The sequence below is a fragment of the Sus scrofa genome, chromosome 15 (assembly GCF_000003025.6).
Source record: "Sus scrofa isolate TJ Tabasco breed Duroc chromosome 15, Sscrofa11.1, whole genome shotgun sequence".
NCBI lineage: Eukaryota > Metazoa > Chordata > Mammalia > Artiodactyla > Suidae > Sus > Sus scrofa.
In genome coordinates, this window is record NC_010457.5 from 81,700,937 (window position 1) to 81,845,115 (window position 144,179).

A 144,179-nucleotide genomic window follows, 5' to 3' on the forward strand; every position below is an offset into this window, starting at 1 on the left:
GATAGGAGCTTCAGCTGCTGGCCTACATCACAGTCGGAGTGGTTTGGCTCTGCCAGAGCAATGCCAGATCCTTAACCAACTGAGAAAGTCTGAGGATCAAACCCACATCCTCATGGATACCAGTCAGGTCCTTAACCCACTGAGCCACAATGGGAACTCCTTGTTTTGAATAAAAAAATTACTTTGGTTTTATAGAATCTTCCATTCCAATGTCAACAACATTGATTTATCTGGACTCTCATCTAGCCCAAGGGGTCACTTATTACCTCGAGGGATGAGAAGGGACAATTCTTCACACTAAATTCTTCCCTCTAACTGTGATCATTTTCTCTTTGAAAAACATAGCAGTTACTTTTTTTTTTCATGTCCTGCCTTTTAGAACGTTTTCTTCCTCTATAATATATTCTTCTGCTTACCCTATGAGGCCTCTGAGTCCAGGAGACAAGAATGTTGGCGGATTTTCTTCATATTTTCAGAAATGTTACCACCATTGAGCACTTCCCAAATCTTTTTTACATATTCCCCGTGAAGTTATAGAACACAAGGGTTACAAAGCAATCAGTCACACTTCCCAGAAAATAAGTACATCTGATTTGGAAATTCTTACATCAGCAAGATTGTGCAAATATTATTTGTACCAGTTATTTCTTAAATAAATAAATAAAACCCCAGAAAATCTTTTTAAAACATCATTTCAAACAATACAAATAGAAATGTGACATGCATGGCATGGCTGTCTGTTTTACTTGCACTGTTTTACTGTTTCATATTCTGAGCAAACAGGGAGGCTATTTTCCCCCAAGGGTTCAGGAGGGCATACGATTTCATTTCTTCAGAAAATTGTTTCTCAAGATTTCAATCTTCTTCGCTGGGGATGACAAAACATAATATCAGAAACACTTATGCTTTTTATCTACTATATTTTCAAAGCATAAATAAAAGCTCAGTATACATTTAAGACAGGTAAATTCAAACTTTGGGCTAAATCACACACGTATTGCAAAATAGTTTTATAATGTAAGAACATTTTAATTTTAAAATGTTCAAGAGAAGATCAATAGAAAAAACTAAGCCCTTTAAAAATATTTTGCATTTTTGCTCTTATTTTACTGGGGAAGCATTCGATTTTCTAAATCTCGGGGTTAATGAGACAAGTAATAAAAAATTAAATTGGATTTTTAGAAAAAGGGATTCAAATAGGCAGCATTCAGCTAGAGTTTCTTTTTTCTTTTTCTATGCACTGTGGCCAGAACTATTTTGGTTTTCAACTTCATTACACTTCTATTCATAGAGCGTTGTGTAAAAACCTTAAACCTCAAATGTTTTAAGAATAAAACAAATCATGCATCTATGAAAAGATGAGCATAATGGCTTTTTTGTAGCATGCCTAGTGCCCTTCGCAAGTGATCTCACAGCCTTAGCTGAAGAATTCCCATTAGCATTAACATACTCTTAAGTTTCTACTGTCCTATCATTTAAGAAATTATTCGAAGATCAATTCAATTTCATGGGACCTTCACTATTCCAGGCCAGCTCTGTGGCTGTGTGACACAGAGAAATTAATTGTTGAGACACTGAAGTTTTCATGGTCTTTCATGGAGTAATTGAACACATACACACTCATCACATACATGTCATTAAGCTAATGTCATGGATGAAACAAGTTATAAAATCTGCGGTGAGGATGCCCGTCCACCTCCCACCTCTCTTCTTGCAGCTCCTAGCTTGTTTGCAGACACTGTAGCGGATAGGTCATCCAGGAAAACATCAGGGTTGCTCCCTGAAGAGCCTTAAGAGACCCTGAAGGAAGGCTTGAGTCCCTGTTCTACCTGCTTACTGTCTTGGGTTAAGGCGTTGCCCCTAGAAGGTCTCTGATAAAAACACCCCTTTCTGATCTGGGAGGCTTAACAGGAGCTCATTTAGCAAAGGTCCCTCCGCAGAGATGGTGTTCAGCATATGCTTATGGAATTGAAATAGCACCCATGAGGTCACATCCATGGGATCTGCCCAGTTAGCAATGAGCAGAAACACCCCAGGTCAGAGCAAGGATCCCGAGGGCTGGGTGGGGGGAGAGGAGAGAGCAGAAAATAAAAATCCCCCCTGAAAATACAGAACTCTTAGGTAATTGAAAAGGGTTTAGAAGGGGCTTCATTGGGTGCTGAGCAAACTATATTCTTGACACAAAAAAATTATTTTTACTGGTTGCAAAGTTCAGAGAAGTCACCACTGTAAGCTTGGCAGCATTTTCTATATTCTCATTCATTGGAAGTAGGAGAGGCCTGAGGAATAACAACAAGACTGATAGGTTGTGAGACTGCAGAATTTTGACATTAAGGAAACTGCAAAAACTTCAGCAGGTCTCCTGGCTGATCTTGGAACTTCTTCCTGTTACTTTCTTTATAGATTATCCTGCTCCAACCTTAGTTCAGCTTCCTAGAACAAGCCCTGAGCATGATCAGTTATAATAGCCACACAACATATATTAAGAAATACAGGCTCTTCTGCTACAAGAGATATGTGTTTCAAAGATACGTGCATTCTGCAAAATCACAGGATTTATAGGAAAAAGTCAAAGTTGCTCAAAACGTGAGCAACTTTGTAATGAAAACACCAACACCATGAGTAATAAACCTAATAAAAATATTTTCACAGTTTTTTTAAGTCGAGGTAGGTCCCTTTTATAAATAAAAGACTACTGTAAACAGTAATTTTTATCTTTTTTTTAAAAGATGTATATTTTACCACAATAAAGAAAAAGAGAGAGAGTAAAGACAACTGATAGAAGGGATAAAATTAAAGAGAGAGACTACTGATTTGAGGAGACAAGAGCAAAATACCCAAAGATCAGAAAGGATCACATGCAAAGCACTTCTAAGAAAAAGCACACAGGTCGATGTGGAGGGGCCAGTTCGATCCCCAGCTTAGCGCAGTGGGTTAAAGGATCCAGCCGTGATGTAGCTGTGCTCCAATTCAATCCCCGGCCTGGGAACTTCTATATGCCAGCAGGTGCGGCCATAAAATAACATAAAGAGTAAGACAAAACACATGGCCAAAGCGTTCACAGGTTGCTCTTCTCCTTAACTTAGTTTGGCTGTAGGTTTCATATTCTATATTCTTCTGGCTTGCTGCCTTCAGCTGCTGCTGTTTGGTGATGTAAGGCATTAATGATCTAGGAAAATCATGTTTGACCAATATGATTCCTGAGTTATATTGGCCTCATTCTCCTCATTACCAGTCATGTAAGAGCTAATTCCTGTTATAGAAACAAACTACAGACTCTCCTAGAAAAGGTGTTGCCCAAGTGTTGACATGGTATTGTTTGAGAAAACAGAAAACATCTAAGTGTCCTATATGTAATAAATACTCTTTTAACAAGCTAAAGGCAGAAGCTTGAACCAAATAGCCTTCCATTTTAGGAATGTTCAGTCCTGGAGGCTCCGGAGCAATTTAATTGTTTTAAGGATAGATAGATGACAACAAATATAAGATACTAGCTAGTGGGAGACCACTGCCCAGTACCTTCTGTAGAAAGGGAATTTTTCATAGAGAGGTAAAGATTTAGAAATTCTAATATAACAAGAGAATGAAGTCAAACAAGACGACGGTTAATCGAGTCATCCATCAGGGGTACCCATGCTCTGGGGAAACAAGTGCCTACGGTCTATCAGGGTTTTAGATCCAGGAAGGATCTCTTCTTTTATAGCCCTTCGAAGTCACGCATGGAAGTCAACATTTCCACTCAACGAAATGAGTGGAAATTAATTGAGATTGCTCAATTAATGCACGGCCAACAGGCTATGCTCTATTCTGTTGCTTTTCACCAAAAGAATTTATACAGGCCTCTTTCTTTTAGGTTCTTCTTGATGCTAAGCAGCGCACCCTTTTAACCTGCTTTATTCAGCACAAAATATGAAACGTAAAATAAAAGCAGTGGTTGATTTTCCATAACTGCCTTTTGTTTTACCCTATTGGCCCCCTTTTGCCCTATTTGAATAGTACTGTATCTCCTTCACATTCCAATCTTAATGAGGTTATTTACTTTGCATACCCAATGAGATTATACCTTATATGATACATTTTCTTCTCTGGGATATGTCTGAGAGGGCAGCCTATTTAACTATTAAAAGGATTAACCTTTTAACTGAGCATGGTCTTAAGGCTGGACACAACTTTCATGCTGAGCTTTCAATTACTTAAAGATGTCACCATAGTATACAGAGGGGTTTACATTTACATATACCAGTAGATCAGCCTCAAAAATAGCCACTCGCTAGCTTTGCAAAGTGGCTTATAAAGCAAGCTCATTTGTTGTTACATGTATATTGCTCTTGCTCATGTGTGTTAAGGAAATACATGGTGAGCTAATAATGCAAACCAGGTAGTAAAGATTATCATGTTTAATGCATTAGTTTTGTTGTAAATTATATGTGCTAACAAAATACATGGAGGGACAATCCATACAGACCTTTCAAATTTCCTTTTAGCCAATAATTGTTCCCCACCCAACATTTTACCAAAAGTGACAATACTAACTACCTTAATTCTTTTCATATTGTCATTTCAGGTGAGGAACAATAACAAACAGAGAAATGTCCAAAAGTCTAGAAATAGAAAGGACATGAGGAAAAGCAAATGGCTTGGCTAATCCACCCATTGGACAATAAGTTTAGTTCTACTTCATTAATGAGAGGGCAAGGAGTCGGGAGGTGAGGGGAGTGGTAGTTGGTGGTTGGAGGTTAGGAAAAATAGGAAGAAAATTTATAGTTACTTATTTAGGCCTATCTAGATCACTGCATTTGAAGTAATATTAAGAAGAATTTCTGAAATCTTTTTTCTTCCAAAACCCAGTTGACTTTTGCAAGATGGCACATCTCATTCACAGATCCTCATAAACATTATTACTTAACCTGCTTGATTAAACATTGTACTAACCTAGATAAAAAGGATCTGTTTACAGTGGTAGCCAAGGCACTGGGAAAGCCGCTCTCTGAAGTCAAAACAGTTTGGTCTCTAATCTCAGGAAAGGGGTAATTGAAAGGGGAATCTCTCTTTGGACACAAACCGACTTAACCATCTCCCCTGCAAAAGTCTTATGAGAATCTAGCCTGCTTAATAATGTTCTGGGCCTCTTGGATTATTTCTAGGAAACTCAAGTATTTATTGATAGCCTACCGGCTGCTATGTTCTGGGAGTACAGCAGGGAGCAGAACACTCAGAAATGTCTAGGAGTATGGATTACTTTCTCCTGGGGGAAGAGGTACAGTAAACAAAGATGCAAAGAATATGCTGTGTTAGATGGTGATAACGTTGCTAGTGAATGTTAGTGACAACAGAGAAGTTGCAGACAATTTTAAAACGGGGGGAGAAAGAAAAGGAGGGATATTTTAAAGAGAGTGTTGTCAGATTAGAGAAGGCAAGTTGAGTAAAGACTTAGGGAGGAGGGGGTCCAGCTAAGCAAAAATGCTTAAGGCAGAGGGACCATTAAGAGAAAAGGCTCTGAGGCAAGAGCATGGCTGGCATGTTGGAGGAATGCCAAGAAGGCTAGTGAGGCCAAAGAGATGGTATAATAAGAACAGGACCACCAAGCAGGGGGTGAGGGTAGACAATGCAGGACTTTATAGGCTGTTGCAATGTCTTGGGCTTTTATGCTAAGTAATATGGGGAATTACGGACCTAAAACTATGGACCTAAATGTCTGTCCACAGATAAACAGATAAGGAAGATGTGATATGCACAACAGAATATTATTCAGCCATAAAAAAGAAGAAATCCTGCCCTTTACAACAGCATGAATGGACCCCGAGGGCAATGTGCCAAGTGAAATAAGTCAGAGAAAGACAAATACTGTAAGATATCACTTACATGTAGAATCTTAAAAAGACAAACTCAGAGAAACAGAGGGATTGGGGATGGTGGGAGAAATGGGGAGATATTGGTCAAAGGTTATAAAATTCCTGTTATAAGATTAAAAATTTGGGGATCTAATGCATAGCATGGTGGTTGTAATAATATTATATTGTAATAATACTGTATCATATACCAGAACATGGCTAAGAGAGTGGATCTTAACTTTCCACAAAAAGAAATGGTAACAGTGTAATAGGATGGAGCAAATACTATGGTGGTAATCATTTTATAATTTATAATCATATCAAATCAATATGCTGTACATCTTAAACTTACACGATGTTAGGTATCAATTATATCAATATGGAAAACCAAACCAAACAAAAGAAACAAGAACAAAAAAATGAGAGGGAACTATGGGAAGGATTTTAGTAGAGATGTCATCACACCCTATGAACAGGCTTACTTTGCTGCTGGGCAAGGATTGTGAGGACAGTGGATGCATGTCTCTTAGAATGACCCAGAAGAGAGATGAGAGGGGCTGATATCTGAAAGAACAGAGCTCGTGTCTGGACAGCACGGAATGAGATTAGAGGCTGCCCACAGAGACAGCCAATATCTAGGTTACAAATGAATTTTATCTATATTTTAAATGTATTTTATAATTTCTAGTTCATAACATTTATGTATTATGAAATCAATCCATCAGTGAGAGCACAATTAGTGGCCTCCCGTGTTAAAGTTTGTTATAAACTACACTGGGTGCACATTCTTTAAAGTTACTATACATCCACATTAAAAGTGAGTCGAATGTTTGAGGGGTGACCTTGTGGCGTCTAGGCAATCTGTGGAGCACAGCATGAAAACTAGAGTGCCCTCAGCTGTTGGGAAAGAAGTCGTATCTTGTGAAGACTGATGGAGGTGGCCTCAGACCACTCCAGGAGGCATCAGCAGAGGTGGGGGCTGCTGAAGTGACGGGGAGCAATAGGACAGCCCACTTCCTCATCATTCTCCTGGGAGGGCCTGAGTCTCTCAGCCCTGAACTCCTTCCTGACCTGCCTTATGAAACATCTGGCAGTAATATTTGACAGAAAAATGTATTAGTAGGAGTTTGTAGAATGTGTGTTTTTTGTGAATGAACCATCACAATGCATGAATTACATATACGAAGCAAGAGTCATGTAAAGTACATGGAAAAGCCATAAAAGACTAGGGGGGAAGGTCGATACCCATCCCAAATTCAATCAAAAGAGCTGCCAAGTACTGGAGATGCAGGTGCTGGGTGAGCACAGGATGATGGGAGAGGAAGGGTGGGAGAGGAAGGAAGGGGAAAGGGGCCAGAGAAGGCAGCTGACCAGTGTGAGGTCCTTCATGGGGCCAGTGCCTCTAAATAAAGGTGAAGTGGAGAAAGGCACCTGTGGACGGCAGCAACATACTCTTCCCTCCCTGGCTTCAGGTGAAGACCTAGAGCCACAGAGACATCCAAAATTAAAGTTTCTTTATTCCATTCAAATATTTTAAATTTCAGAGAAGACAACCATCTCTATCAGGAGCACAGTGTCCTGCTAAGAAATGATTCCAATTCAACAAACATGCATGGAGAACATACTGTTTGCCAAGCACAGTTCTAAGTGCAGAGCCGAAGGTACACAAGAGACAACGTGCAAACCAGGAAGAAATTTGCATCCCTTGTATAACCAAAGTAGCATTTGACATGTGCTCAGAAAAACATTTTGATAGTCAAGGCATATTAGATATATTTTTCAGTGTTTTCAGTAAAAATCTCATTGGAAAGACAATTTTTAAATAGCAGAGAATCAAAGAATTTAGATATTGGTTTTAGAAATTCACTTAGTACCAAGAATAGAAAGGTAACTTATGTACAGAGCAACTTATATAGTCATCGTTTCTGCTATTGTCACAAATCAACTCAACCCTGTATGATAGCACAGCCAACAGTGACAGCAGAAAGAATGTGCTCTGCTCCTTACTAAGTGGAGGAGGAACCAGCAAGCAGAACTATATTCTTTTTTAGCTTCCAGAATAATATTAATATCTTCAATACCATTTCGCAAAATCCAGGCAACCCAAGAAGTGATTATCTCACTTCAAGATACCCTTCGGAATATTACTATGGAATATTTTTACAGACTATTTTAATCACTTTAAAGTATATATGGCGAGTTCCCATTGTGGTTCATTGGAAGCAAATCTGACTAGTACCCATGAGGACAGAGGTTTGATCCCTGGCCTCACTCAGTGGGTTAGGGATCCAGCATTGCCCTGAGCTATGGTATAGGTGGCAGATGTGGCTCAGATCCCACATTGCTGGGGCTGTGGTGTAGGCTGTTGGCTAGTTTCAATTCAATCCCTAGCCTGGGAATCTCCAATATGCCACGAGAGCGCCCCCCCCCCAAAAAAAGCAAAATTAAATAAAGTATATAGATAAGACTGGAGGTGGTAACATAGTGAAATATTTATGGACCAGCCTAGGTTCAAATCCTGCCTTTGACACTTACCAGCTGTGTGACCTTAGATGCATTACTGAATTTCTAAAGCTTTGGTTTTCTTATCTGTAGAATGGAGATAAGTAAATTTCTATTTCAGTGAATCCTTCTAAAGATCAAATGACTGTGAATATAAGAAGTCTCACAGTAAGTTGGGTATACATTAAGCATTCAGTCAATTATGTATCCCCACTAGGAAACCAACTCATGAGACAGGGCTCCAGGTACAGCACTGTACATAAACAGACATTTAAAATAATTACCCATAAAGTAAATACTTCAAAAAATCTTAAATATATTACAAATTTACCTATCTAATCTTCTAAATCATGAAATTCATTCTATCTCACATATTGCCACAAGCTCTCAATTTGGGAAGCTTGAGTCAGATTTTGCTATATTTGATAATCACAAAGCAATTCCAGAGCAATACACACTAAGATGAGTGCTGCATACTGTACTGTGATTATTTCTAAATGTTTATCAGAACCCACATTTAGGAAATTATTTGACCATCCATAAGAAGCAGTCTCAACAACTTATGAGATTTCCAAAGAAATACAGTAAGGGAAGATCAGATTATAGTGCCATTGAATGAAACAAAGCAAGTACTTAGAATACAAAACCTTTGATTCATTCCTCTTGATTAAAGGAACTAATGAGCTGTGTATGCCTATATATGTGCATATAAAGGAAGGTTGAGAAAAAAATGTAAATGAACAGGGCTCGCCTACCACTCCACCAGCTGAGAGTAATTTATTTTAGCTGTTAGAAGAAAAAAAAAATCTGAGTTTCTCAGATTCTTTCCTAATTTTTAAGTCCATTATTTTTCATAAAGCAATCATTTCTATTCTTTATTCCAAAGTAGCAGAGGTCCCAACATTTTTACTGCCCAGATACTCATTTTTTTCTGCTTTTCGAAGCTGAACTCTTTCCCAAGACTTTGCACACATGAAAATGTTCCAAATTTAGGAATAACTGGACTATTAACTTGAATTTAGAAATCTTGCTGTAACACAGTGACTTGTTGTAGGCTGTTATTCTAGACTTTTAATTTTTTACTTTAAAAATTAGACTTGCTCAAAGTAATACACAGTCTTAATACTCCATTTGGAAAGTACAGGAAGAAAAGGTGAAAAAAAGTAACACATACTCTACAACTCAAATATGATTAGTTAAAATTTGTTATATTTTTATAAACCCCCTCTCATGTATACATATGACATATGTCCATATCCTTGTATATGTGACCACACTGTATATACCATGTAAACTCATATCACTTTTCTCTTAATGTTAAAACTTGAGTATTCTCTCACGTTATTAAAAATACTCCAAAAATATTCAAATGCATTATATAAACACTAGCCCATTCCTGGACTTTTTTTTTTTTTTTTTTTTTTTTGTCTTTGGTCTTTTTAGGGCCACACCCATAGCATATGGAGGTTCCCAGGCTAAGGGTCGAATTGGAGCTGTAGCCGCCAGCCTACACCACAGCCACAGCGACACAGGATCCAAGCTGAGTCTGCAACCTACACCAAAGCTCACAATGCCAGATCCTCCACCCACAGAACAAGTCCACGCATCGAACCCGCGTCCTCATGGATGCTAGTCAGGTTCCTTAACCGCTGAGTCACAACAGGAACTCCTCCGGGACATTTTCATCACCCATTTTTTCATTATCATAAATAATTCTGTGATGGACCTCATTTTACAATGCAACAGATCTTAGATCTACAAAGCAAATGTACAAACTCAAGGTATGTTCTGAAAGAGAAATGGAAGAGGAAATATTAGGGGATGAAATGACACCAGGCATTCAAGCCCTCGGCCTGCATTTGCCTGTGTGTAAGGGCAAAAAGCTCATTACTACTTGACAGCTGCTTCATGGTCTGTAAAGAGTTAGGGGTTCAAACCTTTCCCCAGGGACCAGATGCCCATGGCTTCAGGTGCTACAGAATGGTCAGTAATAGACATGATTTTTGACAACAGCAGTTCTTGTGAGAGAAGCTACAGGAGGCAGAGCACCTTGCTCAGACAGAGTTTGGTTTAAGAATACAACTGTGGCCGTGAGCTGTGGTGTAGGTCGAAGATGCTGCTCAGATCCTGTGTTCCTGTGGGTGTGGTGTAGGCCGGAGGCTACAGCTCCGATTTGACCCCTAGCCTGGGAACCTCCATATACCACAGGAACGTCCCTAAAAAAAAGAAATTAAAAAAAAAAAAACCACATAACTGTGTAGGTATCAATTTATAAAGCACATAAGCTAAAAGGACTAAAGACTAGAAAAGAACCTAGGGAAGAGAAGCAGTTAATGCATTACAGTAATAAAATGCAGTGAAATAGCTTTTACATTTTTTCTCTTTTCATTGTACTTTAGATTTCTTATATTAAAAACCAAGAGAGGGAGTTCCTATTGTAGCTCATTGGCTCCATAAGGATTCGGGTTTGACCCCTGGTCTTGCTCAGTGGGTTAAAGATCTGGCATTGCTATAAGCTGAGACGTATGTCACAGATGCAACTCGGATCTGGCGTTGCTGTGGCTGTGGCATGGGCTGGCAGCTGCCAATCCGATTTGACCCCTAGCCTGGGAACTTCCACATGCCACAGGTGCAGACCTAAAAAAGAAAAAGAAAACAAACAAACAAAAAATGAGAAATAGACAAGTGTTGGTGAAAAAAACTAATTTTGTGACATTACTGCATGAGTAGGATGTTCCTGGGGTGGGTGAGGAACAAGAAGGAATTGCGGTGTGGGGGTGAACCTTTAATATTTATAACATCAAAATCCAGTAAGATACCTTGTGATTTCTTATAGTACCTCTATCTTATTTTCAAAATAATAACAATTATTTCACTAATCTGACAAGGTTTAGCGATTCTCATGTCTAAAAGTCATCACTGATAAAGCTATCAGCAATCTAAAAACATGCAAGACCCACACTCTGAACTGTAGTTCCATTTTTATACTAAGGTTGCCACTACTGTGGCATTGCTACTTTGTACCTGGCATATAGCTTCCGGCCATGGGGATAGTTTGATGGACTCATTAATGCCCAAAGAAAAGGTACTTGAGATTCAACTGATTTTTTACATCATTAATTTAAACATTATAGTAATGTTAAGTAATATCTTTGATGGCTGTTCTCCCAGAAGAGAGCTACCGCATTCCTGCTCTATTGATTCATGGTCCCCTTTGAAAATTAGATGAGAGCTATGTATTCTCTCCCTAAAAAAAAAAAAAAAAAAAAAAAAAAAAAAAAAAAAAAAAGTGCATGCACACGCATAAAATTCTGCAAAAATTTCCGCAAAAATTTCCGCAAAAATTTCCAGAGGTGTTTGGATTCCTTGAATCTCTGTTAACAGCCTACATAAAAGAAGAAGAGGAATTTAACAGAGAAAGAGTGCAATGGCTGAGAGGGGTAGAGGTAGATAAAAGGAGGATGTGAAGTAAGAAAAGGAAATTTCTAGTCCGGGCATGGCCTAGACTATCTCTACTTACAGCAGCTCTGTGCATTATCTATCATTTCTCTATAGTCAAGGAAACCAAAGTTCAGAGAGGTTACATAATTTCCCCACAAGGTCATACTGCTGAAAAGTGGTCGAGTCAAAATGAAAACCTGGTCTCCTGACTTTAAATCCAGTGTACATTTCATGCAGCACTTACTAAGTCGACTTAACTACTTTTTCATCTTGGGACTTCTTAAGATAGAACTGACCTATTAGACTAACCATCAACTAGACTATGAACTCCCTGAGAGTAGGGTTCATGTTTCATTCATTTTATATCACCAGTGCCTGGCACATACGGAACTCATGAAATGTATAAATTAACGCACTGGGGCAACAATCCCATAGGCGATCTTAGAAGCTATGTGCAGCTGTGTGTGGTCACAACATAAAGATTCTTGTCATCACTAAATACTCCTTTAGATGACTGCTGGGCCCAGATTTCAATATATTTTAAACCACAAATGTACAACGCTTATACAGAAACAGCATTTAATCCTTTTGAAGAATAACCTATTTATAAAACACAAAGTAGCTTTGTAACAACCTGCCTAATATTACCATGTCAAGGTCTTTTAATAGTGAACTACTACATCTTGTAAAAGCTAAACATGTTGAAAATAAGCGCATAAATTAGGACTCTTTCTAAAGATACATAATTTTACAAATGTGGATAAGAACTTAAGGGCATTTTTTTGTGGTTTTTGCAATAACTGCTCTGAAGATGAAAACTAAAGCACCGTTTCAATGTAGTGAAGGTAATTGCTGCATTTACTGCTCATGTCATGTTGATGTATGACCATGTATCAAAGGTCATCCTTCTGTACTCATACATTATCAAATTTGAAAGCACAATATTTGATTCTGACCAACCTTTAAACTGCCCACAATGTGTGTGAGAAATAGATGGAGTTCTTCCTTAGGTTAAAAAAAAAAAAAATGAACCCATGTTTCGGAAGCAGAAGGGTCAAGAAGCCACTGGCGAGGTTAGATGTTAGCACTATGAATCTCGCACTGTCTTAGCTTATCAATGAGGTCTAGTACAACGATCACAAGCTAAAATTGCTGTACTAATGAAGACAAAGGCCTAAAAAATTAGATAAAACAGGCCCTCTGACAAAGGGCAGTACCTTGTGGACAATAATGCAGAAATAAGGGCATAAATCACTCTTTAGAGACAATAATGCACAAATTGAATTGTTTACATGTCTATTGGAGGCACTGTTAAAAGTAGACGCGTCGGCCACCATACCTCTCGTTACTTAGTGCAGCCCCGAATTCCGCTTCTTCATTGGAAGACAAATTATCTGCACCCCCTTTCCTCTTGCTACTCCAAATACACAGCACTACTACGTAGACTCACCATTTAGTAGTCTTGTGCCATCCTGACCTAAAAGGAGTGTTGAACATTCACGCTTGCTTCAAACTATTGCTCACAATTGTTTACTGGGTGGATAAATTGGTCTTCTCAGAATCTACTAAAACCCGAACAGCTGCTGTTCTCCCCTTTGCTGGCTGGGGGAGAGGAGGAGGTGTGGCAGGGTAGTGGGGCGGAGGGCAGCAGGAACTAAAAATCCCCACTCTTCAGTAATGACTGGCTGTCTTTAAACAAAATAGCATTTCATTTCATGAAGCCAGACTAAAGGAGATTGCCTTATTGAAGAGAAGAAAACTCAAACAAACATGCAAGAAGAATCCAGGTCTTTAAAAAAAACAAAAGAGAATTGTACTGAAAAAAAATGCACAACATCCACCCAAAACATGCTTCAAACATATCAATTTTATTTTGGCCAATTCTCAAGTTAGATTGTTTTATAAAATTCACAACATCCTGTTCTTAAAATTCATATATTCTTTGGCTGTGTGAATACTCATAGTTGAGAATGCAAAATGAGGGATTTCCCATCGTGGCACAGTGTAAATGAACCCGACTAGAAACCATGAGGTTACTGGTTCAATCCCTGGCCGTGCTCAGTGGGTTAAGGATCTGGCATTGCTGTGAGCTGTGATATAGGCCAGCAGCTGCAGCTCTAATTCGACCCCTAGCCTGGGAACCTTCATAAGCCGCAGGTGCAGCCCTGAAAAGCAAAAAAAAAAAAAAAGAGAGAGAGAGAGAGAGAGAATACAAATTCATTCCAAAATTTGATTCCTGTTTGTTTCCAGGAAAAAAGGGTTTTTTTAAGCATACAGCTATAATAAAATATGTCAACTCTTGGCAGACAGAAAAGCCTTTAGAATTCTTGCTATAGACAATAAGACAAAAGTAGCTATTTTCATTTTTACAAAAAAATGGTTGAATATAATCCATAAAATATACCACACTAGTGCAAGTTTTAATTATACTTGCCATGTACAGTATACTTTGCCTTTAATGATTTTTTTGAAGCAAGTACACAACTTTAACGTCTGAATTGCTGTGTGTGTGTGTATATATACATACATATATATATATATATATATATATATATGTAAAATATAGTGTGTGTGTGCCTGTGTGTATCCAGGCTCCACCAGAGACAATGTCCAAAAAGGAGCAACTTAATCCAGAAAATTCCTAACTTAATGTCAGTTGCACATGAAATGGTCAGAAATGAGATAAAAATAAACATGAAAACAAGAATATTTTTAAAACTCCATTCCATTAGGTAAGTAAATATGGGCTCAGGGGCAGAGGGCGGGTAGGGATCTTCAGGAATGGGAGTTTGCTAAAGCAGCTCAAATTATACATAGTTTGGAAGTCATACCCAAATAATGGACTCAAGTGAATCAGGGAAGAGCTCTGCTGTCCCCCTCAGCACACCAGCTCTTAGGCCATCTCCAGGTCAGTTCAGTCATAGTTACTGAGCATCTATATCATGCACTAAGAATTCAAACACAAATGAACCCTCTCCAATGTGCTCACCGTTTCCATATTCTCGTATCTTGAGATAGTCCTTTTCACTTGCTAGCCCTAATTACTTTATTTGCAGGAGTTTCAGGTTGAAGTAGCACATCCACTGCTGGTGCTGACCAAGTTAGCTCTATTACTTATGGAATCCACTCTCTAAATGTCCATATAGAAGACACCATACCAAGTTTTAGTTTTGTTTTAATGTGTGCTGTTTTGTTTGAGGAGAGCAAGAATGAGAAAATAGGAGTTCCCATCATGGCGCAGTGGTTAACGAATCCAACTAGGAACCATGGGGTTGCGGGTTCGATCCCTGCCCTTGCTCAGTGGGTTAAGGATCTGGCATTGCCATGAGCTGTGGTGTAGATCGCAGACGTGGCTCGGATCCCGCGTTGCTGTGGCTCTGGCGTAGGCTGGCAGCTACAGCTCCAATTAGACCCCTAGCCTGGGAACCTCCATATGCTGCGGGAGCGGTCCAAGAAATGGCAAAAAGACAAAAAAAAAAAGAATGAGAAAATAAAAACTGAGAAACATGGCTTATCTTCAGTACTTACAAATGAGGGAGGCAGGTAATAACAAGAGGTCAGGAGACTACAAGCTACACGTAGCATGTAAAGTACAAAGGAACAAAAAGCAAATAACTGCTCAGGAAGGCGGCACAGAGAAGATGACAGAGCTGGTTCTTAAGAAATGAGAGTTGACAAGAACAGCATCATAGAAGATCACTGGGGGGAGTCTCTCAGAAGAATGAAATACCCGAAACACCTGTGGTGAGAGTGTGAGGGTGAATAGTGAGAGACAAAGCCAGAAATTAGATTTAGATTCTGAAGCACATGCTTACAAGCCACCTATGGAGTTGACCATACACAAATGAGCCTTAGAATAATTTTTTAAATTTGTGCTTTAGAAAGCTCCAATAGCAATGTAGACAATGGATTGAAAAAAAAAATAGACAAAAGAGTCTATTGGAATTGCCTAAGTCTTAACAAAAGAGCTTTCTGGCCCTTTCCCTACTCAGTAATTCAAAAAATTTGAGGTTTGCAAATTTATTCACACTATACGAACTGCACTAAGACTACAGCAGTATTTCCCACTGTGTGTGTGTATACATGCACACATACTACCATTCGACAGATAATTGTGTCTTCTACAGGCCAGACACACATGCCAGGAATACAATAATAAGCAAAATCAGACACAGCCCCACCTTCAAGGAGTTCATGGTATGGTGCAAAAGATAACACTATAAAAGAGTTTCAAGGGGACTGTATGTGAGTCTGCCAAGTGTTCAGCTAGGAGAAGACTGCCCTGAAGAAGTAACACGAGTTATCACAAAAATATGAGAAAACTTAGTCAAGAGCCTGAGTCTATTTCTTTCAGCTAGCAAAGAAGAGGGCTCACAAGTAGTAGTGAAAAGGACAGGACTTAAAGATCCCAGGTTCCAATTCCATTTACAATACTCATAAACTAATTGACCTTGGGGAAGTAATTTAATCCCTGCTTGACCAGACTCCATCCCCTCACATGGCTTTCTGAGACTGTAAAGAGAATGTATATGAAAGTACCCAGAGCATAGTGCCTGACCAAGAGTAGATATTCAAAAAATGTTCATTTAATTCCTCACTTTCTTCATCCTTCAAAATCAGACTAAGATAGAAATACTTATTTTCACAAAAATAAATGATTTTTCCCAGTTTTCCTAAATCAAGTGCCAGAGATCTGGTAAAAGTCTTTGGCAGTTGAAAATCTGGCCTATTCTCCTATAACCCTGGAATAAAAACTTAAAAAACTAATTTATGAGGGAGTTTTTGAGAACTTTTTTTAATCTTCTCAGAGTTCTTCCAGATTCTATCCATTTTGCTGCCAAAGAAAAAAAGGAAGGCATAAATATTTTTTTAAAAAAAGAAAAAAAGATGCCTAAAACAGAAAAATCTAAGTTTTAAAAACTTCTTTTTTTTTTTTTTTTTTTTTTTTTGGCTTTTTAGGGCCGCACCCATGGCATATGGAAGTTCCCAGGCTAGGGGTTGAATCAGAGCTGTAAGCTGCTGGCCCACGCCACAGCCACAGCAACGCCAGACCCAAGCCACATCTGCTACCTACACCACAGCTCACGGCAACACTGGGTCCTTAACCCACTGAGCAAGGCTAGGGATCGAACCCACATCCTCATGGATACTAGTCACGTTCATTACTGCTGAACCACAATGGGAAAGCCAAAAAAAAATTAATATAGAACTATATAAGTGGATAGTGTTTTCTTCTCCTAAAGTCTATGAGAAATATAAATTAACACATAATAGGACCTTTGGAGGAAAAATAATGGGAAATTAAATAGAATCTAAGTTTCATACAAAGGCAAACTGACAAAGGTAATTGGGAGGACATCTACTATCCAATAAAAGGCATTTTAAAATAGCATTAAAATAGAAAATGTAGTTGCTGAAGAGGAAAGAAACTAGGCTGAGACAAAGAAATAGCTTATAGGTACTATTTAATAAGGTTATAATCCCATACTCATTTTAATTTTATTCTTACGATTATATTCTAATAAATGTACTTTTCTTTTATATATATTTATCTAAACTCAGAGCCTGAATCTGTGGACATAAATCAAACACTTGCTCGTACGTTAAAGGAGTTCACCAGAATACTTATTAATCAGTCTCATTTGCTTCCATCTCTTTTTTTTTTTTTTTTGTCTTTTCAGGGCCGTACCTGCCACGTATAGAAGTCCCAGGCCAGGGGCTGAATCGGCCGGCCTACACCACAGCCACAGCAACGCGGGATACTTAACCATTGAGCTAGGCCAGGGATCGAACCCAAAACCTCATGGTTCCTAGTCAGATTATTTCCACTGCACCACAGTGGGAACTCCCCATCTTTTTTTGTGTATAATAAAGGCAACTAACCAAAGGACCATGAAGAGGGACTGACTGGGGTTCCTGTTTTTAGCAGCTGTTCCTCTTCACCTCTGACCACTTGCTGTGTGATTATCTCAACAAGCTTTAAGAGGCAGAAATTGAAGCGCTACCAATGAACTGTTTAAAGACAAGACGCTAGTATTAAAACTGCTTTTGTACTAAGATTGCTTGAAGCAACAACAAAAATTTTTGTTTTATCTCCACATTTTACTTACTAACTTGCTAGAGTTAATCTATTTAGGTCTTTAATAATTTTGAAACAAGTCAAATTACAAACTGCAAGATTTAGCAGATCAATCCACAACCATCTCTATCTTGACCCACCTTTTTTTTGTCTTTTTAGGGCCATATCCACAGCATATGGAAGTTCCCAGGCTAGGGGTCGAATCTAAGCTGTAGCTGCTGGCCACAGCCTCAGCAAAGCCAGATCCAAGTCGCGTCTGCTACCTACACCACAGCTCATGGCAACGCCAGATCCTTAACCCACTGAACAAGGCCAGGGATCAAACCTGCGTCCTCATGGATACTAGTCAGATTCGTCTCCGCTGAGCCATGACGGGAACTCCTATCTTGGTCCATCTTTATATAAGTACTTTTATTATTCTCAGTAGCTCTTTGGGAGTTCGTTAACTCTACCTAAATATCTTCTATAATTTTTACAATGAATTGAAAATATACTATATACTAGCTTACATTATTTTCTTTCAATTTTATAAAGCAGCTCTGTTCTCCATAATTATTTCAAAATATCTACCATAGTTCCATAAATTATTCTCACTTAGGTCAACCCTTCCACTGATTTGCACGCAATCTAATAGGTAACATTGCAGAGTAATATTGGGAAGCAATATTATAAGGAAAAAAAATAAGAAAAAAGTTTTAAGACAAAGTAGTCATTGTCAGCTGGAAATAGAAGTAAACATGTTACATATTTTAAAACATCTTAAAATTCTAATACTAGTATTGACTGGCAGTATAAAATTGGTGATTTGATATAAAGCATTCTACATTACGATCTAAGATCTGAGTTCTGGCTTAGCTCAGGTGCTAGCTATCCATATGACTTCACATAAGTCATTTAGTTTCTCCAACATTCAATATACAATATTTAGTGAAAATCATTATATAATTAGAATCTCTTCCCTGTTCACAGAGCTATAGCTCTCCTGATTCAATTAGGTTTGCCAACAAAAGTGACTGTCTAATGTATATAATGAGAAAGTCCAATTTCAAGAATAAAAGGCATGGTTTAATAATAATGATTAGCAAAATTTCTAAACTTGGGTTCCAAGTGGAACTATTTCAATTAAATTCAGCAACTATTTACTGAGTGTCCCCACGTGTATTGAGTGGGAAGATATCCCAGGCAGAGGAAGAACATCAGGAGGCTGGGGTATTAGGAAAAACATTGCATATGCAAACCACAGAAGACAAGAGGATGGCTACATTGAGAGTGTGAGGGGACAAGGAGAGGAATGGAGGCAGTAGTTGTGGTAAGAAATGCCAGAAATAACTAGAAGCAAAATTATAAGGGTTATGTTTGTAGGCCACAGGGTATGTTTGGACCTCGTTCCAACAGCAATTAGGAATCATTAAAGGGTTTAAGCAATGCATGACACGATTTGTTTGTGAAAACTCAGGCTACAGTGCACAGAATAGCCATGGACAAGGCTGGAGACAAGAAAACCAGTTAAGAGGCAATTTTGAGATGAAGGAGGCTTGAATTAAAAGGCAATACAACAGCAAGAAGACGCAAGCCTTCTGAAGTCATTTGCCTGCATTCAATCCCAGATTTTCCACTTACCAAGTTGCTTACTCTCTACACCTGTTTTCTCCTCTATAAAGAAAAAAAAAATCCTCACAGGGTTGTTGCCAAAAAACAAATAAAATAATACTCATACAACAGTTGGCACATTGCCTGGCACACAGCAAGAAAGCAAATGTTTGTTATCATTAAGTAATATTAATGGATACAGAAACAAGAATTTAACTGAAAAACGTTTAGAAGACTGAAAGTGATAGTTAAGATACAGGAAAAGGGATGAGTGGACAGACTAGTTTTGGGCTTGAATAATGGCACTACTAGAAGAAATGAGAAACACAGAAAGTTTGTAAGTTTTGAAGAAGAGAACTGTGTCCATTTTTTAATAAATTGATTGGGAGAGACGTTCCAGCAGGCAGGTGAATATATTGCCCTAAAGTGAAGGAAAGAGATCAAGGCTGGAGATCTGAGAATCAGAAAGACAGATGTTAATTAAATCCATGAGGGTTGATGAGAGCCTCTAGAGGGAGAATACATAGAGCTAAGAAATGCTGACAAGGTAGAAACTATGAAACAGCAACATTTAAAGGATGGGCAGGGGAAGGGAAGCCTGCAAAGGACACTGAAAGCGCCAGAGGAATAAGAAAACAATAGCATGAGAACTCTAAAGCCAAAAGAAAAAAAAAAAAAAAAAGTGTTTCAAGGGAGTACTCAATAATGTCAACACTGCCAAGCAAATTAAGAATGAGAGTTTTCCTACTGGATTTAGCAACAAAGTCATTCATTTACACAATAAATGTGTTAGGCATGTAAGGCCCTGGAGATACAGAAGTAGGTAAGACAAGAGGCTTGCACACACAGACTTTACCTTGTGAAGAAATACAGTAAACTAGTAAACAGATGAAGTACTTACACATTATGATAATAAAGTGACAAGAGAAAAAGGCAGAGGCTGGTTTTAGGTACAGAGCTTGGGAGGGCATCTCTCTGACCAAAGAAGATTTAACCTGAGACCTAAAGTGGGAAAGGGTTTAGGTTCATCAGATAATTGTAGCCCAGAGGCTACAACATAATGTTGGAAGAGGGATGGAGAAAAAGCCAGACCATGTTTGTAGATTATGCTGAGGGTACGGTGAAAAAGTTTAGATGATGACCTGTTGAGCATTAGTAAGTAAGGAAGTTAAGATCACTCTAGCTAACAGCACTTAATAGTTTGCTTTTCCTCATTTATACTAATGTCTTAATAATCAGAAATAGGACATTTTGCCATTCTTTCAACCATTAGCTGTTTATTAAAATATCAGAATAGACTTTCTATTTTAAAGGGTACTATATGATTACAGCATGTTACCAGTTGCATTAATTTCACTAATCCCCCTTTTAATCTTCTAATTTCTTTCAAAAATATTTCTCATATCTGCTTGATTATATCATTAAGCTTTATTTCTGAGTTACTCCTCATTTTTCAATAACGTACATCAGAATTTGAATGTTTTATAACAAGAAGACTCAGCAAAGGTGTTACTAAAATGTAATGGGCAAATAATGCACCAAAAAAAATGTGATAGCGTTCATCAAAACATAAAATAGGTTATATTCTGTAGTATTCCACAGTTTCAGGTTCCTATTTCCTTAACCTATGCATTTATATACATGTATATGATAAAGAAAAGTTGATGCAGAAAACTTTGGCTTGATTCTGAACAGCTGATTTATATGTTCATATTGTTTTTTCATTTTCTTATCTGCAAGAGGAAGAATTTATAGTCCTTTCATATTTCACAAGGACATCAATAGTATAAAATGCTACCATTTAATAGATAATTAATATCTATTAATTATCAGACAGTGAGCTAGGCACACTACACAAATCATTTTTAATTGTGCCAATATCCCCCAAAGTAGGTATTATTCTTCCATTTTACAGAAGAAAAAAATAATCTCAGAGAAGTCAGGCAACTTGCCCAAGACTGCAGAGCTGGAATTTAAGCCTAGTCCTATACTCTTGAAAACTCTGGTCACTCATTATACCATGATGCCTGAGACTATTAAGACATTGGGTTCCTTAAAAATACCTATCAGATATAATATTAGATCATAAAGATGAATTTTAAATAATAAAAAATATTTTATCAAATTTTTAATGAACTGTACAACTTAGAAATACTTGCCATATACACCATTCCTATACATTCTTCCTTTTGGCATAACAACTTGATTTCAATTTTTTTTAATAATAGATAAAAGGAAGGTAGAAAAGATAATAACATTGTACTTAAAGTCCAAGAATTATCACTCTGGGTCAAAAAAAATTTCCCAGTTGATGCTTAACACACATATTAAATCAAATGAACTACCAGTAAATAACTGCCTATTCTCACAAAACTATGTCTCTCAAAATTAAAAACTACAAATGGCCTAAGCGCTTCCCGAATCAGAAAAATCTAATCTCTGATTAGAACCTCTAAATGTCACTATTTCTCTGATTTTGAAAGGCAATAAGTCTGAATACAAAGATCATAATTTGCACTCAGCAGAATCTGCTGATTTGTTGAATTGTGAGCTCTTCCTCCTTAGACTTTTCGGGTAGCCAAGTCATCCTCAAGATACTGTCTGAAGAAGTCTAGATATTTAACAAAGGAAACTGCTACCAGATCATCTTTATTTTCCTTAGCAAAATACACACAAGAGCACAAAATTCACTTATAATATCATCATTATTTTACAAATATAAATAATGTTCAAAATTCAAGTGCAGTCAAATGCAGAGATATTTCCTATATGTTAATATGTAAACATAAGCTAATTATATACATCAGGTACCTCTGGCCCAGGTGCAAAATAAGACACATCCAAAAGTAACACTGCACTTGACAGTTCAACTGCATTCTTACTGAGAAAACCAATGCCTATATTGTTACTGCAATAACTTTCACACCTCTTAATATAAATGCCTAAATAAACATTTCACTCCCTGGCAAATATTTTAAGAGTTAAAATTCCATCCACTTTAATGATGAAGTATTAAAAATCTTAATTGTGTATCATTCCTTAAAACAAACACTATTAGAACTTATTCCTAACCAAAGTTCTTCCTATGTCAAAATGGATAGTATTTACAGGTCACAAATAGAAAACAAAACCTCTATCATATTTTTTACTTTTAGAATGGGAATAAATACCTAAAAGCTGTCTACACAGTGTGGAGTTTTGCACATTAAAAAGGGTTTTACTGTACTGATATCACTTACTTTTAATTTAAATACCCAGTAGACGTAACTTTGACATACTGAAATAGCAATCTGAATTCAAATGATATCAAGCATGTCTTTGGGTGGGGGGAAGAAAGCACCACCTAAAAAAGCAATAACTGGCATCAACAAGACTACAAATATCAGTTGAAGGCACGTGGAAGCATTTACTACATTGTCAATGATTCTCCACTTAGTTCAGGATTAGGAATAGCATCAGCTCTCGATATTGGTGATTTGGATTCATTCATTGAGGTTTCCTCATTCTCGGTCTCTTCTTGCTTCTCCTCTGGTTCCTCTGTGCCAGATGCTTGTTCAATCACTTGGTTTGTCTGCTCTGTATCTAGTGTTTTGTCATCTGTTTGCTCTGTACAGGTATCTAGAACACCTTGTTCTTCAAAAGATTCTGAAAAGATAAGAGTTAAGACTTTAGGAATACCCAAATGTTGAAACTACTAAATAAGATAAGCATATGCATACATGGACTAAGAAACAGTAGAATGGTCTAATATTATCCTTAAAATCTTTAAAAGTATGTACTCAACTCCCTCATCCTACCATATTTGAATTGGTATTAATGAAGGAAAAAGAAAAAAAAAAACCTTAGGGGAAACAAACCCATAAATATACCGGAAGACCCCAATATTTCATGAAATACACAAACTTTCATAATATTTAGGAACTTTCCTAAAGATGGATTTGAAAGTCGAATGTCCAACTATATCAAAGTCCCAACAGAATTATCTGCTATAAGACAAAAGCTTAGCAAACAAAGCAAATGCACTGACTCCCAGATTATGTTTCCTGAAGGAACTGGTCTCCCCTGCACCCAGGCTACCCTATGACCAATGTGCGAATGTGTACCTTGTTGTTGGGTGTGAACGAGTAGGTCTAGGTTGTGTGATCTCCCACACTGATTTACATCTCTATTATCCAAGGGAGGTCTAGATCCACCTTTTCCAAAGGCAAGGCAGGCCTTCCCTCATCCCTCTACTAGACAAGGCCTCAGGCTTTAAACTTCTGAGTCAGAAAAAGGAAAGGGTCTTTTGCCCCTTCCTCCATAGCAAAAGCCAAGTTAGGGTCTTGAAAATTTATTCCCTTTAAACTCTTTTTTGTGTTCCATTAAATTCAAATATCTTAATAACAATTTAATAATAATAATAATTTTAATTCTTTAAAGTTTAAAGAACAGGAGAGGGAAAGGAATGACAGGAGCAGAAAGCTTTGGCTTTGGGCCACCCAATTTCCAAATCAAAGAAAAAACCATGATTTTTTTGCTCAAATCCGGTACTTAACCTCAGGTGTGTTTCTGGTGTTTTGTTTTTGGCCAAAAAACAAAAAAAAAAAACAGCAAACTAATATTATTATTAGGAGAAAATATGGTTAAACCACATCAGATAAACAAATAAGCAGACTTGCATACCCTCCCAGAAGATCCCTTCAACATACTACAAATGTTATTGATCCAAAAAATCTGGAGGAAAAGTCTATATTACTAAAAAGTTCTGGTTTAGTTCTTTATATAGTACAGGCCAGAATTTTGCAGAATAAAATTAATTAACAGTTTTGCAAAGAAATTATGTGCTATATACACACATGTTGACATGGTGGTCTTACAAATTCATGGTTTTGCCAAAGCAGTTATAATTAATACAAATTATCTATATCTCGTACACTCTATGCCAAAACTTGAAAAATAATTATCTCTTTAAATATATATTTAACACTGTAGTTTACAGAATTACAATGTCTTTCTCTTTTTTATATATACAGAACAAGAGGCCAAAATTGCATAGTTTAGGGATATCCAAGATAATGAGGTTCTACTGTATGAAAATTTCACATGCTCGCAAAAAAGTAGTGAGGAATGTTCACATGTCACAAAAATGCTATTTTTATCTTTAAAGGAACTTAAAATGGCACTGCTGCACCACTTGGAATCTTACAAAAATCCAAAGTAGAAAAGCAGTAGGTCATTTGAGTTGTGTTATTTGAATGTTCCAGTGCTCAAAGGAAAAGCAGAAAGTGAAATAAAACTCTAAGGACATGTACAGATCATTTCTGCTACAAGGGCAAGCAAGTTCTTCAGTGGAAAACTGCAGGAGTCACCAACCATTTGTAATTCTACCTTCAGAGAATTTATCCAGGGCAGAATCTTAAGAGTCATGGTTTTTCACAAGTCTCTGGCCATAGAGCAACACTTACTTGCCAAGAATTTTACAACTGGTTATAATTTAGTGAGCTTTCCAATAAAGTCACAAGAAATGAAAAAACAAAGCTTAGGATCCAGGACTCAACTCATCAATAAACATGTGAGCATAGGCACACAGAGTTTGTCATATTCTATCTGACAGATTTCCTCAGTACTGAATTTAAACAGGACAGGTATCAAAGTTCATGATGTATCATATTAAAGCTTTGTGATATAACTATTTTCAGAAATAGACACATCCCTAGTCAAATGCAATTTAATTTAAAAATTCTGGGGTCTTTACAGATGGCCAGCAAACACATGAGAAAATGCTCAACATCGTTGATCATAAGAGAAATGCAAATCAAAACTACCGTGAGATACCGCCTCACACCAGTCAGAATGGCCATGATTAATAAATCACAAATAACAAGTGCTGGAGGGGTTGTGGAGAAAAGGGAACCCTCCTGCACTGTTGGTGGGAATGTTAACTGGTACAGCCACTATGGAGAACAGTTTGGAGATACCTTAGAAATCTATACATAGAACTTCCATACGACCCCACAATCCCACTCTTGGGCTTATATCCGGACAAAACTCTACTTAAAAGAGACACATGCACACGCATGTTCATTGCAGCACTATGCACAATAGCCAGGACATGGAAACAACCCAAATGTCCATCCACAGATGATTGGATTCGGAAGAGGTGGTATATATACACAATGGAATACTACTCAGCCATAAAAAAGAATGACATCATGCCATCTGCAGCAACATGGATGGAACTAGAGAATCTCATCCTGAGTGAAATGAGCCAGAAAGACAAAGACAATACCACATGATATCACTTATAACTGGAATCTAATATCCAGCACAAATGAACATCTCCTCAGAAAAGAAAACCATGGACTTGGAGAAGAGACTTGTGGCTGCCTGATGGGAGGGGGAGGGAGTGGGAGGGATCAGGAGCTTGGGCTTATCAGACACAACTTAGAATAGATTTACAAGGAGATCCTGCTGAGTAGCATTGAGAACTATGTCTAGATACTCATGTTGCAACAGAAGAAAGGGTGGGGAAAAAAAATGTAATGTATACATGTAAGGATAACTTGATCCCCTTGCTGTACAGTGGGAAAATAAAATAAAATAAAATAAAATTCTGGGGTCTTAAATAAGCAGTTAAAAGAGAAGAACTATAATACTTAGTTTTTAAAAATGTCTATATAGGAGAACTCTAAGAAATACCATAAGCTGTCATAATTAGAAAATAGCATTATATACAAAATTTGCTCATCAATACTGTATTGTATTTCAGAGAATATACAGAAGACTAAAAACTGATAAAATGATGAGTAGGGTTTGAAAACAATCAAAAATCCTACTAATGACGATTTTCTTCCCCTAGGTTAATTTGTAGAACAGTAATTTTAGTAGCAGTAACACTACTAAAAAACTAGTATGTGTCATGATGCCTATAATGCAAACATCAGCCAGTCTAAATGACACAGACATGCAACGTTTGGATGCCAGTGCCATTTGTGAGAGGTCATCTCAACAAACCATACGTGAACTAGGTGTGCAAGATTAACAGAGAATTGTATATTAGTTTAATAACTAAACCACAGAGCTTTCTAGGATTATTAAATATATTCCAAAAGTCCTTACTTTATGGGTATCATTTGCCTATTCTAATAAAGACAGAAAATTTTTTCTGTGAAGTTGTTTAAATTAGCTTGGTAGTATAAAATACATTACAAAAGATGTCAATATTTGGGCATAAAATACTGAAAGAGAAACTAGCCTTTGTGTTCACACTAATTAAATAGGCCTACTTACACTCCCCTGTGCAGCACCAGTTTAAGACTAAAACTGACACAAATTTACCAGAATGACCTAATTCCATCTGTATGAAAATTTTAAATCATCTTTGACATTTGTAATGCCAAGAAAACAATATATCAGAATGTGATAAAACAAAAACCACCCATGGAACTTGTTCCTTTCCCTTCTCCTGCCCCTGCCCCCACTCCCACTCCAATATTCTTGAGGGAAAGTGTTTTCCACAGAATTCTAACAATTGGCTTCCTGTTGTTTGGGCAAAGCTTCAATTCAGCTAGGCAGCTCAAACTCATAAAACTGAGTGTAACTGTGTAACGAATACCACTGGCCTCACCTATAAACCACACACATGCAAAAACCACACCTTACCTTTAGGTTTTTATATTCTACCTCTTCAAAGAATAATTTTCTAAGAAAATTAAAGAATAGTCTAGCAAACAATTTCATGTATCTCCGAAAGAAATACAATTATGTATTTGCTCCACAGCAAAATACAGAATTCTATTTAGATTATGCCTTCAAAAACCCCTCATATTTTAGTGAATTCACTTAGATTCTTACTTTCTATCCCTTTTTATAATAACTTAGAAAAAATTTTTGCCTTGCTAACACATCAGTACCTACCATATGTGTAGACTATATAACTTAACAAAAGAAAATCTGTTAAATTAAAATGGACAGTTTGTCTTTGAACTCACAGATTTTAAACAGTTTTTGCAAGATTTTTCTGCCTTAAGAAAAATGGCCAACTTATATTTAAGGAACAAAGACATGTATTTTATCCCAAAACTCAACTCAATGGTGCAATGAACAAAATTCAAATAAATGATAACCACCTATGAGAAAATAGCTCATTTTAAACACAGAGAATATTGTTTAATTATTTACCACTGGTGAAGAAATCCATTAGATGGGGAAGAATGTCATTTTTAAGCAATAATGTAAAACCACTAAGTGAAAGTTTTTGAAAAGAGAATCAAAAGGCTGAAAGATCTCTATGTCTAAAAAGAACATGCAAAAACATACTACAGGTGAATTTACATCTTGAGCAAGCTATACATAATCAAAAATAAATAAAGGTATCAGCTTTTTGGATCTGATAAATACACAGAAGTCAATATATTTACATTATCAAATAGTTCAACTCCCTAAAGCATCATAATAAACAATACTAAAAATAGAATTTTCCTAAGTTCAGCATAACCTAATGGTAACAGTGTATATTGCTTAAAGAAAGGAAGGGAAAAGCAAGAATCAGATTATCAAGATAAATTTCACCTATGTAAATTTTACTTGTTATTTTTGATTAGCAAAATAATATTGAACAATGAAAACGGTAAGATTTTTCAAACTTGTTAACTTCAAATCACTATTCCAAATCACTATACTGGAATACCAACAGTGTAGAAACCTCAAACTCTAATTATTACCATACCTAACAAAAAGAATGCTAGTTATCAGTTATTTAGGAAAGCACTTTAAAAAAAAAAAAAACTGATAACCCACTTCAACATGGCTTAGCAGAGACTCAAATATACTGTACTATTCATTTCACAATAAAAGAAACAAAGGAACCAAAAAGCAGTTCATTAGTTTGGCATACCATATCTAGAATGCTCTTAGATAAAATGACAATCCCTTGACAATACTAATTTCTTGTTCTCTCCAATACTCTATTACCAAAGCGCCTGGACACACAGTTCTAGAAAAAGTCTAGGAATTCAAATGAGCAATTAATAGAAGGAATTTCTTCTAGGTCTCTTTCTTCGATGAAAACTTTACAAGAGTTCATATGTTGCCTTAAAAAGTAGTCCAAAAATTTCAAAAGCCTTGTGCCTCATCATAAACATACAATCTTCCAGTAGTAGAATCAAAACTTAATTTCAAAGTCTTGCATCATAAATTGAAAAAAAAAAAAGGTTTCTTCTATTAATTCTAGATTCATACAAATAGTTATGGAATATTTGTTGAAAAAAATTCAGATGGAAGAAAATTACCTTTGGTTCCATCTGTAAATTCAATAACATAATCACTGCAGTTTCTGTTGCCATCAAGGAGCTATTTCAGTACTTTAAAAAATATATAAAAATTAAAACAAGACAGTTTTTCTTTCAGATCTCAAATTTCTACACCAAAAATGTAGAAATCAACAATCTAAGCCCTTAATCACACTGGCTGTCAGCAGAGAGGGGAGCTGATTGAGATGGTATGCTCTTACTTCATAGTTCAATTTAATCGTAAAGATACACCACCAGCATTCCAATAAATGCAACTTCATCTGTTCATCAGAAATACTTCCAGTTATTTACCAACGGAATCCAGCTTGGAGATGATATTTGTATGTACATTATGGTGTTGAGACAGGAGTCTTGGAAAAAATTTTCAGTCTTCTAGAACACCAAAGAAGTAAAAGGTGCTCATAATGGCCATTCTGATGAATCCAAAAAGAATGAAGTTACTACTTTAGAGACTATCTTAACCAAATGGAATTGTTGCTTCAGTTTCTAGCACTTCGGAGTTATCACACCCTGCTTCAAGTTTGTCTTCACCTACTAACATTACCTTATTAGGGTTGAGTTTGAGCCAGTTAGACTTCATTCCGGAGATATCTGACAGAAAATGAGACATCTGGGGTATTGCTCCTCCTAGATTAGATGAGAAGGAAAGGTATAGCTGGATGTTGTTTGCTAACTGTGCATCTTGACCTTAGCAGAAGATATAAAGCATGGGACTCATTATCAAGATTTCTATTTTATTGACCGATTTTTCTTTTTTTTTTTTTTTTTTTTTTTTTTTTGTCCCAACTATTGGCTTTCAAATATTTACTTTAGCTTTCATAAGCAAGGTTATTCATGGAGAGGACTTCAATTTTTCCTCTAGGCATCTTCAGTATGGCATTCTTTAATTTTCAGTTCCAAGAGGCTGCAATGGCAAGGCAGATGATTTGCATGTGACAGCATGCAGCTCAGAGCATGACTTAAGCAAAAGAAAAAAACTGATGTTGTGTTTGGAGTCGATGTTGCAGACTTGGAGAAGACGATTACATTGATTCAGTGTTGGAAGTATACAGGCCTCTTGTCATGGCTATCTGTATCCAAATTCATTTTGATATTTGTTAGTAAGCCAAAGCCAAGCCCAAGTAAACACACATATTTTAGGTTACTCTTCAAAGTTTAATAAGAAAAAGAAAGAAAAAAAAAACTCAAATCTTTTACTAAATTGCTGATATGTGAAAAGTCACTGTCTCATAATACTCTCAAACTCTCAGTTAAAGCAATTTTTCCACTACTCAGTGATTTTATAAAGAAATCAAATACATGTAAATGCAAATTCCTAGAAGTTAAAAGGATAAATACTGACTGCTAAATAAATTGTGTGAACTTCCCATATGGATTCTTTTTTCTATAACAGGTGAAGCACCAAAATGTCAGGGCCTGGGTCATAATTTTAGCAATCTTCATAATTCAGAGCTGCTAACAGCTCCTCACCCAATATTAATGGCAAGAAGTAGCTGGCAATTAATAGACCTTCCATCTCATCTTTTCCATTTTTTTCCATGAAACTTCAAGAATTCCTAAAACAGAATTGATAAATAAGTTCTAAAACCCAATGAAACCTGCTAATAAATTGTTTCTCTAAAATAAGGCTGTTTTATAACAAAGACATTCATCAGCAGTGTTAATCCTGTAGACCTCGATATATTGTTTTAAAGGAACACCAGTCCTATCAACAGTCATCCAAAGCATGTAAGGATGACTTTCCAATTCCAAAGTTTCCTGCCCTCAAGTAACTTCTGTTCATTCAAATGGTAGGCACAAACCTATTTTTTATCAACATGAATTACAAATCCTATAAGAAATTTATCCTTATGAGTAGTTTCATAATTCTCATAATCTGCTTCACCTAAATTAAAGAACAATCCCATGAAAACATTACTAGTTAAATCTCCCAGTAGTGATTAAAAGAGGCACCTCCATAAACATTATTTACCTAGCTGTTTCTAGATGCTGCTTAACACAATATAACCTGCATTTTAAAACTGAAACACATCATACTAGTTGCATAGAAGGCCACAGTATCAGAGCAACAGCTGATATATGCATGCTGAAAAATCTGACCCATTCTTGTCTAAAAGTATTATGCTTTTATTGCTAAAGAGCAAACATTATTAAGAGACAAAATAATTATTAAGAGACAAAATATTCATACCTTCACTGATCTGATTCTCTGATGAAATCACACTTCCCGAGGGCAAGGAACCAACTGTACTTGAGGCTTCCAGTGCCTGCCTCTTCTCAAAACTAAACTCTGGAAGTCTTGGAGCCTGAGGTCTAGTTTTTCTTGCAGGATTCAAGAAAAAACAGTAGGCACAACGAAAAGCTGTCGGGAATTAAAAAATAAATAAATAAAACCAGAAACCAAAGAAATTTTAAGGACCAATCAGGTAACTCTCAAGATTACTTTTACAAATAGCCAAAGAACTCTTCAAAAGTTCTTTATCCCTTGTGACATTACATGTGGTTTTAATAATATTATGGCAGATGTTCTCATCAAAGTTTACTTTAAAGCATACTTTCTAATTATTATTAGAATTATAATATCATTTTTAAAGAAGAAAAGATGGTAAGTCACATAGGTTAACTAATAGCAAAAACAATATTAATAATGATCTAAATGCATTATAGAAATTCAACTCCAGATACAATATTTTTAAATAGTAACTGAACATGAAAACATTCTGAGGAGCCTTAAAAAAAATGGGCTGATGCCTGGGCCCCAACCCAGATCAATTAAAACAGATTATTTGTAGGTGGGATGTGGGCACCATAATTTCTAAAAGCTCCTCAGGTGATCCTGATACAGAATGAGTTTGAGAACAACTGGCCTAGAGGCTGTATATTGTCTGAAGAAAAAAACCTAGGTTGTCTTTCCTGCTTTGTCCTGAGTTCTAAAATATGCCTGAACAATATGTACAGTACATAAAATAAAATGACATTACATGGGAGCTGGCACAGAATGAAACACTTAAGAGCAAAATATTTAAATCTAACCTCAATAATTCTTACCAATATATTCAAATTCTTCTTTCAAAGCCATGCCATTGTGAGAAAAACACTGTTGACATATCAGGGCATACCTACACCAAAAGGAAAAATGAACATTTTAGTTATAAATGCAGACAAAGCCCATGGGAAAGGCTACTTTAGCCATCCAGCTAATTTATACTTTAACATAGCTAAATGTGTCATAATAGATTAGATGTTACTTAATAAACAATAAATACTCTTCAAACATGACAACAGCCAACATTTCACCTATTTTAAAATATCCTTTATACATCAAATTAAAAATAAGCAACAGTCAAATGAAAATATTCTTACTAATTAAGCAGAAATATATTTGATAACAGAACACTTAAACATCAATGTTTCCTATATATATATCCCTGAAGTTGACAGACCTCAAATCTGTGGTCAGATATACTGGAAAAGATGAAACCTCTTAGAGATTCACAACGAATATTACTGAAACCTCTGAGAAGTCTTGTAGTAAAGAAATGAATTTAATTTTTAGTCCAGTCTAAAAATTAATTTCTGTATATCATGATTCTTATATCTATCACAGTTACACTTAAACATCTTCCTTATTTTCTGTTTATATAACCCTCTCTTTTCTCTGTGTACATACTTAACAAATACTTGACCCTATCAAATAATTGTGTTTTGAATAACAAACAATTTTTACATTAACATTAAATTATAATCCCTTTATTAAAATGATATTAACCAATAACTTTGTCAAATATCTACTCTAGTATCCTACGAATTATTTAAAAGCCTACATACTATGAGAATTGCTCTGCTCACATCATACCTGTCTTCCTAGAGTTATTATAAAGATCAAGTAAGATAACTGGAAATGCATTTGGAACTTTAAGTAGCAAATATATGAAACTGTCCACACTGTTATTAAAATTATCACCATTATTAAGCCCAGTACACTATAAAACGCTGTTTCTTACAATCTATTAATTTTTCACTATTTGCCTGTTCAACTTTAAAAGATTCAATGAAATTATTAGATTTCTCTAAAAATAATCTTACAGTAGGGTTATAACATTACAGAGTTACATATTTTTTGTTATATATAATCTATTTTAAAATATTTTATCTAAATACTTCATCCAAACTACTACTGAAAAATAATTGCATATGTACTCTTTACAGGGCTACAAAAATACTCCATATGGTCTAAAATCAGGAAACAAGAGCTACAAAATTTTAGAGCATTTAGTGTATGCATGCATGCACGCACACGTGTGCACTCACACACACACACCCCAATAAACTTTTCTTCGTTTTCATTTATCTAGTAAATAAACATCACCTGTTCTGTGGACCATCACCAACTAAATATTCAACAATTCTATCCAGAGCACCTCGTTCTCGGGGCAGAATGGGTCTTGCTAAAGGTGGACCAGGAGGATGAAGACCTAGTAAATAAATAAATATAAACTTCATATGTATAAAACACATTTAAACTTTAATTCAGCTACCAAGAACTACCTCTGCTCGTCAGAACTTTTAAATGATTTTCAACAAAACAAAAATATTATTATTAATCTCTGTATTCAATTTTTCATTAAAAAATACCGCACTACAAAAAAATATATTTACATATGTGCTATATTAGAACCAGCAACGTAATCTATTAAGGAATAAAACTATGTTGAGTTCTGTATAAATTAACTTTTTAAATGCCTAGCCTCTTAAAAGCTTATGTAATAATAAACCAGGGGACTCTCACTTTGGACCATAAGAGAGTAACCAGGATCAGATTTAACCTTTCCACCTAAAACAGCTAAAATACTCTGTAAAATATATGATGCAATCATTTTAAAGACACTAGATATCAGGCAGTGTAGGATTAAGATAAGATCCCTGAGAGACAAAAAGTAAATAAAATGAGCCCTTCAATGGCCCCAGCTTACTGCCTAGAAAGTTTCTAGGTAGCAGCTCAGGCAGGTTAAATCCAGGTGAAATACATTAGACTCCCTGAGTTGAGGAGATAAAGCAGGAACTCTGGGTAGGCCAACACAGGTTGAGTTCACTGGAAATAGTACGAGAAGCGAGAAAATGCATGGAGCAAGAACACAAAAGATCTGCAGAGGATGCATGTGAGGAAACTACCTAAGGACAGAGAAAGAACTGCCCCCAAATACTAAAGGTATTTGTGCTCACATGGAGCCCAAAATATCACATGTTCCCACTAGCCAGGGTGAAAACTTTCATAACCCACAGGTCATTGGGTTAAGTATTCAGAGAAGCTTTGTTTAAGAATATAAAAATATCCAGTACCCAATACGGTAAAATTTACAATGTCTGGCATTAGATAAGACATTATTAGACAAGCATATTAGCAGGAAAACACAACCCATAATGAGAAATCAATCAAAAGTGACCTAGAAATGACAGAAATGATAGCATTAATAGACAAATACACTAAAGCATTTATTACTACTATATTCCATATGCTCAAGAATCCAGAGGAAAGATTCAACACGTTAAATAGAGCAAGGAAAAAATTTTAAAGACCCAAAGTGAACTTCTACAGATGAAATGTACAATGCCTTGGATTAAAAAAATCCACAGGTGAAATGAATAGCAGTTTGGACACCACAGAAAAAAAATATTAGTAAACTTGAAGACAGCAATAGAAACCATACAAAATGAAACACAAAAACTAAAAAGATTTTAAATGAACAAATCATCAGTGAGCTGTGGAACAACCTCATGCAGCCTAGTATACATATAACTGAATTTCAGAAGAGGAGAGAGAGGGAAAGAAAAATATATTTGAAGAAATAGTGCACAAAAATTTTCCAAATCTAATGAAAACTAAACCCACAGACCCAACAAATCCTAGGCACAAAAAACATAATTTTGCACCAAGGCACAGCATAATCAAATTGCTTAAAACCAGTGATGAAAAAAAAAATCTGAAAATCAATCAGAAAAAGATACATTACGTAGAAAGAAACAGACAAGAATAACAGATTTCTCATCAGAAAATAAGCAAGCCAGAAGACAGTGAAACAGTATCTTTAAAGTTCTGAAAGAAAAACTATAAAATTAGAATTGTATATTAATGAAAATATCTTTTTAAAATGATAGCAAAATGAAGATTTTTTTCAATGACATACAAAAGTGAGAGAATTCAACACTAGCAGAAATGTGCCACAAGAAATGTTAAGTCTTTTAGGCAGAAGGAACATTATATCAGACAGAAAGCTGGATCTACACAAAAGAAAGAGGAGTACCTGAAATGGTTACCATATGGGTAAATACATAAAACCTATTATTTAAATTGCTTTAAAAATAATAGATGGTTTAAAGAAAAAGTAATACAAGTTTCCTTTGCTATCAAAAAGTATCTATGAAAGCTTTTGTAAGCCAAAATGGCATAAACTGAAGAAGCAATTACCTTAGCACACATCTTGCTAATGGATGCACAAAATAAATTGAGATAAAGCACAGATGCCCACAGACAAAGTTCAAAGCTATGGCGGCTTGACGCTGAGATGCTGAGTGTAGTTCCCAGGGAAGGAGCTTGGTGGTGCCATTCTTGCTGCTCAGGATGTGCGCTGCCTCTATTAACGACTTGCTGCAAAACAAATGCTGAATGCTATTTTCGCTTTTCACCCTTTTTTGCAAAAGCGAAAACCCTCTTCCAATTTCTTTCAGTTAGGGCAAACAGGTATTAACATAGGTCTTTCTTAAAAGTAAAGTGGTGGAAAGTGAACTTTCAAAAAGCAGGGCTTATCTGTAATTCCTTATGGGCTTTATAACACATGTATAAGTAAAATGTATGACAAATATAGCACAAAGGCCGGGAGGAGACATATGTAAGTATATTATGGTTTGATTCTTAAATTATACATAAACTGATATCATATCACTTGCAATGAACTGTGACAAATTAAAGATATACACTGCAAACCCCAAAGTAACTGCAAAAATAACAAAAAGCAATAAAGCTAAAAAGGCAACAAAAAAGACAAAACAGAATTATAAAAGATATTCAACACACAAGAAAGCAGGAGAAAGGCAAAAGATGCAACAAACAGAAAAAGAAAAAAAAAAAACAGTAAAAAATTTAAACTCAAACCTAAACATAGCAATTGCTACATTAAATATATGTGGCCTGAACATCCTCACTATAAGGCAAGGATTGTCATAACAGATAAAAAAACAAGACCCAATAGATGCTGCTTACCAAAAAACCCATTTTAAAATATAAAGACACAAACAGGTTAAAAGTAAATGACAGGGGAAAATATATAAATATACTAACACCAATCAAAAGAAGTCTGGAGCACCTGTATTAATAGCAATCACGAGTAGATTCTGGAGCAAAGAATAAAAAGAGTACTATCATAATGACAAGGAGTCAAGTTATCACAAAGACATAATAATCCTAAACATACATGTGTATCATTACAGAGCTTCAAGACAAATGAAGCAAAAACTAATAGAACTACAAAAAGAAACAAATACACAATTATAGATTGGAGATTTCAATAACATTCTCTCAATAATTGACAGAATAAACAGACAGAAAGTCATTAATGATACACAACACCATCTACTACCAACTTGACCTAATTGACATTTATAGCCATTCTACCCAACAGGAATAGATATATATTCTTTCCAAGTGAACATAAAACATATACCAAGACAAATGATGTTTGAGACATAAAACAAGTCTCAATACATTTATGAATATTCCAATAATACAAAGTATGTTTTCTGACAACAGAATTAAATTAGAAATCAGCAACAAAAAGACATCAGGAACCTACCCAAATATTTGGAGACTAAATAATATACATCTAAATAATCCAAAGTTTAAAGAAAACTCCAAAAAATTAGGAAGTGAATGAAAATTTTTTAAAATAACATATCAAATTTATGATATGTAGTTAAAGCAATACTTAGAAGAAATTTTATACCATTAACCACCTATAACGTTAGAACTACAAAGAGGATAGGTCTAAAATCCATAAATTCAGCTCTCACCTTAAGAACCTCAAAGGAAAGAGCAAATGAAATCCAAGGTAAACAGAATAAAAGAAATTAAAAAAGATCAGAGAGGGAATTAATGAAAGAGAAAACACCAAAAAAAAAAAAAATAGAGAAAAGCTGGTTCTTTGAAAAGATCAGTAAAAAATGATAAACCTCCCAACAGATTAATCAGGGGAAAAAAAGGAAGATACAAAATACTAACATTAAGAATAAGAGAAATGGCATAAATCCAGATAGTAAAGGTATTAACTGAATAATAAGGGTATGTTATGAATAACTTTGTGCCAATAAATTCTGTAAGTTAGATGAAACAGACAAATTCCTTGAAAGACTACCAAACTACTACAACTCACTAAACAAGAAATAGGTAACTATGCAAATTTGCTAAAATTTTGTTAAGAATTTTTGCATCTATATTCATGAGCGATATTAATCTGTAGTTTTTCCTTTTAAAAAATTGAATTTTTATTTAAAAGAAACCACTGCCACAAAGAAAACACCAGGCCCAGTAAATTCAATCTATAACATTTAAGAAAGAAATAATATCAATTCTACACAAACTTGTCTGTAAAACTGAAGATGAGAAAATACTTTCTCATACTGAGGCCAGCATTACTCTGATACCAAAACGATACAAAACATTATAAGAAAAAAATAAAAACAAAAGCGCAAACCAATATCCCTAAGGAAAATTTATATAAATATTCCTAACCAAATTTCAGCAAACTGAACCCAACAACATATATAAAAAATAAAATGTCACAACCAAGTGAGATTTACTCAGGAAAGTAAGGTGGTTTAACATCTAAAAATCAATGTTAGAATATCAATTATATATTTCACCACATGAACAAATGTTAAAAAAAAAAAAAAAAACTGAAGCCCTACATGAGCTTCTCAATAGATACAGAAAAAGCATTTTAAAAAATCCATCATCTACTACTGATTTAAGAAAAAAAAAAGCCTTCAGCTAACTAGGAATAGAAGGGCACTTCTCCATCTGATAAAGGGTACCCAAAAAAAAACAAAAACATAAACAAAACCTCTATAGCTTACATCAGCCTGGTGAAAAAGTAAAATGCTTCCCTCCTAAGATCAGCAATAAAGCAAGGATGTCTGCTCTTAGCCCCTCTATTTAACACTGCTAAATAGGTTCTAGCTAGTGTAATAAGGCAAGAAAAAAACATGAAAAGAATCCAGATTTTAAAGGAAGAAGTAGAATTCTCTTTATTCACAGATAATGTGATAGCCTGTGTAGAAAATACTATGGAATCTATAAAAAAGCTATAACTAACAAGTGAGTTTAGCAATATTACAGGACATGAGATCAATATTCAAAAATCAACCTTTCTATATATATATATATATTAGCAAGGACCAACTGGAAAGTTAGTAAAATATCACCTACAATAGGATCAGAAATATGACATAATTAGATGTACATTTAACCAAAAAAGATAAAAGACCTATATGATGAACACTGTAAAACACCAGTGAGAGAAACTAGAGAAGATCTGAATAAGCAGAGCATATATTATGCTCATGTAATAAGTTAGGCAGTATCAGAGCAGATGAATGAAGAGTGGGGAGTGGAGGAATAACATGGAATTTAGCTAATGATTATATCATATAAAAATAGTGACAAAAATTAAAGTGTTACACATTCAAACTTTATGAATTAGAACTCCACAATCTCTGAAAACTCCAAGAGACTATTTGCAGGAGGTTCTCTGAACTGAAAGACAACACAGAAATGGCATTGAGAAGAAAATGAGAGAATAAAATATGATGTTTGCCCTTGTAAAACAAAGCTAGATAAGAGTGAGCTAGGCAGCAATGGAGGTTTACGTAGAGACCTTGTAGAAGACTTTGAAATAAAATGAGGTCTTGGAAAAAGCCCTGCAATACAAGGATAAAAGGTTTTCAAAATGACTGTGACAAAAACAAAAACTTTTAAAGCATTCAAAAACAGCTTTAGGGAAGCAATATTTTTTAAAGATAAGAAAGAGATGTGCTTTGTAAATAATCATAAATCTGAAAGCTGTTACTCTCTTAAAAAGGGTAAAAGATGTAGAATTACAGCTAGCAAATGATGACATTTTGGTTCTAGAATAAGTTCTCAGTATTACAAATTAAGTAAATCAAGTATATTTTTCAGATTTCATCAGATATTGGTATATTTGTACTAACAACATTCAATCATTATCATCAAAAAATAAACGTGAATGCAGACATTAAGTGTCATCCCTCATTATCAAATAGACCTTGAAAGCATTTAAGCCTACTTAACTTTTGCTGGAGTATTTTACTTCTAAACGTATAAAATGGAAATGGCGGGGAGTTCTCGTCGTGGCACAGCAGAAATGAATCCAACTAGGAACCATGAGGTTACGGGTTCAGTCCCTGGCCTTGCACAGTGGGTTAAGGATCCGGTGTTGCCATGAGCTGTGGTGTAGGTCGAAGACGCGGCTCGGATCTGGCACTGCTGTGGCTGTGGCGTAGGCCAGCAACAGCTTCTATTCGACCCCTAGCCTGGGAACCTCCATATGCCACGGGTACAGCCCTAAAAAGACAAAAAGACCAAAAATAAATAAATAGAAATAAAATGAAAATGCCCATAAAAGAATCTGGATACATAAAACAACAGATTTCATAAAAATATCCTATCACCTTTGCATGCTAGTAACTTTTAAAATAACACATCTTAGTATCCATGCTGTTAGGTACAACAGTAATTAATACAAACACCAAGAGCAATCATTGTAGGAATACTGGTCATTTTTACACAGCTTGGCAAATTATCAAGTACCTGCTGGTTATTAATTTCCAAACATATGGGAGCCCTGTGGTAATACACATTAAATTGATTGTCTTCCACAAATAGGGCATAATGAAAAAATGAATTATTAATCGCCTCTATAAGAAATCATTTAACTCATATTCATATTTTTGGCAATGTACAACCTTAAATAGAGCCTTTTACATAGAAACTAATTAAAATTTTAGTAAAATATGTAATATTTACATGAACATGAAATGGTAGGCCATTGTTCCTGCTATAACCCTATTCTTACATGGGCTATAATATAGTTTTTATTACTTTATATAAGTTACTAAACTTTCATTTCTTTAAAACTAGTTAAATATACAAATGTAGATAATTCATACAGTCTCATGAAAATGTTCTTTTCGTTAAATAACTAAAAAGCTAACAAATCATGAGCATCTCAAATCAACCAGATAACAACTGAAAGATGAATAACATTTCATCAATTTAATCTATTCAATTTCACAAAAATACACAGCTGCCTTGAGGATAACCATTACATCAAGTTTAAAAGTATTTTTTCAATAAAAAATAATTGAAAGTTATTATTTGTATTCATTTCATTTGTAGCTATCTCTCTTAACATATTTAAAATTTAATAATTTTCTAAAATCTTACCCAGCCTTTTTTTTTTGGCCACACCCACAGCATGTGGAAGTTTCAGGGCCAGGGATCGAACCCATACCATAGCAGCAACCCAAGTTGCTGCAGTGACAACACAAGATCCTTAACCTGCTACATCACAAGGGAACTCCTTACCTTGTTTTTTTTAAAGAAAAAGCAGGGAAAAAAAATACTGTATTAGTAACATTTAGATTGCTTACTGATTTTATTACATAAGTGTCCTGAATACCTGATATCAACTACTGACTAGCTTCAAAATCATTATAAATTATGTGAGTAATTTGTAATGAAATATCAAAGTAATCTAAATTAAAATTAAATATCCTAAAATAAGATAAATAATTAACTATCATAGTCAAGAATCTACATAAAATATGGAAATCTACATAAGATAATGTGATCTACTGAAGTATGAAGTAGTGACTTCCATAAATCGATCACACTCCAAAAGAAAGCTACCAAGTAATATAATCTATAATACTCCAAAAATGGGATCTTCCCCTAGAGATCTACCACACTGAAAAAAAAGAGAATCCAAAGAAACGAAATAGTAATAAAGGTAGGATTTTAATTCAATAGGTTAAAGTATCTGTTGGAAAATACTAAGGTTCTAGGGCTTAAAAAAAGAGAAATCTACCAAGCCCGCATTAATATTAGTAAAACTGTATACCACGGCACATGAATATTCTTCCTGAAACAGGTTAAGTAACTGTCATATTTAAAAATATATACGAAGGGCTTAGCAAAAAGCATGAATATATTATAAAAGTGTTCTCTTCTATCCTCATTTTATATAAATCTGGAGCCATTCTAAAGCTGAATATAAAAAGATGTGCTATACTGTTGACTACAGAATACTACAAAGTTTTATTGCCATTTAAACAAAGAAGCCATAACAGTTAAATGAGCTCAAGAAATAGGCTTCAGTATCACAAGGTGCCAGCTGTAAAGAGTTATGGCTAATTGAATATGGAACTCCTGCTTAATCAGATAACTGCTCTGCTATTTCCAAATGAAATGCCATTTCCATACTGTCTGAAAATGGCCTGTTTTATTGGTAACCAGAGAAAACAATATAAACTGTAAATAACATTAAGTGCTCTGTTTACCCATTCCAGGCACTGAAGTAGCAGGGGATCCAAGACGTCTTGGTAACACATTTGACGATAGGGCTGGAGTAACAGCTCTTTCTGGGGGTCCACCAGGGGCTGAAGTGTCCTTTGGTAGTCCAGGAGATACTGGAACTTGTGGAGGAGGGCCCTGGCTAGAGTCCGCTGTTGTTGGAGAAAGGTTTCTTTGAGCTGCAGTTCGCTGACGAATCTCTGAGAATAAGAATAAAAAGTATGTATGTGTGTGTGTGTGTGTGTGTATATATATAGGTTCAATATCCAATACATCACCATAAGCTAATAACACAAACAATTTGCATTTAATAAAGTTTTGTAGCACTAGAAAGCATCTATAGGCTCAAAACTGTTTGTAATAAGAAATTTATAAAATGTGACATTGAAAACAGTATAAATAGAGTATTACATTTCTGAACCTACAATTCAACTGCATATATACATTTACACAACAAGCCTTGGAGTTTTCACTAATTCTGATAAATATTCAAGTAACAACTGAAAGATATTATCATAACCTGGTGAGGATTATTATAAAGCTATATGATGCATAACTGGGTATTTTATTTGAATTTATTTTGAAAAATAGTATTAGAATTAGTGAAAAATCCCGTGAAAACTGCAGAATTGTTTTTTCAAGATAAAAAAATGATAATGCTAAGAAATGAGGGAGTAAGTATATTCTGGAATTATAGAATAACTTATGAGGTAAGTAATCTAAGCAATCATAGAAATGCTGAAAAAGTTTTTTGTATTTTTGTTTTTTTTGGGGCCCCACCCATGGCATATGGAGGTTCCCAGGCTGGGGGTCAAATTGCTGCCAGCCTACACACAGCCACAGCAACTCCAGATCCGAGCCTTGTCTGTGACCTACACCACAGCTCATGGAAACACCAGATCCTTAGCTCACTAAGCAAGGCAAGGGACTGAACCTGCACCCTCATGGATACTAGTCAGATTCCTTTCCACAGAGCCACGATGGGAACTCCTTGAAAAAGTATTCTTTACTATTAGGTACCATTCCCATTCTCCTTTATACTATTGCTATCTTTTGGGATAAACTTTTTTTGCCAATACATTTAATAAAGAAAAGCTTCCACTTTACATAAACAATGCATTATCATAAATTAAGTTGCAAAAATGACAAGATTTTCTGCCACAGGGGTTGGCAACCTCTAGGCTGCCACCTCTTTTTGTAGTTTTATTGAAACACAATAATGCTCTTGTTTACATATTGTCTCTGGCTGCTTTAGAAGAGTTGAGTAGTTACAACAGAGACCATATGGCTCTCAAAGCCATTTACTATATTTACTATCTGGTCCTTTACAGAAAGTTTCATGACACCCCCCCCCAATCACATAAAATTCAATTATATCACATTATACCAATAACTTACTTGAATGTCAATGGTAAGATTTTAAATAAAGAAGCATTTCTAGTTTTTTAATTCTACATATCACCTTAAATTATTACAAATACTGAAAGTATACGCTAAAACTAAAGAAGTTAAATTTTAACTGACACAATTGGTAAAAAAATGCATACTTCCAGAAGCAAAATACTTTAGATTTAGACCCTATTTTACAGTTAAAGATTTTCATGAAAAGTTCATTGCAGTCAAGAGTGCAGCTTGAACATCAGATTTCAGTTTACTAGTTAAGAAACTGGGCCCTGTAGTCAGTCAAAGAAGTCTGGTTAGAATCCTGGCTATAGCTACACGACCTCAGATGGGTTAACTTTGCTAAGCCTCTGTCTCCTTATCTATAAAATTAGGATAATAATATCCTAACTCAGAATTGTTGTGACAAATAAGATAGTGTCTGTAAATTGATAGCTCGTATTTATTGAATATATATTTCAGATGACAGTGTTTTCATACAACTAAGTATTTTCAAATCACCATTATTTGGACCAATTAATTTTCCATTGCTTCTTTTTTTTTTTTTTTTTTTTTTTTGTCTTTTTAGGGCCACACTTGTGGCATATGGAGGTTCCCAGGCTAGGGGTCCAATAGGAGCTGTTGCTGCTGGCCTACGCCACAGCCATAGCAATGCCAGATCCGAGCCACGTCTGCAACCTACATCACAGCTCACGGCAATGCCAGATCCTTAACCCACTGAGCAAGGCCAGGGATCGAACCCGAAACCTCATGGTTCCTAATCGGATTCGTTTCCATTGCACCACAACAGGAACTCCTCCATTGCTTCTTAATTTAGTCACCAACCCAGCCACTGCAATAATAAATTAAAAGCATGTCATCAGTATATAAATGGAACTGCCCCTATATTTGGCTACTTACAGTTCATAGAAAATGTCAGATTTTACCTACACTAATTGTATCCTAATATCTCCTGCAAATTAGCTGGTCACTTAATTATCTTTAATGCACAAAGAACATGTTAAAAGATGGTTATACATTAGGAAAGCCTTTAAATGCTGCAAAAGGTACTGAGATCAAGGAAATCATAAGAATATTTGGTCATTTAAATCAATTTTTTAAACGGCATCAAATATTGTAAATCATTTCTTTAGCAGATTTTCAGGTGAAATATAACTCAAAAAAATGACATTTATCTTCCAGATAAACAAAAGCTTAACATTAGACTATGTTAAAAGTCACTAATATCCTTTCACTTCTTGAACAAAGACTTGAGACTGCTTCCTCTGAGTGTACTCTTACCCTTGTGAAAAGGAATAAAAGCACTCTTAACATCACTTATGTGCTGATAGGAATGGTCTATAACTAATTATTTAACAAAAGACACCATGTCTAGCATGCCATAAAAGATATTTGGGGTTAATAATTTCTAAATCTAAAATTAGGTAGATAAAAGGGGACAATGATACAGAAAAGTCAGGAAAGGGAAGAAACACAGTTTCAATGTTTCCATAGGAAATGCAGGTAACAAAGAGTTTACAATGACAATGGTTGAAAATAGCTAGCAATAATACAATACCAAATCCGTATCTGGTAAAGTGTTATGAAATGTTCTGGTAGTCTCAATTTAAAATATCTAAGAAGTTCCCGTCATGGCCTAGCAATGACAAACCCGACTGGTGTCCATGAGGACGCAGGTTTGATCCCTGGTCTTGTTCAGTGGGTTGGGGATCCAGTGTTGCCACAAGCTATGGTGTAGGTTGCAGATGCAGCTCGGATCCGGCATTGCTATGGCTATGGTGTAGGCCAGCAGCTGTAGCTCTGATTCATCCCCTAGCCTGGGAACTTCCATATGCCATGGGTGCGGCCCTAAAAACAAAAAAAAAGGAAAAAAAAAATATATGTGTAAGGTTTATGGGAGTTCCTGAGGTGGCTCAGCAATAACAAACCCAACTGGTAACCATGAGGACACCGATTCAATCCACGGATTTGATCTCCAGCCTCACTCAGTGGGTTAAGGATCCAGCATTGCCATGAACTGTGGTGTAGGTCACAGACATGGCTTGGATCCCAAGTCGCTGTGTCTGTGATGTAGGCCTGCAGTTCCAGCTGTTATTAGATCCCTAGCCTGGGAACTTCCATCTGCCACGTGTGCAAACCTAAAAAGACAAAAATAAAATATCTAAGACTTACCTACTTTTAGCTACATGCCATTTACAAATGCTTTGTGTTATAATTCTCTTAAAAAGTTTCTAGTACTCAATAAAGTAGTCATATTGGTTATACTGAAAATTTCCTACATTTAAACACAAAATATGATCTTCCAACAAGATTTACCAAGCAACCCACATCAGTCTGGTAAAATATAAGGAATGCTCCATAAAAACAATTTCTGATGAGAGGATGTTTAACATCCTTATCAATGATTGATCAATAATTCAATAAAAATCACACTCACCAAGAATGAGAACACGTCCATAGTTTTAAATTCAAAATTAAGCAAAGAGAATCAAAATGGAATAAAAGCTACTATTTCATAATAAAAGGAAGAAAATAAAATTGAAAATAATGATAAAATAGGATAGTTGTTGAAAGCACAGACTCTGTAATCAAACTGTCCTCATTTCAATTTTAGTTTCACCCTGTCTCTCAGATGTGCATGAAGCCTTTTCCAAGTGGACACCGACTGTCTCTCAGTTCAGCTTCCTCATAATGAGAACATTTACTTCTTATGGTTGTTGTAAAGAATAAATGAGATAATCAACACAAAGAATTTATCGAGAGCACAAGAAAAATACTTAATAACCATCAACTAAGAAGTAGTATACATCTAAAGGGTCCAGAGATTACAGTGAATTTAACACTAAACTACCTAGAATTTCTAAAGTAATTATTAAAATAAAATAGATATTAAATTACAAATTAAATGTTTTCCTGAAGTTATTTGTGAACTTGTTTAAAAATGCATATTGACAATTTATGTAAAAACTTAAATCTATTACTCTAGCTTGCTATTAACTCGAGATGAATGTTCTGTAATACCAATAATTATCTCTTAATTTATCAGATTTTTAAATACTGCTTATTTATATACTGGTTTTGTCTTTGTTTTGGTATTAAGCTGTAGCAGGAAGATCACCATACAGCAGTTAGGAGGCCTGAATTTACATCCTAGCTGATACCACCAGTTCCTCTTGTGAGCTGCAAAGTCTTTCATCCAATTTGGGTTTCAAATTTCTTTAGTGTTGGCAGAATTACAAAGACAATTCTCATAGTTCCCCTAACACTAGGTAAAGGCATTCTGAACTCTAAGCCTCATAAGAAAAAATTTCAATAACTAGGATTTTAGTAATTCATGGAAAAAAATCTTTAAGCCTATGAATAACTCACATATGCAGATGTGGACACTCTCAAATTTACGGTGAATTTAGTTCTTTATGTGATTATGAGATGTGGTTAGATAGAACATAGCGATATACCTTCAGGAGAGTTTCTATTTTTGAATTCATATAAATTCAGGTCTCTTGTTTATATTTAACTGATTCCCTTAAATAATCAAAATAATAAAGATCATATATCTGCTATCTCTTCCTTTCACTTTGAAAATTTTCTAAAGTCTACATTCACTATATCATCTTCTTCACATCCTACTCATACCAAGCACCTTCAAGGAGTTCCCGTTGTGGCTCAGCAAGTTAAGAACCTGACCAGTATCCATGAGGATGCGGATTCAATCCCTGGACTCACTCATTGGGTTAAGGATCTGGAGTTGCAGCAAGCTGCACTGTAGTTCGCAGATGTGGCTCAGATCCCGTGTTGCTGTGCTTGTGGTATAGGCCAAGAGCTGCAGCTCTGATTTGACTCCTAGCCTGGGAACTTCCAAATGCCAAAGGTACAGCCCCAAAAAGAATTTTTTAAAAAAATTCTACTTCTGCCTGACTTCTCTACCGAAATCATTTTCTCAATAGGTCAGCGACTTTTTATTAACAAAAGTGATGCCATAACCCCTTTCTTCCCTAAGGCAAAGTTTTTTAGGAACAAAAAGAAAGAAAGAAAAAATTCCCTAACATTTTACTCCTCAGTCCAACACAATCTGATTTCTGGTCCTCCTTAGCTACCAGAGTATCACCCACCACTGAAAGTACTATTGCTTTGGTTACCAAATTATAACATCACCATTACTATTATAATTATTATAGCTATTCTTTACGAAATCCCTACTATCTTCTAGGAACTGCTCTACACATTTTAAATGAGGTTACTAATTTCACCTAATATTTAGACCAACTTTTTGAGATAACTCCTATTCTCAGTTTCCAGAAGAAGAAACCAAAGCTCAGAAGCCAAGTAACGTGCCAAAATTCTCACAGTAAAGTTAAGAGATGGAGCCAGAATTCAGACCAAGTTTGTATGACAATGATGCCCTCAGTCTGTTATATAGCCTGTCAGATTCAATGGCTTCATTTGTCTTCTGGTTACTTGACCCTTTGCAGAGTATGATAGTGGATATCATCCCTACTTACATTTCAACTTTCTAGATGTCAGTTTAGTTCTGCTTTTAACTCTGACCACTTCTTCTGCCTTTTCCTAGGCTCCTCTTTATCTATCTACCCTTAAATGTTAATGTTCCCTGGTGTTCTGCCACAGGTCCTCTTACTGTATTGTCTCTCCTTGGGCAATTTCATTCAATTCCATGGTTTCAATAAATATCACCTATACTTCCCAATGACTCCTAGTTTGTATCTATAACCTCAACCTTCTTTCTAAGCTCCAAGTTAAATAATTAAATGCCTACCACCTGGATTAAACTCCCACTCAACAGATCCAAAAGCAAATGAAAGAGACTGAAAAAAAAAAAAAAGCAATAGAAAGAAAATCAATGTAACTAAAAGCTGGTTCTTTTTTTTTTTTTTTTTTTTTTTTTTTTTTGTCTTTTTGTCTTTGTTGTTGTTGTTGTTGTTGCTATTTTTTGGGCCGCTCCCGCGGCATATGGAGGTTCCCAGGCTAGGGGTTGAATCGGAGCTGTAGCCACCGGCCTACACCAGAGCCACAGCAACGCGGGATCCGAGCCGCGTCTGCAACCTACACCACAGCTCACGGCAACGCCGGATCGTTAACCCACTGAGCAAGGTCAGGGACCGAACCCGCAACCTCATGGTTCCTAGTCGGATTCGTTAACCACTGCGCCACGACGGGAACTCCTAAAAGCTGGTTCTTTGAAAACATAAGATGATAAACTTTTAGCCGGACTCAACAAGAAAAAAAAAGAGAGAACCCAAATAAATAAAATCAGGAATAAAAGAAGTTACAAGCAAGACCACAGAAATACAAAGGATCATAGATTACTATGAACAATCATAAGCCAATAAAATGCAGAACCTATAAGACACGGTTAAATTCATAGAAATGTACAATCTTCCAAGACTAAATTATAAAGAAATAGCAAATACGGACAAATTACCTATCTACAAATGAGAGACAGATCATAGACATGGAGAGCAGACTTGTGGCTGCCACGGGGAAGGGAGTGGGATGGACTGGGAGTCTGGGGTTGATAGATGCATACTGTTACATGTGAGATGGATAAGCAATGGGGTCCTACTGTAGAGCACAGGGAACTATGTATTTTTAAAAAAAAGAGGGAAGAATGTACATATATGTATGACTGCGTCACTTTGCTGTATAGTAGAAATTGAAGGAACACTGTAAATCAACTATATTTTAATACATTTTTTAATAATAAAAAAAAATACCAGCTGAGCTGCGCATCATGCCTGTGCTGCCCAGACTAGCAAACAATACAGTCAAGATAGATAAGATGATCCCAAGAAACCAAAAGGCAAGATGTCGGCTTATGTCTTCTTTGTGCAGACATGCAGGGAGGAACATAAGAAGAAAAACCCTGAGATCCCTGTCAACTTTGCTGAATTTTCCAAGAAGTGCTCTGAGAGGTGGAAGACCATGTCTGGGAAGGAGCAGTCTAAATTTGATGAAATGGTGAAGGCAGATAAGGTGCACTATGATTGGGAAAAGAAGGATTATGGACCAGCCAAGGGAGACAGGAAGAAGAACCCTTATGCCCCCAAGAGGCTCTCGTCTGGATTTTTCCTGTTCTGCTCAGAATTCCGCCCCAAGATTAAACATACCAATCCTGGCATCTCCATCAGAGACATGGCCAAGAAGCTGGGTGAGATGTGGAATAACTTAAGTGACAGCAAGAAGCAGCTGCACATCAACAAAGTGGTGAAGGTGAAGGAGAAGTATGAGAAGGATGTGGCAGACTATAAGTCTAAACAGAAGTTCAAGGCATCAAGGGGCCTGCCAAAGTTGCCCAGAAAAAAATATGGAACAGGATGATGAAGACAACGAAGAGGATGAGGAGGAGGAGGAGGAGGATGAATAAAAAAACTGTTTGCTCTGTCTCCTTGTGAATACCTTAGAGTAGGGAGTGCCATGGTGGACACACCTCTTACCTGAGCTGTGTCTCTTGCCCTCATTAGATTTAAATACCCAATTGGATCATGATCATATCAAAGTCTCTAGAAATTGTCAGTGGTTTACATGAAATGTCCATGGGTGTTTGGAGCACCCAGAACCTGTATCAAAGTTGTACGTATTTCCAAACATTAAAAAAAAAAAAAAGGGTCTCCTCACCCTGTGCACTTTGCTGTTGGTGTGAAAAGGCATTTAAAGATGTCTCTGGCATTTTCTTTTTTTAATTTGTAAGATGGTGTTAACTCTGTGGTTATTGGCTAGAAATCCTGAGTTCTCAGCTATACATATCTATAATTTGTAAAAAGAACAAAGCAACCAAGACACACACACATAAAAAACAAAACAAAACAAAAAACAAAACTCCAGATGAATGTACCAAACATTTAAAGAAGAGTTAATGCCTATCCTCTTCAAACTATTCCAAAAATACTGAATAAGGATCACTCCCAATCCACAAATAACAAATGCTGGAGAGGGTGTGAAGAAAAGGTAACCTTCCTACACTGTTGGTGGGAATGTAAATTGATACAACCAATATGGAAACAGTATGGAGGTACCTTAGAAAACTAAATTTAGAACTACCATATGACCCAGCAATCCCACTCTTGGGCATATATCCAGACAAAACTTTCCTTAAAAAAGACACATGCACCTGCATGTTCACTGCAGAACTATTCACAATAGCCAAGACATGGAAACAACCTAAATGTCCATTGACAGATGACTGGATTAAGAAGATGTGGTATATATACAAAATAGAATACTACTCAGCCATAAAAAAGAACAAAACAATGCCATTTACAGCAACATGGATGGAACTAGAGACTCTCATACTAAGTGAAGTAAGTCAGAAAGATAAAGACAAATATCATATGATATCACTTATATCTGGAATCTAACATATAGCAAAAATGAACCTTTCCACAGACAAGAAATTGATGGACTTGGAGAACAGACTTGTGGTTGCCAAGGGGGAAGGAGTGGGATAGACTGGGAGTCTGGGGTTACTAGATGCAAACTATTGCCTTTGGGATGTGTAAGCAATGAGATCCTGCTGTATAGCACTGGGAACTGTATCTAGTCATTTATGATGGAGCATGATAATTTGAGAAAAAAGAATGTATACATGTATGTATAACTGGGTCACCTTGCTGTACAGTAGAAAATTGACAGAACACTGTAAACCAGCTATATTGTAAAAAATAAAAGTCATTATAAAAAAAAAAAAGGATCACTCCCAAATTCATTCCATAAGGTCACTATTACCTTGATACCAAGACCAGACAAAGACACTATTAAAAAAGAAAATTACAGGCCACTAATATAGATGAATAAATCCTCAAACCATAGTAAACCAAACTGAACAATATATTAAAAGGATCATAAACCATGATCAAGTGGGATTTATCCCCAAGGATACAAGGATGGTTCAATGTCCACAAATCAATTAATGTGATACAACACATTAACAAAAGATAAAAATCATAAGCATCTCAACAAACACAAAAAAGCATTAAACAAAACCCAATATCCACATATGAGTAAAAAAAGAAAAAGCTCTCAATAAAGTGAGTACAGTGGGAACATACTGCAACATAAAATAGGCCACAGATAACAAACGCACAGCTAACAGCAGACTCAACAGAGAAAGTTGAAAGCTTTTCCTCTAAGATCAGGAATAAGATAAAAATGCCCAATCTTGCCACATTTATTCAAGTAGTATTGGAAGTCTTAATCACAGCAATTAGACAAGAAAAAGAAATAAAAGGCATTCAAACAGGAAGAAGCAAAAATGTTACTATTTTCAGATAATGTAATATTACATATAGGAAAGTCTAAAAATATCACTAAAAATCTTTTAGAACTAATTAATAAACTTGGTAAAGTTGAAAGATACAAAATCAGTATTACAGTATTAACGTTTGCTAATGTTAATTAGCATTTGTTAATATTAATTAGTATTTGTTCCTATACAGTACTGAGCTAACAGAAAGAAATTAAGAAAATAATCCCATTTATTGGGACCTAATCAAACTCACAAGCTTTTGCACAGCAAAAGAAACCATAAAAAAAAAAAAAAAAGGACAAACAACACAATGGGAGAAAATGGTTGCAAACGATGCAACTAGCAAGGGCTTATCTCTAAAATATACAAACAACTCACACAACTCAATAACAACAACAAGAACCCAATTAAAAGATGGGCAGAAGACCTAAACAGACATTTCTCCAAAGAAGACATACAGATGGCCAGTAGGTACATGAAAAAATGCTCAACATCAGTGATTATTAGAGAAATACAAATCAAAACTACAATGAGGTACCACTTCACACCAGCCAGAATGACCACCAGTAATAAGTCTACAAATAACAAATGCTGGAGAGGGTATGGAGAAAAGGGAATCCTCCTACACTGTTGGTGGGAATGTAAACTGGTACATCCACTATGTAAAACATATGGAGATACCTCAGAAAACTAAATATAGAACTACCATATGATCCAACACTCCTACTCCTGGACATATATCTGGACAAAACTATTAATTCTAAAAGATACATGCACCTCTATGTTCACCACAGCACTATTCACAATAGCTAAGATGTAGAAACAACTTAAATGTCCATCAACAGATTGTATGGATTAAGAAGATATGGTGCATATATATAATGGAATATTACTCAGCCATAAAAAGGAACAAAACAATGCCATTTGAAGCAACATGGATACAACTAAAGATTATCATACTAAGTGAAGTATGACAGAAAGAAAAAACAAATACCATATGATATTGCACATGTGGAATCTAAAATATGGCACAAACGAACCTATCCACAAAATAGAAACAGATTCATAGATACAGAGAACAAACTTGTGGTTTCTAAGGGGAAGGAAGGAGTGAGAGGGATGGGCTGGGAGCTTGGCATTAGTGGATGCAAACATTACATTTACAATGGATAAGCAATGAGGTACTAATGTTCAGCACAGGGAACTATATCCAATCTCTTGGGATAGTCCATGATGGAAGATAAAAGAAAGATAATACAAGAAAAGTCATATAACTGCATCACTTTGCCATACAGCAGCTATTGGCACAACATTGTAAATCAACTACACTTTAAAAAATGTAAAAATAAAAAAGAAAACGGAAATTACCAAATTATAAATAAAGAATTCAGAAGATATTACAAAATAAACATTTTTTATTCTTTTTCAGCCACCCGCACATCATTTGGAAGTTCCTAAGCCAGGGATGGACTCTGAGCTAGAGCTGCAACCTATACCACAGCTGCAGCAATGCCAGATCCTTAACCTACTGTGCTGGGCCAGGGATCAAACCAGTGCCTCCACAGAGACAAGCTTGATCATTAACCCACTGCACCACAGCAGGAACTCTGTAAATTTCAAAATTATAATTCTAATATATTAGGTATAGCTAAGTCTTAAATTGTGACTAGGAGTTCCCGTCGTGGCGCAGTGGTTAACGAATCCGACTAGGAACCATGAGGTTGCGGGTTCGGTCCCTGCCCTTGCTCAGTGGGTTAACGATCCGGCATTGCCGTGAGCTGTGGTGTAGGTTGCAGACGCGGCTCGGATCCTGCGTTGCTGTGGCTCTGGCGTAGGCTGGTGGCTGCAGCTCCGATTCAACCCCTAGCCTGGGAACCTCCATATGCCGCGGGAGCGGCCCAAGAAATAGCAAAAAGACCAAAAAAAAAATAAATAAATAAATTGTGACTAAGTCATCAATAGACAGCAAACACACAGAAAGTTCACTGTTATTTGCACTGCTACTATGGGAAAAATCTATTAATGCCTAAGAGAGAATGAAAAAAGATAATTTTTTAAGTTGCCAACTAACTTCTAAATCTTTGAATTAAGGCACCCAGTCTGCTGATTAAAGCAGAAACTCTAGAAGGAAATCTAAGTTATATGCTACCAATAACAAGCCAGCATAATTGAACAAACTTAAATATAAGGTACTGTAATGGAAGTTTGCAAAGATAAGGATTTTATTTCTGTTTTGTTCACTGCTCCATCTTTAGCATCTAATATTATTATCGTAACTTCCTTATTCTCAAGTTTATTGCCTGTCTTCCAGAGTTTCTGAGAGATGTCCCTAGTACCTAGAATCATGCCTTGCACCTTGTAGGCACATGATAGATACTGAATAAAAGCTATAGAAATTCAAAAAAATCCCATTTATAATTGCATCAAAAACATGAGCTAGGAAAAAAATCCCATTTATAATTGCATCAAAAACAATGCCAAGAAAGTGAGACACCTGTACTCTGAAAACTGCAATACATTGATGAAAGAAATTGATAACAACACAAATAAATGGAAAGATATACTATGTCCATGGATTGGAAAAATTAATACTGTTAAAATCTCCATACTACAAATTCAATGCAATCCCTATCAAAATACCAATAGCATTTTTCACAGAACTAAAACAATCCTAAAATTTGTATGGAACCATAAAAGAACCCAAATAGCAAAAACAATCTTGAGAAAGAAGAACAAAGCCAGAGTTATCACCCTCTGTGATTTCAAACTATGCTACAAAGCTATCATATCAAAACAGTATGATACTGGCACAAAACCAGTCATATAGATCAATGAAACAGAATAGAGAGCCCAGAAGTACGCCTATCCTTACAATCAAGTAACTGATGACAAAGGAGGCAAGAATATGCAGTGGAGAAAACAGTTTCTTCAATTAATTGTGTTGGGGAAATTGGACAGTTACATACAAAATAAACAAACTAGACCATTTTCCTACACATATACAAAAATAACCTCAAAATGGATTAAAGATTTAAATGTAAAACCTAAAATTATAAAACCCCTAGAAGAAAACATAGCCAATAAAGTCTTGACATTGGTCTTAGCAATGTCTTTCTGGATCTCTCTCCTCGGGCAAGAAAAAAAAAAGAAAGAATAAACAAATGGGTCTAATCAAATGAAAAATTTGAAAGAAGCAGAACAAAACCACAACAAAGGAAGCCAACAACAAAACAAAAACACAACCTATTGAATGGGAAAAGATATTTGTGAATGAAATATCCAATAAGGGGTTAATAGCTAAAATATACAAAGAACTTACACAACTCAATATAAAAAAAAAAAAAAAGCAATTTGATTTTAAAAACGGGCAGAGAGCCTGAACATTTTTCCAAAGATGACATGCAAATGACCAACAGACTCATGAAAAAATACTCAAAATCACTAATTATCAGGGAAATGCAAATCAAAATCACAATGAGCTATCACCTTGAACCTATCAGAATGGCTATTACCAAGAAGACAACAAATAGCAAGTGCTGGCCAGGGCAAAAGGAAACCCTCATACATTGTTGGTGGGAATGCAATTGGGTGCAGTCACTGTGGAAAACAGTATAGCGTTTGCTCAAACAATAAAAACAGAACAACTAGAAGAGCCAGCAATTCATTCCTGGGTTTTTACCTGAAGAAAACAAAAATACTAATTTGAAAAGATATATGCAACCCTATGTTCACTGCAGTATTATTCACAATAGCCAAGATATGGAAGCAACCTAAGTGTCCATCCATAAAGGAATGGATAAAGATGTGGTATATATATATATATATATATATATACACATACACACAATGGAATATTACTCAGCCATAAAACAGAATAAAATCTTGCCATATACAACAACAACAGGGATGGGCCTAGAGGGTATTTTGCCAAGTGAAATAAGTCAGACAAAGAAAGACAAAAACCAAATATTTCACTTTTATGTGGAATCTAAACACCAAAACAAAGGAACGAACAAAACAAAATAGAAAAAGACTCACAGTTACAGAAAACAAACTGGTAGTTGCCAGAGGTAAGGAGAGTTGGGGAATGGAAGAATCAGGTGAAAGGGATTTAAAAGTACAAACTTCCAGTCATACAATAGATAAGTTATGGGGATATAATATACTGTATAGCATAGGGAATATACCTTTACATGGTGACAGATGGTTACTATGCCTAACGTGGAGATCATTTTGTAATGTATATAAATGTTGAATCACTATGTTGTTCACCTGAAACCAATACTGTATGTCAATTATACCTCAATAAAATTTTTAATAAATAAAGAAAAACATAAGAGATAAAAGGGAGAGAGAGAGGAGGCTGGCGGCCAGGTTAGTATTATATTCAGCAAATATATTCCTTTTAGTGCTAAACCTAATCAAATTAAATTTTGTAATCATATATCATTACATATAATACCTCAAAAAAATAAAAGAAAGCTATCTACTGCACATTAATCAAAATTCTGGTTCAGCAATCATATAAGAGAGCAGGTAAAATGAGAGCATCATAATTAAGATTCAATTTGAATAAAATATATTCTTTTTAAAAAAGATGAAAGAATAAAGTGACATGAGAATAGTCACAGGAAATAGATTCTTCTCAGATTAGGAATCCAGAGAGAGAGAATGGAATGAAGGAAAAGAACTTAGGAAAAAAAAAAAAAAAAGATTCATTTTGGAGAGCAGATCTACTCATGTGCCAAATATGTACATACATACATCCTTTAATACTTTTTTCCATTTTCTATTATTTAAGTTCTTAAATAGGTAAAAGAAAGGAAAGGGGGAGGAAGAGAAGAAGTGAAAGAGTAGGGAAAGAAGGAGAAGTGGAAGGAAGGAACTAACAATGGTTCAAAGCTAAAAATAAAGACTTGATAGTAAACTCACAGAAACAGAATTTAAATGAAGTATACAATGAAGTCACCTATAAAAATGACAGTAACAAGATCAAATTAAACAAGAAAACGAAATTATAATTCTCAAGAGTAAAATAAAGTTGAGATATAGTTTATGATCTTTCTAAATAGGGAAAAAATTCCAAAGAGCAATTAATAACTACAGACCTAGAAAAGGTAGGAATACTAGAATAGTGTACCCCAGAAGGAAAAAAAAAAAAAGTTTTTAAATATGTTACAAGCTTTGTAAGGTCAAAAACCACATTACATTCATGGCTTTATTCCTCCTGATGTTTACACATAAGAGTTACTTAATACATTCTTTTCAGTGCATGATTCGTTTATATTAGAGCTAATGTTAATTCTCTCCAGAAGAATATCTAAAAGTAGTGCTGCAGGAAGCCAAACCAGAGAAACCAGCAATGGTTTTTCTATAATTATGACATCAGGAAGAAAAAATCGGGGTCTCAAGTTTCTAAGGAAAAATAAGTTTAGATTCTTAAAGGTATTTACTGCCTAAATATTAATAAATGCTTAAGAATGTCAATAAAGGGAATCACACATCTATTCTTTTTTTTTTTTTTTTTTTTTTTTTTTTTTGTCTTTTGTTGTTGTTGTTATTGTTGTTGCTATTTCTTGGGCCGCTCCCTCGGCATTATTGTTGTTGTTGTTGCTATTTCTTGGGCCACTCCCGCGGCATATGGAGGTTCCCAGGCTAGGGGTTGAATCGGAGCTGTAGCCACCGGCCTACGCCAGAGCCACAGCAACGCGGGAGCCGAGCCGCGTCTGCAACCTACACCACAGCTCACGGCAACGCCGGATCGTCAACCCACTGAGCAAGGGCAGGGACCGAACCCGCAACCTCATGGTTCCTAGTCGGATTCGTTAACCGCTGCGCCACGACGGGAACTCCCATCTATTCTTTTTTAATGAGAAAACAAATTTTTAAAAAAGTAACAGCAACAGGACTTCCCATCATGACTCAGCAGTAACAAACTTGACTAGTATCCATGAGGACTCAGGCTCCATCCCTGGCCTTGATCAGGAAGTGGGTTAAGGAACCTGCACTGCTGCGGCTGTGGTGTAAGCCTGTAAGCCGGCATCTACAGTTCCAATTCGCCCCCTAGCCTGGGAATTTCCTTATGCTGTGGGTGCCACCCTAAAAAGACAAAAAGAAAAAAAAGTAACAGCAACAGCTTTCTGCGAAATATCACATTTTAGACATATATTCACTAAGGTTATTTTAAAAGTATTTTTGAAAAGTTAATACCAGTTATACAAAATGCTGTAGAAATTATATTAACCTGGCCTACAGGCCAAAAATTTGTTTACAATTATTGGAAAGAAGTACAAATTGTAAAAAAATTTAAACTGATTATGAAAGTAGATGTTTCACTGCAAGTATCTATGCCTAATTTGTTTTAACATATTTAAACTTTTATATAACTTTTGATAAACTTCTACATTTATCAAAAGAGGAGGCTAATATTTCTGTAAACTGGAATCCTATTTATGAAAGATAGGAGGGGGTGGGATTCTTCCCACATAGCTCCACCAATTAGAAAACCTAAAACTATTATGGCTTATTTAGTACCCACAATCTTTGTGGATATTTACAAAAGGACTGACTTCTCAAAGGTCTAAATGTCACCCTAACTTTATAAACCAGGCTCCAATTCTGTTTATTTATAAGACTAGAAGTTACATTTTTTAAAGTACATTGTATATTGCAACAAAAGCCTTACAAACTACAGGCATACCTCGTTTTATTGTGCTTCATTTTCTTGTGCTTCAGAATTACTGAGGTTTTTTACAAAATGAATTTTTACAAATTGAAAGTTTATGGCAACCCAGCATTGTCAGATGATGGTTAGCATTTTTTAGCAATAAACTATTTTTAATCAAGGTACGTACATTGTTTTTTGAGACACAGTGCTATTGCACACTTAATAGACCACAGTATAGTGTAAATATAACTTTTATACACACTGAGAAACCAAAAAACTCCTGTGACTCACTTTATTGCTAAATTCACTTCATTGGGCTGGTCTGGAACCAAACCTGCAATATCTTTGAGGTATGCCTGTATATTATTATATTCCAGAGAAGCGAACAAAGAGGGAAGCCAATGCAAACTCAAAAATATCTTCTCAGGAGTTCCCGTCGTGGCGCAGTGGTTAACGAATCCGACTAGGAACCATGAGGTTGCGGGTTCGGTCCCTGCCCTTGCTCAGTGGGTTAACGATCCGGCGTTGCCGTGAGCTGTGGTGTAGGTTGCAGACGCGGCTCGGATCCCGCGTTGCTGTGGCTCTGGTGTAGGCCGGTGGCTACAGCTCCGATTCAACCCCTAGCCTGGGAACCTCCATATGCCGCGGGAGCGGCCCAAGAAATAGCAACAACAACAACAAAAGACAAAAAAAAAAAAAAAAAAAAAAAAAAATATCTTCTCACATGCCAGTCTTGGGAATGCTTTATGTAACTACTTAAAATAATATTTTTTAAATAATGTACTATTTAATGATATCATAGTAATGGTTTCACTAGTAATCTAGCGATATAATCTCAAAAAGAAAGACAATGTTATTATATAGCAGTAATTCAATTTTTTTTCTCATTTCTCAATTATTTTCTTCTCTTCCTAATTAAAGGTGCTATTTTAGAAGAAACTCAAATCTGACAAAAATCTTCATTACTTCAAAAATCATAAAAATTTAAGAATTTTCATAATAGTGAATATTCCAGCAGATTCTTACTTCAATAGGGAAAAAAAAAAAAAAAAAAAAAAAAAGCCTTACAAAATACTGGTGAAATCACTTAACTTCAAAAGATTAAAACTAATTATATATTTAACCTCAATGGATAACATCTTTACTTATCAACATATTCCTATAAAATCAAAATGAAATATATTGCCATCTACTTCAAGTCATATCCCAAATTACCAAATAGAAATTAGCATAAAAGCAGTCTACATAAGTTTTTACACACCTCTATCACACCTTTGAACTCACTTGGGTAAATATGGATCTTTCCAACAGCAGCAGCAGTTTCTACAAAGTTATTTACCTTGTCCAGGCCTTGGAGTTACAGCTACTCCAGCAGATGGCGGCTCAAACTCCTGTCAAATACAATAATGTTATTACAGTGACCTACAACAATATGCAATTTATAATAAAACAGTAGTGATATCACAGCCTTACCTTTGCTTTCTTTGAATCTGGATCAAACCTTTCAAGAATTAATTTAGCCGTTTTATAAGTTTCTTTTTCCATGACTTCTTCAAGCTGCAAATACAAAGTTCCATAAATTGTTACATGTTAAAACACACATACATTATAAGTCCTATTCAAAAAGTATTCAAGCACAAGGCTTAAAATAAATAGCACATATTATATACAGGTAGCATGAAAGACTTCCTATATTCAAGTAATTAAAATCCAGATTTTAAAATAGCTTCTAACCGCTAATATGTTACTTGCATTTAACAGCTTTACTGCAAGGAAATACCAAATATTGCTAATTGTTTATGTATAATGAGGAGAATAATTACATGCACCAACTTCAATAATGGAATGTGCAAAAATCTATCAGCCATCATTATTGGAAGTTATTAGACATGACAAGCAAATGACAGGCAATTCCTCAGATTTATTTCCTCATAGCACTTAATGCTATTAATTTAAAGAAGGTCGTTAGCCAAGAGCTTTACAAAATAAAATCTCTGTGCCAATTAACTGCTGTCAGCATCGATTTTAGATTATTTATTAGCAGGAGCAATTAGCTTGCTGAGAAATGCAGTGAAAACCCACTAACTGGGAGAACAGCCATGCTCTCTCATGGAGTTTGCTCAAATGACTTTAAAAGCTGAAGCTCCCCTTTTTTAACTTAGATTCAAACAACTTTAGAGGGAAAAAACTGTACATAATAAGAAGAAAAAATTTTACTGAATTCTATGCTCATATTAGGGACTGTAAATAAAGCACTTCATTATTACAGCATTTTGTTTACAATGCACTCAAGTCACTTTATGGCTTAATATATGGGTTTAATTTAAAAAGTAAACACTAGTAAAGTATCATTTTAGCAGTTATAGCCCAATATCAGAAAAAGTTTAACTTTAGTACAAGACAGTCATAGTTATGAATAAACAGCTGATGTATAGAAAATGCTTTTGCAAAACTTGGAAAAGGATCTTTTCAGTGACCACCGACAGCCACTTAGATTCATTAAATGCCATGTTTATTCCAAAGAATATTTGTTTTAGAATGCAAAGCAGAGCACATTTAACAAGTTTAAATAGTTTAAAATATGCTGCTACAATAGTAGTTAATAGATTTCTCATTAAGTGAAACTAAAGCATTTTTCTAATTATTTCGAAATAATGATAGAGTCTCAAAACAAGTGCAATTTTCTGATGTAAAGAAAATGTAACATCACTTTAGAGTTGGTGAAAAACTGGGGATGGGGATAGAGAGTGGGTAAGATAGGTCGTATCCCCAAATCAACATAATCTACATAAAATAGCAAAGAACTAAATCCTTGATTTCTACAAATTAATTTTTGATTGTCTAGAACAGTGTTTTGTTTTTTGGTTTTTTTTGTCTTTTGTCTTTTGTTGTTGTTGTTGTTGTTGTTGCTATTTCTTGGGCCACTCCCGCGGCATATGGAGGTTCCCAGGCTAGGGGTCCAATCGGAGCTGTAGCCACCGGCCTACGCAGAGCCACAGCAATGCGGGATCCGAGCCGCGTCTGCAACCTACACCACAGCTCACGGCAACGCCGGATCGTTAACCCACTGAGCAAGGGCAGGGACCAAACCCGCAACCTCATGGTTCCTAGTCGGATTCGTTAACCACTGCGCCACGACGGGAACTCCTAGAACAGTGTTTTAACAATAGAATTTTATGTAATGATGGAAGTGATTTATATCTGCACAATACAGTAGCTACAATGCCATATGTGATGACTTAAAATATTGCTTGTGCAACTGAGGAATTGAATTGTAGCTACTTTTATTCCACTCCACATAATGTAAATTTAAAAAGCTACATGGGGCTAGGGGCTACTGATTTGGACAGCACAATTCTAAAGTGAGACCACTGCTAGGCTTAAAAAGAAGATCAGATACAACTGTGATTTTTTTTTTTTCCATCTTTTTAGGGCTGCAACCACTGCATATGGAGGTTCCCAGGCTAGGGATCTAATCAGAGCTGTAGCTGCTGACCTACACCATAGCCACAGTAATGCAGAATCTGAGCCACATCTGCGACCTACACCACAGCTTAAGACAATGCTGCATCCTTAATCCACTGAGCAAGGCCAGGGATTGAACCTGCATTCTCATGGATGCCAGTCGGATTTACTTCTGCTGAACCATGACAAGAATTCCAATACAACTGTGATCTTTAAAACAATACACAAAACTCAAAACCAAAATGCGACTTTACCAAACAAATGCCATTTCTAGTAAATCATTCAGCAAGTATTCGTGTTTATGTCTATGTGCATGTAAACTATCTTAAATAAAATCATTGTAAAAAGCAAAATACACAAATCCATTCTCTTTTTCTTTTGCACTTGCTTTTTTTCCCACATAACAGCTTAATTAATACATTTATCCCACAATACTTTAAGTGAATAATCTGTTTTATAAATAGACATCTGATCAGTGGGAAAATATCACATCTCTACTCTTAATTAGCTGTAGAAAGACTGAGCAAGTTTGTCAGCCTCAGTTTCTCCTTTTGTAGAGCAGAAACACTAATACTTTCTCATACCATTGCTGTGCAATTTAAATAATGTAGGAGAATCTACAATAGTACCTAATACAGAAACACATAACCTTCAATGATACCTCAATTATTCAGAATGGGTCTGAAACAAGCAGTGTTTTCAAATATCCAACATATCAATATCAGGATTCAGGAATGAGAAACTGAATTCTTAGAATTCCCTAACTTATAAGTTACTCTGTATTCTTCACAATACTTTATACATTTTAAAAAATGAATGCTATAACAAGGAGTAAATTGTTTTTCTGTGATATGGTTATACTAAAAGCTTCAGAGTTTTTTTAATTTAAAAAAGAGTATACTCAACATGTGGTTGCTTATTTATTATGAATCAACATCATTTTGGTGAGATTATATATTTTAAGAACATACAAAAATTATTTCTACTTGATTGAGAATTTCATTGAAAGGACACTAAATGAAGGGAACACTAACACAAAATAAATGTCAATTTTTTTATTTTGAAAAGATAATTCTACATTTAAATTAAAATTCTTGAAATAAAGTTTTAAAACATGCAAAGTGCTATTAACTGCCCTATCCAACATTCTTGATCCTTGCTTCATAACAAATATTCCAGATGTAGAAAATTTTCTTTCATTTTGCATTGACTTTGGTCAAACTATTAAGAGTATGCCCAAAAGCATCTTCAATTCACAGCACTAGGGTTCATGTGGCATCATTTAAACTCATATTTTTACAATGATGAAAATAGTCTTCTTACCCAAGTTTTGGTTTTGCTATTGAAATCAATATTGTTTTTACTAATTCAGAGTCTAAATTATTTTATGATTTCATACAGGAGTATTTCACAATAACAGTAACATCCCTCTATATTTCTTCTGTTAAAGTATTTACAAAGATTGACAGCCTATAGTGAATATCCAAACACTGGAAAATGCCAGCAAACTAATTAGGTAATATGAAAATATAACATTTGAAACTTATAGTGAGGTTAACACAGAATCACATGCTAATATTGCCAAATTAAGGATTTTCTTGCCTCCAAAATTTATTTCATGGACTATCACAAGGATTTTGTATAGTATATACTATGTATATAAACTTAACTAGTATTTATTTGTAAGAATAACTCACCATTAACACAGGGCCCATAAAAACATACTCATAGCATAGCCACAAAAGCAAGAATGACTGACTAATTAGGATGTGCCACTTCTTTTCTATGTGCTTCTGTCCTGTTCCCTAAAATGTCCACATTAACCTCTAGCCCAGCATGTCAGCATTTCCTGCTCTTGCTTTCAACTGACATTAGTGGATTCCTTTGAACCAGTAACATCTGCAGTGACTGTTAAGCTTTAACTCTCAGAAAATTATAACACTTGTTCCCATGCTCCCAATTTCTCAACAAATTTTTCTCAGGACTTGGAAAAAACATAAATTTCCTGAGAAATGCCAGAAAGGAATTATCACATAGAAATACCTGTACTTATCTGAAAAAGTATAGTATTTTCATGAAGCCACTTAAAGAGGTCATTTTGATTTATGTTTTGAGGAATTTTGATTTTGAATAGTGGTTTTTTTGTAAATTATCTCTTGAATAGTGATTTTTGGCCACGCCCATGCATGCAGAAGTTCCTGGGCCAGGAATTGAACCAGCACCACGGCAATGACCACACCAGATCCTTACCCACTAGGCCATTGAACAGTGATATTTTTTAAATTAAAAGTTTTTTTTTTAAGGACCGCAAAACATGTGAGAGGCAAAATGTACAAAAACTTGAGAGGTTTTTTAGGTAAAGATTAATTCCTAGTTTTATTTTAACAAGTAAATAGTTATATTAAGTGCTTAGATTTAAAATGTTGTTACTCATTTTCCTAAGTAATTTAACCTTTTAATCAATTTATAATTCATATTTATTGTTATAAATTCCATTTTCACAAATTAAAAATTACATTATAAATCCATCCAGATTAAAGAAATGCATCCTTGGAGTTACCACTGTGGCACAGTGGATTAAGAATCTGACCACAGTGGCTTGGGTTGCTGCAGAAGTGCGGGTTCGATCCCTGACCCAGAACAGTGGGTTAAAGGATCCGATGTTGCCATAGCTGCAGCACAGCTGCGGCTGAGATTCAGTCCCTAGCCCAGGAACTTCCATATGCCACAGATGGGGACATTAAAAAAAGAAAGAAAAGCATCCCTGAGAAAACCACCTTTAATAAAACATAAAGTAGTAAATACAATTTATATTCATTTTTTAGTAAAAAAGAAAGGTTAGGAGTTGGATGATTTTAAACTAATAGTTATTTTTCCTGCCAGCATTTTTGAAGCTATAATAGAGTTAAATTTCAACATTTATGAACAAGATCAGTTTTGATGACATTTTGCTTTTGCTCAAAAATTAATGTCTTTTTTTTTTTTTTCACCAGTACAATCATTAGCTAGCACTGTGCTCCTTCAAATTCACCCTTAACACCTATTGTTCTAAATAAAGTGTAAAGTTTCTCAAACAAAGCAGCTCTGTTAAGGAGTTGGGCAATAAAGGCCAGGGACTAGTTCCCAACAGCAACAGTACTATAATCAACAAGTCAATGAATATTGTGTTCTCTAAATAATAAAATGAGTTAGAGCAGCCAATTTGTTTTTCTTTAATCTTACTGCAAGAGAAATGCCATACTGAACTATTCTGTAATATTGATGCCTCATGAACCATTAGATATACAAAACTATTGGACCTTGAATTGAATTTCCCAACTGTCAGACCTAGATGGAGCATCTTTTATGCTGTGATTCCCTCAAGGGCTATTAAAGAAGTAAATAGCTTAGTGTGCCCTCTCACAGAATATTCCAAGTTCTCTCTGAAAGTTTCCCCCCAATCATATGTTCTCTAAGATTCTGCTCTCTGGTCACATGATGCCACGGACATTGAATCAGCATCTTATTTAGAAATTTTTATTCTTCTTTTTTTCCCCTTTTTTCTTTTGTTTTCCTCCTTGTCTATTTTAATCTATATTTCTTTATTTTGGTACAAGTAGGACTTGGCTCTGATCAATACTATCAGCTCTCCTTTTTATCACATCAGCAAACCAAACCAATCATATCACAATCTGTGTATTACTGAGAACTATCAATATTTCCTCATTTTGAATTTCTGGCTGTACCATAATTTGCAGAATTCCAGAAATAAAGCAAGATATATTGGGAATACTTCTATTTAGGACCATCAAAAAATGTCAATGCAATTTTGCCAAGGCATCAAACAAAAAATACAAGGAATCCTTTCAGAATTAAAGTTTCTTATCACATCATTGTAAATCAACTACAATAAAACCTTTAAAAATGAAAAAAAATAAAGTTTCTTTATTTTTTAAGGTACGTAAATCCCTCAAGACCAATGCCTTTTCTTTCTTTTTTTTTTTTTTTTTTGTCTTTTTTTTTGCTATTTCTTGGGCCGCTCCTGCGGCATATGGAGGTTCCCAGGCTAGGGGTCCAATCGGAGCTGCAGCTACCGGCCTACGCCAGAGCCACAGCAACGCGGGATCCGAGCCGCGTCTGCAACCTACACCACAGCTCACGGCAACGCCGGATCGTTAACCCACTGAGCAAGGGCAGGGACCAAACCCGCAACCTCATGGTTCCTAGTCGGATTCGTTAACCACTGCGCCACGACGGGAACTCCCCAATGCCTTTTCTTACCAATTCACAGAACGACTTCTAACATTAATCTCAACCTTAATAATTTTTATTAGTTCCTGACATAATTGTTACTTATTACAGGTTAAACTAAAATACACTGAATTGATTTTGCATCTGACTGAATTTCATTAAATAAGTTTCCATATAACATGATACTACCATCGATTATCATTTTTATACTTCAAAAATAATTATATGAAAAAAGTATAAGTAAATTAAAGTCAAACTTAACTTACTTATTAAAAATTATTACATATCAACTTCTAAATATCTAGAGCCCTTTTCCCTCTCTTAGTTTTGGCCTTTCGTTCTCCAACACATCTGAAGGATGCACTTAACTGGCCCTACAATAGATGCCCATGTGATCAGAATTGCTGACAGAAAATGGAAGAAACCAAAGAAAAAATATTCTCTCTCTCCTCTCTCCCTTTCTTTGGTCTTTTTTTTTTTTTTTATGTTAAATTTGTCTTTTACAACCAATTTTGATTCCCTCTCTCCTAGCTTTATCATGTCAAGAAAATCTAAGAACTGACACATGATGTTTGGTCCTTTTCTGGTCCTAATAATCAATCTGGATAACCACCTTCTTACCCCTCGGACTCAGGTAGTCCTCCAATATAATTATTCATTTACTTACTTCTTAGCTTATAGCTGATGTACTCTCAGAATCTCAAAAGTCCATCTTCTTGTCAATCATTATTAACTAGCAAAAATATTCATAATTTAACTTAACCATTAAATTGCTATCTAAAAACACACTTGTTCCTTGAAGAGTCATTACTTAGAACATATAAACATTATTCAGTTCTTAATTTATTAGTTTTATATAAATTAACTTTAAATAAAAATTAACTTACTATTTTTTTCTTCTGGGATTTTAAATCATCCAATGCTTCATCTAGAAAACAAGATTTAAACCAAAATAAATCAGATATTAAAATACTTAGATACAAGAAAAAAAAATGTTGAATGATGGACGTTAATTAAGCAGGGCCAAGAAAACATCCTCATTTTAGGATTTCTCACTGATGAGTACAGACAAAAGTTATCTAAATCTTTACGAATATATATTTCATATATTTGCCTATATATTACAAGCTCAGTAGAGGAAAAAATGGACTCTAAATAGATTAAAATAGCTTTCCAAATTTAAAAAGATATATTTTTAAATGTTTTCAGAAATAGTTTTATTCTTTCTCCTTCCTTTCAACATCCCACCCACATTAATTTATAAAATTAAAACCAAATCTTTTTATACATTGGTAATAAAAATGTTGTACTTTGTTTATAAGGAAAGAAGTATTTTATTAAGTTATCCAACTTCCAAGATATTGACCACTAATAAAGGAAACCTTTGAAAATCTATTATATTATACCTGAGGAGAGACTTGGAAGGGAAAAGAATACTAACTACTTTTCAAACTTTTCCAAGATTTGCCTGCTTTGTTAGGCTGCACTGGTGGGACATGAAGAATCACTTCAAAGGCTAAGATTTATGAATGCCCATATCTGCTTTACAAATTTATTTTAGGTTTCTAATTTTTCTTTAGAAATATTTAACTATTATAAATAGGAATACTATTCCAGGTGGAAAGAAGAAAGACTCACAGCTTGATTTAAACATTTTACCAAATAGGACTTAAATAATTAAGTCCTATTAATATTAATTAAATTAATATTTAATTAAATATTTAATTAAATTAATATTTAATTAAATTTTATAAATAAAATTATCTCTTCATTAAAGCTCTGGAGTAGCAAACATCTGAATACCCAATTCAAAGCATATTATTTATGTAAAAATCCAAAAATATACAAACTTATAAAAAGAAGATTTAACTACATTTTTTCTAAAATGTATTTAGTCTGTAACTTAACGTCTGTAATTTCAGACTTATTACTGAAAGAAAGAAAAAAGTCTGCAGACATTTTTAAAGAGAAGTTGGATAAGACCAAGCCAAATAGCTATCCTTTAGTGCAGAGATCAGCAAACTTTTTCTGTAAAAGAGCCAAACAGTAAATATTTTAGGCTTTATGGGCCAAAAGACAAAAATTGAGTCTGTACTTTTAAAGCAAAAGAGTCAACAAATTTCCATAAAACTTTATTGATAAAATTCAAATACACTATTAATTGAGTTCAATTTTTTGTAATATAGGTCTACCAATTAAAAGAATGGAATGATCTTCCTTGGGGTGAGGGATGACATTTCACTTGAGATTCAAATAGTGTTCCCTATCATCAAAATTGTTTGCAAAATGTTAACCTGTTAATTCATCTGTAATAAGATTTCACACATTATATTTTTGAAAATGTTTTTTTCCCACAGATAGGTGCTGCTGAATATTGAAATCAATATACAATACATGATTTTAACTGAGCATATTCATTGTGTAAAAGGTATGTATAAAAATCTTTGGATTCTTCTCTTAATATCTGCCTTTTGTCATGTCATTGCAAATTAATCACCTCCAGTTAAATGAATTTTGAAATATGGAAATTCCCTTTTTACTTGCATGAGGTCTAAAAAATACTGCTGGAACTGTAGTTTGTGCTCAGATAATGTATCTGCGGCAAATCTGTGTGGGAATGAAGATCTTGCTTCCTAACTTTTCAGAGCATTTTTTTAACATTACTTTTTAAAGTTCCCGTGGGGTGCAGCGGCTTAAGGATCCAGTGCTGTCACTGCAGTGGCTCGGGGTCACTTCTGTGGCGCTGGTTCAATCCCTGGCCTAGGAACTTCTGGGTGCTGCCAGCACAGCCAAAAAAAAGAGTTACTTTTTGTCATCACAATGCTATTTGTTTTCTAAATCACTTTACAGCAGTATTGGTTTTACATATAAGGACTGTTTTGTCTTGTGATCTTAGGTTGAATTCATTACATCAAGTCTGCAGCAAAAACATTTAATTTTCAAAGCCAGTTCAATCACAGTGATTGAAGTTGGTTCTTCTCATTCAGAAATATTTCAATCTGGCCCCTGAGCTCAAAACATCAATAAATTACACTGCTACCACTACTCCATCCAATTGCTGTGTGGGTCAAGATACTCAGCTTATATTTCTGATAAAAGTTCACATAACTGATGATGATTAAGTTCATGAGAGCAAATGAAGTTCCCCATTGACACTACTAGTTCAATAACACATGATAGGTTCAAATATGTTCTGCAAGTACCTGCTGTTGAATAACAGTGGATAACCACAGAATGTAAACACCTAACAATTTCATGAGCTTTGTAAATCAATCCAATTAAGCCTTTTCCTGCTTCACACATATTTTTACCACCAATAGCTATAAATACATCTTAGCAGATTCCACTTCAGGTTTTACTGAATTAGTGTTTATTCAATTTCTTTAAAAATATTCTCTCAGAGTGTTCTACAAAACTGTTCACAGAGGGTAATTCTTCAGTCACTTCAAGTTCAGTATTGACCCCTTAAATAAACTATAATTGGAATGTATCAGTAATATCTGGCAACTCATCAAGAACCAATGACAATCACCTGAAATCATGATTTTTTTTTCTGAGTCTTTTTAATTTTTTTCAGTTGACTTTGATTTTTCTGTCTCTATGAGTTTGACTACACTGAGTACCCCATATAAGTAGAATTATACAGTGTTTTGTCTTTTTTTTCTTTGTCTTTTTGCCTTTTCTAGAGTCGCTCCCATGGCATATGGAGGTTCCCAGGCTAGGGGTCTAATTGGAGCTATAGCGGCCGGCCTATACCACACAGCAATGCAGGATCTGAGCTGCGTCTGCGACCTACACCACAGCTCACAGCAAGCCGGATCCTCAAACCACTAAGCAAGGCCAGGGATCGAACACACAACCTCATGGTTCCTAGTAGGATTTGTTAATCACTGCGCCACGATGGGAACTCCTGATTTTATTTTTTTGTTATTTCCCCAATACAATTTTTTTATCTACTGTACAGCATAGTTGCACATACATGTATACATTCTATTTCCTCACATTATCATGTTCCGTCATAAGTGACTAGACATAGTTCTCAGGGTTACACAGCAGGATCTCATTGCTAATCCATTCCAAAGGCAATAGTTTGCATCTATTAAGCCCAAATTCCCAATCCACCCCACTCCCTCCCCCCCGCCTTGGCAACCACAAGTCTATTCTCCAAGTCCATGAGTTTCTTTTCTGTGGAAAGGTTCATTTGTGCCATATATTAGATTCCAGGTGTAAGTGATATCACATGGCATTTGTCTTTCTCTTTCTGACTTACTTCACTCAGAATGAGAGTCTCTAGTTCCATCCATGTTACTGCAAATGGCATTATTTTGTTCTTTTTTATGACTGAGTAGTATTCCATTGTGTATATATACCACCTCTTCCGAATCCAATCATCTGTTGATGGACATTTGGGTTGTTTCCATGTCCTGGCTATTGTGAATAGTGCTGCAATGAACATAAGGGTGCATGTGTCTTTTTTAAGGAAAGTTTTGTCCGGATATATGCCCAAGAGTGGGATTGCTGGGTCACATGGTAGTTCTATGTATAGATCTCTAAAGTATCTTCATACTGATCTCCATAGTGGTTGTACCAGCTTATATTCCACCAACAGTGCAGGAGGGTTCCCTTTTCTCCACACCCCCTCCAGCATTTGTTATTTGTGGACTTATTAATGATGGCCATTCTGACTGGTGGGAGGGGGTATCTCATGGTAGTTTTGATTTGCATTTCTCCAATAATCAGTGATGTTGAGCATTTTTTCATGTGCTTCTTGGCCATCCGTGTATCTTCCTTGAAGAAATGTTTATTCAGATCTTTTGCCCATTTTTCAATTGGGTTGTTGGCTTTTTTGCTGTTGAGTTATGAGTTGTTTGCATATTTTAGAGATTAAGCCCTTGCCAGTTGCATCATTTGAAAGTATTTTCTCCCATTCTGTAAGTTGTCTTTTTGTTTTCTTTTTGGTTTCCTTTGCTGTGCAAAAGCTTGTCAGTTTGATTAGGTCCCATTGGTTTATTTTTGCTTTTATTTCTGTTGCTTTGGGAGACTGACCTGAGAAAATATTCATAAGGTTGATGTCAGAGAATGTTTTGCCTATGTTCTCTTCCAGGAGTTTGATGGTGTCCCGTCGTATATTTAAGTCTTTCAGCCATTTTGAGTTTATTTTTATGCATGGTGTGAGGGTGTGTTCTAGTTTCATTGCTTTGCATGCAGCTGTCCAGGTTTCCCAGCAATACTTGCTGAAAAGACTGTCTTTTTCCCATTTTATGTTCTTACCTCCTTTGTCAATGATTAATTACCATAGGTGTCTGGTTTTATTTCTGTGTTTTCTATTCTGTTCCATTGGTCTGTTTGTCTGTTTTGGTACCAGTACCACACTGTCTTGATAACTGTGGCTTTGTAATATTGTCTGAAGTCTGAGAGTTATGCCTCCTGCTTGGTTTTTGTTCCTCAGAATTGCTTTGGCAATTCTGGGTCTTTTGTGGTTCCATATAAATGTTTGGATTGTTTGTTCTAGTTCTATGACAAATGTCACGAGTAATTTGATAGAGATTGCATTGAATCTATAGATTGCTTTGGGTACTATGGCCATTTTTACAATGTTAATTTTTCCAACCCAGAAGCATGGAATATCTTTCCATTTCTTTGTATCTTCTTTAATTTCCTTGATTATGTTTTATAGTTCTCAGCATATAAGGCCTTTACCTCCTTGGTCAGGTATATTCCCAGGTATTTGATTTTTTGGGGTGCAATTTTAAAAGGTATTGTTTTTTTGTATTCATTTTCTAATACTTCATTGTTAGTATACAGAAATGTGACCAATTTCTGAACGTTGATCTTGTATCCTGCTCCTTTGCCAAATTTGTTGATCAGTTAGAGCAGTTTTTGGGTTAAGTCCTTAGGGTTTTCTGTATATAGTATCATGTCATCTGTATACAGTGACAGTTTTACCTCTTCTCTTCCTATTTGGATGCCTTTTATTTCTTTTGTTTGTCTGATTGCTGTGGCTAGGACTTCCAGTACTATGTTGAATAACAGTGGTGAGAGTGGGCATAATTGTCTTGTTCCAGATTTTAGTGGGAAAGCTTTCAGCTTTTCTCCATTAAGTATTATATTTGCTGTAGGTTTGTCATAAATGGCTTTGATTATGTTAAGGTTATGTTCCTTCTATACACACTTTGGTAAGACATTTGATCATTAATAGATGTTATACTTTGTCAAATGCTTTCTCTACGTCTATTCAGATGATCATGTGGTTTTTGACTTTTCTTCTGTTAATGTAGTGTATGACGTTGATTGATTTGCATACGTTGAACCATACTTGTTAACCTGGGATGAATCCCACCTGGTCGTGGTGTATGATCTTTTTTATATGTTGTTGGATTCGGTTTCCTAAGATTTTGTTGAGAATTTTTTCACCTATATTCACCAAATATTCATCAAAGATATTGGCCTATAGTGTTTTTTGGTGGTATCTTTGTCTGGTTTTGGAATTAGGGTGATGGTGGTGTCATAGAATGTCTTTGGGAGTGTTCCTTCTTCAACCTTTTGAAAAAGTTTAAGGAGGATGGGTATAAGTTCCTCTTTGTATGTTTGGTTGAATTCATCTGTGAAGCCATCTGGTCCTGGACTTTTATTTGTAGGGAGTGTTTTTATGACATACTCATTTCTAGTGATTGGTCTGTTCAGTTGATCTGTTTCTTTTTGATTCAGTTTTGGCAGGCTGTAAGTCTCTAGGAAGTTGTCCATTTCTTCTAGGCTGTCAAATTTGTTGGCATACAATTGTTCACAGTATTCTCTCATGGTTTTTTGTATTCCTACAGTATCAGTTGTGACTTCTTTTTCATTTATTTTATTTGGTTTTTTTCTCTCCTCTTCTTGGTGAGTCTAGCCAGAGGTTTGTCAATTTTGTTTACCTTTTCAAAGAACCAGCTCTTGGTTTTATTGATTTTTTCTATTGTTTTTTTAATCTCTATTTTACTGATGTCCTCTTCGATCTTTATGAGTTCCTTCCTTCTGCTGACCTTAGGTTTTGTTTGTTCTTCTTTTCTAATTAATTTAGGTAGTGGGTTAAGTTGTCAATTTGAGGTTTTTCTTCCTTTTTGAGGAAATGAATTTCCCTCTGAGCACTGCTTTCGACTGGTTGTGTCTTCATTATCATTTGTCTTGAGTTATTTTTTAATTTCCTTCTTGATTTCCTCATTGACCCATTGGTTTTTTACTAGCATGTTGTTTAGTCTCCATGTAGTTAGTTTTTTCTCATTTCTTTTCCTGTGGTTGATTTCTCGTTTCATGCCATTGTGGTCAGAGAAGATACTTGAAATAATTTCCATATACTTAAATTTGCTGAGGTTAGCTTTATGCCCCAGTATGTGATCAATTCTTGAGAATGTTCCATGTGCACTTGAGAAGAATATATATTCTGAGTTTTTTGGATGTAATGTCTTGAAAATGTCATATTAAGTCTAACTTTTCTATTGTGTCCTTTAGGATCTCTGTTGCCTTATTTTCTGTATAGAGGATCTGTCCATTGATATGAGTGTACTCCCATCAATTTCTATGATTGTATTCCCATCAACTTCTCCTTTTATGTCTGTTAGCATTTGTTGGAGGTATCTGGGTGCTCCTATATCAGGGGCATATATATTGACGATTGTAATATCATCTTCTTGAGTGGATCCTTTAACCATTACATAGTGTCCTTCTTTGTCTTTCTTTATGGCCTTTGTTTTAGAGTCTATTTTGTCTGAGATGAGGATTGCAAGTCCTACTTTCCTGTCTTTTCCATTGGCATGAAATACCTTTTCCCATCCCCCCACTTTCAATTTATGTGTCCTTTGCTCTAAGGTGAGTTTCTTATAGACAGCAGTTTGAAGCTTTTTTGCTTTTTTATCCAATCTGCCACTCTGTGTATTTTGATTGGAGCATTCAGTCCATTGACATTTAAGATGATTATTGATAGGTATGTATTTATAGCTATTTTAAACCTTGTTTTCCAGTTGATTCTATGTTTCCCTTTTCTACTTTTCTTTTTTCTTTTTTTGGTTGGATGGTTTCCATTTATTTTATGCTTGAGAACTTTTCAGTTTTGGTGAATGTAATGTTTGGTTTTGATTTGTGGTTGCCCTGTTTTTTAAATATGTTAACCCCTTCCTATATCTGCTTGCTTTTGCCTGATAGTCATATAGGCTCAAACACATCATTAAAATTAAAAAAGAATCTATATTTTCTTACTTTCCTTCCCCACACTGTATGATTTTGATGTATTTTTTTTAACATCTTCATGTTTAGATCTGTATGTTGGCTTATTTAAGTGACTGCTTTCCAATTGTGGTTTCCTCCATCCTAATTCTTTTTTTCTGTTTTCTTTTTTTTTTTTTTAATTTAGAGAAGCTCTTTCAGTATTTCTTTTAGAATGGGTTTATTATTGCTGTACTCTTTTAGCTTTTGTTTGTTTGCTGGAGAAATTCTTTATTCCCCCTTCTATTTCAAATGATATTCTTGCTGGATAGGTATTCTAGGTTGCAAATTTTTTTCCTTTCAGCACTTTAAATATATCTTGGCACTCCCTTCCGGCCTGTAGCGTTTCTGTAGAGAAATCAGCTGATAGCCTTATGGAGGTTCCCTTATCATTAATGCTTTGCTTTTCTCTTGCTGCCTTTAGAAGCCTCTCTTTACATTCAACTTTTGCCATTTTTATTATAATATATCTTGGTGTGGGCCTGTTTGGGTTCAACTTGTTTGGGGCCCTCTGTGCTTTCTGTATCTTGATATCAGTATCCTTTAGATTTGGAAATTTTTCAGCCATAATTTCTTCAAATATATTTTCAATCCCCTTTTCTTTTTCTTCTTGTTCTGGAATTCCTATTATACGCAGATTGGCCTGCTCTATATTATCCCACAGGTCTCTTACATTGCTTTCACGTTTTTTCATTTGGTTTTCTGTCTGCTGTTCTGATTGGGTGATTTCCATTATTTTATCTTCCACATCACTAGTTCATTCCTCTGCATTATTCATTCTACTCTTTATTGCCTTTAGCTCAGTTTGTATCTCTGCAAAAATGAATTCTCTAGTTTTTCTTGGCTCCTCCTTATATTTTCTAGTTCCTTTCTAAAGGAATCTGCATTATTGTTCATACCCTCTTAATTCCTTCAGTATTTGCACTGTCTCCCTTTTGAACTAAATGTCTGTCAGACTGCAGAGGTCTGTTTCATTGTTGACTGCTTTAGGTGAATTCTCCTGTTCCTTTAACTGGGAATGGTTTCTGAGCTTCTTTATCTTGTGTTTTTCTTTTTCTGTGAATTTAGGGAAGCCAAACTGTAGTCTTGTAAGGCTACTTCTATGCAAGAATACCCCTTTGTATTTTTTGGGGGGGTTACTATTTATTTATTTGTGGTGTGGGAGTTTGAATATTTGCTGTCTCTTTCTTAAGTGTGAGCAGGCTGTTATTCCCAGGATGCTCGTTTCAGAGTGAAGGGGGCAATAGGCAGGGCCAGCAGTCAATGCCTGGTTGTTGGGCTCTCAACAGAAGCAAGGATCTGCAGGAAGGTGGCACAGGGTACTTGTAGTTGCAGGGCCCTGGGAAATGGTAAAACCTCCAGGCAGATCTTCAATGTGACCAGATCATTTGGCAGTAGCAGCAGCAGGGTGCATGAGTTCCCAGGAGAGTGAGAGCAACAACAACTTGTGTTCTATTGCAATGCCCTCCTCTGAGGTGTTGGAACTGCAGGTGGTGCCTGTTCAGGGACCCCTATTGGGAGCAGGCCATGACCGTCTCTAGAGTCAGCGATAACTGCAGTAGTTTGCCCCCACCATGTGTAGACCATGCATGAAGCAACCTGTCTCACTTAGCTCACATAGGAGGTGCTGTACAGGTTGCTCCTAGTTGCAGATCCTGGGAAGTGACAGAGATCAGGTGTGTGGGTACTGCCTGGAACATTTGGCAGTGGCAGCAGCAGGGCGAGTGTAGTCCTAGGGGTGCGAGAGCACCAACAGGTGGTGTTCGGTCATAATGCCCTCCTCTGTGGTGCCCTTGAAGTGAATGGGGCTGCAAGTGATTTTTGTTCCAGTATCTCCAACGGCAGTGGACCACATCCACCTCTGAAATCAGGGATAACTGTGGCGGTTTGCCCCCACTTCCTGCAGACCATGCAAGAAGCACCCTGTCCCACTTAGCCCAAGCAGGAGGTGCTGTACCAGATGCTCCTAGTTGTAGAGTCTTAGGAAAGGACAGTGACCAAGTGTCTGGGCGCTGCCCAGAGCATTTGGCAGTGGCAGTTGCAGGGCGGGTGTGTTCCCAGGGGAGTGAGAGCAACAGCTTATGCTGCTTGGTTGCAATGCCCCCTTTTATTCTTTTTTGCCAACCCCTGAGGTGACTGGGGTTACAGGGGGAGCCCACTCACAGGACCCCAGTGGTGGCAAGCCACGCCTCCCTCTGGCCTCTGAGATGACCACCGCAGTCTGTCCCTGCCACCTGTAGATCGTGCAAAAGACATCACATCACACTTAGCCCCCTGATGCTCTTAGCCCACACAAGAGGTGCCTGGCCACCAGTAGCCTGCACAAGAAGTGCCCAGTCTCCCCTAAACGAGCAAGAGGCTTCTCGCCACCCCATAGCCTGCGCCAGAGCTGCCCCACCCTCTAAGCCCACGGGCATGCGCATGCTCTGGTGCAGGGAGTTTCCTATGGTGGTCCACCCCTCCTCCCCTTGCCCTCTCCAAGAATGGCACCCTGCCTCTCCTGCGGATCTGGACCTTCTCTGGTGTTCCCTCTGCTGTGGTGTTCCACTCCCCAGCCCATGGCATACCATTCCCCCACCCATGGCACACTGCTCCTTAGCCCCTTAGGCTGTCCCCACACAGCCAGCCCCAGTCCTCTCCCCAGGACTGACCTCCAGAGCCTGAGTCTCAGCGCTCAGAGCCCAGCCCCTGCCCGAGCGTCTCAGCCTGTGGTGCCCAGGCCGGTGCTTCAGATGATCTATGAGGCTCTCACTCTTTTACTGTTCTCAGTCCAGCTGCTGCACTTTTCTCAGTGACTTTGAGGTCCCACCGACGCAGCTGATCTTTCCGTCAGTTGGGTGGCTTCCCACGATGTGGGTTCCTTTTCACCTTCACAGCTCCCTCTCGGGAATGCTAGTTTCATCCTGATTCCTTTTCTCTCTCTTTTTTTCTTTTGTTCCACCCAGTTATGTCAAGAGTTTCGGCCCTTTTTGGAGGTTTAAGTTCTTCTGCCAGCATTCACTGTTCTGTGCAAGTCGTTCTACATGTAGATGTATTTTTTTGATGTGTTTGTGGAAGAAGGTGAGCTTGACCTCTTACTCCTCTGCCATCTTGCTCCGCCTCTCATGACTTGTTTTTAAATTAACTCTGTTGCTTATGTTCTTAATTCTTCAAGCAATTATTCTTGCCAAAAAGGCTCCTTGCCAAGCAAATATTTTGTCTAAGCACTTTTCTTCAGCTGTGGCAATTACACAATTTATTAATCATTGCTAAATGGCTTTCTTTGCTTCGCAAATAAGCCACTCAGAAACTTTAAAGCTTCATTTTCACTTCTTATTTTATAAAGAAATTCTGCTATGAGAAATCCATTTTAAATGTTCTAATTTTTCAACTGTTGCTTTTCTGTGCATTGAGAATATCATGATGAGTACTTAGCATGAAAATGTCAATGTGTATTTGTATTCTTTTAGTATATTTATGACATCATTGCATAATAATCCATACTCCACTGTGCCCTAAACATGAAACAGCCAAAGTCCAATTTTTTCTTGTTTTTACATGAGTATGCCACTAGAGGAATTTAAATAGAAAAGATACAATACCTGATATGTACAATAAAAACAGACTAGTTAGGAAGCCACTACAGTAGTGCAAGAAAGAGATGATGATTAGAATTAGAATTGTAGTAGTAGTAAAGAAAGTTATAAATGGTTATAATCAAGATAATTTTGGAGGTAAAGATGAGAGAACTTTGAAGGGGAGAGAGAAATGCATTGTAAATTAAAGAGAATATGGAGTCAGGATAGGGTTTTTCCCCCAGATGAGTGTACTGAGGCAGGATTATATGCCAGTATAAACAATGCAATACAAACAGATAATGCAGAAGAGATGCAGGTAGGGATAATAACAAGAGCAAAATTCATGAGATGGCCAGAGTATCCAGAATCCAGAGTATCAACGGAAGGCTTGCCCATAAATAGGATCAGGTCAGTCGTCCAAATTACCATGATAGATGACAACATACTGAGTAACAGATGGAGTTAACTTTATGTATTAGGCAGTAAAGAGGAGTTCCCGTCGTGGCGCAGTGGTTAACGAATCTGACTAGGAACCATGAGGTTGCGGGTTCAATCCCTGCCCTTGCTCAGTGGGTTAACAATCCAGCGTTGCCGTGAGCTGTGGTGTAGGTTGCAGACGCGGCTCGGATCCTGCGTTGCTGTGGCTCTGGCTTAGGCTGGTGGCTACAGCTCCGATTCGACCCCTAGCCTGGGAACCTCCATATGCCGTGGGAGCGGCGCAAGAAATGTCAAAAAAAAAAAAGATAGCTCTCATCTGTTTTACATCTCTTTTCTTCATAGAGTGAGACTACCAGGTGAGAAGGGCCAGATAGATTTTATGAAGTTTCCTTTATCTGTGGCTTCCAAATTTTTATTTGGTTGGTTGGTTTTATTTTGGTTTGGTTTTGGGGTTTTGGTACAGCAGCAGGTATTAGTGATTTCAGGAGAATGTCAAATAATGCTCTCATAAAGGAAAAAGTTGAATTTACTAGGTAACTATAAAATAGGATTATATAGCAGTGTTGAATGTACATTTGATATTTGCAATCATTGATTTAAAGTGAGTCTAGTCATCATGTTATATGAATTTCCTCTAAAAAATTTAGCTTTCCTGATGCAGTCATGGATTAAGCATATAACTGTATTTAAACAAGGCACAGTTTCCCAGACAAGTAGGATAGGAAAGCAGGCCAAAGGAGTGATGAGTATCTACAAGGGATGGCCAATGGACTGGACTGCAGAACCTTACTGGGTCAAAGAAAAGTCCTAAGTGAGAAAGGCAATCTGGAAGTCATATATCTATGTGAATCTTACTTGGATCCTGAGTCAAACAAAATATTTTTTAAAGCAAATGACATTTGTAAGATAATTGGAAATTTATTATTTTTATATTTATTTATCCTTTTTTAGGGCCGCACCTGAGGCATATGAAGGTTCCCAGGCTAGGGATTGAAGAGGAGCTGTAGCCGCTGGCCTATGCCACACCCCCAGCAATGCCAAATCCAAGCCACATCTGCGACCTACACCACAGCTCATGGCAACACCAGATCCTTAACACGCCGAGTGAGGCCAGAGATTGAACTGTGTCCTCATGGATACTAATCAGTTTTGTTTCTGCTGAGCCATAACAGGAACTCCTATTTTTATATTTAATATTGTATAATTTTAAGAATTCATTTTGAGGTATAATGTATTATGTTTATATACATATATTTTAAGCATGTTTTGGATAGATATAGCTGGGATACACTTCAAAATAAGAGATAAAGAAGTGGGTGGAGGAAAAATGAAGTAAGATTGATGACAAGCTGGTGACTGTTTAGGCCATGTGATAGGCAATATGAGTTCATTATACTAGTCAATCTACTTTTACAGATGTCTGAAATATTCTATAATAAAAAGTTAAAACAAGAAAAAAGTCACATGTAAAGTTCATTTAAAATGAAATGTGCATATCTTTGGTTAATTATAACTCATAGTTTTAAGACCTGAGTATCTTTAAAATCTGTACATATACAGAACAAAACCAGTAGGAGTTTTTCTCATAATTTACATATTTCAATAAAAACAACAGCCTAGGGGCTGTGAGACTGAAGAGGATGATGCAATTAACAGAATAAATCAAAAGATGTTTAACTATATTTTACTCCATTATAACGCAATTTCCATGAAGATAATTTAATAAATATAATTTATCTTCATTTAAAGAAATGAATTGTTTAGTGTAAAAAATTATAAATGGACAAGACGGAAATAACACATGAAAAACAGAACCAGACTGATCATTCATAACCTTTCTTATGCTTTACAATAAACAACTCTTCAACATTTACCATACTGTCATTTCAATATACCACTTTATAACCTATCATTCAATTACAAACCAATGTACCAAAAGATGGGTTTTTTTAATGTATTTATAAAAACTTAGAAATTAAACTTACTATTTCTTTCTGTTCTCTTGGAAAAGAAGAAAATAAGCACTGTTCTTATGCTCCAGATGCTACAGAGGAAGCAAAATTCAGAAACAAAAATCAGAATTAGGATACATGAAATAGAAGCCACATAAGATGAAAACAAATATACATACATTTCCAATTAGAGTTAGGTACCTTGTTTCCCTTCTTTTTTTATTTTATTTTTTATTTTTTGGCCTCCCCATGGCATATGGAATTTCTGGTCCAGAGATCAGATTCAAGCCGCTGTTGTGACTTACACCACAGCTGCATCCTTAACCCACTGTGTCTGGCCGGGGATCAAACCTACGTGCCAGTGCTGAAGAAACACTACCCATTCCTTTGTACCACAGCGGATTTTCTGAAAATCAAAAAGCACTCCTTTTTTTCAGAAGCCACCAGAATCTGTGCTTTCAAAGGAGGAGTTTTCAATCTAAAATCTATGGATCTCCTGAGGGTCCCCCTGAATTGAAAAATTGCCTTTATGTGCATAAGTACATTTCATCATAGGCACTGGAAAGAGCCAAGTGGGGAGCCCACTGCCCTCATCATTCTCAAAGAGGTCTATGAATCCCCCAAAAGATTAAAAACAAATTATAAAATTCCTTCTTACCAGATAGGCATCAACTCCAAAAATTTATCTATTTGCATGTGCTAGGGGAAAACACGATTATTCGTATAATCCAGAGCATTTAATCCAGTACCTGTTATTAAATATTAGAGGGATCTTCTCTACTAAATAAGATAAACTATCTGAAGAAAAACTAAAATCTTATCTTCAAATAAATAATTGATTAAGTAAATTTAGCTAAACCTCTCCTTTCAAAGATTTTATCAGGATAACTCTCTAGGCCTTGCATTAATAAGACATCAAATAATATAAAAAGAATTAAAAGAAAATCAGAAGTTCCTGTTGTGGCTCAGTGGTAAATGAATACGACTAGCTTCCATGAGGATGCAGGTTCGATCCCTGGCCTTGCTCAGTGGGTTAAGGATCCGGCGTTGCCATGAGCTGTAGTGTAGGTTGCAGACACAGCTCAGATCTGGCGTTGCTGTGGCTATGGTGTAGGCCAGCAACTACACCTCGGATTTGACCCCTAGCCTGGGAACGTCCATGTGCCATGGGTGTGGCCTGAAAAGACAAAAAAGAAAAAGAAAGAAAACCAAAGAATGATCCAGGTCATCTCTTAAATTCAATATAATTAAAGCAAAATTTCTTTCTCCATAGAACATGGCAAATAAGTATACGAATGTTATCTAGCCCTTCATTAAAAAAAAACATTGATCTAAATATAAATTCAGATAATAAGAATGAAAATTAGTTCTTCACTCTGAAATCATCCTTATCCTTGGGAGGTCATCACCAATGAACCCTATCTCCTGATATTTACAGCTTTGTGTAGCCCTCTCTCACCAGTGTTGGTCCATATGATAGAAGTAATAATAGGATGTCACTTCAAGATTAGGTTATAAAAGACTGAACTTCCATCTCAGGCCTCTTGTGCTTGCTATCTTTCTCTCTCTTGGATTACTTGCCCTGAGAGAAGCCAGCCACTATGACATGAGGACATTCAGGTAACTATAGAAAAGCCCATTTGGTGAGGGACAGAGGTCTCTGACAAACAGCCAGCGAGGAGTTGAGGCCTGCTGACAACTACATGTATGAGCTTAGAAGTAAATTCTCCAGACTTAAAGTCTTGAGATAACTGTAACCCCAGCCAGTGGCTTCACTGCAATTTCTATATGAAAAAAGACCCTGGAGTTCCCATCATGGCCCAGTGGTTAATGAATCTGACTAGGAACCATGAGGTTGCGGGTTCAATCCCTGGCTTTGCTCAGTGGGTTAAGGATCTGGCATTGCCGTGAGCTGTGGTGTAGGTCGCAGACGCGGTTTGGATCCCTCGTTGCTGTGGCTCTGGCGTAGGCTGGCAGCTACAGCTCCGATTAGACCCCTAGCCTGGGAACCTCCATATGCCGCAGGAACCGCCTTAGAAAAGGCAAAAAAAAAAAAAAAAAAAAGAAAGAAAGAAAAGAAAAAACACCCTAGGGCAGAACCATTCAACAAAGCTGCTGCCATATTCCTGCCCCTCAAGAACTGTGAGAGATAATAAACATTTGTTGTTTTAAGCTACTAAATCCTGGGGCAATTTGCTGCACACCAATAGATAACTAATACCTGGTTTTTGTTTGTTTGTTTGTTTGTCTTTTCTTTTTGCCATTTCTTGGGCCACTCCTGCGGCATGTGGAGGTTCCCAGGCTAGGAGTCAATTGGAGCTGTAGCCGACGACCTACACCAAAGCCACAGCAATGCAGGATCTGAGCCATGTCTGTGACCTACACCACAGCTCACGGCAACGCTGGATCCTTAACCCACTGAGCAAGGCCAGGGATCAAACCTGCAACCTCATGGTTCCTAGTCAGATTCATTAACCACTGTGCCACGACGGGAACTCCAATACCTGTTTTTTATATTGTGATAATTTATTTTTGTGATATGTAAACACCAAAATTACTAGCACTAGGTTCCCACATGGTATTTGGACACTAAAAAGAGACACTGAGCATTGTCCTTATCAAGGGAAAGGAGATGAGAGAGATTAAACATACTGCTCATAACTCTCAAGGATCATATAACAGTAGAAAAGTCCCATAATAATATTTACCCACTGCAAACCCAATGAAAAAGTGGCAAGTTAAGAGCAATGATATAGGAAAAAAGTATAGGGAAAGAAAGCAGAGGACACAAGAGAAGGAATTGCAGAAATAATGACTAAAATTCTGTGCAAAGTCAGCAAATTTTCTCATAAGATAGATACTTTTAAGAAAGTATGGGTAATTTCCAAAGTGTAAAAACTAAAAGAATGGAAATATACTCCCTTACTTCAAAATAAAACTCACTAATCTCACTTTGAAGACAACAAATTCTTCTTTTGGTTTTTATCAGAACTACTGGTGAAGAAAATGAGCTATCAAATAATACACATGTCCAAATGTCAAGTCTTTACATTTGAAAAGGTAGAATATAACAGAGTTAGTTATTATTTAAGGCTAAATTAAATGAAATTATTTTAAAGAATTCTTTAAAATAAAATTTAGGGAAAAAATTAAAGTATTTCAGGAATATATATTCTAGTTATTCCAACAAAGATTTTGCTCTCCTAATAATTATAATTTATGAGACTATAGCAATGTGTTTTGTGGATATTATTGACTTCCACTTTGAGAATAACGTCATAATATCCACTTCTCTCTTCTCTTCTGAGAAATCATCCAAATAGAAAGGAGACAAAAACAAAAACACAAATTCCTTTTCTGATAAAATTAAGATAAGCTAAAACCCAACCCTTGAAATACATAGAAGGACTCTCAAAAGCAATGGAGATCACACAGGAGTTCAAAAGAGTAAAAGCAGAGTAGGAAAACTACTTATCTCACTAAAAGGTAGGAAGATAAACTTCTTGAAGTGTAAAGCCTAAACTCATGTTTATTACAGTGAGAATAAGAAATACAAGCTACAGGTAGAAACTCCTCAGTTTGGTTCCAACAATAAAACAGAAAAGGCAGGACTTAAAAAGAAATCACTCAGGTATGCCCTATTTACAAAGACTCTTCTATTCCTATGGCAGCAGGGGAGAAAACTTTTATATTATAAAAAAAAATACACAGCTGCCTAACACTAGTCTATGGAGAAAGATAAAGGCTAAACAAACTAACACACTAAATCTTGGATCATAAGGAAAAGCCTCGATAGCCTAAATTTAGGAAGACATGCCTCAATACTCTCACATAAACCTCTTTCAAAAAACCAGGCCAAAGTAAAGTAAGCATACTGCATAGCTAGAGTTTTTCTTAAGTTATAAAAGCAAAAGCAAAACACAAAATTACAGTTCAAAACATAAACCAATGTCTTTCATCTCAATAAATGTAAATAAGCCAAACTCACTACAGCAAAAGATAAAGACTTTCAGACTGGATCATGAAACAAAAACCAATGCTATAATGTAAACTGACATCTAAAATTAAGTGTTTTTAGGAATTCCCGTCATGGCTCAGTGGAAACAAATCTGATTAGCATCCATGAGGATGCAGGTTCAATCCCTGGCCTCACTCAGTGTGTTAAGGATCTGACGTTGCCATGAGCTGTGGTGTAGGCTGAAGACGTGGCTCAGTTCTGGCATTGTTGTTACTGTGGTGAAGGCCAGTGGCTATGGCTCCAATTCAACCCCTAGCCTGGGAACTTTCATATGCCGCAGGTGCAGCCCTAAAAAAGACAAAAGACAAAAAAATAAAATAAAATTAGGTGTTTTTCAAGGTTGAAAATAAAGCAATGGGCAAAAAATATACAAGGCAAATACGAACAAAATAAGGGTTGTAATCTTAATATGTCACAAGATTGAATTCAAGATTCCTCCCCCCCAAAAAGGCTTTCAACTGGAAAAAGAAGGTCATTTTAATAGCATTAAAAAGAATTCAGTTACTTTCCAACAAATAGTGCTAGAGCAACTGGGCATCCACAGGTGAAGGGAGGAAAGGAGGAAGGAACAAAGAATTTCAATGTAAACCTCAGACCTTACATTAAAAATTAGCTCAAAACAGATTATGAACCTAAATGTAAAGTGTTAGAAGAAAAAAAGCAAAGAAAAAAGAAGAAAACTGTCAGGATCTATAGCTACAGAGGGGTCAGTTCTTAACAACAAAAGCACAATGTACAAAAGGAAAAAGAAAAATTTGGGGAGTTCCCGTCGTGGCGCAGTGGTTAACGAATCCGACTAGGAACCATGAGGTTGAGGGTTCAGTCCCTGCCCTTGCTCAGTGGGTCAAGGTTCCGGCGTTGCCGTGAGCTGTGGTGTAGGTCGCAGACGCGGCTCAGATCCCGAGTTGCTGTGGTTCTGGCGTAGGCTGGCAGCTGCAGCTCCGATTCGACCCCTAGCCCAGGAACCTCCATATGCCGCAGGAGTGGCCCAAGAAATGGCAAAAAGACAAAAAAAGAGAAAAGAAAAATTTTGGTTTGCAGAAGTTCCTAGGCCAGGAATCAAACCTGCGCCACAGCAGTGACCTGAGCCACTGCAGTGAAAACACTGGATCCTTAATCCACTGTGCCACAAAAGAATACCCACAAAAGGAAAGGTTTTAAATAATAAATTTGGTTCTGAAAAAAAAAAAAAAGAACTATTATAAGGATGAAAAGACAAACTAAAGACTGGGAAAAAATAGCTGCAAACCACATATTCAACAAAGAACTTGTATCTACAATGTATAAAGAGCTCTCAAAACTTAATAACAAAAAGACAAATAACCCAATTAGAAAATTAGACAGCAGACATGAAAAGACATTTCACTGAAGAGAAGATACATATAGCAAACACATGAAAAGATGTTCAACATCACAGCAATCAGGGAAATGCAAATTAAAACCACAATGAGCTACCTCTCTACACAACCATCGGAACGGTAAATGAGAAAATAGTGATAATACCAAGCACTGGCAAGGATGCAGAGAAACTATATCATTCAAACATAACTAGTAAAAATATAAAATGGTACTTCTACTCTGAAAAAATGTTTAACAGTTTCTTATAAAAGTAAACATGTACTTACATGCACCTAAGAAATTACTCTCTTGGGCGTATACCCCAGAGAAATGAAAACTTATGTTCAGACAAAAACTTGAACACAAATAGCAGCCTCATTTGTTAGAGTCCCATACTGGAACCATCCAACTGTCCTTCAACAAGCATATGGCTAAACAAGCCATGACATTAATGCCATAGAATACTACTCAACAGTAAAAAGGAACTAGTAATACACTTAACATATTGAATGGCTCTCAAGAATATGCTGAGTGTAAAAACCTAATTTCAGGGAGTGCCCATCGTGGCTCAGCAGGTTAAGAACCTGACTAGTATCCATGAGGATTCAGGTTCAATCCCTGACCTTGCTCAGTGGGTTAAAGATCCAGCATTGCTGCAGTTCCTTAGCTTGCAGATGCGGCATGGATCTGGAATTGCTATCATGTAGGCCAACAGCTGCAGCTCCAATTCGACCCCTAGGCTGGGAACTTCCATATGCTGAAGGTGCCTCTCTAAAAAGCAAAAATAAAATAAAAATAAAAAGCTAATTTCAAAAGGTTACACACTATGTGATTCCAATTTATAACATTCTTGAAATAAAATTATGGAGATGGAATATAGATTAGTGGGTGAGGGGGGTAGGAATAGGGCAGGTGGAGGAAGGTTGGTATGACTACAAAGGGACAGCAAAAAGGAACTCTATGTATGAACAGTTTTTGATCTGAACTGTGAGGTAATTACATGAAGGTACACATATGATAAGATTGCATAAAACACATACATTAAAAAATGAGAGTATGTAAAACTAGTAAAATCTCAATAGGCTCTGTGAATTAAACCAATGTCAGTTTCCCATTGTGATATTTAATTATAATCATGCAAGATGTTACCACTGGGGAAGGTTAGGTGAAGGGTACATAGGACTTGTCCGCACATCTGTTTTTTCCAATAAATCTGTATCTTTTTTCCTGTGAATCTATAATTATTTCAGAATAAAGGTATTTTTAAGAGATGTGCTGACAATGAAGAAATAACAGGAATATCTATTCATAAAATAGAAAAGCATCAACATTCATAAAGCAAAACTAAAGAGAATATAGGGAGAAGTAGAAATATATTGTTATTAGGATGCAGAAGACCTATATAATATAGTAAGGTAGCTTTCATTAATAATACTATACTCTGTGTGACTGGGGGGGGTGGAATATATCTTCGAGTATTCATGAAATACAGCAAGTGACCAAACAGCATACCACCAAAAAAGTCTCAATAAAAGCAAAGTAGAAATACTATTAAACAACATTCTCCTAAAGCAATACTATAAACCTAGAAGTAGTAACTAAGCCAAAAAAACAAAGACACATTTGCCACCTGGAAATAACTCCTAGATCACCAGGAGGAAGGGAGGAGGGGAGGAAGAAAATCCCTAAGAGACAGCGATGACTGATGACTACTACTATTACAATTCTATGCAAATACATCTTAAAATTGTAGAATGGAGAGACATATAATTTTTAACAAAACTCACCTTGGAACAGACAGAAAGCCTATAAAATTAACTACTATTGAATTTTAAAAGTTGGTAAGAGCTACCTTCCATAAAGAAACACCAAGCTCCAAAGATTTCAAATGAAATACTACTAAACCTGTAAAGGATAGATATTATGCCAGTACTATTTAAACTGTTCCAGAGCATTAAAAAAGAAAGAAAAGTTTTCTGATGTTTTAATAAAATGATTACAACTATGAAAGTAGAAATATTCCTAGAATTTAAGATTTAAATATTTAATATAATCTATCATATCAAGAGATATAAGATGCAATCATATGGCTATCTCCATAGATGATGGAACAGCATTTAACAAAATTTAAGAATCTTTCTTGATTTAAAGGAAAACTAAATAAAATATAAATAGCTAGAAATTTCTTTAACATAAAATATATCTGTCTCAATTCAAAAGTCAGGATAATGACCAATGTGGAAACATTAGAAGCATTCTCAAGGAACAAGTCAAGAATGTTCACTATTTTCTCTGAAACTAAACACTGTCCTGAAAGTGTTATTAGCCAATACAATTAGCCAAGAGGGAAAAAAAAAATCTGAAAGGAGGTAGAAAATTAATTGCTATTTACAAATAATATACAGTTGAAAACTCTCAAAGAATCAACCAAAAAACTTGTTAAAAACAATAAGATAATTATTGTTGAATACAAAATTAGTATAGAAAAGCAGTAAGTTCATATATACAATTGGTTCTAAGACATATCAAAAACCCTTTCTTAATTCACATTCATGAAATCATTCCATTTCTTTTCTGAGTGAAACTGATGTTATTTGAAACATAAGTATAGCATGAACTTCTGTAAAATATCATCCAGTGACTCACACTATAAAAGAATAAAGGAGTTCTAATAGGACTATGGAGCCTCAATATAACAGAATCACACTTTAGATTCAATAAACATTTAAAATCCTTAACATTCATTGTTTTAGTGTACAAAAAAAAAATTTCCTTTTTAGGGCCTCACCTGCAGCATATGGAACTTCCCAGGCTAGGGGTCAAGTCGGAGCTATAGCTGCAGGCCTGTACCACAGGCACAGCAATACCAGATCTGAGCCACACCTGAGACCTAAGCTGCAGCTCAGGGCAACACTGGATCTTTAACCTACTGAGCAAGGCCAGGGATCAAATCTGTATCCTCAGAGAGACTGTGTCAGGTTCTTAACCCACGGAGCCACAGTGTACTAAAATTTAAAATGCTCAAAGTTAAAATATAGCAGAATACTTAAAATTCAATTAATACAAATCTAATTTTTATATATATATTTATAACATATATATTACATATATTTATGTATATAATATATATTTCCATACTTTTACTAAAGTGTATAAATATGTACTTTATACACTTTACTAAAAGTGTATAAATATATATTAATATATATTTTTATATCTAATTTATTATATATATATCCATAAACCTCTGATGATTTTTCAACCATCATATAAAAGAAATTTTCACCTATTTCATCCTTTCTGTAAAATTTAAGTGCTTTCTTTCCAACCACACAAGTCCTATCCAGTTTACTGAAATGTTTTTAAGATGAAACTTAGCAATACATAAAGCTAAAAATGAAAAAACACAAGTCTCAATATTTATAACAATGTTGACTATTTTGCCAGTTTATTTAACCATCAAAGGCTTTAGCAAGAATTACCTTCACATTGAGACAAATAATAATGACTTATTTTGGCATAAGTAAAAAGCATTATTTTTTTATTCTATTTTATTATTTGGGGGCAGGGGAAGAGATATAACTCAACACCATTTTCCCCCAACGATGTGAAATGCTACCTTTATCATATATTAAAAAACATATATGAACAAGTGCTGGAGGGGCTGTGGAGAAAAGGGAACCCTCCTGCACTGTTGGTGGGAATGTTAACTGGTACAGCCACTGTGGAGAACAGTTTGGAGATACCTTAGCAATCTATACAAAGAACTTCCACATGACCCCGCAATCCCACTCTTGGGCATCTATCCGGACAAAACTCTACTTAAAAGAGACAGGTGCACCCGCATGTTCATTGAAGCACTATGCACAATAGCCAGGACATGGAAACAACCCAAATGTCCATCCACAGATGATTGGATTCGGAAGAGGTGGTATATATACACAATGGAATACTACTCAGCCATAAAAAAGAATGACATCATGCCATTTGCAGCAACATGGATGGAACTAGAGACTCTCATACTGAGTGAAATGAGTCAGAGAAAGACAAAGACAAATACCATATGATATCACTTATAACTAGAATCTAATATCCAGCACAAATGAACATCTCCTCAGAAAAGAAAATCATAGACTTGGAGAAAAGACTTGTGGCTGCCTGATGGGAGGGGGAGGGGGTGGGAGGGATCTGGAGCTTGGGCTTATCAGACACAATTTAGAATAGATTTACAAGGAGATCCTGCTGAATAGCATTGAGAACTTTGCCTAGATACTCATGTTGCAACAGAAGAAAGGGTGGGGGAAAAATGTAATTGTAATGTATACATGTAAGGATAACCTGACCCCCTTGCTGTACAGTGGAAAAATAAAAAAAATTATAAAAAAAAAAAACAAACATATATGGAGTTCCCACCATGGCACAGTGGATTAAGAATCCGACTGCAGTTGCTTAAGTCACTGTGGAGGTGAAGGTTCAATCCCAGGCCTGGCTCAGTGAGTTAAAGGATCCAGCATTACCCCAGTGTTGGCATAGGCCACAGCTCTGGCTCGGATTCAACCCCTAACCCAAGAACTTTCATATGCTGCAGGTGTAGCCATAAAATAAAATAAAAATAAAAATTCCTTTGAAGATTTTTTTCTAGATGCTCATGTTTCCTTCTTTGGTCTGCATCTCTAATCAGACATTCTACCAAACTTTTAATTAATGAAGTTTTATAATGCATTTGATGCCTGGCAGACCTCTGCTTCTCATTCTGTTCCTTTCTAGAATTTTCAAGACTATACTTAAGTGCTTATTTTTCCATTAAAAATTATGAAATAAGTGTGCCAAGATTTTTAAAGTATTATTGGTATTTTTACTGTGCTCACACATTTTCAGATTAACTTAGGGAGAACCAATCTAATCAAAATACTCAGTCTTCCCATCCAAGAATTGGATCTGTCTCTTACGTCTTACTACATAATTCTTTAAGTAAAAATTACATCAAGTAAAAATCTATCAATATTATAAAAGGGAGGCTTGCAATATGATTTGTTTTTGTTTTTGTTTTTGTTTTTAGGGCTGTACCCGCAGCATGTGGAGGTTCCCAGGCTAGGGGTTAAATTGGAGCTATAGCTGTCGGCCTACACCACAGCCACAGCAACACAGGATCCAAGTCACGTCTGCGACCTACATTACAGCTCATGACAACGCCAGATCCTTAACCCACTGAGCAAGGCCAGGAATCGAACCCACAACTTCACGGTTCTTGGTCGGATTTGTTTCCACTGCACCACGGTGGGAACTCCCTGATTTTCTTTTCTACAAAAATTAAGAGTAAATATATTCTTCTTGAGTAAGTATTAAGATGTTCTCCTTTCAGAGCCAACTACAGCTGATAAGAGATACTTTGTATTATTATTAAGGTGTCTGAAACAACTGGCTAACTTTCCTCAAAAGGTTACAAATTACTTTTGTCAGCTGTCTAGCTGGATGGAGGAAATATCTATTACAAACTGGTTGAAAGGAGGAAAAGTGGGAAGGAGGCATAAAAATTGTATAAGATTAAAGCTCCAAACTCAAATGGCTTTCAATTTAAGTAGAAAAAATAAGAAAACAGGAGTTCCTGTCATGGCTCAGCAGTTAACAAACACAATTAGCATCAATGAGGACGCAAGTTCGACCCCTGGCCTTGCTCAGTGGGTTAAGGATCTGGCGCTGCCATGAGCTGTGGTGCAGGTCACAGACATGGCTCAGATCCTGTGTTGCTGTGGCTGTGGTGTAGGCCGGCCGCTACAACTCCTACTGGATCCCTGGCCTGGGAACCTCCATATGCCACAGGTGCGGCCCTAAAAAAAAGACCAAAAACAGAAAAACTCGAAAACATGAGAAATGGGTCAAGACTACCTTCCTCAGTTCTTTCGCTTAAATTTTCCCTCAATAATCTCATTTTAAGAGGAAAACACACACACACACACACAGAGAGAAAAGCAAAGAAAATATGGCTAAATCCTCTGGGAATGTCAACATTTTATGCTAATTGGTCTCTGAAATGACCTGATAGAGAATGGAATTTCCAGAAAATTATAATTTGTTAGAATAAGGTACCTAGGACTAAAAGTTTGTAAGATGCTTGTAGAGTTAGTTAAGAATAGAGACAGAGGAGTTCCCATCGTGGTGCAGTGGTTAACGAATCCGACTAGGAACCATGAGGTTGCGGGTTCGGTCCCTGCCCTTGCTCAGTGGGTTAAGGATCTGGCGTTGACGTGAGCTGTGGTGTAGGTTGCAGACGCGGCTCAGATCCCGGGTTGCTGTGGCTCTGGCGTAGGCCAGTGGCTACAGCTCCGATTCGACCCCTAGCCTGGGAACCCCATACGCCACGAGAGCGGCCCAAAGAAATAGCAAAAAAAAGACAAAAAAAAAAAGTTTTTAGAATAGTTATGATTAGACAATATATGCTCAGTCCTGAATCCATGACCTCTCTGCCAGTAAAAGCATTTGGGAAACTTGGAATGCAGAAACAGTGGTCACTTTTGATTGTCATCAATCAGAAGGACAATTCTATTCTTTGTTGGATAACTGACTTATGTTTCCAAAAGTGAAGAGCTCACTGAAATAGAAGCTGCAGCAGTTGAGAACCAGGTCACAGACGTGAATGAGACAAAGTGAGAAATGGCTCTGATGCTTAACAAGCCAAGAAACACTAGATGCAAGAGAGGCAGAAAAGGCAGGACATAGTAAGAATAGCAAAGCTTCATACTCAAAACAGTAGAGAGACCATACTGAAGAAATAACATACATTTTTAAAGAAATGAAGTTTTACTTTTAAAAACAATTAGTATATGATTTATTTTCAAGCACACACAAAAAGTCTTCTTAGTCTTATTAGCTGATCATAACTTGTGAATAGGTATTAGAATTATTAGCTCCGTAGAGTTCCCTATCAGACATTCATTTGCAACTAGATACAAATCTTTTATAATCAGAAAATCAATTTTACATGGAAATGGATGTCAAAGTTTTTTAAGTTTTTAAAGACACTTCAATCAACTGAATCACACTTATTCTAATTTTTCTCCCTTCTTTTCATTTAAAAAAAAAAAAAGGAAACAAGGGAAAGGGGCTTATGAAATCTGTGACTACACCTGGGATAAGAAGCATTCCAAAAGATTTCAAAAGAGGACGAAAAAATTTTAAATGGCAGAGACGATTATTTTGTAATATGCATGCACTAAGTTTTTGGCTCTTTTATCTACATACAAAGTTAAAATTGTATCAGCTCCAGGAGTTCCAGTCTGAAAATACACCCTGCACTAAAGACTAAGCAAAAACTGTTTACTATAGTAGTCCCAAAGAAAAAGATCCCGCCCTACCAATGTCAAGCCAAAAAAACCTAAATATACTGGTTCCTTTTTTCTCTTATCTTCCATTTCCTCCCATCAAACTGCCACAGTTTCACCTAAAAAATATTTCCAAATCATCTCTTCATCTCTACTCCCACTGGGCAGTCCAATCCATCTTCAATTTTAGATTAAACTTCTGTAACAGCCTCCAAGCTGACTTCCCTGTTTCTATTCCTATCCTCCACTTACTCCATCTCCACAAGATAGCACATATGATCTTAACTTAGATCTCATCATGTCATTTTTCCACTAAAACCTTTACAAGCTTCCCATTTCACCCAAAATGAAATTCAGTCTCCTCTCCAGGACCCAGATCCTGCCTGATTGTGCAAGCTCACCTTATATCACTCTTCCTCTCCATCATACTTTCTAGAAATACCTATTTGACCCCCTATTTGAATAAGTCATGCGCTCTCCTACTTCACAGCCTTTGCATTTTCCGTTCTTTCTTCATGGAAAGATCTTGGAATTTTTTTTTTATTTGAAGAACACCCTGATGTAAAAAAAAAAAAAAAATGAACAATACCAAAATATGTAGAAAAATATAACTATTTAAAATTCTACCACCTAGAGAAAATTACCATTAATATTTTGAGGATAATCCTTTCCTACATCTCTCTATGGATGTATGTGCTACTATATACTGTATATGTATAAATAATTTTCCATATATTCCAATTATTCCCATACTGGTTCTTTCTCATACTTTAGTTCTCAGCCCAAATACCACCTCCTCAAAAGAGGCCTTCCAGGACCATCCAAAAGTAGCCTATAACTCGTTATCACATCACTGTTTATTTTCTTCATTGCACTTCTCTCTAAATTAACTATGTTCATTTGTCTCTCAGTTTTTGTCTGTGCAACCCCAATGGAATGTAAGCTCCATTAGGACAGAAATCTTGTCACTACTTTCTTAATCACTAAGGGTTGGCCCAACACCTAATACATTAAAGGTGCCCAACATTTACTGAATGAAGAGATGATGACTTGACTAATATTGATAAGTTGCCAAATCCTAAATTTATATTTCCCACTCAAATTTCTCTCCTGAGCTCCACACTAATACTTAATCATCCCATTTGGCAGCTCTATCTGGATAGAACACAGCTATTTTGTCACCAAAATACCTTAGTGGGTCACCAACCTACCCCTCCTCACATTGTTCCCTATTTAGATGAATGATACTACCTACCATCAATCAAATTTCCCAAGCCATGAATTTGAATTTTATCCTTGATGCAATTCTTCCCCTTTACCCAACATCCAACCAATGACTAAGAACCTTTCCATATTACCTCAATTCTACCTCCTAAATCACTTCAACCCATCCACTTCATTCCACCCATCGGCTTCTCTTCAACACTGCTACCACCACTCAAATGGTGAAATCACCACTTGATTGATAGTGAAATCACTATTAATCATTCCTCCTCTAGATAACTACAATAATCTTCTAACTTGCTACTCCAGATCCATTCCTACTCCCTTCTAATTTATTCTCCATGCAGTAGCCTCAGTGGTATTTTCAAGGTAACAGTATGATCACGTCATACTCCTCCTTAAAAATCTCCAATGGCTTCCCATTACTCTCAGATTAAAACCTAGAATTCTTATCATGGACTATAAAGCCCACAAAAAAATATCCTTTGCCAAACTATCCAGTCTTTCCTCTATAATCTAGTTTTTGGCCTTTCAATTCTTTAAAGCTACTATGCTCTATCCTCCCTTAGGGCCTTCAAACATGCTGTTCCTTCTGCCTAAAACACTACGTACCATGTCGCACCACCCTTGCTACACATACTCATCCCTCATGTCTCAATCCCACTATCTCAGGGAGACTGTAGTAGGCAGAATTCTAAAGATATCCTCCTCTCTCTTTCCAAGATTTCCATCCTCTGGTTGTACAATCAAATAGTAATCTAGGTACTGATATGAAGGTATTTTGCAGATATAATTATGTATTACTTAGTTGACTTTAAAATAGGGAGATGAACCTGGATTACCCTGGTAGGTCTAATGAATTAGTTAACCCCTTAAGAGCAGAGGTTTCTCCTAGCCAAGGGCAGAAAAGGACGTCAGAGAGGTGCAGTAGAAAGAAGTCAGTCAACACTGTGTTTGAGCCTGGAAGCAGATTCTCCCCTCAACTGATAACTTTGGTTTAGGCCTGCAAGACCCTAAGCAAAGAATGTCAAACCAACTGGACTACTGACGTACACAATTGTGTTATAATAAATGGGTGTTGCTTTAAGTCACTAAATTTGTGGCAGAAAGAGATTACAAAGGCCCTTCCCTGACCCCACCTCCACTCCAGACAGTGTTGGGGACTCTGTTTAATGATCCCAAAGTATTTGGCATTTCTCTCTCATAAATATTAATCATACCTAATTTATGTAAACAGTCTAAGATCTACCATCAAAGGTTTTGTATTTTTGTGTACTACACATCATGATACACAACTGTACCTATAAAAATTTGATTGAATGAACAAATTTTTCATTCAACTGTCTCACAAAATTCTCAATCATGACACACCTCCTGTAAAGTGCTGTATTATAAAATATTTCTATAGTAAGGGTCAATTGCTTTAAAGCAGTTACTAAGAAGAGGGGAAGGGTCAGATGAATGGAATACACTCAGAATCACTGGGGCAGTTGTTCTTTTTGTTTTACAAGCCATCCTTCATTTGCCATTACCCACAATCTCAATTCCCATTCCATACCCAATGCTCTTCAGGAAGCATGATCCTCTATTAGAAAATCACAAAAGATTACCACATAGAGTCATTATTACCAATGTCCAGTGGGTCATATTCTTCAAGTATGTTGGATTGTAAGTAAAGATTTAAAAATATTATTCCACTTTCTTAAAGAAATAGTTTTTAAACTGCAAAAAAAGGGCAAATTTATTCCATCTACAACATTACTGTTTCATAACAGAAACTGACTATATTAAAACTATCTGGTCAGAAAGAGGAAAGGTCAACAAAAAGAACATTTTACTTACATCAACGGGAAAGCAAAAAATGGGAGTGTCATGGCAAGTCTTGCTGTAAGTTCATCGGGGAGATACCATAAGTATACAATTAAACACGTAAACAGATAGAGAATTGAGGAGTAGAGAATTAATCTTCCAACCCATAATTTTTGTAATCTCTGATTTTTTTCCCTAAATTCTTCCAATGCTTGAATTTCCTGTTAGGAGAAAGTTATTTTATATTATTAAATCTCGAATTCATAAAGAAATTCAAATGTTAAAAATTTTTAATGTAATAGAAAGGTTAAAGAGAAAGAACTCTTAAAATTCAATGAATTTATAACACCGTAGTATTTTAAAACAATATAAAAAAAACTAAAAATGAAGTTAATAATATATGAAAAATGCCAGTTGTGATTTGACAAATCTTTTTTTTAAATGCAAAATTAAGATTCTTTTTTAACCTATCAAGTTAGCAAAGATCAGAGGTATGCAATTGGCATCAATAGATAGTATTTGTTAAAGGAAACAAGTAATAATTCTCCCTGCATAAGGCCTTAAAAAAAATCTAGCTATAAAAAGAATTAATAAAAATTGAAACAGTGACCATACTAGATTCTTCCAATCTATTCATCAAGGAATAACCATTTTTTATAATGACAAAAGTATAATAAGCTGTGAAGTTTGCAAACTGATACAAATAGTTGCAGACTATTTTGTGTTTGTGGGAGAAGGTGAGCGTCTTACTCCTCCACCGTCTTGATACTTCCGCCTGTAGACTATTTTATAGTCTACTTTATTCTATCTGTAACATTGATTTATACACTGTTGGAGATCTGATTTCATTCTAACAGTCACTATTACTTGACCCAGACTTCTAAAGTCACTGATAGACTCTGGATTTTTTTTTTTTTTTTTTTTGAGATCACCTAATATTAAAGTTCTCAGGCTTACTATATCACTTCTAAATTCCCATATTAGATCTGGTCTCCAAAATAATATATACTAAAATAATATTTACATAACACCTAAAATTAATTGAAAACACCCCAGAGCCAAAGAACATACCTTATCTATATTTTCCAGAACTTCTACAGTTGAAGGTTTTGTCTGTTATAGAAATAGAAATAAGAAACAGCATTAAAACTTGTTATTGCAAAACTGGAAACACTTTGACTTATATAATTATAAAAGAATATTTTAAAACAAAATTAAGTTTTTTCAATGTTATCAATAATATGTAATCCTATTTACAAATGATAGATTTAAATAATAATTACAACAGAATTACATAAGATTAAAGAAATATGAAATAAGGTGTTCCTATTTATTTTTAGTCCTAGAAGTACTTTCAACTGATAGTTCAATTTTCCATCCTTAACCCCAATAGAACATATACTTCTCTTAGATATGATTATTCAATAGAATTCACATATTAAAAATTTCAAAACTAAAGATGGTATGATTAATTATTGCTAAAAGTTCACTTAAGACTCTGGGGGTCAAAAATCAATAGGCTACCTTCATTCTAAATTCCTAAAGTACTTTTCTGAACATCAGATTTTTAAAGGGTATCTAAGACTACTTCATTAGAGCACAGCTTGTTTGTCAAAGCTTTTTGTTTTATTTGTTTGTTTTTTGTTTTGTTTTTTGTTTTTTTGTTTTGTTTGTTTGTTTTTGCTTTTTAGGGCCAGATCTACAACATATGGAGATTCCCAGGCTAGGGGTCCAATCAGATATACAGCTGCCAGCCTACACCACAGTCACGGCAGCACCAGATTCAAGCTATGTCTGCAACTTACACCTCAGCTCATGGCAACACCAGATCCTTCACCCACTGAGTGAGGCCAGGGATTGAACCTGCAACCTCACGGTTCCTAGTCGTATTCATTTCTGCTATGCCACAATGGGGACTCCATGTCAAAGATATTTTTGATATAACCTAGAAGAAAAATCAGCCAAAATGGCTCATACAATACTTAAAAAATAATTACCAATTATATACTCAACAATCTAAGAGGGTAAATAATTATCAATTATTTTTAGCTCCCACAGGAGTTGTTAATATTAGGCTGAACCTCATGAAACTGCTGTTTATATAGTCCAAACTGTTGAAGATCTGTAATTTCATATGGTTCAACCTAACAAGAAAGACAAAGGATGAATAGACAAATAGTCCAAAAACTAAACTATATACCAAGTATTGTTAGACTCCATTATTACGGCAAAAAAAGGAGTCAAAAAGTAAAGCAAATTATTTGTCACAGACTATATTACCTCCTCTTACACTGGAGAAGAGCATTTACAAATACATTTTACATTTATAGCTCTAAATTTAAGCTGCTTCCTCTAAAGACTTAGCCAATAAAATCAAACCACATTTTTAATTTTGTTTAACCTATTAATTCTTAAAAGTATATCTAGTGTGACTTCAGCAAATATTTGTGACAAGCTTTAAGAAAAAAGATATAGCCTCTAAAAACATAAGTATTTGTATAGCACAGGGAAATTTACTCAGTACTGTGTGATAACCTATATGAGAAAAGAATCTGAAAAGGAATGGGTATTTGTATATGTATAACTGATTTACTTTGCTGTACATCTGAAATTAACATTACTTTGCAAGCCAATTATATTCCAATAAATTTTTTAAAAAACACATAAGTACTATATAGAATACTTAATTTAAACTATCTTTCAAATACAATTGAAATTTAGGCAGTATGAAAAGAAAACAAGGAGTTCTCTGGTGGCTCAGCAGGTTAAGGATCCAGAGTTGTCATTGCTGGGGCTCAGGCCACTGCTATGGTGCAGGTTTGATCCCTGGCCTGGGAACTTATGCCACAGGTGAGACCAAAAAAAGAAAACAAGGAAAGATAACCATTTGTACATGAATGTATAAATAGAGAAATAAAAATAATTCATAAGTCAAAGTGAAATAATTCTGTTAAACAGAGACATCAGACACCTATATAGCTAGTAGAACCATTAAAGTCCAAATAAAAAACTTTATAAAAGAAGAAAGAAAAAAATTAAAATTAAACAGAGTTGGGGATAATATTAAACTATTACTCAAGTCTACACCACAAAGGAAAGCTTTACAAATAGCTTTGTATGACACTTTGCAGGGTGGGGGAGCACTGTGTGCAGTAGTTTGATTCAGGATCTCATTTCCCACATCAGGGACTGAACCAAGGCCGGAGCATTCAAAGTACCAAGTCCTAACCACTAGACCACCAGTGAACTCTCTATGTGACGCTTTTATATTAGACTAAGAACTGGCTGAAAAAAAAAAGTAACTTACCCTCCAACGAGAAAATAATCCACCCATTTTTTATTTGTAGAAACTGGGCACAATGATAAATATCATCAATTGTCCAAACGAATTCACAGCTAGAAATAAAGCAAGTATTTTTAAACTTTAAGTGAAACACACAGCACACCTACCATAAAAGTTAGATATTGCAATACTTTCCCCAAATATTACAAAATATTATTTTTTTGGACTCCACTTATGTGGAATTTTAATTCAGACAGTCTTGATAAACAGTCCACCTTTTAAAAATCCTTCCTTCTAAGCCAGGAAATATTTAAAAGTGAAAACAAAGCTGGAAAGGCTTTTTAACTGAAAAGGCATTTTAAAAGTGTATATTCCTACCACTTTGCAATTTTCTGTCCATTAAAGTATGTTCCCTATGTTGCTGTTATAAGAAAAGTTCATTCTACGTTCTTAAATATAGCCATTTCTATCATTTAGCAGTCTCCCAAATAAATGAGTTATTTGGAATTTGGGGTACTCCACAATGTTTAGAATAACATCACCTTACAAATAAGAATAGAAAGTCAACTGGATTATGAGTAAGAAAATAAGGGTTATTAAAGCTACCTGCGAGGCTTATCCTTTAATGTCTGTGGGCCATAATTTTATTTTCTGTTAATAATGCTACCACTTTACACAAGATAGCCTTCACTATTACCATTTTACAGATAAGAAAACTAAGTGGAAAAAAGTTTAGTGATTTGCCAAATAGCTCAGAAGAAACACTACCCAAAGCCACTCTATCTTCAGACTTCTGGTCTGTTCACTACCTTTCAACACCCAAATAAACACTTCTCTCTGAAAATGTGTAAGTCTCTCAAGTTAGTTAAATGTCATGTCAGCAATCATATCCCCTTCTTTTAGTTGTTTTTCTATAACTCAAATGAATTAAATATCACAATTTATGTTTAAAAATGTATGTATAGGAGTTCCTGTTGTGGTGAAGTAGAAACGAGTCCATCTAGGAACCATGAGGTTGTGGGTTTGATCCTTGGCCTCGCTCAGTGGGTTAAGGATCCGGCGTTGCCATGGGCCATGGTGTAGTTCACAGATGTGGCTCAGATCTGGTGTTGCTGTGACTGTGGTGTAGGCTGGCAGCCATAGCTCCAATTAGACCCCTAGCCTGGGATTCTCCATATGCTGTGGGTGTGGCCCTAAAAAGCAAAAAAATAAAAATAAAAATAAAAATGGATGTATAAAAATGCATCAGCAATATTATACCCTAAATCAATTTACCAGTAAATAATTACATAAATTTTTATTCTTTTAAGTTGAAATAATGAAAGTATATTTTCAAACTTACCTACGTTTACTAGGTTACAGTTATAACTGTATCAATGTATAAAACTGCTTCATTTCAACCCACAAAAAGTTAAGCTGTAAATCTTAATTTTTTTAACCCGTAAGTCTAATCACAAAATAATGCCAATGTCAAGTAAGTACATTCACTCTCCAACACTATTTATAGGTTGGAATTAGCATAAGGCATGCCAACCGTGGACTTTCCTGGTTAAAGAAGTAACGAAAAGCTCAATAATGAAATGCACTTACAAAGTGATTTTTAGGGACAAAAATACCTATAATCAGTCCTGAATTTTTTTGAAGTTTATAAATATAAAGAATGTTATAAGCGACATTCAAGTTGCAATCTAAATATGAATATTAATCCTTCAATAGTAACTCAATCCTTCAGTAATAACTCAGTATTCAAATTTCTTTTTTTTTTTTTTTTTTTTTCTCTTTTTTGTTGTTGTTGTTGTTGTTGCTATTTCTTGGGCCACTCCCGCGGCATATGGAGGTTCCCAGGCTAGGGGTCCAATCGGAGCTGTAGCCACCGGCCTACACCAGAGCCACAGCAACGCGGGATCCGAGCCGCGTCTGCAACCTACACCACAGCTCACGGCAACGCCGGATCGTTAACCCACTGAGCAAGGGCAGGGACCGAACCCGCAACCTCATGGTTCCTAGTCGGATTCGTTAACCACTGCGCCACGACGGGAACTCCAGTATTCAAATTTCTAATATGTGGTTGTAGGAAATCCAGAAACTTTAGTGAACAAAAGTATAAATTTCTGAGTTAGGACATTAAATAGATCTTAAAACTTTAAGATGCTAAAAATCACCAAGAAAGGTGGTTAAGGAGGGAAGATTCAGACGAGCCCCTTAACTTGTGTATTTTCAAAGTATATATATATTACACCGTACATGTATGGTGTACAGCACAGTGTTTTATATACAACTGACCTACACATTTTGGTTTGAAACAGTTATTTGTCCCCCAGTTAAGTCTGTAGCCATCACAAATCAGGATTTTTAATATTTGAAAGTAATGACAACAATAATATGATTTAGAACCTTGGTGAGTACTTAATCTAGGAGGCCCTAAAACAAATGCTTTACATGAATTTTATCATTTAGATACTACTATCATTCCATTTTACAAATGAAAAAACTGAGGCTATGGAAGTGAAGAATTTCACTAAGTTCCCAAAGATACTAAGTAGTGGAGCCAGATATATTTTAGGTTTTGATTTTGTAAAAAGCAACAAGATAGGGGTAGGAGGATAAAGAGGTACAAACTACTACGTATTAAAAAGAAAAAATAAGTTACAAGGATATATTGTATAGCACAGAAAATATAGCCAATATTTTACAACTCTAAATGGGGTATAATTTTTAAAAACTGTAAGTCACTATGTTGTACACCTGAAACTTTATGATACTGTAAATCAACCACACTCAATTAAAAAGGCAAAAAAAGCAGCAAGCTATTTCTAATAACTCAAAGCAGAAATAAAGTCTTTCTATAGATTAGATTGGAATATTTATATATAAAATATATAAAAGAACCTCAGACATTCTCAAATAGCTGGTAAACAGAGTTACTGAGAAAGGGTTAGTATGTAGCCCAAAGCCTTCATCTGATTAAATCTGAATGCTTAAATCTGCATGGAAGAAAAGCTAAATGACGTGCTAAAACCATGCAGCTCCAACTAAGGGCAGAACTGGTACTAGAAGTCTGCAAGCACTGCCTCTACTTGTTTACTGCATATCACTTTTAAAATACATATAATAGGAAATGTATACATATATTGTAATTAATAGCAACTTTGACATTGATTATTTGCTTGGAGAATTGTTTTGCTGTTAATGAAACAAACTATGCCTTGCCCTTTAAGATCCCTGAAGGAGGGAATTGTGCTTCTAAATTTGCCCTCTAGAACAACAACCATGGTAATAGTCAATGCCATATTCATAATCAAAGAGCCAATCAACCCTCATTGTTCCAGAAATTTTTCTATAGATTCCAGCGTTTGTTAAAGAAGCTTGACTTACTATAATGCACATGTAAACGTAGTACTTTCCAACAAATATGAAAGCCTAACAAAATTAAATAAATTCATTATTTTCTCTATTCCTTTGATTTCATACCTCTTCTATTTTCAAACACTTCGCCACTCAAACATCTTAACTCCAATTCCTACGGCCCATTACTATGAAACCTTGGGTAAATAAGGTACCTAATCTCTCAGTTATTTATTATCTTCATATGCAAAAGAGTGATAGTTAACAGCCCTCTTAAATGTTGAAAATTTTAAGTGACATAATGCATTCTAAAGTATTTACAACAGCCGGTGACATACTAATTTCTTGATACAAATTGTTTTTACTGTTGTGGCTGTTGCTGTTTTCTAGTCCATTTCTGCTTCCTTTCAAAACATGGAAAATACATGGGAATCAAATAACTAGCATTTCTTTCTGAAGCATAAATCAACTTGCTTGCCCTTGAGTGGACAGATGGTTCAATCTCAAGTGATTCCACTCTGGTATTACAGTGGGACTTCACATGACCTTTGGAGCTGGATGCATCTAACGTGTTTTTCAATAAGTAATAAAGCTCACCATATTATCTGTATGTTTTCTACTAACTGCTATTCACATTCAGGTTTAGGTGTCAGAATCTCGGACATGTTATTCTTAAATCTTCAGCTTACTTCAAGTCATTTCGAAATAGTGGAATAAAAAAGGCCTGGAATCAAAATATGACTCAACCACATACTAGCTATGTGATCTTCAGTAAACTAAACTCTCTAAGCCTCAGTTTCAGCGTCTGTAAAGTGGTGAAAATATGTACACTTCACAGAATTGTTCTATGAATTACAAGAAATTACATTATCACTTGGCACAGTGCCCAACAAATAAGTGCATAATAAATTATAGTCATTATTATTACTATTGCCAGAAAACACATGTAGTACAGCAATACTTCTCATATGGAACACATTTCTAACTTCTTATAAAGGACCTATTTCATAATTTTAAAACTGGAAAATAAAATTAGTTTGCATTTTAACTGAAATTGTATTGTTCTCATTTTCTCCAGTATAAAAAATAAAGCAAAATAATCTGAAGACTCTTCATTAAAAATAACTTCGTAGGCCTTTAACAGCAAAGGAAGTTTACTTTTATGTTTATCAAGTTCCAAACTTAAGTAGAAACTATTCAGTCACCATCAACACCACCACTACAACGCATTTTACTATTCAACTTGAGATTAAAAGTGTCTATTCTAGAACACTAACTTCCAAATATCCTAACTGAAAGACAATTCTGAAATATCCCAAACCACATTTATCACTCAAAACTAAAATCACTGAAAAGAAATACAGCTCTAAAAGCACTTTTATTATATAATGATTAAGTTCTAGTCTTCATGGTAAGTCAATGTTCATTCTGAATTAAATACTACAAAAAATGACTCTTTGATTAAAAGATTTCTGTAATAAATCATACCTGTAGTAAGCCATATAATTTCTTCCTTTTCTTACATTTTTTCAAGTTAATAATATATATAAACACTAAGTTTTTAACAGCATTGGGCTGATCCCAGTAGATGACAGAGAAAACTTGAAATTCTAATTTCAAAAGCGTCACTCGTTTTTTAAAAAATGTGTTCCAAAAAAAAGGAGAAAATTGTTCAAAATCGACTTCGTTCTAAAATGAAGATATGAGAGTCGATGAGAACAAGAGATTAGCATTCCCTGCCAGTTTGAACATATGCCTGAAACCAAGCTTACTCACATCCATACAAACTGCTGTTGAATTTTGTGACGACAATTTTGCCAATGGTGACACCCAGGCCACAGGGAAAAGAGAAAACAATCGACACTAGGTGCCACAAAACAGAAGCCTACTGGGAAAAGCGGAACGTGGAAAATTCTGTGACTCAGATTTTACTTAGTACAGTGAGAGCACCATCAGCAAAACTGAGTTCGCTAATCCCAGCTCTCTCTCAAATCCCATACGCAGTGTTCAAGAATTAAAACTACTGTTGTTTTAATTCTTGTTCTTCCCCTTCTGCCTCGTCCATGACACACACGAAACCTCGCCCTTCCCTCCACCCCTTACACCGCCCACCGTCGCTCAAATAAGGACAACAGAGGTACAGAGGCTTCTCTAAGTAGCTAGCGCACAATCCACGCCCACAAGGATGGGCCGAGCAGCATGACACTGACAGTTTTCGGTCCCTCACGATCTTTCCAACTCTCGGCACCGCCGCACAACTCAGAAAAAGACCACATGGGTAAGAACCCACTCAAAGCAATAGCTTAGTGTAAAACCTTCTGACCTTTCTCTCAAACACAGAAGTGGGCCAAAGAGTCAATGCTCAGCTCGTCCCAGTCACCGCCCCACCCAACCCCGAAATCTCCGAGAAAAGGCTGGGGAACCAATTCCCCATTGGGAGACAGAAAGGGGTCTCCAGCACTCCAGGGCCACCCTTGCCACTGTGCTGGGACAATAAGGGGATCCGGCGGCGAGACTGGGTGAACGAGCAGCCGGGCAGGAGTTCGACTAGCCGCCGCCACAGAGCTCCTAGGCCACTCCGCGTGGGGCGGAGGCGCCTGGGAGAAGCAAGCGTGGGGACCAGCAGAGTATTTCCCAGGAAAAAGCTCAGAGCGCCTCCCCACTGCCGAACTCTCCCACCGGCCTTCATTTTGAGCCCTCTACCTTCAACAAGAAGCGGGCAAAGCCCGGCGCTAGCGTCCACCTCTGCCACCTTCGGCCGCCACCACGGAGCTCGCCTCCAGAGCAGGCAGCAGCCACCCCTGACAGAGCTGGAGGCCCGGCCAACACCTTCCCATCAAACCCCGCGCTCCCGCCGCCGGCCAATCGGAGCCGCGGCCAGCGCGCGCCGCTCCCCCGTCACGTGATCGTGACCGGGCGGGCAGTTGGGGGCGCGGCGGACAGTTGGCCCCAGGGCAGTTGTCCCTGTGGTTTCCGTGGCCAAGTAGGGTGCTCATCGTCGCATCTCAGAGGTGGATTGCCATTTATTATGACTCTTACCAAAGGGGTTACTTCTTGCTCCTCCTCTGCTTCGTTTTCTTTTACAGCCTGTTCTGCCAAGTCTCACCGGCTAAAGAAAACCCCAAAATTAGTCCTGATGGTCCTAGACCGAGAGATAGAAGAGCGGGCTTGGGGGTGGAGATGAGTCCGCCCCGAAGAGTCACCAATCAGCTGTCGTCCAGCCGCCAGAAGAGCAAGTTAATACTACACAGCTTGGAAGAGACCAGTTCCCAAACATGCCAGCGGAGAAATTCAGCCTAGACTCCAGGAGTGCTTGAGGCTTTTATGACTTCTGGACGTCAAAAAGGGTCTTTTGTGACTGGATGCTTACCTCACCAGTGTGTGGTTAGCGTCAAAGGCACAATGATATTGATTTAAAGCCTGTGGATAACAACATAAGCTGATTTTTCTATCTTAAAACTCTTAGCCAAGAACACTCCTGTCACAGGTGCTGGTACTAGGCCCGCAAATAAACCACCCAGGTTTTATTTGCCTCAGTTTTAAAACAGTGGCTAAAAAGCATTAAATTTCCTAGTCAACTGGGAATGACAGGTCTAAATAACAAATGGTACTTGAACCGCACTAAGTTGTGTGGGCGTAGAGAAACTTCAGCAAAAGCTTTTGTCATGTTTAACCCCTGTGTACAGATATTTTTCATGGGATTTTTCTATTTAGTTACATACACATTTTAAAATAATTTTTAAAGTGTCCATTATTTTTAAAGAGTATAATCATTTTAATATGCTATGTTTAAACCTTGACACCAAACAGGTTAAGTAAAAGAAAGTGAGCATAGTATCTACTTGGTAAGAATAATTTATTATACTGGAAGCTATCAGATGACTCACTGTGGAGTTCCTTAACTGCTAAAATCTTTAGTTCCAGCCTTGTAAATGTGAGGGGAAGGGAACCAAAGTTTCTTCTTGTGTAATCTGGGTCACTTTACAAATCTAAAAGAAAATGAGAAGAAAACATTTTATCTATTTTGGCATGAAAATTTAACCATTTTGTTTTTCATCCTTTGCAATTCAAAGTTTTGTTTGTTTAAAAAAAGGCCTGTGCAGTTATGCAAATACATCTCCCCACCTCAGGATGATCTCTTCCTAAGAGAATAAGGAATTATTTTCTACTCGCTAATAATTTGTTTTGTAGTTTTAATTGAACTGTCAAGATCTAATGTAAATGGGACAAAAATAGAAGGGGAGAAGAGCTAGCTGGGTGCAATAGATTCCAAAAAACCTATTCCTGAGACAAAAATTCCCTAGGTAATTGATCTAGAAGATGAGAAGTTTTGATTGACAAGGGGAGAAATAATGGAATCATCAACTCTCTTAGTCCTCCCAACAACCTTTTAAGGTGTCAGTTTTCAATTGAATCAACTGAAAAGTAGAAAAATTATACAATATATTGTTGAAGGTAATACTATAATACTTCTTCCTTTATATTAAATGATAAGACTTTGTCAGATACAGTGAGAAGAGACATTAGAAACAGAAATAAGCATGTGCACCATAAGGGTCATTCCAAATATTTATTGAGGATAAGACCCTGTGTTAAATGCTAAGGATACAGAGATAAATGAAACAATTGTCCTAAAGCAGCTGACACTACTGAGAGAAACCTGCAAGAAAACAAAAAATGCAATATAAGGTAAATAAATGTTGTAGTACAGGCTAATGTTAATGATACGCATCCAGAAGGGATGTGGGAAAGCCAATGAAGGTGATGCTTTAACTGAGTCCCAATATTGTAGAGTTATCCCCTATTAATCCTAAATAGTTCTGGGATAGGTTCAGGAAGTGAAATCTAAAGAACAAAGAAGATGAGCAAGGAAACTATTCTGGGAAAAGGAATTTGAAAAGGTCTAATCCAACAAATAAGTGAGTCACATTAGATAAATGAAAATTGCAAGAGATAGGTACTATGAGAGCTTACATTAGGGTCATTCACTGATCTTGTCAGAAAAGGTGAGCCATCCTTGAGGAGGTCCCACTGGAATAGAGGTCTAAAGGATGAGAATCTAAAGAAAGGAGAAGAGAAAACAGAGGGAACATGCACAAAGGCCTTTTTTCAGGAGGAAAGAGTGCAAGCTTCAGACTCAAAGGAGGCCACTGTGGCTAGAGAATAGTTAGCTAAAGAACAGACTAAGCAGGACTTGATTGGCCATACTGAGAACCTTCATCTTTTTCTTGAGAGAAGTTTGGGGGAAGGGATTTGACCTGATCAGATCTGTGTTTTGAAAAGATCATTCCAGTTGCAGTTAGGAACCTGAACAGGGCCAGCCTTGGATCAGTTAGGATCTATGGGTCATGGTTGGTGTTGGTGGTAAGTGGCTCAAGTGGACTGGGATGGGCACAAGGGAAAATGGAACAATTTAGGAAGTAAAATGGGAGGTCTTAGGAATTAATTTAGATATGGTGGAGTGGAATGAATGGGGATTGAAGGAGAGGAAGAAGCCAGAAGTGGCAGGACCTCAGGAGTTCCCATTGTGGCTCAGCAGTTAACAAAACTGACTAGTATCCATGAGGATGTGGGCAAATATGGCTAGGATCCTGAGTTCCTGTGGCTGTGGTGTAGGCTGGCAGCTGCAGCTCTAATTGAACCCCTAGGCTGAGAACTTCCATTTGCTGTGGGTGTGGTCCTAAAAAGCAAACAAACAAACAAACAAACAAACAAAATGACAGGATTTCTAGCAGGCCCAGTGGGTGAATAGCAATGCTCACTGAAGTGTGGGGAACACTGAAAGAGTGTCAGGTTTGGGGGAAAATGGAGATTTCATTTTGAACATGTTGAGTCTCATGTTTTTGTGACCTCAAGAAGAAATGTAAATAGATCTCTGGGTCTGCAACACTTAAGGAGAAGTCTGGGCTGGACCAAAAAAAGCAGTTTACAGTTTGTAATAGGTTCTTTTCCACAAGGTACTTATTTTTTTCAAAATGAAAATATCTTATTATAAACGTTTTTAAATATATTGCGGAAAATGAAAGAAAAAGTGGAAGTCTTTAGAGAAGTTCCCCAGAATTTAAAATTGCCTGGGGCCTTCATTGAAAAAACAAATTGAGGGGTTTTTTGCTTTTTTTCTTTTTTAGGGCCGCACTTGCGGCATATGGAGGTTCCCAGGCTAGGAGTTGAATTGGAGCTACAGCTGCTGGCCTGCACCACAGCTGCAGCAACACTGGATCCAAGCCATGTCTGCAAACTACACCACAGCTCATGGCAACACCAGATCCTTAACCCACTGAGCAAGGCCAGGGATTGAACCTGCAACCTCATGGTTACCAGTCGGATTCATTTCCGATGCACCATAATAGGAACTCCTGAAAAAACAAATTCTTGAAGTTCCCTTGTGGCCAAACAAGTTAAGGATACAGTGTTGTCACTACAGCAGCTCAGGTCATTGCTGTAGCTCAAGTTCTATCCCTGACCTGGGAACTTCCACATGCTATGGGCGTGGCCAAAAGAAAACAAAAAAAATTCTCAGTCTTCCACCCTAAGATTCTGATTGTATAAGTCTGGTATGGGGCCCAGAAATTTGGATTTAAAAATTGCCACCAAGTGCCACTGGTGATTCTTACCTTCTTATCAAGGAGTTCCTCTGGGCAACAATACCCCAGTGCCAGAGGCCATCTGCATGAATTATCCAAAGTGCTTATTAAAACATAAACTCTGCAGTTACCATTGTGGCTTAGTACGTTATGAATCCGACATAGTGTCTGTAAAGATGCCAGTTCAATCCCTGGCCTCCCTCAGTGAGTTAAGGATCTGACATTGCTGCAAGCTGCCTCCTAGGTAACAAATGTGGCTTGGATCTAGTGTTGCTGTGGCTGTGACATAGGCCAGCAGCTGCAGCTCCAATTCGATCCTAGTCTGGGAATTTCCTTTTGCTACAGGTGTGGTCCTACAAAGAAAAAAAAATTATATATATATATACATATGTATATACATAGGGGGGTACTCTTGGGCCCTGCAAACTAAAATCTCTCGGGATAGGAGGGATGGGAGGACTGAAGAAATGGAGAAGGTATAGCAACCAAGTGGCCCAAGATTTCACCCCCCCCACCTTTGACAGAGGTGTCCTAGGCTCTCTACCCAGCAGTTCAGAGGGAAGCTGGTGTCTCCTGTTGTACTATGCAAACGTAAGCAGCAGGAAGCCTTCACAGGCTGCTGTGGTAACAGCTTTCCTGGCCCCTAGCCCAGGGCTCCCACCCTGTCCTCTGAAATGGTGCTCAGCCTACTCTGAAGCTCGCTTTTTCCACCACTGCCATCATCCTCATCCTTCCCTCCCTGCGCCCCCCCGCCACCCCAGTATTCTTCAGTGTTAGGCTCCAGTTCGGGGTTTGTTTGTTTTTAGCTAACTTGGCTAGGGTTGGGAGAGAAGTTGGTTTAAATGCTGTGTTTCACTCTCAGCAAAGCTTTTTTTTACTCTTGGTAAGCATTTTGTTTTTCAAGACCGAATTGTTTGTTTTCTACGTAGTCTTGTTGTAACAACTCTGTTTCTCTATGAGGCACTATAGATGTAGAGGAAGAATCAGAAAATATGGGCAGAAAAGATTACAATTATTTTTGTGATGGGAAATATAGCAAACACACAGAAAAGCTCATTAAACAGAAGTGTACTACTTAAAGTGTACTACTATAACCCAAACACTCATGTAACCTTCACTGGCTCAAAAAGTAGAACATTACCAACACCACAAAGCCTCAAAGTACCCCTTCCCTTATAACCCTCAAGTACCTAAGGATAACCACTTAGTAACATATTCACTTTCTTGCTTTCCCTTAGAGTTTTATTGCCTAATTACTCACTCTTAAACAATATGGCTTCTGCCTGTTTTTAAACTCTATGTAAATGGAATCATACAGTAAGGTTTTTTTTTTTCACATCTTGGACTTTTTTAACCAAAGTTATGTCTCTAAGATTCAGCCATGTGAAGTTCTCTTGTGGTACAGTGGGCTAAGGATCCAGCATTGTCACTGCAGCTTCAGCTTGGGTCGCTGCTATGCCGTGGGTCCGATCCCCAGCCTGGGAACTCCCGCAAGCCACAGGCATGGCCAAAAAAAAAAAGATTCATCCATGTGGATGTAGCTGTAATTTATTCTTTGTCATTGCTGTAGGATAATATATTGCATTGATATACCATAATTTATTTATCTATTCTACTGTTGGTGGACCTACAGTTTATTTCCAGCTTTGGGATAATTATAAACAGTGCCGTTACGAATGTGTGTGTGTGTGTGTGTGTGTGTGTGTGTGTGTTCTGAAGCATATAAACATAGATTTCTGTAGAGTCTTTATGTTGGTATAGAATTTCTGGTTCATAGGGTATGTTTACGTTCAGCTTTATAGGACTATGCCAAAATTTTTCAAAAGGATTGTGCCGACTTATATAATCAACAATAACATACAAAATTTCCATATAACTGATTCACTTTGCTATACACCTAAAACTAACACACTATTGTAAATCAGCTATAACCCAATAAAATTTAATTTTAAAAAATTTTTAATTAAAAATCTCTACATCCTCACCAATACTTGAATTATCTAACATTTTAATTTTTGCCAATCTAATGGATATGTAATGCCACTTATTGTGGCACTGTTTTGCATTTCCCTGATTATTAATAAAGAACAGCATCTTTTCATATGAGCATTGTTCATTGTTCAGGTGTTTGCCCATTTTTATTTTGGGTTAACTTTTTCTATTGATTTGTATTAATTGATTATATAATGTGGAAACAAGTCTTTGGTTGATTATATGTGCTACAAGTATTTTTTCCACTCTTTGGTTTGCCTTTTCACTCTATAATGTCTTTTGACAAAAATAAATTCTTAATTGAGTTCAGTATATCACTCTTTTCCTTTATAATCAGTGGTATCTGTTTCCTGTTTAAGAGATCTTTTACCCTAAGATCACTAAAATATTCTCTTGTCTTCTAAAATTTTATATCTAAGGAAGATGGCACTTGAGGTTACTCTCAGCTGTCTCTGAAGGGTTTTGTAGATAGACAGATAGTGCTTGGGAGGAGAGGGACAACAAATTGGAAAAAGCACAGCATCAAAAGCCAAGAGCTTTTGCTGCAGAAATTTGCTCACTTCACTTTGAGGCTCATCCATCCCATGCTCTAGAGGCAAATGTGAGCTAAATGTAGTTCCCACATTCCCATAAAACAAAAAGTGAGGGGCACAAAAACAGAAATATAGACAATTGGAACAGGATAGAAAGCCCAGATATAAACCCAAGTACCTATGGTCCACTAATCTATGACAAAGAAGGACAGAACATACAGTGGAAGAAAAATAGCCTCTTCAATAAATGGTGCTGGGAAAACTGGAAAGCTACATGTAAAAGAATGAAAATAGAACACTAACACCATATACAAAAATAAACTCAAAATTGATTAAAGACCTAAATATAAGGCCAGACACTGTAAAACTCCTGCAAGAAAACATAGGCAAAATGCTCTTTGACTTAAATCACAGTAATATCTTGTTTGATCTACCTCCCAGAATAATGACGATAAAGACACAAATAAACCAATGGGACCTAATCAAACTCAAAAGCTTTTACACAGCAAAGGAAACCACAAAAAAAAAAAAAAAAAGAAAAGACAACCCAGAGAATGGGAGAAAATCTTTGCAAATGATGCAGCAGACAAGGGCCTAATCTCCAAAATATACGAAGAACTCATGCAACTCAACAACAGAAAAGAAACAACAAAAAACAAACAACCCAATTGAAAAATGGGCAGAAGACCAAAATGGACATTACTCTGAAGAAGACATACGGATGGCCAACAGGCATATGAAAAAATGCTCAATATCACTATTATCAGAGAAATGCAAATCAAAACTACAGTGAGGTACCACCTCACACCAGTCAGGATGGCCATCATTAACAAGTCAAATGCTAAAGAGGGTGTGGAGAAAAAGGTACCCTCCTCCACTGTTGGTGAGAATGTAAATTGGTAAAACCACTGTGGAAAACAGTATGGAAGTACCTCAGGAAACTAAATATAGAGGCTACCATATAATCCAGCAATTCCACTGCTGGCCATATATCCAGACAAAACTTTCATTGAAAAAGATACATGCACCCCTATTTTCATAGCAGCACTATTCACAATAGCCAAGACATGGAAACAACCTAAATGTCCATCAACAGATGAACAGATTAAGAAGAAGTGGTACATATATACAATAGAATATTACCTAGCCATAAAAAAAACAAGCTAATGCCATATACAGCAACATGGATGGATCTAGAGACTCTCATACTAAATGAAGTAAGTCAGAAAGAAAAAGACAAATACCATATGATATCACAAATTTGTGGAATCTAAAATATGGAACAGATGATCCTATCTAAAAATAAGAAACAAAGAAACAAAAAACAAACAGATCATGGCCAAGAAGAGCAGACTTGCAGTTCCCAAGGTAAAAGGGGAGGGAGTGGGATGGATGGGCATTTTGGGGGGTTTTGGATGCAATAGAATAGACAGGCAATGGGATCCTACTGTACAGCGAAGGAAATGTGTGTGATTGGATCACTCTGCTGTACAAAAGAACTTGAAAAAATGTTGTAAATCAACTGTACTTTAATAATAATAAAAAATGTATTTCCTCACTTTATTAAGTGAAGAAATAAAGTCTAGACTGCTATGAAATAACTGAAAATATCCATGTATTTTGATACTGACATTCATCAAGTCTAACATTAAAGTTTCCTAGATTATATACAATGCATAAGTTCAGGGACCATTTGTGTCTGAAAGGCATGATTTAAAATTAGAACATGGGAGTTCCCATTGTGACTTACTGGGTTATGAACCCAACTAGTATCCATGAGGATGTGGGTTCAATCCCTGGTCTTGCTCAGTGGGTTGACAATCCAGCATTGCCATGAGATGTGGTGTAGGTCAAAGTCATGGCTCAGATCCCACATTGCTGTGGTTGTGACATGGGATGGCAGCTGCGGCTCTGATTTAACTCCAGCCTGGGAATTTCCATGTGCTGCAGGTGGGGCCCTCCAACCCAAAAAATAAAATAAAATAAAATAGAGAGTTACCACTGTGGCACAATGATGCTGGGATGTCAAGTTCAATCCCTGGCCAACACAGTGGGTTAGGAATACAGCACTGCCACAGCTGAAACATGGTCACAACTGTGGATCACATCTGATCCTTGGCCCAGGAAATCCATGGGCTGCAATGGCAGCCAAAAATTTAAATAAATAAATAAAACACAAGGAGTTTCCGCTGTGGTACAGTGGGTTAAGGATCCAGCTGCAGTAGCTCTGGTTGCTGCAGAGGCGTGGGTTCAATCCCCAGCCCAGCACAGTGGGTTAAGGATCGGGTGTTGCCACAGCTATGGTGCAGGTCGCAGCTATGGCTTAGATTCAATCCCTGGCTAGGGAACTTCCATATGCTGTGTGGCCAAATTTTTTTTAAATAAAGAAAATAAAATTAGAGCACAATGTATCCTGACATGTAGACAATTCCATGTGAGCTCAATCTAGTTTACTGAAAAAACATTTCCTTCTTAAAATGAAAAAAATAATTTGCTTGTTCTGGAAAATACATATGTGAAATAAGTAGGTTACAATAAATTATTGGCTTGCTGCCCAGTAATTCCAAAAGATGGCATTCTAATGCTACCTAAAAAATAATGATACACATGACAAAATCAGGGAGCTGGTGAAACTTGTCTTCTCTTGTATGCATGTAAAGCTTACACATAAAACAAGGAAGATGTAGCTAATTCATACTTAGATTTATTGTTAATAGAAGTCATAAGAGTACATGGCACTTTACAAAGCATAAAATATGGAAGACAAATTTTCTGCCCTGAGGAGCTTAGTAAAACATGTGCAGGCAGTAGCTAACAGGAAAAAATATTGTCATGGTGATTTACAAGTGATCACCAATGGAAGAGTGGGTATAAAAGAAAAATGTCTTATAAAAACAGAACTGAGAAATGCCAGGGATTTGAAAAAGACTGCAAAAGCTTGAAGGAAGAAAGAAAAAGAGATGTGAAAAATTAAAGACGAAGTTCTAAGAAATGAGGAAAGAAGAAAAACTAAAGATAAGGATAAAGGAAAAGACTTGCTGCTTTGAGGCATGAACCCAATACATGAGAAAAAGTGTAGGACTGATTTGTTTGAGAAACCTCTAAAATTAGGCAACAGGAAATCCTAACTAAACAACTCATTTCTTATAAATCTTAAGAACTAGTTTTCCCGAACAGTAGACACTAAACCAAACTTCTAATCCAAGCTATATCATTCCATCTGTAATAAGCATATATATAAATAAAATTCCATATGGTTCTGTATGCAGCTGAATTGTGAACAAGTTAAAAAGCTTTAAGAAGGAGTTCCAGTCGTGGCTCAGTGGTTAACGAATCCGACTAGGAACCATGAGGTTGCGGGTTCAATCCCTGGCCTTGCTCAGTGGGTTAACGATCCAGCGTTGCCGTGAGCTGTGGTGTAGGTTGCAGATGCAGCTCGGATCCCGAGTTGCTGTGACTCTGGCTTAGGCTGGCGGCTATAGCTCCTATTCGACCCCTAGCCTGGGAACCTCCATATGCCACAGGAGCAGCCCGAGAAATAGCAAAAAGACAAAAAAAAAAAAAGCTTTAAGAATACTTTTGAGCCAAAGTGTAAAAGGAACTTCACTTTAGAAGACGTATTCAAAAGCACTAGTTTTCTGTATATGTACATGATTCTAGAAAAGGCCCCATGCTATGGCAATACTGAAATCAGACCCGATACTTATTTACAAATTAAAGACCAACTTCCTGGATAGTGTATTCAGGGCCCAAACCATCTCTAGGTGCTACCTTTGTGGACACACCAGCTGTACAGTTTTCTCTTTATTCCCCAAATAGGTCATACTCAGGGAATTATCTCTTCAAAAAATTGCCCATTTTTAAATTATATTATCTGTCTTTTTATTAATGAGTTTGAAAATTCTTTATAAATTCTAGATATTAGTTTAATCATTAAAAATGATATGTGCAACTTTCAGATATTTCCCCCATCTGTGCCTTGTCTATTCATTCACTTAAGTGTCTTTCAAAGAGCATAAATTGGAATTCCCATCATGGCGCAGCAGAAACAAATCCGACCAGGAACAATGAGGTTGTGGGTTTGATCCCTGACCTCACTCAGTGGGTTAAGGATCCCATGTTGCTGTGACTGTGGCATAGGCCGGCAGCTACAGCTCCTATTGGACCCCTAGCCTGGGAACCTCCATATGCCTCAGGTGTGGCCCTAAAAAGCCAAAAAAAAAAAAAAAAAAAAAAGAACAAATTCTTTTTTAAATTTATCTTATTGAAGTCTAGATGATTTACAAAGCTATTTTAATTTCTATAAAATTAATACAAAGTGATTCCTTTATAAATATATAAAGGAATATATTCATATTCTTTTCCATTATGGTTTATCACAGATATTGGATATAGTTATCTGTGCTGTACATTAGGCAAAGAGCATAAATTCTTTTTTTTAATTTCTTTCTTTTTTTTCTTGGCCTTGCCCATGGCATACAGAAGTTCTTGGGCCAGGGATGAAATTCACACCACAGCTGTGCCACTAGGAAACTCTATATATTCTTAATTTTAATGCAGATAATTTATCATTTTTTCTTTTATGGGTTGTGCCTTTAATGTCATATCTAAGAAATCTTTATTTAACACAAGATCACAAAGACTTTTTCCTAAGTTTTCATCTACATGTTTTATGCTTTAAGATTTTGCTTTTAGGTCTACGATTCATTATGAGTTAATTTTCTCTAAGGTGTGAGGTATGAGTTGCAGTTCAGTTTCTTAGTTTTTTTGCATATAAATGTCAAATTGTTTCAGCAGCAACTGTTCAAAAGCTTACCATTTTTCTATTGATTTGTCTTTGCATTTTGTCAAGAATCAGTTTACTATGTATCTGTGGATCTATTTCTGGCCCTCCTCTTTCTTCCCTTTCTTTCCATTGATCCAATGTTCTATATTTTTGCCATTTGCCACACCATCTTAACTACTATAACTTTACAGTAATTAAATGAGATAGTGCGACTCCTTCAACTTTGTTCTTTTAAAAAATTGTTTTGGCTATTCTAGTTCTATATGGAAGTTAAATACAGTTATAAATTCCTAGGGAAAAAATTTCTATGATTTTTATTGGAATTGCATTGAATATATGAATTAGTTTGAGGAAATTTGGCCTATTAACAATATTGAGTCTTCCAGTCCAAGAACAGAGTATTTCTCTCCATCTATTTAGAACTTCTTTGAAGAATTCCCGTCGTGGCTCAGTGGTTAACAAATCCGACTAGGAACCATGAGGTTGCAGGTTTGATCCCTGGCCTTGCTCAGTGGGTTAAGGATCCGGCGTTGCCATGAGCTGTGGTGTAGGTTCCAGATGTGGCTAAGATCCTGCGTTGCTGTGGCTGTGGTGTAGGCCGGCAACTACAGCTCCAATTGACCCCTAGCCTGGGAAACTCCACATGCCATGGGAGCAGCCTTCGAAAGGCAAAAAGACCAAAAAAAAAAAAAAAAACAGAACTTCTTTGATTTCTTTCATCATTATTTTGTAGTTTTTGACATACAGATCCTGCATATTTTTGTTAGATTTACATCTAAATATTTCATGATTTTTTGGTACTTTTTTTTTGTTTTGTCTTTTTGCCATTTCTTGGCTGTTCCTGAGTTGTATCCTTTATGATAAACTAGTACTGGTAACTAAACTATTTTCCTTAGTTCTATGAGCTGTTTTTGAGCAAATCACTGAACCTGAGGGAGGAGGGTTTTAGGAACCCCTGATTTGTAACCTGGGGACCCAATCCTTGTGACTGGCATCTGAAGTGACGGACATCTTCCAGGACCTAGCACTTTAAACCTGTAGTGTCTGATGCTAATTTCTAGTAATTAGTGTCAGAACTGAAGTGATTGGTGAACACCCAGTTGATGTCCACAGAGTTGGAAAATTGGTTGGTGTAAGAAAAAAAAAAATTGGTGTCAGAAGTGTTGTGAGTTAAAACAGTTCACCCACACAGGTGCAACTCAGTGATGGGTCTGGGGGCGGGGGTGGGGGTCATCTTTTCCAAGTCTCTCCCCTCAGGGATTTCTCCCACACTGTCCTGCCCACAGGAGCCCTTTTTCCTCTGGCGAGAAAAATGGGATTCCTTTTGGATTTCTAGATGCTCATGCTGCTGCATAGTTCCCACAATTGGGGCCACCCATGGGGCAAGGCGGAGAGAAAAAAAAGGAAGGCTTAAAAAAAACATGAACAAACAGGGATTCTCCCTACCTTCTCTGGCCCTGAGCTCCCCTTTCTCAACTTCTCTCTGGAGAGAAAGGCAGGAAACCCACAGCTTCAGTTCCACTATAGGCCAGAGCTCTGTAAGCCACAAACATAGACAAAAGGAAGTAAAACAGGAGAATATTACCCTCACACTCTTTGGCCCATAGGGATCCCCATTCCTGGTCTTCTGGACACACAGATGGGATTTCTCTAAGTTGTCGCTGTCTGCAGTGTGGATGCCCTGCTGTGCCAGGAGCCCACACTGAGCTTAAGACCATGACCCAAAAAAAGGGAAAAAGTAGGAAACTTACCCCCACACAACTCACTTCAGTCGGGTTTTGACTCCTTTCTCCAATCTTTTGCTTTTCTTTAATTTTCAAAGTCTTCAGATAGTTTCTCTTTGCATGCTGTCTAGCATTTTCAGTTGTAATCAGCAGAAGAAGGCCTTAGTGGGCTCACGTTGTGGCCACATCAGGAGTTCAATCTGCTACTTTTTAACTACCTCTTCATGTGACAATGACTTTGTAATATCATTTTCTATAAAGAATAGAAAGATAATTCAATCTTTTGGTTGATTAAAATTTTTTGCATTATTGACAGTTTAGGAAAATATAACAACTTTGTGTTAATATCATGTAAATTTTAAGAATGGTTGTCAAGTTTGGGGAAAGTGCTTTAAGGTTGTTAGTTTTTTCAGATAGGCACAGTAAGATGTCAGGGTTTTCAAGTTTCTTTGTGCAGTAATAAATCAAAAATATTCTTTCAATTAAGAGTTCCCGTTGTGGCTTAGTGGATTACAAACCAGACTAGTATCCTCGAGGACTCGGTTTGATCCCTGGCCTTGCTCAGTGGATTAAGGATCGGGCCTTTCTGTGAGCTGTGGTGTAGGTTGCAGACGTGGCTTGGATCCCACATTGCTGTGGCATAGACTGATTTGACTCCTAGTCTGAAAATTTCTGTATGCCATTGGCATGGTCCTAAAAAGGAAAAGAAAAGAATATTCTTTGAATCAATAAGAGTTACTACTCATTTTTAATGTCCTTGTTGTAATGGCATATTATGAGTTTTATATTACTTTTTTCAAAGTAATCATGTATGTGTCAAATCAGAAACAGCTTTAACTCCTTTTAGTGTGTTCATATGATTCCTTCCTCTCATTAATTGCATTATCAAACAACCCAAGAGCCTATTCATCACTTGTATTTGACATGTATCTCTCCATCTAGTGAATTCCTGCTTTTTATGATGATTTGAAGTCGTTTTTGTTACAAATACTTTTTTTTTTAAGGCCACACCTGGGGCATATGGAGGTTCCAAGGCTAGGGGTCCAGTTGGAGCTACAGTTGCTGGCCTACACCAGAGTCACAGCAACATCAGATCCAATCCTCATCTGCAACCTACACCACAGCTCATGGCAACACCAGATCCTTAACACACTGAGCGAGGCCAAGGATCAAACCCGCAAACTCATGGTTCCTAGACAGCTTCATTTCCGCTGAGCCAGGACGGGAACTCCACAAATACTTGTTGATATCAGAATAATTTCTATTAACTTAATTGCTTTCCTTTTCCACTTTTGGTTCATAGTCCATTAATTTTTTTTTTTTTTTTAAGGTCTTTTTAGGGCCACACCTGCAGCACAAGGAGATTCCCAGGCTAGAGGTCGAATCAGAGCTATAGCTGCTGGCCTACTTCACAGCCACAGCCACAGCCACAAATAGTCCATTAATTTTTAATCTGAATTTTTTCTCAGTTCTTTATAAATGGATTTAAAGATGACAAAAGATGGTCCCCTTTATGTAATTCAAATAAAGTGATGAAAATTTCTTAAATATAGAAACATTTCAAAGTGTATTCCTATTTTGCAGTTTTAATGATCTATCTGCTTGCTGTCAATTTTTTTAATAAGCTTTTTGGTTTTTGTGTGTGTTGGAATTTTTCTTTCAATCTTTGAAAAATGTATTTTAGAGTCCATAAAATGTCCTTGACCCATGTTGCAAAGCTTGAACATAACCATTGTATTACACTTTTTTAATCTAAGTTGATGTGTATGTAAAACACTCCATTTATGAGAGGAACCGGAAATGAAAATAACTGTCGTAAAATGCCAATTGTAAATGAAAATAACTGTCATAAAATGCCAAATCACAATAACAGCTGTGATTAACAACTGTTGAAGCAGCTTTTTCTCTTACCAGATTAAAGGAATGAGCTGCACATGCTGTATATCCTGCACTTGTTAATATCTTCAAAAAGTGCTAGGAGCCCTTTTCTTCACCTTTCATAGCTGCCACGTTGTTGGACAATACTCCATGAATGTTTTCAGCCACACATTACCATTTCCAAAAGCTATTTCACATCGTTGAATAAAGACACAAGCTGGTTTTCAGTTGGAAAAGTTTAACAATATACATAGTTTTTCAATCATAGCAGTAGAGGATAATAATGGCCAGCTAATCAGAGTCAAACACATCCAGCCTAGAATCTACAAAAATGGAACAGTATTTGGGTTTTGGTTTATTTATCTGTTAACACTTTCATTATATAAATATTTTCCCATTATTTCTATTCATTCTTCATAAACTGTTACTTTTCCCCCATTTGGGGCATTTTTCCAAATTCTCATGCAAAATGAGTTAAACTTAACAATTATTTCTAGGATTCCCATTAAATTTTTGTTACTTGATTCATGATCATTATTTCATCATGACCTCTGAAGGGTCTCTTAAAAATGCGGTAACCTCGGAGTTCGCATTATGACGCAGCAGAAACGAATCCAACTAGGAACCATGAGGTTGCGGTTGGATCCCTGGCCTTGCTCAGTGGGTAAAGGATCTGGCATTGCTGTGAGCTGTGGTGTAGTTCGCAGACGCAGCTCGGATAGTGCATTGCTGTGGCTATGGTATGGGCTGGCAGCTGTAGCTCCAATTGGACCCCTAGCCTGGGTACCTCCATATGCCTAGAAGGTGCGGCCCTAAAAAAAAAAGAGAGAAAAAAAAAAATGCAACAACCTTGGCTACTCCTTTTAGCTCTTCAAAATCACATGGACTGTTATTTAGTTGTTTTCTTATTTCTGGATAGCCTAAGGAAAAAATAGCTGTCTTGTGCTCGATAAAATAGTCACAGATTTTGAGGGCTTTTAATATATTCATTTAGTCTGAAAACTCATCCAGTGTCTTGTTGAAAATAATTTACAAACAATATTTATGACCTTTGTTTTTGCCTGGGGAAAAAACAGCTGGAATCACATAACAGTATGACCATTTAAAGTTGTTTTTTCAAAATATCTTTTTTGAGAAACATCTCTTTTGCTTATTTTACATTCTGTTTGATTCTATATAAATATTGTTGGAAGCACAATTTTGGAAGAAAAAGTTGTCTTTAAAGTATTGAATAACATTATTACTTTTTGTGAAACGCTATAATCAAAGACCACAGTCCTCATCAAAGTCAATGAGGTCATCAGCATGAAGTTTTTTCCAACCTATGTTAACTATCCAAAATGTATTTTGCTTGACTATTTTCTATTTCTCCTGCTTTTTTTTTTTTTTTTTTTAATTTTCTCTTTGGGAGTGCCTTGATTCTCATAATCTTTATGTCTTCTGCTGTCATTTTAATCACCTATATTTTCTTGGCTCTAATGAATGCTTTCTTTTCTTCAAGATTTTGGCACATTTAGCATACATTCCAAATTAATAAGAAAGTTTTTGATATTTTGAAGCTTTTGTAAATCTTCAGTTTAAATTTTTGGCTTCCAAAAAGATACTTTATTAATAAGTGTTTTCCACTTATAATTTTACTCATCTGATGACTGAAAGAATTTTCCACAGACTAGCTTCTAGCTCCATACATTGCAAACCTTGTTTCTGCTCCATGACAACCTATTCCCACTATCCAAGTACAACTGATTTGTAGTAGCCTCTGCCTTGCACCTTCATATCACCATGCCAAGTAAGTCAGCACAAAGGGCAACTGAAGTATGCTAACAACTAATCTTACCCTGAGATGTCTAGCAACAACCCCAGGAGTGGCTATAAACTATGTAAATACATCTCACAAACCTAAAACAGCGTATCTCCAAGTCAACTGCCCCTAACCTGGATCCCCAAAATGCTGAAGCAATTGCAAAGCCACCTAACAGAAGGGAAAGTGTGATGGAGGGAAAGTCAGAAGGGAAAGACATAGTGATCCCCACTGATTGGAGTGAAAATATCTTATTTGGGCAAATTTTTCAAAAATATACAATCTTGGGAATACATTATCAGAGTCCCGGTCAAAAAGCTTTGTTAAAAGTGTCTTCCAAGGAGTTGTGACACATTAGCCTCCTTAACTTCATGGTAAATCTGCCTCTGGACATTACTTCCAGGCTTTATCCACAATTTCCCCTACTGCCTGGAATATCTTATCCCTTTTTGTTCTCCTGGAAAATCCCTACTTCTCTCTCAGGGCTTAATGCAAATGTCAATAATTCCCTGAGAAAGAACTCGAGTACTCGGAAGAATTTGGGCTTTGATAAGACAGGTAGAGGGTTTCAAGCCTGGCTGGGCCACATGTTCTTTGTGTGTCACAAGCAAAGTACTAAATTCTTTGAGCCTCAGTTTCTTTATATATAAAATACAGATAGAAATGCCCATTGTGGCACAGCAGAAATGAATCCAACTAGTAACCACGAGGTTTCGGGTTTGATCCCTGGCCTCGATAAGTGGGTTAAGGATCCAGCGTTAATGTGAGCTGTGGTGTAGTTCGAAGACATGGCTTGGATTCCGCATTGTTGTGGCTGTGGCATAGGCTGGCACCTGTAGCTCTGATGCAACCCCTTGCCTGGGAACTTCCATATGCCTCAGGTGCGGCCCTAAAAAGCAAATAAATAAATTAAATACGGGTAAAAAATATATATGCCTTGATGACTTGTAAGAATTTTTTAAAATCTAGCATTTCATAAATTCTTTTTTTTTTTAATTTTGAAGAATTTCTTTGGGCCCTTTTTTCTTTCTTTTTTTTTTTCCTTTTTTTTTTTTTTTTTATTTTCCCACTGTACAGCAAGGGGATCAAGTTATCCTTACATGTATACATTACAATTACATTTTTTTCCCCACCCTTTGTTCTGTTGCAACATGAGTATCTAGACAAAGTTCTCAATGCTACTCAGCATGATCTCCTTGTAAATCTATTCTAAATTGTGTCTGATAAGCCCAAGCTCCAGATCCCTCCCACTCCCTCCCCCTCCCCCTCCCATCAGGCAGCCACAAGTCTTTTCTCCAAGTCTATGATTTTCTTTTCTGAGGAGATGTTCATTTGTGCTGGATATTAGATTCCAGTTATAAGTGATATCATATGGTGTTTGTCTTTGTCTTTCTCTGACTCATTTCACTCAGGATGAGATTCTCTAGTTCCATCCATGTTGCTGCAAACGGCATTATGTCATTCTTTTTTATGGCTGAGTAGTATTCCATTGTGTATATATACCACCTCTTCCGAATCCAATCATCTGTGGATGGACATTTGGGTTGTTTCCATGTCCTGGCTATTGTGCATAGTGCTTCAATGAACATGCGCATGCATGTGTCTCTTTTAAGTAGAGTTTTGTCCGGATATAAGCCCAAGAGTGGGATTGTGGGGTCATATGGAAGTTCTATGTATAGATTTCTAAGGTATCTCCAAACTGTTCTCCATAGTGGCTGTACCAGTTTACATTCCCACCAACAGTGCAGGAGGGTTCCCTTTTCTCCACAACCCCTCCAGCACTTGTTATTTGTGGATTTATTAATGATGGCCATTCTGACTGGTGTGAGGTGGTATCTCATAGTTGTTTTGATTTGCATTTCTCTTATGATCAATGATGTTGAGCATTTTTTCATGTGTTTGTTGGCCACCTGTATATCTTCTTTGGAGAAATGTCTATTCAGGTCTTTTGCCCATTTTTCCATTGATTGATTGGCTTTTTTGCTGTTTGGCTGTATAAGTTGTTTATATATTCTAGAGATTATGCCCTTGTCAGCTGCATCATTTGAAACTATTTTCTCCCATTCTGTAAGCTGTCTTTTTGTTTTCTTTTGGGTTTCCTTTGCTGTGCAAAAGCTTTTCAGTTTGATGAGGTCCCATGGGTTTATTTTTGCTCTAATTTCTATTGCTTTGGGAGACTGACCTGAGAAAATATTCATGATGTTAATGTCAGAGAGTGTTTTGCCTATGTTTTCTTCTAGGAGTTTGATGGTGTCAAACTCCTAGACATATATATAAGTCTTTCAGCCATTTTGAGTTTATTTCATTTCATAAGTTCTATTTTTTCTCATTTTAATACCTCTCCATAAAATGCTAGGAACATTGAGAAAATGATGCTTAAGAGAGACTTTCAATTATTTATTTCTCTTCTTCTAACACTATTTTCTTTTTTAAGTGATGAAAAGAAAGTGGAGTGAGGCATTTGCCTCAGGTCCAAAGTATAGGGAGTATCAAAAAACTCAATAATCATTATCAATAATATTTTAATTCAATATTTTTTTAAAATCAATGCAAAAAAATCCATAATGAACAAAATACTAAAAAAAAAATTTTTTTATCTTATTTAGGGCCACACCCATGGCATATGGAGGTTCCCAGGCTAGGGGTCCAATCAGAGCTACAGCTGCCAGCCACAGCAACACCAGATCCAAGCTGCATCTGCGACCTACACCACAGCTCATGGCAACACCAGATCCTTAACCCACTGAGCGAGGCCAGGGATTGAACCCACAACCTTATGGTTCCTAGTCTGATTTGTTTCTGCTGAACCACAACGGGAACCCCTAAAAAAATTTTTTTAAAGGATAGTATCAGTGATACTGATTTTTCCTTTGCCTTAGATTTCAGTACATCTCCCATTGGGACTGATGATAAAAATTTGATAGGACGGGAGTTCCCCGTTGTGTCTCAGCAAGTTAGTATCCATAGGATGTAGGTTCGATCCTGGCCTCACTCAGTGGGTTAAGGATCCCGCATTGCCATGAGCTATGGTGTAGGTCGCAGATGCAGCTCAGATCCCAAGTTACTGTGGCTGTGGCGTAGACCAGGAGCTGCAGCTCCCATTTGACCCCTAGCCTGGGAACTTCCATATGTCACAGGTGTGGCCCTAAAAAAAGAAAAAAAACAAAAAAACTCGATGGGAGAATTTGGACTATTATTTCTTTTTATAACTATTCATAGTATATTTAAATATTATTTTTATAGATACCATCTTGCAACACCTCCAATATTAATTTTTCTAGCATTAAACTTTGACCCTCTGCAATAGATGATTATGAGCAAATTATTTTTTGTTTTACCTTGAAATGTTGTTTGTGCTATTGAAAAATAGCTTACTGTTTTGGAAATCTATTTCTATTAGAGATTACTTCACTCTAGAATGATCTACTCCATTTTTTCCTACACTGAAGCTATTTGTCTATTTATTTATTTTGTCTTTTTAGGGCTGCACTTTGCGGCATATGGAAGTTCCCAGGGTAGGGGTCAAATTGGAGCTGTAAGCTGCCATCCTACACCACAGCCACAGCAACACTAGATCCAAGCCACATCTGCGAGCTACACTACAGCTCACAGCAATGCGGATCCTTAATCCACTGAGCAAGGCCAGGGATCTACCCACATCCTCATGGATACTAGTCAGGTTCATTTCTGCTGAGCCATGACGGGAACTCCACACTGGAGCTATTTAAATTTCACTCTCAACCTTTTGCAAAATGACCCATTTCAGAGTACTTCATAGGTCTTAAGCTTCTTTTAGGAATTCTACCTACATACCAGAAAGTTGCTCTTATTTTCCACCTAAATTATTTAGTCAAATTTATTTATGATGATTTCTCTGAGATAATAGAGTAAAATACTTCAAATATTCTACTTGAGATATGCTCTGTAATGTGTACTCTCACATGCTTTTGGTGAAAGTTTAAACCGGTACTTGCTTAAGGTCAATTTTTAAATAACCACCAAATTTGAAATATGCATGGCACATATTACTTTTATAATTAAAAAGTAATTTTTTAAAAGTAATTTTTTCTGGAGTTCCCATTGTGGTGCAGTGGTTAACGAATCTGACTAGGAACCATGAGGTTGCAGGTTCGATCCCTGGCCTTGCTCAGTGGGTTAAGGATCCAATGTTGTCGTGAGCTCTTGGTGTAGGTCGCAGACGCAGCTCAGATCTGGTGTTGCTGTGGCTCTGGCGTAGGCTGGTGGCTGCAGCTCTGATTAGACCCCTAGCCTGGGAACCTCCATATGCCACGGGTGCGGCCCTAGAAAAGGCAAAAAGACCAAAAAAAGTAATTTTTTCTCATTCTATCCTTCTAGGTGAAAGAGTATAGAGTCCCTGGCTTGGGACTTCATACTGTAAGAGTGAAGGAGAAAAAGATAACAGCTTATGGTCTTTACATAGGGCAAGATTTTAAAACTATTTTGTGGTATGTTTTCACATCATAAATATTAATTATAACCCATGATTATAACCCACATAGAAAGTATAAGTAGAGTCTAAAATTTTTTGAAATTGCCTTAATTCTATACTTTGAAATTAAAGATAATTTTGTGTTAAATGTAAATAAATCCTCAAACTCAGAAAAAAAGAATTATCATACTATTCATAATATTTCATTTTTAATTATTTTGTGTATTTTTGATTAGTTAATACATACATATGATACAAAATTCAAAAATTACAAAAGGACATACAGTGAAAGTTTCTCCTCCACCCTGTTCTTAGGACTCATACTTCCTTTCCCTGGAGGCAACCACTGTTGCCAGCTCTTTTTTTTTTTTTTTTTTTTTTTTTTTTTTTTTTTTTTTTTTGTCTTCTTTTGCTATTTCTTGGGGCCGCTCCTGCGGCATATGGAGGTTCCCAGGCTAGGGGTCCAATCGGAGCTGTAGCCGCTGGCCTACGCCAGAGACACAGCAGCTCGGGATCCGAGCCGCGTCTGCAACCTACACCACAGCTCATGGCAACGCCAGATCGTTAACCCACTGAGCAAGGGCAGGGACCGAACCCTCAACCTCATGGTTCCTAGTCGGATTCGTTAACCACACTGCGCCACGACGGGAACTCCTGTTGCCAGTTCTTAGTTAGCTCCTCATATGTATTTTGTCACTATGTGTGTATATTTTGCTCTCTCTCTCCTTTTCTCTTTTTTTTTTTTTCACAAAAAATACTTCACTCTATACACTATTCTGCATACATCCTAAGAATTCCTTATAAGTGTTTAGTGGCTGTGTTATATTCAGTCAGAAGAATGTAGCATTCCTCATCATCAACACAGGTTGTTTCTGATCTTTGACAGTCACAGGCAACGCAAAAAGTCTATACCCATTTTGCATATGCCATTTATTTCTATGTCAATATACATCTCAAGAAAGAATTTCTCAAAGTAGAATTTCTGGGTTAAAGGATATATCCAACTATAATTTCAATAATTATTGCCGAATTACTCTCCATAGAGGTGGTACTAAATTACATTCCTACCAGAAATGCCTTCTTCCCCACCCTGGAAAAGAGTATATGATCACATTTTTTTTTTAATTTTTGACAATATGATAGTCAATTTTTGAAAGTGGTATGTCTTTATAGTTTTGTATTTTTCTGATTAGAAATGTGGAACATCACTATATGTGTTCAAGAGCAACATTTATTTTCAAGACTCATTTCATAAAGAATAGTCGATATTTCCTTCCAAATTTGACTAGATTTTGTCCCCTTCAATGATAAAAAACTTCCTACTGAGTTATAACTTTATAACAGTTACCATTAAAACAAACAAACAAACAAACAAATAAATCACTACAACACCTTAGAATATAAAAGCAGAGTTTTTCCACCTTTTCTGGAAGAATTCAAAAGTTTATCTTTGGATTGTAAGAAACATGTGAAATTTGTTAAGACTATCTACTACTGAAGTTGGAAATCCCCATAATATATAAATGCTCAATTTGAATTTCTTTCACATTTCTGTGCCAAAATACAAAACTATGTATATATCAAAAAAAGTTTGCCTTCAAAACAATAGCTGAGATATGTTTCAATAACAAAAAAATGAACTTCTAAGACTTAGAAAATCCCTTTTCTAATAAAATCTTGTCTTTAGGGAAATTCTAACATGATTATTAAGTACTATTAAGTATAGTATAAATTTTAATGCAGTATCCACAAATAACATTCTTACATTGATCCTACTGTTGCAACACCAATATATAAATGAATATATTATAAACGAATATCAATGGTAATATTTCCCTGTGTTCTGGGTCATGTCACTATTGGCATTAAATCATTATCTTTCAATCATTGTTACAGAAGTTGTCTTACTAAATAAAAACCTAGCACCTGAAATGTATCAAAAATCTTGGAACTTTTCTAGTTAGTTTGTATTGATAGTATGGAGATTACTTAGTGTCTTCGAGTTGTAGTTACAAACTGTATTTTTTAATATTGGGGGGGAATCAGACTTCCTACTCCCTACTTTCCACCTACCCCCATCATCTTCATCCTGAGAAATAGCTCCCTCAAGTTACAGATAAGAGATGCCAATTAATCAATCTGGCTGGTCACTAGAGTGAAAGATGTCACCACCAGATCCCCTGATACCCTGTGTAGAAGCACAGACTCCTGGAATTGAAAGGGAGCCAGCTCAAGGAGTCATTTAATCCAGACCTCTCTCTTCCTGCAAGACTCTGCCTGAAATGTCTAAGACAGATGGTTTGTCCTTAAAATTCACCAGGGACAGAGATTCTACAATATTACTCTGGAGCTTTTTCTAATGTTTAATCACTATTACTGTCAGGTCAGTTTAAGCTCTTTCCTGCTAGTTTTTCCTCTGCAGACGTGGAAAACAGTTGGTCAGCAACCTCTTTATAATCACCTTTCCAATACATAAAGACAGTTACCAAGGTGCCCTTCAGCCTTGTTTTTTCAAGCTTACATAATTTATCTTCTATCTATTTTTAATATATCAATATTTTATCTGTCAATATTTTATCTCATTAATCATTTGGATTACTTTTCATTAAACCCTTTCCATTTTCTCTATATCACTCCTAATTTAGCATTATAGTAAATTTTTCAATTGTAGTGTGGTTTTTAAATTTTTAATTATTGTAGGACAAGGTAACCACACTTTTGTTTATTCACTAAATAAGTTCTTAGTATCTTGGGCCAGCAAGAAAAATATAGGCAAATTTCCTGCTCTCATTTAATATATATTCTAATAGAGGAAATCAAGAATAAGCACTTAAAATGGATCTAATGTTATGATAATAATAAAGCACCTTGTATTAATTAGAAAAAAGCTAGGCTGCTATGATAGAGACTTGACAATAATGCAGTAGTTTGAAAAGAGGTTCTTTCCTACCTAATAGTCCACCCTGACTTCTCTGGATCATCAAGCAGTTCTGTTCCATTCAGAAACCCTAGTCCCCCATCATGTTACACCATCACAGCTTAGGTCACTGTCATTATCTTTAGAGTTGGTTCAACCAGAGTTCCAGCCAGCAAACAGGAGAAAGACAGTATGGATGAAGGTATCCTAGACCCAGAAGTAGCACACATCACTTGCACACCATTCCACTGAAGAGAACACAGTTACAAGGTAATACCTGCCAAGGGAGACCAGGAAATATGCCCAGAAGAAGAGAAGAATGGATGAGGGCGGGGGCGGGGGGGGGGGTAGATAGGGTGCTGCAAACACTATCACTGTTTTTCCCCAATATCCTAAGATCCATTTTACCTCTTTATATGTTTTTGCTTCCAATATGAAACACCAGGCTGTTTTTCAGAAGACGCTCTGGGGACACTGGAAAGTCCTAAGAGTTTACTTCCCCTACTCTATCTCACCCAAAGGGAATTAATGGGTGCAGGAATATGAAAGCCCTCTTGCCCCCTGTGGTCAGGATGATTCTGAGGTATAACTTAAATTTCAGAGTTCCCATGCAAGCACAGGCTGAAGCTACTCTCCATGGGAACTGGCCTGAGATTCATTCTTGCTCAGAAGTCTTCTCTTTCCTGTCCCGCTTTTCACATCCCCTTCTTGGTTTCCCCCAGGAGTACTCTCTTAATAAATCACTCACACTTGAGTCCTCATTTGATGGGCTGCTTCTAGGAAACCTAACCTAAGACACCAAGGTAAAGGATGATTTTCAGCGGCCGTACATGTAAGATCAAAAGGTGTACTTGGACAAGTATGAATGACTTAACTCGCAGTGACCACCACTACTATGGGTGGAAAAAAAAAATGAAATGTGTATTTCTGTTGCTAGGGACACACTCATACACATAAATTTAGATTTTGTGATGTAGATATCTACAACCTGTTCAAAATGTGAAAACAGAAATGCAAATTAAAACCACTGTGAGGTACCACCTTACACCAGCCAGAATGGCCATCATCCAAAAGTCTACAAACAATAAGTGCTGGAGAGGGTGCGGAGAAAAAGGAACCCTAGTACACTGTTGGTGGAATTGCAAATTGGTGCAACCACTGTGGAAAGCAGTATGGAGATTCCTCATAAAACTAAACATAGAACTACCATTTGATCCAGCAATCCCACTCCTGGGCATCTATCCAGAGAAAACCACGACTCGCAAAGACACATGTACTCCGATGTTCATTGCAGCACTATTTACAATAGCCAAGACATGGAAACAACCTAAATGTCCATCAACAGAGGAGTGGATCCAGAAGATGTGGTACATATACACAATGGAATATTACTCAGCCATTAAAAAGAAAGAAATACTGGCATTCTTAGCAACATGGATGGACCTAGAAACTATCATGCTAAGTGAAGTCAGCCATACAATGAGACACCAACATCAAATGCTTTCACTGGCATGTGGAATCTGAAGAAAGGACAGACTGAACTTCTTTGCAGAACAGATGCTGACTCACAGACATTGAAAAACTTATGGTCTCCAGAGGAGACAGTTTGGGGGGTGGGGGGATGTGCTTGGGCTGTGGGATGGAAATCCTGTGAAATCAGATTGTTATGATCATTATACAACTACAGATGTGATAAATTCATTTGAGTAATAAAAAAGTAAAAAAAAGTGAAAACATCTGTGTCTTACTGTATATTATCAAATCAAGCTTCATAAAAGCAATCTTCTAATTGGATCTTTGAAGATAAAGGGAATACCGTTAAAGGAATAGAGAGAATGTGCAACAAAATTGCTCAGGGACACCTCAGCCCTGGATAATCCTCAGGGACTTAGAATGTTTCTGGTACAGGATGTCATGGATTCTGAAGCACTGAAGAGTGACATCTTTTTGGGGGGCCAAATACATTGCACATAATTGTCTTGAACAAGGGTACTGGCTGCTGCACCATAGGAAAAACGGTGTGGGGGCTGGGGTGTGGGAAAGAAGGGTGCAGAAGGAGCAACTGGTGAAAGAGTAGCTGATTTAGTTTTGACTTTACTAATTGTAACCATCTAAGATCCTAATTAACAAATTAACACAGATGTTTATGTTACATAGTATTTTTTACAATAATATTGAGGTATGTAAATATTAGACTTATTTGCGTGTTGCAGAATTACTAGGTTTTGTGTGAATAACTGACCTAGCAAGATTAAATTTTTTAAAGATAGGTTTCTTTTTTTTTTTTTTTTTTTTTTTTTGTCTTTTTTCTATTTCTTTGGGCCGCTCCTGCGGCATATGGAGGTTCCCAGGCTAGGGGTCCAATCGGAGCTGTAGCTGCTGGCCTACACCAGAGCCACAGCAACGCAGGATCCTAGCCGCGAATGCAACCTACACCACAGCTCACGGCAACGCCGGATCGTTAACCCACTGAGCAAGGGCAGGGACAGAACCCACAACCTCATGGTTCCTAGTCGGATTCGTCAACCACTGCTCCACGACAGGAACTCCTAAAGATAGGTTTCTAAGTTAAAGTATCACCTTTGATAAACACAAAAATCAGGAAACATAGATTGTCCTTAAAGTAAAATTAATTTATATTGAGATGACTATTCTACAAATTTTACCCTCTTGGAGCCCTGCAGACTCCTCTGAGACCTCGTGGCTTTGCTCACCATTACAACTACACATTTATTTTGTGCTTATTTGATTAATGTCTGTCTCCCACACTATAGATCTATGAGGGCTGCTTTTGATGACCTTGTATCTCCAGACTCAAATGCAATGCCTAACACATAAAAGGCATTCAAAAAAACTTTTTGTTGACCCCCCCAAAAAATAATGAGTATATAAATACAGAATAATTTATATTAAATTTCAAGTAATAGCATCTTTACCATCTAAAGTACATGGTATAAGCCTTCTTATATATTACTCTGTAAATTATAGAAAATGGATAATACAAATGATTCTTTCCATAAAAATACAAATAAATTATATCTAATAGAATGCAGTTGATTACTGCTCTATGCATAGATCATTTTTGCATCATTTACAAATGTATTTTAGCTTTCCATATCGCCCATGTGTAGGTGATTCTATGAATTACTTATAACAGTCTATTGATACCCTCATTAATTGATATATTAAATAAAAGATTTGATATGTTTACTTTATATTTGTATGTCATGATTTTACCTTCTTTTAGAAAATATGCTTTAATGCTTCAAAGACACCTTAAATCATGCTAATAGTTCATGCATGTACAGAAAAATATATTGAGAATGAACTACATGAGCACTGTGCTATGCCTGAACATAAGAAACAAGAGCAGGAACTGAATACACTTCTTAAAGAATTTTACTAGTTAGGCAGCAAAAAGATTACTAGAAGAATTTTTCATACATATTTTGCTTTTTAGCACATTATTAATTCATGTAATCACAATCAGCACTATCACTACACTGGATCATTCAGACCCTTGCCCAGCTTCCTGGGATTTGTATACTAGGGAAATATTTTGCACAGACCATCCATACAGATATTTCAAAATGTCCCAGAGCAGTTAAATTCCTTCTTTTATTTTCTATTTTCTTTTGTTGTTGTTATTTTGTTCTATTTTATGTGCTTTATAACTGAAGAATTACTCAAAATTGGAAAAAGAGACAGTTCAAGCATTGGAATTTCAGCTCTATGCATGTTTCAAAGAGTGCAAAAGGTTGTATTATGGGAGAGGGTGAGGAGGGTACTAAAATTACATATGATTTTTTTTTTTGCAACAAATGCCAAGAACTATATCTGCTAATAAGTTTTACCCAGCTTGGAAACCAAACTCAGCCACATAGTATGAGAATGCCAGATATACGACAATAAATATTTTTGGCATAGTTTCAAAGCTACATAATGCCAGACATAGACATGTAAAAGTAATGGCAAGAACTACAAAGATTATAAAAGAAATAAAGTCACAGTTCGTAATTCATACGATTATGTTCAATAGCAGGCTTAGCTTTTCACATAACAAGATCCACATGTAAAAGCATCAGCTTATTTTACTCAGACAAAGATAACAAATATTAAAATGGCTTTTAAAAGTAAAATTTTGTTGCGAGATTGTAAACGTATTTTTGCAAGCTGAAGGAGAATAATTTAAATTGTTTTTTGTTTCTATTTAGATACCCGACTTCTGCCTCTCTTTTGTCACACAGAAAAATTAAGAAAGGAAAATGCAATTTCAAAGGTTGGATCATCTCTGGAATATGGTCCCTATAATCTGTATATTAAAATTGGAAAACACCGTTCCCCTAAAATTAAATAAGTTGTGCACTGCATTTAGAGAAAGGATGAAGGAAATGTAGTTGTCAGATGTTCAAACCTTGATTTGACTACTGGGTACCGATTATGGGGCTCAAAGCCAAAGTAAATAGTCTGAAGCAATTCCACTGCATTCTTCATTGCAAGGTGAGTATATTAAGCTGGCTTTTAAGAGCAGGTATTCTAGCAACATTTTGTGCTACTTGGAATATTTTATTTTAGACCTGAAGAACTCAGACTGAATTCTGTCTTTGTGATAGGTTTGATTTCCAGAGATAAAAGAAGCGCACTATTGTGTTGTCCTTCTGTTTAATATTATAGATTAGAAGTGGTGGGCCATCAGGGTGGGCTAATGAAAAGCAAGACTAAGGAAATGCTAGTGAAAGAAGGATGGAAGAAACTGTAGAATCTGAGATAAACTGTCAGTCCCTTAGGGCAAGATAAGCCAGAACACCACAGTGCCAAGAACAACTAGCTCGAATTTCAGTTCTCAGTCACAAACAACACTGCCAGTTGAGGTTCAGTTTTTAAAAAGGAATTTTACCAGGACAGAAAATAATAATTTAGTAGGTGAACTACAAAGAGTCGCATTTTAAGCTTTTGTATTAAGTGCAATGAAACATTTGCTAATACTATAGGTCTACAGGGTATTAATTTTTTATTTTGCTGTTACTTTATCTTACAAAATACAAAAAATTCTTTTGTTTCTTTTCAACCCAGTGAAAACATATAATGTAGGATAAGTTATGTGGCATCTCTTATCTATCAACCAGTATACAAGGAAAAAATGTTTTGCCAACATATATTTTCCTTAGTTCCAAGTTTTGCCTGAAATTTTTAGATACCCCTCTAGCGATGCACTATTTGTGCTGAATACATGTGCAATGCATTGGTGGTGGGATGCACTTTTACTTAGATGTGGGTGAAAACGTTTGTTACAGCAAAGACACTTTCAGATTGAGTCTATCCCCGTTTACACATGGATCCCTTTAATGGATGTTGAGAGTCTTGATTTAGAACTTTTAATAGGCTAGTTTACATTTTGCAAATCTCTACCTTTGAAATAAAAATGCAGTGATCCACCCATCTGCAGACAATTAAGACCAGCAGCCAAGTATAAAAGGGTGGAGAACTTTTAATAGGTGTTTATAGATTGGAAGCACCGACCCCCTTTTAAATGAAAGAGGCCTAAGAAGAAGTGTTAAGGATAACCATGAAATTCATTTAACCCCCCAAGCAGAAGATCTGTTATCAAAGAATTGGCAGGACTCTACACCTTCCAACTTTAGGTTCTTAGCTTAAGTACTTAGCAAAAGTACTAAGAAAGAAATAGCTTATTTAGAAGTGTCTTGCTAAGTTTTTAGCTGCTTTAAGGTCAAAACACAAGCCCACAGGAAGACCAACAGTAAGGTATGTGATATAAAAACAAATATTTCCATAAAATCTTTGCCCTAGCAAAAAGGGAAATTCTTAGTAGGTTCAAGGTGGGAATTTAGGGAATAGTATTTTTTTACAGGAAATACTGGTTAGGCGTTTTATATAGGGGGTTCTGCATTTGTGAAGGGATAATTTGCTCTAAAATATGTGGGCAACCAGCCTAAATTCTCTAATTGAGTAGTTTGCTCATAACCCCAGGCCATTAGGTGAATGTAAACTGTTACAGGCTTAGTAAGAAAATAGTCCCATTAGGATTTTTGTATTTGTATGTGGTTGTGGGTTAGAGTAACTGTTTCCAAAATCATGGATTAATGAAAAGCTCTTTTTTCTGCATTTGCAAATGCCAGCTTTGAAATGCTCAAATTCAAATTAAACCAAGGGTTTTTTTTCTCATTGTTGTTATTGTTTTACAGTTAAAAAAATTTTACAAGATTAAGTCTCAGCTATAAGTTCCATTGTAAGTTATCTAAGGAAAATTAGAGATATTTAATTGACTGGTTGTTAATAAAGGAAAGCAGCCAAATTTTCTTTGATACTGTCATTCAAATACTTTGCTCACATCCTAAAATTCCCCTCATTGGTCACTGCCAAGGAACTTGATGCACAGAAAATGAGCATGACTTTCAGGAACTAAAGACCAGTGCAGAAATTCAAGAAATGTTGTGCGCATGTGTTTCCTTTAATACACGTGCAGCGGGTAAGCTCGTATTTCTGTGAAGGAGAAGACAACTTTATGTGCTGCTTCTTGCATCCAGTCTTGGGCTCCTTTCTCATAATGGATCCCTCCGTTAAACAGCCCATTTCCTTTCCTGTTCCATGACTCCTGTTAACTCATCACGTCGTTCTGTACTGAGCGTAGTAATCTTGTACAGGAGGGCAAGAAAGGGACCCCCAAACAGACTACGTAATATTCCTTTCAACCAATAACCGTAAAATGCAGAAGAAATCAGTCAAAGGAGGGAACTATCTGACCAAATATATCAGATAAACTAAAGAGACATATGCAAACTGGGATAACTGGGAGAGTCTTTTTCGTGTCTCCGTTTTTCCCACTGAAATTGGGTCTTGTACTAATAAGGTTGTGGATGCTGGTGTTACATCAAGCCTTCTTTTAAAAACTGAATTACGCAAGAAACTTTTCTTCACAAAGAAATAAATAAATAATGAAATCACAGAGCCCAACACCAATCTCTTAGGCTACTACCTAGGACAGTGCTAGGAGTTTTCCTAGGCTGTTTAACTTGTTACTCTGTCAAATTTCCTTTTCTCCAATTTAAAATTTCCTATTTCAAAACATTATAACAGTACAGCCATACTATAAATATATATTTGCCTAAACCATTGCATTGGAAAAATCAGAAGGATGTGTTGTGGGAGGAAATATCCTTTTAAAAAAGAAATTCAAAAAGAAGACACTAAAGCAGAATTGTTCTGAAATGACTTGTAAGAAGCGAAGTGTTAAACTCATAGACACAGGAACATGTGAAGAAAAAAGAGGATTTTAAGAGGGCCCTGCTCTACTGTGAAAGTATGTATAAACTCCATACTTTGAAAGAATGTACTAAAGATTTCCAGAATAGTTGGATAGTTTTGAATAGCTTTCTTTAAAACTTTCTAAAAGATATAACAAAGAGATTGTATTTATTATCTTCTTTGGATTGAGGCCGAAGCTGGAATACTTGAATAATAAATTTTGGACAAGTTGAGAGATGAGATTTCCTGAAAGGACAGACGATAAAGGAAATACAAATTGACTCTAGTAACAACCAAATGGAGAAAAGGAATTTACCTTCAAAATTCTTCCCTTAATTCATCATTTTCAAAAGTAATAAAATAATACTACAGAGAGGAAAGGCATTCATCAGATTCTTTCACATACTAGTTTACCAATATTTTTAATATCAGCATAACTATGAATTTGTGTTAAGAACAAAATGAAAATACAGGTGAAGATGTTTTCATGGAGAACAATTCCACTCAGAGTGACCAAAAAACACAGTAAAATGGAAATGAGACGTGAGACTTAACAGAGAAAAATATCCATAAATATAAACATAAAATTAGAAATTATCTGCATGTAGAGATGCTTCAAGAGGATCCTATATGATTTTTTAGAAGAAATAAAAGAATAAATGTCCCATCCCACTTAGTTTCATCTTGCACATACAATATCTTCAACAAATATTTTTTAGATGAATGAGAGAAAAAGTAGAAAAGCTTGCCTGTTATGGCATAATATCTATTTTGTGAGGAAAAAAATACTGTAAATCTAAACATTTGCTCTTTCAAGTTCACTAAAATATGGCTGAATATAGGTTCTTGACAGAAAACCTGTGAAGCTGCATGAAGGGCTTTCATTTTAGCATTCACTTTTTGTGTAGGTTTGAAATTTTCCATAATATTTTTTTAAAAAACGAAAAAGTGTATTCCTTCGGGTGTGCAGAATAGATAAAGTGGCATTTGCAAAATTCATATTTAGTAATCAAAACTTGGGGATTCCAGTGAATTTCTTCCCTAAGAAAGACTTGTTGGGAGAAGGGCTAACCACATGGGCTCTGCTCTGTCTGGTGACAATGAAACAGGAAAGTGGAATGAGGCAGACAGGGAAGTCAGAGGGAGGGGCAAGACAGCCGTTTTATGCGTGGTGGCTATTTTAATATTACAAGACTTTGTTCTTCTGATGCTTCACCACCTCATTAACCTATGTGTCATTCTGAAGTATTTTGCCATGCTCTGATGATTAGAGACTCACTCGCTAACAACACAACATTTTAAATGCAAGCTCTTCCCTGGAGTCGTGGTGAATTAATTTTCAATTAGTTTTCATTAACGGACTTCATTTTTATGAGTCTAATTGCTGCCCCAGCTTTAGGAAATTCAGCAAGTACTTTGGAAGAGGTTGCGGGGGGGGGAACAGCTGTACGAGTCAGCAATATCCTGGGCCCTTCGTAGATGACCTTACTTCAATCATCATCCAAAACAAAAAATTACGTCTAAAGTACAAATCAAACACATACCAATAGAACACATGCATCTTCTCTGGGGTCTATAGAGGTAAATTTTTTTGCTGGCTTCACCTGGTATTTATTTTGTACCCCCAAACCAGGCCAAGATGGGAAAAGATGAGATTTATGTAGAAAATTGCTCTGAGAAATCACTCACTCTTTCTATACCTTCACTTCCTCTCCCAGAAAAAAGTTTAGTCCAGCTTGTCTAGATCCTCTAATATGCATCTACAGTAGTTGGCAATAATCACAATGAAATTTAATACAGAAAGACAAACTACTTACTAAAATAAATGTTCCTAGGACTAATGAAGGACTAGTAGCCGGGGTAACACACCCACAAACCAAAACTCTAGCACCTTCTCAGGAAGAATAAGATGTTCTTGTACCCAAAGACTGTAAGATTTCTATGCTCTTTCATTTCCATTTTAAAAACCTGCAATGGAGAGTCTTGATACACTCACCGCCCGTGGCCTAAGACTTCACCATTGTAAAATTTAATAAGCATTTTTCTTCCTCATGATTTTTCCATGAAAATGCTAAGTCTGTTGATAACTTGCCCTTAATGAGGCACATATTTTTTAAAGTACACTGATTTTAGAATTGTAAAAAGGTATTTAATTCCATCTTGTTTCTTTGACTCTGAAATAAATAAAGCTCATTTCTTATTTAATGGAGTTAATTCTTCCCTTCACACATAAATGACTAAGTATTCTTTTAGTGGTCACTTATCAAGTGCTGATTTATTCATAATACTTCGGTCTTCAGGATCATAATCTAAAAAACAAAAACAAAAAAACTGGAAGATGAGGTCCTATTCCAGTGAAATTATAAAGTAGCTGAGATGACCAAAGAGAGTGTAAAATGACAGATGAGTAAGTGCAAAATAATGCAGTAGAAATTATAAGGGGAAGTACCCAGGGCATGTAAAATAGAGCAAATTACAATGCCATAAACTTTAGTTGGTGTTTTATTACCTTTATTTACTTCCCTCTTCACAAGAGTTTTCTCTGCCTTACTGATCATTTTATTGTGAAAGCAAATTCAGATTTTAATTCTTTTTAAATAAATGATATCTCAGAGACAGAAGCATTTCCTAGCATGTAGTTCCTTACCACAGAAGGATATAAGAATAAAATTGGGCATCTTGTGTAATGATGTAAAGATGATAACTCCCCAAATCATCAAGAAACTAGAAACGTGAAAATAGTTTATTTTGTAAGTCACTTTAAAAGATCTGGAACATCACAGTACAGATTAGAATCCAGTTTGGGAAAATATAAAAGAAATGATAGATCATAAAACTGAATGAGTAATATATACAGGAACAAAACTTTCCCTCAGCCCATTAGTTCATGCAGTGAATTACAGACAATTTGTCAGAGCACTTAGAGGTGTTTAATAATACAGTTATGTGTTTTTAACAAAATATTGTCTAACTATGTAGTCGGTTAAGAACTTAAGGTCTGGAGAGTGATGGTATAATAGAAAGAGCTCAGGTTTTAGAGTCAGACAGACCTAAATTAATTCCACTTCTGATGTTCAGGAACAGGTTCTTGGGCAAGTTTCTTAGCATCTCTGAGTCTCAGTTTCATTACTAAAAAGTACAAATAATAATAATGCTGACATTATGAGGATTTGTGAAGATTAAATGGGATAACTCATGTAAACCATTTTGCACATGGTAAGCACTCAATAAAAATGAGCTATTGCTATGATACATATTCACCTAAACATTTGGAAGCAAGCAATCTTGGTAGAAAGATAAGGAATTATCTTCCAAAGTCATTTCATTAGTGGAGTCTATAAAATATTTTTATTAAAAACCACTCATAAATTTGGAGACAAAACCTGATGAGAATTATGTGACCGCCATTACTTATGTTGCCTGGTGGTCAATTAAAAAAAATTGATGAGCTGTCATCAGTTTCCAAATCTCAACTTCTGGCACAAAAATCAAGTATTTCATATTATTTTGCCTTCATAATTCCATAGAAACACCAGATTTTTGGGTTCGAACTTTTGTCCTAAATTCTTCTAAGTTAAATAAACAATAACATAACATACATGTCCTGTGTCTTCCCATGAAAAAAGCATAATTGGATATATGTGGTTTTATTGGGTCAGCTGGGAAAATAAAATCCCCTGCAGCCATCCACCTGTTTTCCACATATTCCAATGTAGAAACGTCAACCTCTGGAAAGAACCACTGTGAAACCGGCCTCTAAATACTTTTTTCTAAACTCAATATAATAACGCTTTTTTTAAAACACGATCATGTTTTTTTAAAAACATTAAAGGACTTTTTCAGGGTTCTCTAATCTTAGTCACAATGTTTTCATGAGATGAATGATTTTGACTACTTTAATCTTTCTAAAGAAATAGCCATACTTGGCAGTTCAAAGTCAGAGAGCAGTACCAGAGCAACGCAATGAGCGAGAACTGAGTAAAATTATAATTCTGACTGTACAAGACACTTTTTAAAATAAGGCATTTTACCTGTGCTAAGACAATAGAATGTTACCGCCGCATCCTAACCTAATAAAATGTTAATTGTCTTCTTTTCTTTTTTTTTTTTTTGAAGTGGTAATATACATATATACATAGTTTCAAAAATTGAGGAAGTTCCTATGTGGCACAGCAGGTTAAGTAAGGATCTGGTGTTACCCCAGCTGTGGAGCAGGTCTGATCTTGGCCCAGGGAACATCCACATGTGTGTGGGGCAAAAAAAAAATTTTGAAAAGTTTAAAGAATATACTCCCTCACTGACCCCCCAATTATACTTAGTTCTTAAACTGGAGGCACTATGCTGTCACGTACATTATAAATGCAATTTTACACTGATTTTCCTGATAGATTAAAAAATTTTATTTCTGACTTAATATATGTAGTATATATAATATTATAGTATTAGTTAACAAGAGACTGCATGAAATCACAAGTAAATTAACAACTAGAGATAAATTACTGTATTTTGTGAAATATCTAGCATAAAAAGCAATATATTGTACTGTAAAAAGACCATTAAGAAAAGTTCTGAAAACCGCTTCACTTAAGGTTCTACTTATGTGAAGTCAAAGGAAAACTGAAGCAAATACCATAAGCTCCTACTTTGCCAGACCCAAATAACCAGAATTCTTTGTAGTCCTGGGCAATAATTTATGTTCCTATGGATGGCCCCACAGCTCTGCAAGATGAAAGTGCCTTCTGCAGCACAAACCAGGACAATTCTGTTTGACTGAATGTTAAAGACATTTTATTATTTCCTTGAAATATATGATCCAGGATTTAAGGGTTCATATGGGTGGCAATTGTTTTGTTACTCAGAATATTAAATTAACCATAATATTTCATTAACCTTAAGTTCTTTGAGAAAGGAGTTTCCTTTAAGCTTAACAGGGAAATAAGAAGACCTGTGGAGGGAACGGGAGATAATCTGCACCCACGTCACATTATGAGTAAGATCTTTGCCCCTATTCGTGAGAGCATTAGTATAAATACCGCCTTAAAGCAAACAAAGCAATTTCATCTTTTTTTTTTCAGTTTTTCCTAATAAATAAATTACATATTGTCAAATATTCAGATGTTTGGTTCAGATGTTTAATAGATTTTGATTCCATAAACACAACATTTTTAAAGGTACATAAATGTATTTTAAATGATTAAAGTATAGCTCTTCAGATATTTTCTATGAGAAAAAATATTTTTGGAGTTCCCTGGTGGCTCAACAGGTTAAGAAGCTGGTGTTGTTACTTCCGTGGCTCAGGTTCAGTCCCTAGCCTGGGAACTTCCGCATACTATGGGCACAGCTGGAAAAAAAAAGGAAAGAAAAGAAAGAAAAGTACTTTTAGTAAGTAAAAGTTATTGTGCTGGGATATCATAAATGTAGACTGAACATTCTTGGTATTCAGTTTTAAAAGTTAACAATTTAATGCCATTTACTGCTTTTTTACATAATTCAGCTCATTTCTTCAGTTAGTTACTCCTATTTTTTGTATCCATATTAATAATTATGCACTGTACATGGTTTGAATATCCACCTTAAAACCTCTCTCCCTGAACCTAATTTGGAAGAAAAAATTATTTTCCTAGTTTAGCTTCGATTTTAATGGAGCACAGCCTCCTTTCTAAGCCCGTTCTGTCTCTACCCCTCCCCCCCCCAAAGTGCTGGAAGGTTCCAGATCCTGTGGCACTGGCCTTACTGTGCTGATGCTGGAAGATGATTCCTCAGATTCTTTATGAGAATCACCCATGTCCTTCTGGGATACCTTCCAAGCTTTGTCCCAGCACAGACATAAAGCCATCAGCACAGAGTCATCGAGAGGTAAAAATGGATGCATCTTTTATGTTCTCTAGTAATACGTTTGGAAGTCAAACATGAATGATTTAAAGATTGCCCACAGCTTACATTGCCTGTATTTTTTTTTGGGGGGGGGGGGGTGCAGGTATTAACACAGAAAACTATTTTAGAGGTTCCCGTTGAAAATTTCCAAAATATTTTATGTACGATTTGCTTTGATTTTTAAAAATATTTTAAGCATATTTAGTCCATTACTAACTATTAAATTTTTTATATTTATATTCATCACCTTAGAATACTTCTGTTTTTACAGACAGAACAAGAAAGGAAGAAAGGAAATGCACGATTACACTAGAAAGATAATGTGTCATCCAACACTCAAACACTGCAGGGTATGCTCAGAGAGCCATTAAAACAGCATTCTGTTGTGGTACAATGGCCTATGGTAGGTTTAACAAGAGTATTTTGCTGCCTACTGGCTTGTGTCACAGTCTTCATAGTTTTGGGGGGTTTTGTTTTTTGTTTTTGCAGAGGGGGGGCATTTAAAACATCTGTGCTTTGACAAGTACTTTTGACAGTTTATGAAGCATTCGTCTCTTTTTGATATGTGATTCTGGTTAAGAAAACACTCAGAAATCACATAACTTCTGTTTTCTTTACAGTTCTCCACTCCATGCCTCTCTCCTCCTAGTACTCTGGGATAGCTTCTCTGTTCTCTTCCTCTCAGCCAAATTGCATTGTTAAAAGTTATTTTGAAACACAGATTAGGGAGGATAGACATTTGTTCAGTGATGAGATCTGTTTCTCATGCCTGACCTAATAGGTGGTTAGTTCCCCTCGCCCTTTCACACATGCAGCAGTGTCTCCAATTCTGTTCAAGACATGCAGGGTAGCTCTGCTTCGGCTCACCCTTGACACCCACAACGTAACTGGAGTCACTTTCACTTAACTTCAGCTTTATAAAATATTCCGTTTATGCCCTAGAATGTGTTCACCATATAAATCAGATTTCAATAAGATTCAAAAACAGGAATGTATTTCTAAACCGTAAGGAAGAGCCCAGAATCTCATCTCAGACTCCACATAGGCAGGTCATGGTGTGGCACTGTTGACAAAATGAAATGAAAGTTTTCAGAGTCATATAAACTCAACCTCGATATCCATGTACACGCTTGCTAAATGTTAGGATGCTCTCTGGCTTCTATAAACTGCAGTGGGCCCTCCTCCCCCAAAACCCCAACCACCACCACCTGGATCTGAGGCATCCATTAGCCATTTGTTGTGGCAGGTGTCAGCTTTCTTTCTGAGAGTGTTATATTTAGATTTCTGGAGGAGATGTCAGTAATACTTAGCTCTGTGCTCCTCAGTTACCCCCTGAGGGATCAAAGGATCATATTCTGAGGTCAATTACTCTGTCTCTTTGGTTTAGAAGGACCTTAGTTATGCAATCTTCAAGACACAAAAGGTAAAGGAGTTTTCCTGCACCCCAAGTTACTGACACCTCAGGGTGAGAGACTCCAACCCTTCCAAATTCTTCTTCAATGGTGTAACACAACAGTGCACAGACGGGAATTTTCTGAGCAAAGGATGGCTGGAATGCTGTTAATTGCCTTTAGCTGAATTTCTCCTCCTGGAGCTAGGGGAAAAACTCAGATGTAGCATGTTTAAGAATACAAGCACTAGGTTTAGATGGCCTGGATTCAAATTTATTTCACACATGGCTAGCCAAATGACTTTGGACAGGTCAATTAAGCTCAACTTTTCCCTCTATGAAATAGAGTTAATAACAGCATCTAGAGTTCACATTGTGGCTCAGCGGTAACAAAAATGAACAGTATCCATGAGGACACAGGTTCGATCCCTGGCCCCACTCAGTGGGTTAAGGGTCCAGCGTTGCCGTGAGCTGTGGCGTAGGTCACAGACATGGCTTGGATCTGGCATTGCTGTGGCTGTGGTGCAGGCTGGCAGCTTACAGCTCCAATTTGACCCCTCGCCTGGAAACTTCCATATGCCACAGGTGTGGCCCTAAAAAGACAACAACAACAACCAAAAAAAAAAAAAATAGCATCTACTTCATAGGGCTTCAATATGATAATGCATGTAAGTATTTATCCTATGGTGAGCATTCAGTAAGTATTGGTTATTATTATTTCATTCATTCAACAAACACTTAGCACCTACTACAAAGCATTTTATGGATGGAGAAACTGAGACACGGAACTCTTGGGCAGTCATTCCAAGTTCCTATTGAAACAGGACTGGAACATAGACATATTACTGTCTATTTTCATCTCACCAGGGTGAGGTGGTTTTCTTAATGGGATATTAAAAACCCAACTTAGATTTGGGAAATGGCCAGGAGCTGTTCAAAAGATGAAATCTTTCAAAGAAAAGCCAATTTCCTGTTTCAGTTTTGTGAAGGGTGTAATGGTTTCAAACATAACTAAAATGTTTTCATGAGCAGAACAAAATAAGACTGAGATGCAAATGTGATCCAGAAAA

The 144,179-nt window shown here is 36.3% G+C and overlaps 1 protein-coding gene, 1 long non-coding RNA gene and 1 pseudogene across 6 annotated transcripts; 2 read left to right on the forward strand and 1 right to left on the reverse strand.

Annotated features, from left to right (window-relative positions):
• LNPK (protein lunapark) lies at positions 20,701 to 104,770 on the reverse strand. 5 transcript variants are annotated; one of them, XM_013984286.2, is made up of 14 exons: positions 104,621 to 104,770; positions 98,597 to 98,685; positions 96,361 to 96,402; positions 95,323 to 95,510; positions 79,615 to 79,673; positions 66,287 to 66,327; positions 59,178 to 59,261; positions 59,044 to 59,095; positions 41,364 to 41,576; positions 33,103 to 33,208; positions 31,782 to 31,852; positions 30,925 to 31,095; positions 29,278 to 29,360; positions 20,701 to 23,088 (listed from the first exon to the last, which is right to left on the reverse strand). In XM_013984286.2, exons 2-14 carry the CDS (start codon positions 98,621 to 98,623, stop codon positions 23,062 to 23,064), a joined length of 1,164 nt encoding a protein of 387 aa, XP_013839740.1. In that variant the 5' UTR covers positions 98,624 to 98,685; positions 104,621 to 104,770; the 3' UTR covers positions 20,701 to 23,061.
• Positions 48,392 to 49,589, forward strand: LOC110257196 (annotated as a pseudogene).
• LOC102158914 lies at positions 103,971 to 105,653 on the forward strand. Its single transcript, XR_002339478.1, has 2 exons — positions 103,971 to 104,195; positions 105,004 to 105,653. It is a non-coding gene; the product is annotated as an uncharacterized LOC102158914 (long non-coding RNA).

Bases quoted from the DNA above. Each gene is read 5' to 3' on its own strand.
- LNPK (XM_005671972.3), bottom strand. From the start codon at position 98,623: ATGGGTGGATTATTTTCTCGTTGGAGG. The intron at 31,853-33,102 runs GTGATGTTTATT...CTTTTGGTGTAG, and splicing joins GGTGATGGTCCACAGAACAG to GTATGCCCTGATATGTCAAC. The intron at 23,089-30,924 runs GTATGAATATTT...TTATCTTTTCAG, and splicing joins AGAGAATCAGATCAGTGAAG to AATCTTTTGAAGAACAAGGT.